Raw genomic sequence first — 116,530 nt, forward strand, 5'->3', positions numbered from 1 at the left:
TTTTGTGACTTCGTGTCCATTTTGCCAAATTGTTTTGGTTGGAAAAAAACTGGAAAAATCGAACTAGTTCAATGTTTCAGGTGGATACAATTTTTTGTTTCTGACTGTCCTTTACTGTTATTTAAAAAATAATCAAAGATGTCTACAAATGTTAAAATTGAAACGAAATGTTTCATTGGACCCAAAAGGAATATTTTCCCACCTTTCAATGTTTCCAAATATTTTTTAAAAAAAGTAGGGTGGATTTTTCTGATTTTTCAGACTTGACAGAGAACAAAAAATTCATGGTTTGCTCAGCTCTAATCAAGATGGGGTCCAGGTAGAATAACATTAATAACAATCTGTTATTGTATTGGATCCATCTAGCTTCATATATCTTGTCTTTGGACAGTGGCCAGTGCCGGATGCTTCAGAGGGAACAAACAGAACAGGGCAATTATAGAGGGATCCATCCTCTGTCGTCCTGTCCCAGCTTCCGACAAGCAAAGGTTTAGGAGACACAGAGCATGGAGTTGTGTCCCTGACCATCTTGGCTAATAGCCATAGATGGACCTGTTCTCCATGAACTTATCTAATGCTTTTTTGAACCCTGTTATACTTGTGGCCTTCACAAGATCCCCTGCAATGAGTTCCACAGGTTGACTGTGTGTTGTGTGAAGAAGTCCTTCCTTATGTCTGTTTAAACCTGCTGTCTGTTAATTTCATTGGGTGACCCTTATGTTATATAAAGGGGTAAATAACACTTCCTTATTCAATTTCTCCACACCAGTCATGATTTTATAGACCTCTATCATATCCCCCCTTCGTCATCTGTTTTCTAAGGTGAACAGTCCCAGTCTTCTTAATCTCTTCTCACATGGAAGTTGTTTCATACCCTAAGAATTTTGTCGCCCTTCTCTGTACTCTTTCCAATTCTAATCTATCTTTTTCAAGATGGGGCAACGAGACCTGCACTCAGTGTGGGCGTGCCATGGATTTATATAGTGACATTATGATGTTTTCTGCCTGATCCCCTTCCTAGCATTCTGCTAGCTTTTTTGACTGCTGCTGACTGTTTTCAGAGTACCATCCACAGTGACTCCAAGATCTCCTTCTTGAGTGGTAACAGCTCATTTCAAACCTGTAATTTCTTATCTGCTCCAGGCATGGCGTTAGCACCTTTAGACCCCCACCCCACCCCGGAGAGGGACCCCTCACCAGCTGCTGTTGAGCAAGAGGAGCGCCTTGAATCTGTCCAGAGACCTGTCTGGTTTGATTGAAGGTGCAGATATGGCATCTCTGGCCAGCCCGGGGTGTGGTAGAGGGAATCGGCATTGACAAACAGGTTCAGAGCTCCTCAGCATGTCTCTCTAAGATCTTACCCCCTCCTCTGTCACTCTGTGCCTGTAACATGCCCCCCCCCATTGATCTCTAATGGGTTAAATGATTGGAGGTGGTTGGAGGTGCTGCCCTCAAATCCATTAAATCAGTGAGGAGCAGTGCTCAGTCACAGAGGGAATATGAGTGATGGTAGGAAGGTCTCTCCATCCCACCCCGGCTCTTCCTCCCCACCCCACCAGAGACAGTTTCAATTCTTTGTTTCATCTTCCTCTTGTCTTTCTCTCTCTTCCTTTCTCCTGTCACCTGACTGTCTGCCATCCCCTCCCACCAGGCCTCAAGGACAGAGCCCAGAGCATGTGCAGGGGGGCAGGTCTGCAGCTGGGGGCTTTGCCGGCGGGTTTGAGACATACATCCTGTGGGGGAGCCTGGCACCTCAATGTCAGGAGCCCATTTTAAAGGACAGTACGTAAAGCCAGGGCTCCGAGCTGAAGAAGAGAAGCGTCCATTGTAAAGGCTGCCTGGCCACAAACGCAGGCTGTGTTTTAGCTCAGGGAGGGGGCGCTGGGGAGGGGAGCTGGCCCATTACTTCACATCCTCTGGATGAGAGCAGCCTTCAAGAAACAAAGCCAGGAGTGTTGCAGGGTCCATCCTGGGGTGAGCGAGAGGGATCGATAATGAACGTTTCCTATCAGCCTCCTAATGGGGTCAGTCGCAGTGACTCAGCCCCTTCCCGGACAGAGAGGAATCTAATTTGGTGGTTGCAGGAAGCAGGGCAGAGGGCGAGCTACAGAGTGATCTCTCCCCACTGGGAGGGCTGGATCAGCTCACAATGCAAGGGAGAAATGCAAACACCTGCAAAGCGAGAACGCCAGGATTGCCCTGGGCTAGGGAGGCTGCTGGGCTGGGCTCACAGGGTGAAGGGCTGTCCAGAGAGGTCTCCAAGGCTTGAAGCCATGGCGAAGCCTCTTGCCGGTGGCCCTGGCAGGAAAGCAGGAGCTTGTTAGCCTGTAACCTGTCTGAACCAATGGTCAGGACAACGTCCAGCCACCAGAGGAGGCAGAGAGAGAGACACACACGCAGATGATGTCTCGTAACCGTTGCCATCTCCTCTCTCCAGTTTGGCTCAGCCGTGCGTTTCCCCACAGGCAGCGGGCCCCCTGCCTGCTCTCTGATCCCTGGGACTCAGGCCAATTCTCCAGTCCACTAAGGTCCCTGCTACGCTGCTCTGGTGACACAATCATGCGGCAGTGTTTCCTCTGGGCCTAATCCTTGGAGGAGAGAAAAGTTGTGATGGATCAGCAAAGCAGAGCTCCCATCAGCCGTCTCCCCACTGCACATCCCCTCCCTCCAGGCTAAGCCAGGAACGCATTTCCCTTCAGCCCCCTCCCTGTTGCACTTCACCTTCCCAGGAAAGGGGGCAGGTCCTGGCCAGGGAGGTGGGTGGGGTGTGCGGGGAGAGGGAGCCCCATGGCAGCAGGGAGCTGCAGAGAAGCCCCAGGAACATCACAGCTGGGTGCAGGTCTGGGTGGGACTTACAGGGCAGCAGCAGTGGCTGGTCAGGGAGCCAGCGTGCAGGGAGAGACATTAACTGAGCCTGGCTCGGAAACCAACAGATGCTTATTTGGGTACCTAGAGACCAGACTGGAGAGGGCAGCCCAGGCACCAGGTCTGAAGAGCCTGGCCGCTTAGCTGGACTGCCCCCGGCAGCAGGACAGCGAAGCCTGGAGCTCACTCGGAGCTGTAACTGTTTAAGTCTCGGTACACAGGGAATCTAAAACCTTTCCCTTCGTCATGTGGCTGGGCGGTTATGGGGACCCACCACGGCTAGCGCCTACAAGGCCAGTCAAAAAAGCGAACAGAATGTTGGGAATCATTAAGAAAGGGATCGAGAATAAGACAGAAAATATCCTATTGCCTCTCTATAAATCCATGGTAGGCCCACATCTTGAATACTGCGTGCAGATGTGGTCACCCCATCTCAAAAAAGATATGTTGGAATTGGAAAAGGTTCAGAAAAGGGCAACAAAAATCATTAGGGTTCTGGAACAGCTGCCGTATGAGGAGAGATTAATAAGACTGGGACTTTTCAGCTTGGAAAAGAGATGACTAAGGGGGCATATGATAGAGGTCTATAAAATCATGACTGGTGTGGAGAGAGTATACAAGGAAGTGTTATTTACTCCTTCTCATAACACAAGAACTAGGGGTCACCAAATGAAATTAATAGGCTGCAGATTTAAAACAAACAAAAGGCAGTATTTCTTCACACAACACACAGCCAACCTGTGGAACTCCTTGCCAGAGGATGTTGTGAAGGCCAAGACTATAACAGGGTTAAAAAAAGAACTAGGTGAGTTCATGGAGGACAGGTCCATCAATGGCCATTAGCCAGGATGGGCAGGGATGGTGTCCCTAGCCTCTGTTTGCCAGAAGCTGGGAATGGCCGATGCGAGATGGATCACTTGATGATGACCTGTTCTGTTCATTGCCTCTGGGCACCTGGCACTGGCCACTGTCAGTAGACAGGATTCTGGGCTGGATGGACCCTTGGTCTGACCCAGTCTGCCCGTTCTTGTGGTCATATGCTGAAGCACGGGTGCTTGCCTCCAGGCTGTGGTACACCTAGAATGCTACTGGCACTCTAGATCTTGGGGTACAGAGTAACCCCAGTAATTACACATTATATCGCCCCGGCTTGGGAGCATTAGCACCTGGTGCTTTTAGCTCCGGCAGTCCCTGGTCCCCAGCGTGGCAGGCATCCCACACGCACCGTGACTGGAGCCAAAACAGCCACAGCAGCTTCCCCTACAGCCGGCAGGCAGACCCCTCAGCTAAGTGCTGTTACAGGTACCACGCCCAGCAAACCCAGCCACACTGCCTTCCAAGCTCATCGCTGCCTGGGGCACATGAGAAAGCCCCTTGTGAGTGTGGAATGGCGGGGGGGGGGATCTACATGGCGGTTGCAATGGGAAACTCTGCCTCCCTAAGGTGGCCGTGAAAGAGTTAACAAACCAGTGGGTAAGAGCGAGGCAATGGATGCAATGTATTTAGCCTTTTAAAGGGCTTTCGATAAGGTCTCCTGCCAGAGGGGCTATTCAGGAAATAGGAGATAAAACACAAAGATCTGACTTAGAAGCAACATCCCAGGCCTGAGTGAAATTGACCAGGGCGAGATAAGGCGGAAATGCCATCCCTGGCTCCTGCTGTCCTGCCGGGGTCAGGGCCCTGGGAGCAGACAGGGTCGCTTCTCCAGTGCTGTTCCCCCTTGGCAGGTGCTCTCTGAGTGCCGACTCTGTTTAGGCAGCCGCAGGTCAGCACCTGAGCCGCTGTAACTGAATGGCACGCAGGGAAAGCTCTGGTTGCTTGCTGTGTGTAATCCCTGCATCTCTGCTCCAGCCCGAGCATGTCATATTATAGCCCAAGTGGGAGCTGGCACAGCCAAGAGAGCTCACAACCCCCCGCCCTCCCATCGCCCATAAAGCTGAGTTTACAGTGGAAAATCAGTTGATTCTCTTGCCACGACAGCAGTACTGGGGTGTGGGGCTGTAATGTAAAGCTATAGGCAGCAGAGGTCCATATGACTCATATAGGACCCATGTCTCTCTCCCTCGACCCAAATTAGCGCAGAATCACAGAGATGGAAAAGACCCACAGTATTAGCTCCTCTAGGCCCTTACCCCTGCACACCCCCCTGGACAGAACAGGATTGCTCCCTACTGTATATTCTCTGCTGCTTTGTCCTGATTAGCTCTGAATGACTCAGCCAACGGAGCGTCCATCACTTCCCCAAGGAGACGATTCCACTTGCTAAGAGGCCTCGCTGCGAGCTCTTTTTTCCTGACAGCCAGCCTGTATTTTCCTTAGCTCGATTTCATCCCATTCACTGTAATTATCCTGTGTTTACATAGCTCCTTGTCCTCCCAAAGGCTCCCAGAGCAAACTGAAGGGGCAATACAGGGATCATCAACGAAAGGCAGCTAACTCCTGGGATGGGACCAGGGCAGCTTAATACAACACGGCGGCATGACACAACTGCTTAGGCCAGGAGGTGAAGACCGTTGTAGCCAGCTGAAGGGCAAATTTAGGGAGGGAGAATATCACTATAGCAGAAGTCACCAGGTGGCACCGTTACTCGTGGGTGGGGCCCTACCAAATTCACCGTCCATTTTGGTCAATTTCACGGTCATAGGATTTTAAAAGTCATAAATTTCACGGTTTCAGATATTTAAATCTGAAATTTCACGGTGTTGTAACTGGGGGGGGGTCCCCCGACCCAAAAGGGGGTTGTAAGGGGGGTGTTGCAAGGCTATTGAATGGGGGTCACGGTGTTGCACCCTTACTTCTGCGCTGCTGCTGGCTGCGGTGCTGCCTTCAGAGCTGGGCTCCCAGCCAGCAGCTGCACAGCTACCTGAAGTTCCCAGAGATGGGGCTGACCTGGCCCGGGAAGGCCCTGCAGGGGAAGAGGAAGTCTCATCCCTCCCCAGCCCGGCCAGGACTAGCATCTGGAGACTGACGCACGGTAAGAGCCCCCAGCCCTGCTCCTCCCCTACATTAGCCAGATTTCACAGGTGAGACAAGATTTCACGAGGGTGATCAGATTTCATGGTCTGTGGCGCGTTTTTCACGGCTGTGAATTTGGTAGGGCCCCACTCATGGGCTTACAAGTTCTTTTTCTTAGCATGCATGTGTACAATCTTTGAAGAAATGCTGAATTGTTAGTTCTGTGATGCAGTTTCTTTTGGGAGAGCTGTTGCAAACAGCGGGAGAGTTTGCTCTCTGTCTTGCTAGCCTTAATTCTTGGGGCAGGGTTGCTCCCTGGGATCTAGGCACTGGTGTTTGGGGTTGGGATTTCTGAATGAGGGGATGACCTGTGTCATTTGTGACTACCTCTGTTCAAGGACATGTGTACATAATGTCAATAAACACGCTGCACTAAGAAAATACCAAGACTGCATGGCACTGATTTCTCCTTCAGCCAGAGCAAGAGCTACAGAGCACCAAATCTGCTACCCCTAGGCAGAGGGGCAATAGTAGAATTGTCCAGAAATGTGGCAAGATACTAGCATTGATACCTCCATTCTTACATGCAAAGTACCACCACTGCTTAAGACCCCAGGTTTACTCCTAGTTATAACCCTGAGCCTCTCTAAACCATTCCTTCCTTCCTTGATGTTTTAAACCCTTCCTGTCCTTGTTGTAGATGTTTATTTTCCAGGCACAGAGAAGAAAACATGCATTATCAGTCTGGGTGACCTTTCTTTGGAGATTAAGGGAAGCCACAATCAAAGAAAGCACGAATACAAAGTCCACATGCCAGTGGGAGAGAGAGAGCACAGTGTGTATAACTCATTCTGTAACAGCCTTCTTGAATCAACTCCCAGGAGTGTGTGTGCACCACAGCAGGAAGGCCAGGAAATTCCTTTACATTTAAAAGTGCTGTACACCAAAGACAGAATCAGAACATCCCCCATGTGTGTACACAGTTGCTGGCTATCATTTTCTCACTCCTGCCCCATGCCTTGTATCTCATTTATTCTTTACAGAGGGACTATCACCCCCTGCTCTGTGACCTGATAGCTCTGCATATGCAATTAAACAGCCTATTGGCATGTATGTTTTGTTATAGCACAGGAAAATCCCATGTCTAATTTGCTGCCCACTGTCACCCCTAAGTCTCTTTCCATGTGTTTCCTTCCCATTGAATGTTGGGGAATTGGAGCCTCTCCCTCCCGGAGACACATTATTTTGCATTTTTCCCAGGATAAATCTCATTTCCTGCGTGTCAGCCTCATCTTTCCAGCTCCCCTGCGATTATTTCTCTGTCCTCCATTGTGTTTGCAACCTCTCCCAAGTCAATGCCATCTTGCAAAGAAGCAGTGTCGCAAGCCGCAGTAAGACCGGATGTAAGATGGCCTGTCCTACGTGAAATGTGCAGTGGCATTATCGTGCGGCTGGGAGAATGGTGTTGGCCGAATCACCTGGGAGCCCTGCAATGTGCAGCAGCTGTCAGCTCTCCATGGGGAACACAGTGGGAATTACAGCCACAAGCGACAGGCTACTCTACATGACTCTCCCCCGGCTTGGGCTGCTCATTCCCTGGATTCCTGCCCCATGGTTATCGAGATCAGTTTCGGCCCTGGAGTCTTTCCCTGCTGTGGTCTGGAGGGGGAATGTGAGTCTGGATTCTTTGAGCTCATTAAACTGGCTGCCTCCTTCCAGACCCCTAGGCCTACTCTCAGTGAGGAGTTGCTTCCAGCCACTACCCAGCCGTGGGGTAGGACGTGCATGCGTGGGGGGAGCAGCGGAGAAGGAAGCCGCCCTCTGGCTTTGTCCTTGCTGAACTTTCACAGGGCCAAAGAAACGAGAAGCTGAGAGCAGCTGCTGCCTATGGAAGCGCTGACTCCACCTTGGTGGTCTGGTCTAGAGTCCATGGCAGTTCTGTAGTGTAGGGGACTTGGGTGGCATCCCTTTCAATAGTTGGTGAGCCCTCTCGTACTTCTCCCCCTAGACTGTAGGACCCAGATCCGCCAAGGGATGTGGATGCTTAACGCTATTGAGTTCAATGGGAGGTAGGCAAATAAATATTGCAGCTTTGAGGCGCTGGGCCTCAGCTCTGTGTATATATTTGCCCAGCTTCAAGTCCAATGGGGCCCAGACCCTGATGGTTCTGCTGTAGGAGATGCACTGACTCATAATAACAGCTATTATTGTGGGGTGACAGGCAATGAGGCGGATACGCCTCACTCTTACCCTCCATGCCGGGGCGTCCCTAGCTAGAGGAGGGGGGATGGCACCGATGGGACAGACGGGAGCATTGGGGATCTGGAGCTGGTGTTTCGCCATAGCTAGCATGGCTTCCTTTGCATGGCAGGATGTTCGGCTGAGCGACCCGGGCGTTAGTTGTCTTGTCTCACTGAGGAGATGAAGTCCCAGCTCTTCTTCCAAGCCACCCTCCTTGAGCCTCATTCAACGACATCCCACAAACCAGCCCCGGGCCCGACCCGATGACCTTTGGCAGTGTGACATGAAGCCATTGGCTCAACAGCGGGAAGGATTAAACCTGGGAATCTGGAGGTCTGAGCTCAAAGGGCTGCTCTGCTGACTAAGGATCATCAACCTCTACCCATGACCCAAGCCACCAATAGCGAGGGACGGTGCAGCACACTGGCTGGGGGTGGGTTTCATAAGCAAGGGACATTTTCTACGGCACGGGAGGCCACGGCAGCTTCTCTGGCCTGGCTCCAGCTTGATTTCCTTCCTCTCTGGGCCTTAGCAGGGCAGCTCTGGGCTCAGCAATGAACCTGCAGCATGGCCTTGGAGCAAATGGCCATGAGACTAGCCTTTCCTTTGGGTGCCATCTGTCCATTGCCCAGCGGGGAACTGAACGGCAGAGGCTGCAAGGGACGGGGGCGTGTTTGCAAGGCTGGTGACAGAGCCCAGCACTGTGCTCCTAGGATTGCAGGGAGAGACGAGGAGACAGAGGACGGCCTTTGTCTGTGAGTGGGAAGGCTGCGTTCTGGCAGGCTCCCTGGGAGAAACAGCTGCCTCTTGCAAGACCATTTGCCGGTAATCACACAACTGGAGCTAGCAGGGGGAAAGCAGACCCCGGGGGTCACCCGTGCTGACCATCCTCCTCCTCTGGGGAGGCTCCCCAGCAAACTCCCCTCTGTCTGCTCTAACCTGGCTTGATGCCCTGCAGTGATGCTTCCCCCATGGCAGTGATCCCACTGCCCAGTTACTCGTCCTGGTGAGAGCTCTTCCATGCAGTCTAGCTGAGATTCGGGCCACCCCAGCATGGTGCTGCTGTCATCAGGGACTCTGGTTAATTCAGTCATGAAGTGTGTCATGGGTCTTAGACTGCAAGCTCTATGGGGCAGGGACTGTGTCTTCCTGCATTGGACAGAGCCTGTCCCAGTGGGGCCCAGATCCTGACTGGGAACACTGGGGACTACCTGGATATCAATGGTAAATAATAATTCCCCACAGCTATTTGGAGATTGATCCTGAATCGCTGGCCTCCAGTTTGGGTGTCATTTTTCTGTTGCCTTTCCTGTGGCTTTCCTCTAGTTTTCCCAACTTTTCCCAGTCACACTTTGCCCAATGGCAGGTGAGAGTGAGTTAACGGGTCTAGCCTTACTCCCTGTCTGTCCCTTGGTAAATCACCGTGATGTTTGGCAGCACCCCTGCTCAGAAGAGGGGTGATAATGGAAGAGCAGGGGGCTGCAGGCTGGCATTGAGGGGCTTCGTCAGAGCTGGGTGAGAGTCTGGGGCTGGGATAGCCGGGGGCTGCAGGTGGGGACGGAGGGGTGTTGACAGACCTTGGAGGTGCGTGGGGGTGTTGTATGCCAGGTTTGAGATATGTTGCTCCCCAGCCTCCAAACTGATGGATCTTTTAGATAAATCGGTAAACATTTTAGACCCCAGCCAGCCCTGTTGCCTTGTGAGCGCCCCTTGGCTGGGGTTCACTCTCCTTGGCTTGCTGTCCTGCAAGGCTTTGCCTGGCCATGTGCTGAAAGGAGCAGGTCCTTGCTGCTCTCAGCAGGAGCAGGGTGAGAGTTTGCAGCAGCCTGGGAGGGCTAGATCCTGGCACCTGCCCCAGTGCAGGGGCTGTTTGTTTCAGGGAGGCCAGATCCCATAAGCACGTCCACCTGGGCAGACATCACACAGTCTTGGCGAAACCTCTTCTCAGCAGGGACTGGAGCAGGTGCTGTATGGGCCTCGGGTGCGCATTGGGGTCCTGAGGCCACCGCACGTTTCCACAGCGTAAGCCTCCAGCCACAAGCATGGGCCACAGAGATGGGAGATCCAGCTTTCACCCTGCCTGCTCCCATAAAGCACCATGATCCCCGCCAGCACCCCAGCCTTTGAACGCTGCCCGGCTGCGGCGTGTCAGCAGAGGACGATGGGGGACAGTCCCAGCTGTTGTGCTGGTGTCAGGCTATGCGGCAACGTTTGCTCAGAAGCCTTCATCCTCATGAACGATCAGCTTCATCCTCAGGCCTTCTGGGGCAACTAGAACTTCTCACCGTGGAGAGCTTGCTGCATGGACCTGCTCCCCTCCCATCGGCGATTCCACAGACCTCCCGCCCCCGGCCCTCCTCCCCGCTCCCTCCACCATCTTTCACCCTCTGCTCGCAAAGCACTTTTACAAGCGCTCTGGTGAGGAGACATCAGATGGGGACAGCCAGGGGTTGAGAAATGACATGCCCAGGAAGCCAGTGGCCGTGTAGGGCGTAGACCCAGCCTGACTCCTGAGCCTCTGCCGTGATCCCACTAGGCCACACTCCCTCCTTCCCTTTGCCTACGCATGCACCTGTCTGGACCTCTGCTCTTGTGGGGGAGGGAGAGCTCAGTGGTTTGAGCATTGGCCTGCTAAACCCAGGGTTGTGAGTTCAATCCTTGAGGGGGCCATTTAGGGATCTGGGGCAAAAATCTGTCAGGGACGGTACTTGGTCCTGCTGTGAAGGCGGGGGGACTGGACTCTGTGACCTTTCGGGATGGGGAGGAGGGATAGCTCAGTGGTTTGAGCTTTGGCCTGCTAAACCCAGGGTTGTGAGTTCAATCCTTGAGGGGGCCATTTAGGGATATGGGGCAAAAATTGGGGATTGGTCCTGCTTTGAGCAGGGGGTTGGACTAGATGACCTCCTGAGATCCCTTCCAACCCTGAGATTCTATGATTCTACATCACATGTGAGATGCATGCCGTGACCACCATATACACTCCAGTGGCTATTTGGCCGCGTGAGACAGCTACTGACTCGGCGTGCAGCAGGTCAGGATTCAGGTGCATTGGCCCCGCTGTGTGTTGGGATCCTGGCCTCGAATAGCACATTTCTGATACCTCATTTGAGTCAGCGCTAAGTCCCCGGCCAAGGGAGCCGAGAGGAATAGCTCCATGTATCCCACGCATGAACCCTCGCGAGAATCAACTCCTCCCCCGCCCCCACCGCCTCCCTGACCAGAGGCCTGTGAGGCCATTAAGTGCCTCCATCAAATGGTGTAATTGGCTGGAGGTCAGACAAGGCAGCCCATGCATTATGGGAGATTCGGGGGGGGGGTTTGATAGGAGAGGAAGTGAATGAGGTCAGTGTGTCTGGGGGAGGGGGCGGGGGGTGTTGGATGGAGCAGTGTTGTGAATGGAATGTGATTAACTCCCAGCAGGTTGGCAGGTGGCCAAATACTTCACGGCTGAGCTGGGATTTCCAGGGAACTTGTTGCAAGGAGAAGAAGGTGGGGTGGGGGTGTCTCCCCAGCCTCCGAGGCCCAGCCTCCCTACCAGGGTGGGCTGGTTGGGGTGGAGGAACCCACTCAACTGCATGCAGGCTGAGCAGAGCCTGGACCAAGGACCCAGATCCTGCCCCACCCCAGTCACACCTGGGGCCCATCATCTCCCAGGATGCAGCAGCAGGCCAACCAGCCTGCCCGTGTTACAGAGACGGTATGGGGTAGTGGGCGGAGCAGAGGGCTGGGAGCCAGGAACCCCTCCTCGAGCTCCACTCCCAACTCTGCATGGACTCCTGCGGCAACTCACTTACAGGTGGCTGCTGCCCCAGGTGCAGTGGGTGGGGGGTTGAGCTGGAGAACGTCTGCCCTGTGCTCCGGAAGTGCTGTTCTGTTCAGGGGTCCCTAATGGGCTAAAGCACTCACCTTGTGTTTGCCCACACTGGCTCCAACAGAAGCAGGCTCCTAATTCCCACAGGCACTCGCTCAGGACTGAGCAGCTGCCCAGCCCCTCACGCCTGGCCTTAGTCCTAATGGCCGTGAAGTTCGCATCCCAGAACCTCCATCTCCCCAGCTGGTCCCTGAGGTGCCATGGAGCAGCGTGCCGCCCTTGCCAGGGAGAAGCGAACATACCCCAGAGTCCAGCCCAGGGCCTGACTCTGCTCCCCCACTCTGGTGTAGATCAGGAGTGGCTTCACTGTCTCCCGTGGCATAAGCCAAGGATCAGGCCCCTTCGCGCCACAGGGGCCCGAGCCAGGTGCCACCAATCCAACCCACGCGGTGGCCGAGCGCGGTCTGCTGCACCGGCCGTCCCCTGGGAAGGAGCCGACCTTGCAGAGAGGACGGCACAGCCACTCCTGGCCTGTGGCTGTCAGAAGGGTCACGAGCAGCACCGTGGACTGGTGCTAGCATCAGGGCATCCGGCTGGGCACAGTGCAAGGGGGGGGCTCAGTTGGCCCTTCACGCCGAACCTTGCCCTCTTAAACTAAACAAATGCCCAGGCATTAGCCAGAGCCAGCCAGGGCCAGGCCCTCTGGCGCGCGGGCTCAGTGAGACCAGGGACTGCTGCGGATAACAAAAAGGCCTTTCTGCCCAAGCAGCAGGGAAGAGGAACATCAGGCCGGCGGCTGCAGCCCCATGAAAGGAAAGTCTGTTGTTGTCAGTTGCCTCTGAGGCCAGGGCTGTGCAGCTGATCCTCTCCTGTTGCAGAATAGGAGGACTGCTCGGATCTGCTTCCAAAGCCCGGCTGTGGGAAGCGCAAGGATCTCAGCAGAGGCGGGCGGGGAGGGGAGCGGGAACAAATGCCGAGGGGAGGCAGTGGATTATTCTGTCTGTGGGCTGGGACTGAGGTCTGCGGTGAAATCAACACCCGCCAGAAAAACCATTTGCTCTGTGAATCCAGGGCCAGCTGTTTCCCGGCCAGCAGGCTCTCAGTCTTGAACTCCAGCACCCTGGGCTTTCAGGGGGCAAAGGAACATGGGGTGCAGCGAGGGCTTTTGTCCAGGGCCATCTGGCACGTGGAGCATGCTGGAGCCTTTTGCCTCGGCAGCAATCTTCAGGCCGGTTGTGCTAGGGTTGAGAACCAGGGCAAGATTCCCACCTTTTTGGCCCTGCACTGTCCTAGCTCAGCCCCTGTGTTTACCGACACCGGGCCAATATTGGGATTATTGCCACCCTGCCCAAGGCCAGAGCAGCCAAGTAGCAGTGCAATAATTATAGGGCTGGGCCTTATACAAACACACATCTCCTGTGGCGATTATATCCCCCTCTCAGTAACCTCCACAGCTGGGCAAGGCGAAGAGGATGATAAGGGTTATCAGGGCAGATCCACCCTGAGCGTCTATTTACCCTTTCTCATAAAAGTAGGAGGAGGGGCCAATCAGTGGCATTAAAAGCCAACAGACAGACCACGGAGAAAACGAGGGTTTGTTTGGGTGTGTGGGGGGAGATGTTTTAAATGCAAGGCATAATTAAACTGTGGAACTCGGTGCCACAGGATATTACCAAAGCTAAGACATTAGCACGATTCATAATAATCGTAGACATTTATATGGCTAGGAACATCCAGAGGTTCATTAGCTAGTACCAGACATTTAGCAGGGCTAGAAACCCTCATGATTCAGGGCATGTTAACCTCCAGCTGACAGGAGTCAGGAAGACACCTCCCTAGACTGCATTATGGGAGCTCTTACAGCTGTCTCTGAAGCTAGTGCTGGGGACCATCGGAAACGGGCTACTGGACTAGAGGGACCATTGCTCTGACCCGGTCTGGGCATGATCCGGTCTCATGCGTCCAGGTTTGGGACGACCGCTGCAGGGTGGGGTCTGGCAGGACGCATCATGTGCCTGCCTCGCTGAGGACTCCTGCAGCTGCTCCACATGGAGCCCTGCCTTTGACGGCAATGGGTGTGTCTTGTGGTGCCCAGCAGCAGGATTGGGGTCCCTGTCTGCAGCATCACACACATGGCCAGGTGCATTAGAAGGGTCTTTCTATTGGCAGTGGTGGTGGTGGGGCCTTGCTGGGCCAGCGGGCCTGATTCCAGCTCCCCTTGAGCCAGGTTCTCATACCGATGCCCACCACCTCCGTACCAATGATCACCCAGGGTCAGAGATCACAGGAGGCTGAACGCCGGGCAAAACCAGTCTTTTATTGTCTTGTAAAACATTCCCCTCTTTTGCCCACTTCCCAGCTGGACTGGCTCACCCATTGTTAGAAGATTCAGGCAGCAGATGCCCGCTGACAGGCCCTGTCCCAAAGCCCCTGCAGCCGATGGAGAGGGGCTGGCCTGCTGCAGGCAATGCTCTCCTAGCTGCCAAGCCAGGACAGCATTCAAAGCTTGCCCCACAGAAGCCCCTCTCCCCTGGGTGTTTGCCACCTTCGCTGCAGCAAGCCTGGGATTATGATAACGCCAGGAAAGGGCAATGAAACCCAGCCTTGTGTTTACTCCACATTCCATGGCCCCTTTGATAGCAGCTTATGTTGGCTTTAAACCTGCTCAGCAATCTCACAGGCTGGAAAACAAAGGCCCTCCCCAGCCAAGTAAACGAAGCAATTGCCGATAAGGTGCTGTGGTCATGCTGCCTCCAGCTGCTCCCTGGCTCCGCTGGGCGAGGAGGATGGCACAGGGAAATGGGACTGCGGCAGCTGGCTTGCTAGGGGTTGGAAGATGCTGAGAGCTCAGCCCAGGAATGTCAGGGACTGGTGGGCTGGAGGAGCATCAGATGCTGGGCACTGGTGGGGAGGGGAGGGGAGGAGGTGCCTTGGGACTGGAAGGGGGATGGTGCTGCAGGGGCACTGGGTCGGGGCTCCCGGGACTGGAATGGGGGCAGGCGGTCAGGGACGCTTCAGGTGCACTGGAGGAGCTGGGGTCAGAGGACAGCCTGTGAAAAATGGAAGGAGAGTGTCGGAACTATAGGGGAAAGCCCAGAGCTGGCCAGGACTGAGAGGACTGGCAGAGCTGGGTGTGAGGTCCTAGGCCAGGAGACAGGGGTTCTGCAGGCCAGGACTGGGGGCCACTGGCAGAGCTAAGGGCACGGACTGGAAGGCAAACTGGGCTAGCAGGGAAGGGGGAGGGGTGGGTGCCATCATCCTTTTACGCTCCTGAGGGCTGGTATGTATGCAGCTCCCAGCGGTATCAAGCAGTGCAAACAGGCCCTCAGAAAGTTAAAACCTGGAGTTTTCAGCCCACCTCCGCACCCACCTCATCACCCCTGTTCCCCTGCCCAGCTTGCTGGGACCTCACTACCTCCTTGCCTGAAAGCTGCCAAAACAAGGCAAGCCACCTTTTCTCACAGCCTCGTTGTTCCACTGAGTGCCTGCTCCCCAGATACCAAAATGTAGCCAGCCAGGTCTGTGCTGCGCCTGACGTGACTTCCTGGAGAAGGGGCTCCAGGGCCAAGCTCTTCCTTGGAGGTTTTTCTTGCAAGGGAAGTTCAAGCTAGAGACCCACCCTTGCTAGCCTCCATCCCCATGGCCGGACCAGCGCCGGCGATGACTCCTAGTTCGTCAGAGGGCAGGAGAAGACAGCCTTAGAGAGAGGCCCCCGCTGTCCATGCACACGGCTCCCATGCTAGTGATGCAAAGACTGGCTCCTTCAGGAAAGTATTCAAAGGCTGGAGGGGCAGCTTGGGTGCCATGAATTAGGATGAAGGAGACAGAGGGGTATTTGCTGTACAATAGCTGTCAGCAGCAGCTCTCCCCAAGCCCCGGGGCCCAGTCCTAACCTCATCCCCGCCCCGATTGTGAGGGAGGCCTGGTGCCCAGGGCCAGCCCAAGGCTCTGCAGCTCCAAGGCAGGGTGGACTGTAACTATCTCCATGCCTGGTCCTGCCCAACTCAGGCTCGGCATCTGCTCCAGTGCCCCCCCCCAGCCAGGGCCCTCATCCTGTAAGTTGCAGAGCACCCAGGAACCTGCTAAAATGGAGCAGCAGGTGCTCAGCACCACGGCAGGGCTGGGCCACCGCAGGCCCCAGGGCAGAGGGGTGCAGCAAGAGGCAAGTGAGTGGAACTGCAGCAAACTGCTCCTGGGCTAAATGGACTCATGCTAAGGGCAGGCCGGGGAGGGGGCCGGGGCAGGGGACGCACGAGACAGCGGCCCACGGCTGGTTTGGTAGGATTTATTGTGTAGCAGTTAAACATGACCAGCATGGACATTAAAAAAAAAAACCAAACACACGTGCACACACGAGAGACACAGACAGACACCACAAGGGATAGGGCAGGGCCTGGCGGGATGTCACCATGAGCCCCCATGCCCGTGGGACACGGCCTCTCGCGCTACTGCCGGGGCCCCAGTTCCCCGCCACACCTGCCGGCACAGAGCCGAGGTGCTCAGGGTTAGTTACCCTCCGATCCGGTCCCCTTCCCCCGTGCTGACGGGGGCTTGGACGAGATGCGGGGACAGAGAGTGACATGGGGTGGGGAGAGCCGTCAGGCCACAGGAACAGCCCCTCTCAGAGGCAACCTACCTAGGGAATGGGGGGGCTCACTACCTCAAGCGTTGGTGCCCTGCTAGGGAGCCTCAGGCTCACATTCAGTGGGGCCTGGTGGAGCTGAGGCCCAGATCCTGGAAGTTAGGTACCTAAATTCCTCTGAGGCTCAGGGCCTGAGAGCCTTGGGAACCTAACCCCAGCCTGCCTTGCTAGCACTGCGTGACTGAGCTAGACGTCGCTCTGGGGCCCTTCCGGAGCAGGGGTCGGCGTGGAGGGGCCCAGCAGCCTCACGCCATGGTGAGCTCACCCCTGCAGGGTCCCATCAGCAGGGTCAGCGAGGTGAAAGGCTCCCCTGGGGCACATGCACTGGGGGGGACGCTGCTCTGGGGGAGCCGAGCCGCCTCCAGGAAGGCAGGGCGTGGAGTCCTGCCTCCAGGCAGAGCGAAGGGGCAGCTGGGCTCTGGGCCAGCCCTGGCCCAAAATGCACTTTCTCCAGCGCACACCTGTGCGCTTAAAAATGGAACAATTTTCCGTTCATTAAAGCCAAGGGTTCTGCGAGTGCCTGGCCCCGGCCCAGCTCCAGCTTCCAGATCGGCTCGAAGAGGGGAATGGCTTTGGCTGATCAATGCTGGGAACGCTCCAACTGGGAAAGACAAGCGGCTGGAACCAACAAAGGGCTTTTTCCAGACAAAGGTGACCACATGGTCGCTGACGGGGAAGCTGGGAGCCCGGGCTTTCCCATGGAGGGGGGTAGGTGGAGGGGAACTGAGCAAGGACTGCTCTAGGGATCCAAGCTCCTGGGGACTCCAGCGATACTTCCTCCCCCCCCCCGATCCCGAGGGCTGAGAACAATCTCACCCGGCAGCTCCATGTCCTGGGAGAAATGCCTGCCTTTGCAATATCATCTGAGGTGCCCACAGGGGAGCAGCACCCTGGGGCGACAGAGAGCAAGTGGTTCCGCTGACTGATCCTCAGCGGGTCTAAACTGGCATCGCTCCACTGAAGCCAACAGGGCTTTACTGGTTTACACCAACTGGGGATCTACTCCATTGACTTCAGTGACGCCACATCCATTTACGCCAGCGGAGGCTCTCATCCAAGTCAATGGAGAGACGCTGATTTCCAGCCAGTGAGGAGCTGGCTCTTAATCTTTAGCCCAAGCTGCCAATTCATCCCTGTAGCAAACCCCGATCCCCTCCGCCTAGACGCAACCCATTCGCCTGTGCAAAGCTGCCACGGAAATGGCCTAGCCCAGACACAAATGTTACTTGCTGATCCTTGACCATGATAACAAAACCACCACTATTTTACTCAACCATGAAAAAAGGCAGATTTGGCCAGGCCGGTTCTGGCCCAGAGTACAGGCATCAGGGACCCACTGGAAATCCCACCCGTTTCTCCACCTTGCGCCCATCAGCAGTGCTGGGACAATTTCCCCATGCAGGGGAAAGCCAGCACGTCTGGTGCAAGAATGGAGGAGCGGGCAGGATCTGCAGAGCGGGTGCTGCCCTCCAGATCAGCAGAAAGGCGAGAAGGTCTCAGCTGCACCCACTGGGGTTGGGTGTTCAGAGCCCCCTTGTTCCTGATACGCAACCTTTCCTGGTGGATCCCAGCTCTCCAGGAAGAGATGTTCCTGATAAGGCCACAACCTCTAGTCGAATTCAGTGGTGCAGTTACAAGGAACCTGTAGTGTCTGCTAATCTGGGGTTTGCCAGGCTGCTGACCAAACTGGGAAGGCATCTCTCCTGGCTTGCTGCCCCATCTCCAGAGACTGAAGAGCTCTGCAATGGCCAGAGCTTTGTTCCACCCAAGCTGCAAGCCCGTGTCTGGCTGTCCCTCGGCTCCCACAAACGCTTTTATTTGGTAGAGTTTCTAAGCTGCACATCCCCCCCTGCACCCCCGCCCAGAGCGGCTCGCCCCCCGAGCATGGCGCTCTCAGGCAAGAGCACCGGTGGGGCTCTGATCACCCACACTGCTCTGGGGCAGTGGGGGCTGGGCGGCGGAGCTTGCTGCTTTCCCAGCCCCATTTCCCACAGGCCCCGGAGGCTGTGGTTTGTTTCGGAAGTGGGTGTGCGGGGGAGAAGGAAGCGGATGAAAAGCAGCTACACGGTGACTTCCATCGTAAGAGCCTCTTCCCAATGGACGGAGGCCCTGATGGGAACCAAACAGCGTCACGCTGGGGCTGGGAGAAAGCTCAGGCCCTCGGCTCCTGGCCAGCCTTCCCAGGGCAGGTTCCAAAGACCTCTGCTATCTTTAGGCTCCTTACCCCCCTTGTTTCCCAGCTGCAAACAGTTAAACAGGAAATAAATGCAGTGATGTCACCTCCACCCCATCTGCCTGGGCCAGAAAGCCCAGCTCAGCACGCCTCGGAAACCAACCAGTGCCTGGATACTCAGCAGCAGCTGCCAGAACCGGGCTTCTCTGGCACCTTCAGCTCTGCCAATACCCTGCAGCCCCCCCTGCTATTCCAGTTCTGGGCTCCCATCCAGCCCAGCCAATGCCCCTCCGTCCTGCCCTGCAGCCCCCCCAGCTACTCTAGCCACAGGGCCCCACCTAAACAGATGTATAATCCTGGTCAGTCCACGTTAAAAATCCTTGCTAGACACAAGGCTGAGGCCGTTAAACTCATGTCAGCTGTGACCTGAGCCAGGATTGGAATCCAGTTCTCCAGCTGGTACGTGCACCCTCACTACCCCACTGCCCTCCCCTTTCTGGAGCTTGGCATTGAAAAGCAGGGGAAAGCCGATGTCCACAGCCCAAGGGTGGCCATGGGCAGCAGCTCCTGGAAGAGGCCATCTCCCCTGGGCCCTGCCGCCAGCGCGCTGCTTGTGGGGAAAACCTGCTACTAGATGTTCAAACCAGGCGAGTGAGAAGAGGGGCTGGGGATATGGCACCCCACTCCCCCAGGGCAGTGCACTGAGTGGCTGGCCCACCCGATCCGGGGAGGAGCAGGGCTGCGAAGACCACTGACACGAGGAGACGGGGAGGGGAGCTGCGGGGGCTCTCCCTGAAACAGACATCGGAGCCACACCGCCTCGGATGAGCCAAGGAGCCAGCTGGGAAAAGGCTTCCCTTCGCTCGGGCTGGAGGACGTATCCCCCCTGGGAATGACCAGACCAGGGGTGAACCACCCAGACCAGGATCCCCTCCCGCTGCTCCATGGGCCCAGCCAGGACGCAGCACAGAGGGGCACAGACAACACAAGCACGACGTGTGGATGGGCCCCAAAGGGAAACATCCAGGAGGGCTGAGTCCTGGGGGAAGAGCCGAGCTGAAGAAGCATTTCGAGTTCTGCCCCTCCGGGACTGCGGCTGGCTGCCGAGCCAAGAACACAGCCGAGGGAGGTGGCGCCTGAGGACGGGGGGAGACCCCCATGGCCCAGGAGGGCCATAAGGGAAACCCACCCAGCCGTCCCCTCCCATGGGCGGCTCGGTGCTTGGAGCCCATGTGCTTCTGTGAAGCAGAGATGGGGGCCCCCAGCAAACGGCTGATCCCCGGGCCAGCCCTGTAATGACGAGAGATCGGGGCTGCAGAGCACGGAAATGGTCTCCCTCGCCCAGCGGGAACACTGGGAGCAACCCCCCTCTCCCCCAGCAGGGAGGGGGCCATAGGCGGCCTTGATCCAGGCACGGGAAGGGCAGGGGGTGGCTGTCGGCACGGAGGAGGAGGAGTCTGTGCTGGGGTGTCTCCTACATGCTCGAGGGGGAAGCAGGCCTGGCCGAGCGCATTCAACTCAATGTGCAAAATCTTGGTGTAAGGTAGTCTGGGAAAGGCTCTGGGGGCTTCGTCTTCTCAAGCTTCTTTGTTAGCACCATGGTGGTGGGAGAGGAGGATCGGGGGGTGGGTGGGGCTCAGGATGGGCGGGGGGGGGGGTGGTCCAGGATCAGACCCACTCCTGCAAGGAGCGTTTGCAGTAGAGCAGCATCCGAGGGGCCCCCTTCCTGTGCATCTGGATGATGGCGTAGATGAGGCCCAGAACGCAAAGCAGCAGCACCAGGGGCACCATCACCATGACGATGCTCATGGTCCGCGTGTACTTGTCTATCTGCACCACGATGTCCACGTCGTTGCCCCGGGTGGGGCCGCCGTAGTCCTCCTCCTCCTCCTCCTCCTCCTCCTGCTCCTCTCGGTCGCCGGGGCGTGCTTCGGCCTCCCCTTCGTCCCCCTCCCGGTCATCGCCTGTGCCCCTGCCGTCCGGGTTGAAGGGAGGTCTGTCCACGTCAGGCCATCGGTGCCCGGGGTCGGGGTCCGGCACCAGTGCCTCGTGGCAGCCCATGAAGTCCCGCAGGATGGACTTGGGGTACCCCGGCTCGGTCTTCAACCGCTCGTTGTCGAACTTCCAGTACTTGGTGCCTTTGTAGAAATACGTGTACGCTGGAAGGGAGCCAATGAGAATAGGTTAGCGCCACCTGATCCGCTAACCACTCAGCCACACCCCAGAAACACCCTCTCTGCTACCCCACCCTGCCTTGCCCTCTCATCTGGTATTCTGCCTGCTGCCACATTTGATCAGCCCACTTGTCTGGTATCCTCGCCTCTGGTGGTAGCCAATAACTGATGCTTCAGAGCAAGGAGAATAAAGCCGGTGATAATGCACCTGGCTAATTGTGCAATGCTGAAGGATGTGCTTTGAGGGGGGTTTCCTTCCTGACCCTTGCAGTGATGGGCTGATGCCCTGAAGCATGAGAGTCAATTTCTCCTAGTGCAAATATAATTGATCATTGAATTACTCAGCACCCTCCTTTTTAAAACCCAGTCCCAGGAGCTGACCCTATCAGTCCCTGGATCCAGAATCCCACTACATGCTGTATGAACGAGCACTTTGTTCGCAACATCCTGCTGGGAGTCTGTTCCCCGCCAGGGACAAACAATTCCCTTTGCTTTAGCACTGCCCCGGGGGAGCTTAGTGACTCAGCGCCCTGCTGAACAGAACAGAAGATGGGCATTAGGCAGAGCCAGCGACCAGGAAACAGAGCAGAGGAAATTGGACTTCCTGTAACTCCAAACGAGGCGCTCTGCTGGGGTGAGAGAACAAGTCCCGTGCCCTCTGCAAGCTCAGGGGATGACACCAGTCTCCATTCCCGCACCCGCTGCACCCAGCTCAGTGCAATGTTGCTGCTACGGTGACCCTTTGGTACCAGGAGCCAGGTAACCCTTGGGGAGCCAGGTGTATAACAGGCAGCAGCCAGGCCAAAAAGCAGCAGCCCCAGCGCGAACACAGGGAAAGGAGTCAGAAGCACAAAGGCCAAGAGGCCGACGCGGGATCAAGGGCAAGCAGAAGACTGCAATCTGCCGTGGGTTCCACAGGAGGATTGGGTGGGCAGTTGAACAAGCTCATCAGCTGCTTCTCAAAGCCTTAGAGAGCCGGGGGCGGGGGGGGGGGGGAACCAATAATAATACAAAACAGGGCAGAGAGAGAGGGAAGAGGGGGCAGGGTACAGAGACAAGGAACTGACCAAGTTCTCAGAGTGGCCTGTGCCCATCTGGTTCCCACGCCCTTGCCAGAAGGGGGTGATGCCGAGGGGCTAGGAGGTTAGAGATACAGAGATGAAAGGGACTCTCCCTGCTTTGCTCACTGTAATCTTTGCACCCAAAATTGCAACACCCCCCCCTTCTGAAAGAGCCATAAGGGAAAGTGATCATTGTTATCCTTGGAGTGCCCACGCCAGATCGTCAGCTGTGGGTCTGCCCCGCCGAGTCTAATCCAGGAGCTGGTGGGCAGTGCTGAGTGATTTCCCTGCTGGCGAGGGGGTTCCTACAGAGGGGGTAGCTGGCTCCCGCAGGAGGGCTCTAGCATCTCACTCACAGGCATCTGAGCTCAGGAAGGCCCCCTTGGGCGTGGCAGGGATTCCCACCCACACGGTGATCAGCTTCGGGTAGCCGGGATCCGCGGAGTGGGTCTCCTCCTTAAAGCGCCAGTACCTGCAGAAGAGATGCCCCTGTGAGCAGATGGCACCCAGGCAGCTCAAAGGTGTCCGCCCCCCGCCCTGCAGCCCCCCTGCCCGAAAGGGGTCCGGTAGGCTGGAGCACGGCTAGGGCAGCGCCGTCCCTAGCTTAGAACCAGCAGGGGGCGTCCCGCCTGCTTAGATCGCAGGAAGCGCGGGGGGGAGGGGGGATACTCCTGCCGGCCCCCCCATCCCCGTCCAACCAGATGCCGACACGGAAGGAGTAGGAGCATCACCCTCATTTCACGGGGAGGGGAAACTGAGGCACAGAGCTAGGCAGTGCCTTGCCAAAGTCAGTGGCAGAACTGGGACTAGAACCCAGCCTCCCAGACCCGTGCGTCAGCCGCAATGCCCTAAGATCGCTGGATCCTGCCCACAGCGAGCAGGTTGGAGCGGCACACAGATACCCCCCCACCACAGGTTTGAGTCCCGCAGTGCTGCGGGATAGGGAGATGCTGGGGGACTGGCGGGGGGGTCAGCAGCAGAGGGAGCCGTGATGCGGCAACACCTCCCGCTTTCACTCTGTCTTCCCGGAGGGCAAAGGCAAGGACCGGTTTCTGAGGCTTGTCTTTAAAACTCTCCCCTCCCATTTCCTGTTTCCCACCCCGGCTCCAACATCCCCCTTCCCCTGCAGGTAGCTTGGGGAAGGGCTGCCACCCCAGGTGAAGGGGAGGAGGCAGCTGGGGCCCAGGGCCCATGCCCAGAGAAATTCACAGGGCTGCAGAAAAGTCTCTCGGGAGAAGTGGCAGAAGGGTCAGTGCTCGGGAGGGTACATGCGGGGCTGGGAGGAGCAGGATGATAAACAACACTCAGTGCATCCCATCGGGGGTGCCCCCCATTGTCCCCATGTGACAGATGGAGAAACTGAGGCACAGAGCATGGTCCAAGGATGCCCAGTGGCAGAGCTGGAAATAGAAGCCAGGAGTCCCCACAGCCAGGCCCCTGCTCTGACCCCTAGACCACGGGAAGCCCTACCCTCCCGCATGGCCCATTGGCGCCCCCCACTCAAGCTGGGCCAACCCACCTGTCCCCACGGAAGAAGAAGGTGTGTCCTGTGGGCTCCCACCAGATGGCAGTGTCGATCCTGTCGTAGGGGATGCCCTGCCCGTAGCTGGTGAGGGGCTGCGGGTACCCGGGCTCCAGGTTTGCCTCTCGGAAGAGCCAGTACCGATCCCCTGGGAAAGGAAGGGGAAGCTGAGATGGTGGGAGGGCCATGGACCACGTGGCATGCAGGAGACAAGTCACCCCACCCAGCCCAGCACGCTGGAGCCCAAGGGCCCTCCTGGCCAGGCACCTGGGACCATGTGCTGCTATGGTGCCGAGAAACCACTTGGGCTAAGCTCAGCGCCCGCGTCCCAGCACCCGGCCTCGTTCTCCCTCTGAGATGCAGCCTCTCTCAGCAGTCGCACCCCTGCTGGGCACCATCCCCCTGCTGAACTGCCGACCCCCCCGGGCTCCTCCTCACCCAGCCGGGGCCAAAGCTCCGCCAGGCTGAGCTGGGCGCTGTCCCCATGCCCTGAGCCTTTGCCCCGGCATTGGCTGCGCTGTGTGGGAGCGCAGGGCTGGGATAGCAGGGGGCAGGAGCTGTGGGTCAGCACTGGTGGCACTGGCTGAGGGGGCGGGGAGGGGAGCCTGGGGCTGGGATAGCAGGGGGCAGGGGCTGTGGGGCACTGGCCGAGGGGGTGGGGAGCCCAGGGCTGGGACAGAAGGGGCCAGGCGATGTGGGTCAGGACTGAGGGGCACTGGCCGAGGGGGTGGGGAGTCCAGGGCTGGAATGCAGGAGGCAGGGCTGTGGGGCACTGGCCGAGGGGGTGGGGAGTCCAGGGCTGGGACAGAAGGGGCCAGGGGATGTGGGTCAGGACTGAGGGGCACAGGGCAAGGGGGAGGGGAGCCCAGGGCTGGGATAGCAGGGGACCTGAGATGTGGGGGAGGACTGAGGGGCACTGGCCGAGAGGGTGGGAGCCCAGGCCTGGGACAGCAGGGAGCAGGCGCTGTGGGGCAGGACTAAGGGGCACTGGCCAGGGGGTGGGGTCTGCCCAGCTCTGGGAGCAGTGATCGCTCCCTCTCTCCAGCTCTGCATTCCAAGAAAGCCCCTGCCCCTCCCTCGGTCTCTCACCTTTGAAGAACACGAACTTGCCGTCCTGCCTCTCGTAGGCGGCGTCGATGTCCCCGGGGAGGCCCCTCCAGAAGTGCCCGATGGGCATGGGGTAGTTGTCCAGCACCCGGTTATGGCGAACCCTCCAGAACCATCGGCCCTTTAAGACAGGAGGCCACCAGGCTTGATGCTCAGCACAGTCCAGGGAAACAGCCTGCCCAGCCCATGCGAGTGGGGAGCCAGGCCCCGGGCTCGGCTGAGCAGCACGATTCACTCCACTCGTAGGGCTGGTTGGGACGGCCCGGGGCAGGTCTCCTCACCTCCATCCTCCGCAGGCCGAGGGCAGAGGAGCACAGTGGGGTGCAGACCCAGGGGAGGGGACCTCAGGCAGCTGGGGAAGGGGGCAGCAGGGGGGCAAGTGGCCCGCCAGCGCCTGGTCCCATAACCAGACACTGGGAAGGGACGGGGGAATGGAGGGAGGAGGGAGGCACAGGGGAGGATGGAGAAACGGTGCTTGGTACCTTAAACACAAACATTTCCCCGCGCAGCACAGCCACGGTGTCGAACTCCCCATCACAGATGTTGGGCCCGTACTGGTCGGGCCGGTCGGTGGTTCTGGGCCGGTCCGGGTTGCCTGGTTTCGGGGGCCGATCTGGTTTACCGGGGGGAGGTGGCTTGGGGGGTCTGTGGTCTGGCTTTCCGGGGCCGCGGGGAGTCACCGTAGGGAGGGGCCGGGTGGGCTGGGGCTGCCCATCAGGGGCACCTGGGAAAGAGGAGGGGGCAGTGAGAAATCACTCCCAAATGTCTAACCCGGCTGGGCAGGGCTGGACAGGACCAGCTGTGTTGGTACAAATCTGCAGGCACCTGGGCCTCACCATACCGTGCCCCCAACTTTGTGGGCTACATGGAGTCAGTGGGGTGAGATCTCGACACTCATGACTCCAAAAGGACAGGCCCCTGCCACTACGGCTACAGGGGAATCGCTCTCAGCAGTACAGGGCCTATGACACAACCCGAGCAGGGCAGGGTACCCGCTAGACAGGGTAGTGCCTAGATTTTATTGTGACTGGGGACCGATGTTCCCCACATGTTACAGCTGTGTGCCTGGAAACACCCCCGGCTTGGGGGCGGAATGACAAATAATTAACTCCTTACTGTCTGGTGCGAAAGGGACAGAGCAGCATTTCTCTGTCTCCCTAGCCCCTCTGCCAGCTCCCGGACTCCAGTCCAGTTCCCAAAGGGCAAGGACAGGCAATGCTGGGCAAGAAGCCCCAACCCCATGCTCCACGCCCATGGCGATGTCCTCCCTACAGCTACCCTCTCGGTAGGGTGCGACAGGAGTCTGGAGCGAGGGGAAGGGACCCGGGCCATGGGGGACAGCCACTTCCAGGCAGATACCGGGAGGCTGCTCTGGACGGCTCGAGCCGTAGAGCAGGTTCTGGGGATCCAGGGGCAAGTCTGAGGAAGGGGCGGAGGGGCACCTGCCTCATTGCCTGGATCCATGCTGCGCAGAAAACCAGTGGCTCAGCAGCAACGAAGGGGTTAACAGCAGCAGCTTAAGGTTAATGCTTTGCTGAGGGGAAGGGACTTTGATCCTGCCTGTCACTACTTCCCAACACACACACCTGGGCTGGGCTGGCCAAGCTCCACGCGCCCTGCCCAGCCCCCATGCCTGAGCCTGGGACCCCACTCACCGTACAGCTGCTGGATGCCCTTGAGGTCATCCTCGGGCAGCTGGAAGTTCTCCGTGTCCATCCACTGGTAGAAGGGGGCCATGATGGCGCTGGGATTGCTGGAGTGCTCCAGCCCCAGTGAGTGCCCCAGCTCGTGGATGGCCACCAGGAAAAGATTGTTGCCTGGAAGGGAGAAATGCGCTGTCAGACGCGGACGGGAGCCAAGCGGCGAGCTCAGGGACTGCCCCCAGCAGGGTGGAGAGACCCCAAGACACCCACCAACCCTGGGTCTCCTGCAGCCCACTACCCAAGGGATTAGCAATCATTTCCTTTCCCCCCAGGCCTCCCTGTGCCAAGCGCGGGGCTCTTTGTCCATGATCTAGGCCAGCCAGTACCTCTCCCATGGTTCTCCCTGACCATGCGCCAGAGGGGGCTGTGTTTGGGATCACGACAACTCACCATGCCAAGTCAACTCACGCTGGACAGTGTACCCAACGCATTGGCAACCCCTTCAGCCTTCAACTCATGCTGCGTCGCGCCCACGCCGGGGGGCAAGAGACAGCTGCCTCCTGCCTTGCCAGCCATGGTCCCACCAGAGTAAAACTCAACTCGGCCTTAACTATAGCTGCTAGAGCCAGAAGGGACTGCTGTGATCATCCAGCCTGCCTCCTGCAGAATGCAGGCCAGAGAACCCTACCCAGTGAGTCCAGACTCAAGCCCATAACTCATGGTTGAGCTAGAGCAGGTCTTTTAGGCATATATCCCACCTTGAATTAAAGACTTCAACTGATGGAGAATCCACGACCCTTCTAGGTACACTGTTCCAATGGCTAATTACCCTCACTTAAAAACTTGCCCCTTATTCCAGCCTGACAGTATCTAGCTTCAGCTTCTTGTTATGCCTTTTCCAGCTCGGTTAAAGAGATGGTTACTGCTGGAAATCTCTTCCCCATGTACGCACTTGTAGCCCACAGTGATCTCTTAACCTTCTGGATTCCACCTGGGACTCACCCTCCCCACACTAAGTCCCTTTCCCCCCTCTCCGCCCCAGTCACCAGCCTTCCCAAGGTGCCAGCCAGTCTCACCAGACACGTCGGTGTTCTCCAGTGTCCAGGGCTCGTCCGAGTCAAAGTGCGTGTCCCCTCCCATCCCGGGGCCAGGGAAATATGCATGGGCCAGGAAGCCCCCCACGCCGTCGAAGGGGGAGCTGTCTCCGTGGAAACCGGAGGCGAAGAGCACCATGATGTCGGCCTCCTTCCTCCTCTTGTGCCTAATGTCATCGTAGGGGACCTCTTGGAAGACAAGGGGTGTTGCCTGCTCCCACACCCGGAAGGCTCGGCGAATGGCCTCGTACGAGTGGTACCACCCCAGCTTATCCGTGTAGTTCTGGATGCTGGAGGCACAAAACCAGGGGGTTGGGGGGTGAGTGAGCGTGGGATTGCTTGTGAGGCATGAGAAACTGGGACAGGAGAAGGACCAGACAAGTTAGTTTCACTTTGGTTTCAGGTCAGTTTTGCTCTCTGGCACTAACCCCATGCAACAACATCTGGGCTGCGAACCCTGCAGGGGGAAAGCTCACATCCCACCCAAAAATGGTTTCACGGGGCATTACTCATGTATTAGAACATATTATAATCCAAACCTTTCTCCAGCAGGGACTGATGCCAGGATCTCCAGCTCCAATGCGCAGACCTAGCTAAGCACTGGGGGCCGGAGCCTGCTTCCACTGACGTCAATGGCAAATGTCCCATTGGCTTCAGTGGGGAAGGAGCAAGCCCCCAAATCCCCTGTGCACAGCAGAGGAGCAGGGAGTTCTCTCTGGATCAGCCATACGGGGCAGGGCAGGGGGAGGGACACAGACACTGGGCCAGTGGGTTACATCAAGGTTTATGATACCCTGACTGCTGGGCCCTGCCCTTCCCTAGGGGCTCTCATCTTTGAGTCTTGTTGGTCCCTTGGCAAAGGGCCTGAGGCATCCCTTTACTGCCCCATTTCATTTTACTGCCCCGGGATCTCTTTAACAGCACTGCCCCATGTTTTATAACCATCCTCTCCCGGCTGGGGGGCAGAGGGGGGTGGGAGCCACGCGAGCGGCAGAACCCCATCCCAAGAAGGGGAGCCGATGGCGCTGTTGCAGGGCCAGCCTATAGGCAACCTCCAGCGCGGCCAGCAGAGCTGCATCCACTCCCACCCGCCGAGGTGCTTGCCCCGAGGCGAGTTATACACTGCAGAACTCAAGGCCGCTCGTTAGGTAACAGCGGCACGGCACCGGGGCAGGCAGACATGGCAGCTGTTTAGCACCGAGCGCTGAGCCTGGGGTGGGGTGGGGTGGGGTGGGGCTTGTTTTGCAGCAAGGCCCGGACAATGGGCCGTCTGCTGCACGTGCTGTTCAGCTGAAATAATGCCCCAGGTAGACTGATGCGTGGCTGCTGGAGCCCAGCCCCTCTGCAGAGCAGATCCGGTCCCGAGCCCTGCTGCCCCACCCGGGGGTTGTGCCCTGGGCATGACCCTCCTCCGCTCCCTCTGCTGCCCACTAACGACAATGGAATGACACCCTTGTAAAACTAGAGTAAGTGAGGGTCAGACCCCGGGTGACGAGCCGTTTGCCCCTGCTGCATCCCGCATTTGGCCCTAGCAGCCTGGCAGGCCGAGCAGCCTCCGGCGCTGCACGAGCGGGGACGCAGGGCTCTCTAAGCCAAGGCCCAGCGGGCCGAGCGCCGATACCTGAAGGTCAGGTGGGTTTGGCTCCAGCGCCGCCCGGTGAGTGCGTACCGCTTCCGCCGCATGTTGGCTTTGATCTGGACTCCAAACTGATCCGGGACACCGCAGCGGGGCCGCTTCATCCACCTGGGGGAAGCCGAGCACAGCAGCCACCGAGTGAGGACTGAGAGAGTGGGGCTCGTGCTAGGGCTCAGACACCGCGTGTCTGGCAGCCTCGCAAGGGAGAACGTGGTGGAGCAGGACCACTGGCTGGGGGGCGGGGGGGCAGCTCATCACCCAGCAGGAGACCAGACCCTAGGCTCTGGGAAGCCCAGTGTGAAGCTAGATGTGGGGGGCACCAGACAGGTTCCCAAGTCCCACCCATCTGAGAGTGCCTGGCACTGGGGAGAGTCAGGCGGTGCTTATGGTTGGGGAGATGAAAGGGTGTGGGGAGCTGGGGGCCCTTTGGGGTTGTAACGGGAGGAGGACAGCTCTGTCTCCTCCATAATGACAGGTGAAGTGAGCTGTAGCTCACGAAAGCTCATGCTCAAATAAATTGGTTAGTCTCTAAGGTGCCACAAGTCCTCCTTTTCTTTCTGTCTCCTCCATCGCCCTCCTCCAGCACCCTGGGGCCCTGTGCTGCTGCCTTCGGCTGGCCCTCCCACCCCGACCTGCCGGATTGTCCAGCCAGTGTCTCCTGGGAGCGTCCCAAGGCCCGGGCGGGAGGGGAGTGGCAGGGAGTTAACTCCTCCCCCTTTCACACGCTTACAGCTTGGTCTCCTCGTCCAGGACACCCGTCACCGTGATCCCATAGAACCTCTGCATCTCGGAGAGCGCGGAGGCCAGGATCTGCGCCGAGCGCATGGTGGACATCTGCCGGCTGGACTGCGGGAGGTAGCCGTAGAGCCGGAGCCAGGCCTGCAAAGGAGGCATGAGGGTCACATGCTGAGCCTTCCCCGTGCCCACGATCTGGGGCACCTGGCTGGCACAGTGGGCTGGGGAGAAAATGGCAAACCTTCCACCTCCAGTGCAGGCCTTTACCCTTTACCTTTACCAACCTGGTCTGGAGTCAGGCCATTACCCTGGAGGGGAAAGTCTCCGCAGCCCCGTTCCCAATCTGGCCCATGGGAAACAGCCCCGTCTCCCCCTCTCAGAGTCCCCGTCGTGCCCCTCTACGAAGCAGCAAGGTCTGGCTTTGTGTGCTTACTGCTGGGGTCAAGGTGTCAGGCTCCAAAGGGTCCAGTTTAGCTGGCTACTCCCACGCTGCTGGGACAAGCCTGGGCGCCCCGCTGCTGGGAACTGCTCCCACTTGCCTGTGCTGCCTTCTAGCCACCTGCGGGAGATCCAACCCCCTCCCCCCGGCCCCCCCGTGTGAGTAACAAGGGGCAGAGACTAGCTGCAGAACTTAGCATAAGGGGGCCCTCAGCTCACTCAGGGCTGTGAGGTACCAAGGGCATGCAAATAAATAATTCTAGCAATAAGGGGTTGCTGCTTCCCAGACCCCTCCAGAGGCCCAGGATCCTGACTGTCGCTGCTCTGAGCAAAGGACAAATAAGAAGGGAACTGGGCTGTTTACATTCCAGGCCCAGGAGGCTCTGGGGGGCTGTTTACACGCCAGATAATAAGGCTTTGATCTCCCTTCTGTTCTTCCATCCCTTCGCTTTTATTTACCTGCTATTTTTAATCTCCCTTTTGCACACGTGGGTCTGCCAGGTCTCTGGCCAGAACGGATCCCTCCCCAAGCCGAGATCATGTATCCTAGCTTGGGCCACCCTGCTGGACGGTAACAACAACTGGCAACCAACAGGCTTGTCCCAGAGAGGGGGATGCTGCATATGGGCAGAGAGGGGTGGAAAACCGGGCACTGTGCCAATCACGTGGCCAGGGAGATTCCAGGAAGCAACAGCACATGGGCATCAGCTCGGAGGTGGCATGCTGGCCGGGAATATAGCCCAGGGAGTTGGCATATCCAACTGGAGAAGGGTCATTAGGAGGGAGGCTGGGGAGGTTACTAGCGCTGGTTATTCCTGACCCTTTCCATATCCTTTCACCTTATTGTTTCCTCATTTCTCACTTGGCTCCAAGCCACTCACAAGAAGCCATCTGCAGAGGAGGGAGCGCTGCAAAGCCCTAGCAAGCAACGCCTCGTTAGCCAGGGAACTTCAAAGGTGGCTGCATCCTGAAGAGGCAGATTAACAAGTCAACCCGTGGGTGAGGCAGGAGATAAACCAGGGTTTTATTTTATAGGTGAGCCCGGCAGTTTACATGGCGGGAGGCTGCATAGTCCATGGATCAGGCACTAGCTTGGGAGATCAGAGATTCCCTTGGGGTAGGTCCACACAGCAAAGAAAAACCTGCTGCTGGCCCATGCCAGCGGACTCAGGCTTGGGGACTGGCTGGGGGGCTCTTTCATTGCTGTGTAAACTTCTGGGCTTGGACTGGGGTCCTGGCTCTAGGACCCTGTGCAGTGGGAAGGTCCCAGAGCCCCGCAAGCCCAAGTCAGCTAGCATGGAGCAGCTGTGGAGTTTTCTTTGCTGTGTAGACATACCCTATGTGACCTTGGGCCAGGATTTGCCCAGGAGCTTTGGAAATCTGACCATTGCTTGAGGAGGTGAATTGAAAATCCGGCCCATTAAAGCTTGCTTTTCAGAAGTACCGAAAATCCACCCCCAATGAGGGACACTCACCACCCATGCAAATTACCCCACCCACCATGCTGCCTCAGTTTCCCCAGCAGTACAATGAGGACAGTGATGGCTGCTTTTGTAAAGTGTTTTGGGGTCTATGGGTGGGAAGCAAATCAGAGCCCCTGAGGAGTTCACAGTCCAGGTTAAACTCAGGGGGAAGATGACAGTGGGGGAAAAGGGTATGGAGGACAAGAGGGAGACCTGCCAGTGAAAGTTCGGGAGGGGATTGTTTTCCCACCAGATGCTTCCTGTTAGCTCAGTTTCTTGTGATATACATGTGTGGTAAACGGAGTCAGTGCCTCAGAGATGAAAGGATGGGTATAAAGAAGGCATCAGGGAAGGAGATGGTTTCTTTGTGTGAAATACCTGGCTGCTTGCCTGAAGCAAAATCATTTGAGCTAATTCAGCCAGGGTTCTGTCATTGATCTGATGGTTCCTTAAAAGGGGCTGGGAGGAGAGAGGGTGGAATAAGCCAGTTTGCAGAGTCAGCTCTTCCCTGGCCCACTGGGACGGTTTGAGAAGAACTCATTGTTTCCTGCCAGCAATGGACAGCCAGTGCCCAGTGCTGCAAGGGGAGAGCCTCGGGTTCGAGAGTGGCCTCACGCTGCCCAGTGGGACGCAGGGCAGGCACAATGCGTAGCCAGAAGTTCTTTCCTCTAACCTCCCCCTCGTGCGATCGTACAATTCAGTCTCATCCAGCAGTTCAAAGCCTGAAGCTGGGTGCAAACTGAAGCAAATCCACAGCTCGACTTTGGGGCACACGCACACAGGCAGCCAGGCTAGCGAAGGGCCAAGGCCCTGCCTCTTCTGTTCTATGGCTGTTGGAGGACTTGGCTGCCATTTACAGCAACGAGTTGCCCCAGAGAATGTGGCCTTCCAGTGAATCCTCTAAGCCAGGGGGCCCAGCTGATGCAGGGCAGGGTTCCTTGAATACTTCACCAGCTACCAAAGTGATGGGCCCCAAATAAATGCTGCTGAAAGGAGCTGGGAAAGCAGCCATAGACATGGATGAAAGCCCAAACCCACACACTGCAGTCACCAGCTAAGCCCTGCATGTGGAGCCTGAACTCAGGATCTGATGGGGGCCCTTGCCTTTTGGGAGCATTGAGCTTTCGTAGGTGACAAGCCATGAGGGCGCCAGATCCTCACCAGCCCTTACTGCCTCTAGCGGTAAAGCATCTCCACACCAGCACAGACATAGCTACACTTACTGCCTTTCTTGCTACTTGGCTGTGCGAAGGTTTCCAGTGCTCTGACAGTGGACTCCAGTGGGCTCTCAGACACCTGAAAGCTAAGGCTCCTAAGCTCTAGTCCACTGCTGCCCCGGATTCACTGCATGACCATGAGCAAGTCACTTAATCTCGCCGTGCCTCAGTTTCCCCACCTGTATGATGGACCTAACCTCCTGTGTCTGCCTCGGGGAGGTTTGTGAGGCTCGAGTACCCCTTAGGAAGTGCTTTGAAAGCCACAGCTGGAGAGCATAAAGGGCATGGTGTTATTCCTTCAGTGTCCCAGGGGTGGGCTAGATTTCGGGCTGTGTGAAATGAGAAATCTCTCCCTGGAGGGGTGATCCCAGGTGCTTTAGGCATCTCTGTCATGCAGTAAGCACTGGAATGACTGATTAGTAATGGACATCCCGGAGCTGGGGGAGACATTCCCATGTTATCCCGCCCACTCAAGCAGGGTCTGTTGGGATTCAGTGGGGCAGGGTGAGCTGAGGGGTGGGGAGCCGTGGCAGAGCGGTCGTTGCTAACACCCGTTTGAATTGTATTTTCTTGTTGATAAATCTGCTCTTGGCAGAAGAGGCTTTGCGAGCTGGCTTCGACTGTGAATAATTAGCAGGTCACTAGTGAACTAACTAATGAATCTGCACTCCTCAGTGACAGACAGAGAGGGCTCATGAGCCTTGTTTTACATTTGGGGAAACAGACATGGAGATGGGGAATGACTTGCCTATGGATACACAATAAACTCGGGGCAGGCTCTGGCCTAGAATCCAGCTCACTTGACTCCCGGCCTCCTGCTCGAATGAATGTGCTGCACAAAGAATTGCCCCTAGAAGTGACTAAAACCCAGTGTCCACAGTGTGTCACAGGCAAACCCTTGTAGAACTGGATGCCAGTTAGCAAGGCACAGTGATTGACCACAAGCAGGGCAGAGGAATGGGATTGCTGGCTGCCCGCTCCACAATGGCCAATGCCTGCCAGGCGGGGCAACGGCCAGGCGAGTGGACTTGCTGTACTGGATGAGATCATTGGGCTATTGCAGCTGGTTTTCGGGGGCTGGGGAGGAGACAGGAGAAGCTGCAGCTGGTATCACTATCACTGTGAGCATGGTGATGGGAGACGGCCATAGATATAGCTTGGCAGGGAGCCTCTTGCCTAGTTCCTTTCATTCCACTTGCCCCGGCCATTGCCCAGCCAGGCAGGCGTCCCATCCCCCATCCCAGACCTGGCTGGAGCCACCCCAGCACCGAACAGCTTGGCTTCCTTAACATCTCCCTAGCAGAGCTGGACCGGGGGCTGAGAGGCCCTGACCACAATGTGTCTCCCACTGAAGGCACTGTGGGTCCTCACCACTTCTCAGGATCAGGCCCTGACAACATCTCCTCTCTGCTCCATTAGCTGCAGTCACAGTTCCCTGGCAACAGCTCCAAATCAATAATGACTTATGGGCCCTGTCACGCAAAGGATCCCAGAGTGCTTTGTAGCCTCGCTCAAACAAGGGCAGGGTCAGGCCTCTTGGAAACCCCACCCCTGAGCACATGCTGGGGAGAGGTTTTTGGAACCTGTTAAGAGCTGGGATCATGTTTCTTCTTGCACGAGGAAGATACAGCAGCCTGTGTGGTTTGTTTCCTTACACTGATACCAGCCCCGATTAACTCAGAGTGGAGTGACAGATTTTTATTTTTTTTTAATAAATCAATGGATTTGCTAATTGATTAATAGCAATCTGATCTACAGGCACATGGGGTCTATTACAATTTGTATCCAGAGGTTCATGCCGAGATCAGGGCCCCTTTGTGCCAGGTACTGTACATACAGAGAGAGATAGAGAGTCCCGGCTTCCAATTGCAACAGACAAAGGAAAGGCCCATGTTCCCATTTTACTGCACAGACAGTTGAAATGACTTGCCCAAAGGTCACTCAGGCAACACGGGGACAAGCCAAGAATTCAATGCAGTGCTCAAGCCACAAGACCACCTCAAGGGAAACTGTTCCAGTCATCATGGAGTCTGACTGCCTGGGTAGCAACCCAGCCAGCCATGGGGAGGGAGGTGACGTTACCCCACGAGTTGGGACAGGCAATGCTGCAGAATCCAGCTCCCATTCAGCGAACACCTCTGTGTGCTGGGATGCCCTGCCTCCACAGGAGCTCCCTGCAGAGACTTGGACACAGGGCAGGGGCTGCTAGCTGCAAAGGGAAGGGCCTGGCCCCAAGGCTGGTGTCTGCAGAGGGGCTCTCTGGCCTCTTCAAGGCCTGGAAGTTGGGAGGTCCCTTCCCTGCAGGCCTTGCCAATCTCCCCAACACAGCAGCCAGCTGCTCAGGCTACACGCTGGAGCTGGTAACGGTAACCCCGCCCGGCTAACGGAAACACCATCTCACTTGAACACCATGGCCAGGATGTGTAGGACTTGGCTTGGCCCAGAGCCCAGTGGTGGGGGAGGCAGAGACCCGTAGCGCAGGTGTGCTCCACCCCATCATAGGCCTTCGGGGCAGAAAAGCTAAACTTTTGGCTAAGCGACCAGCACACAGAGGGACCATGCTGTTGGCAGGACCCAGATCACCATCAGTTAGATCCATAGCCAAGCAGGCTACTGAAAGCCTGGAGCAGCCGCTGGACAGGTGCCCAGGGGCCCCAAAAGGACTGCAGCTGAGCTAGAGAGCGGGCTCGGAAGCCAGAAGGTCACTTAGTAATCTGCTCCCCACAGCACTGCACCGTGAGACTGGTGCTATACGTCACCTGCTAACCATCACTATGCTAAGGAACATCAGTCCCTCTGGAGTACACTCCTCCTTAGGACTCTTGCGGTATATGGCAGCTGCCTCTTGTCACACCAGGCTCTAGGATGCCTCATTTAACAAAGACCCCTTTGTGATATGGAGCATGTGCTTATACCTGGGGCTTGGGTATTTCTTTAAACACCTGTGGGTTCCCCCACACTCCCTGCGTCCCTGCCAAGGAGGCTCATGCCACCCTTCTAAAAAGATGAAACCTGGAGGTCAAAAGCAAAGCTTCTTAAACAGGACTCTAACCCCGCCCAGGGTCCAGCAGCGTAAGTACTAACTTGCCCCTGAGTGACCCACTACAGCCCTGGGAAGCTAACTAGTCAGGTGAGTCCCCATTCACATTTCGTTTCTTGCAGCCACTAGCTCAGAGCTGGGTCGTACAGCTGTTTGATGAGTCTGCTGAAAGAGCCGAGGAGTGAGTATCCATTGGGCAGATCTTAACAGATCTTCACTCTGTGTGCTTCACAGCTAAATTCTGCCCGGGGTCCTGGATTCAATGGCACGCTGGCGAGGTGGAAATTCTGTGGAAGCTTCATTTATATTCAGTATTGTAGGGTATGAATGAATTAAAATATGAAATTGAATTATATGAATCAATTTCAGGAGCTCCTTGCTTATTTTGAGATTGAAATACAATAAATAGAATGTATCTCCATATTTCAGTTTTTAATGTGCTACAAATTTTTGGATTGATGTGAGGGGATGCTGAGGGGGCTAGCCTCAGGGGTTTTGAGTGCCCAAGGAAGTGTATGAGGCAGTTTGGCTTTGTGGAGGTAAGCTCTTCAGCTGGATGTTTCTACTAAAATGATCACTAGTGAAACAGATCCAATGGTGACACTATCATCACTAGGCTCCAGAGTTAACAATCAGATTGAAATGTTCCAACCTCCCAGAGCTCCTGTTTCAGGCTGACTACAGGCCCAGGCAGACAGCACTTCAGTGGTTTATTTTCCATTTGCATTTTTAAAGTTTCCCCTGTAATTGTGAGGACTAGAAACAGAACAGACTATAAACACTCCTACTCTGGAGCACAATCCTGCAGCGGGTGGTGTATTCCACGACAAAGGATTGCTGAAGTCAGGAGGCCCCAGGGCGGAGCTGTGCCACTGGGGATCTGGATGCCCATTTCCCACCAATTTCCACTGGAAGAGGGGGTCCAATCCCTCAGCTGGTATGGGTGGGCCCACGTTCCTGGATGAGAAAATGCTCACAGTAGGGAGGGGTACAAATGGACTCTGCTGTAAGGCCAGTTAACGTGGGGTCTGGTTCTGAGAGGAGCAGTGCCCTACAGACTCCAATGGGAGTTCAGGTTGGGTACTGCCTCTCTGGGTCAGCCCAGTGGGGTAGGACTTGATTCTCCTGTATTCAGGCTGCCTGCCTCTTATCAAAAGACTCATTACTAACACCTGACTGCTGGGGCAAAATCCAGGCAATGGATCCACTACATTGAATGGCACCCCTGACTTTACACTGCATGTGTATCTGTCACCTGAGGTTCTCAAAGCACTTCACAAATGTGAGTGTTTATCCCCATTTCACAGATGTGGAAAGCAAGGCACAGAAGGGCTTGAGCAACATCCCACAGTAAATCAGTGGCAGGCCTCCTGCTGCCTCATATGCTGCTGTAACCACTAGGTAACCTTGCCTGTCATACACATGGGGATGGGGAGAGTAGCTTTTGCATACATATGAACATTTAAACTCAACCAGGGGGAGGGTTTTTTCCCAGCAGGAGTGTGGATGGTAAAGCCTTCCCTAGGAGATACTGAAATACCAAGGGGAGAAGAGATCAGACTTGGTTTATCTTTTTTGCCCTACGTGGGATATTTTCACCACTGCATCAGTGTAGAAGCAGGAACTTCCCAAGCATGGGAACAACATCCCAGGAACGCCGCAAGGTGATGACAACCCCGTGGAAGGATATGTATTATTATTACCCCAGTCTTTAGCTGCCCGATTGCAGCAGGTGCTGTACATACCCATCGTGAGACGGCCTCTGGCCTGAGGAGCTTACACGCGATCGTAGATAGGACAGATGGGGAAAGGGAGACCCAGAGAAGTGAAGGGACTTGCCCAAGGTCACCCAGCAAGTTACTAGCAAAGCTGGGACTACAGCTCACAATGCTTGACCCCCACTCCCCCACCTTCACCCCTAGAGTGCCATCCTTGCCTTTCAGTTCTCTGAAACGATTGAGCCATGAACATTTCATAGCAAGAAAACTATTACAAACCCCCCCTTGTAAGCACACCCACACGCTAACGTCCAACATTTTACTATGTGCAAGGGCTAGAAGCACTCTAGAGGTTAGTGCAAATACTTGCAAGCCCAGTAAACGTTTCCAAGCAGGGGTCCTGGCCTGATGATCAGGCAGCTCTTTATTATTAGTTTACGTTGTAGCAGAACCAAGGAGCCCCAGGCATGGCTCAAGACCCTCCTGTGTTAGGTCCTGTACTAAAACAACAACAGAGGCAATCCCCTGGTCTCCACTGAGCTTTCTGGCATCCACGGCCTCTTGCTAGATGAGTGAAACCTTCAGTTCACCTGAATCCATCTGACAAAACACACCCCCCTTTTTGATGCTCGCTGTGTCCTGTGAGTGTTATTGAATCTTAGTTTCTAGTAAACTCCCAGTGAAATTCCAGCTGGTTTTCAAGCCAGTCCTAGGAATGAAAGTTTTACAGTCTGCTGCCCCCTGCTGGACATCTTGCTCACTGCGTGCTGTGAACTGCCTTTCGTTGGCTGGAAGCGGATGTAAGGTTAGCAGGTTGCTTGCTTTCTCCTTTTTCTGTAATAGTTTATTTAAGATGTTGTAAAGGGTGGAAATTGAGATGCTCCTTTCATTTGTATTACATGAATTTGCCCACTGGAGCACAGGGGCATGAGTCATAATTGCACAGCGTCGCGATGATGGCGCATGCAAATGACCATGTACTTGTGCAGCTACCTAATTTGCATGTGCAATCACTGCAGTTGTGCATGCTAATTAGACATTTTTATACACGTTTTCAGAAAGCCAGCCCCCCAAAGTAAAGATCATTGGTTATAAACTCCAAAGACAGACACATCCTGCAATGTCCTCTAACCCCACCACAGATCTCCTATTCATCAGCCCTCACTGCACCCAGCTGCTGGGAATACTGGACGGGCCAGGCTCTCCATTCAGCCAAGGTGACCATTTAATCGTGTTCTCAAATGTGGGTTGCTATCTTGCCTGACAGTGGGTCTCCCAAAGTTCCCAGATGGCAGGAGTTTTGTGCCAGAGCCATTGTGGGTGGCACATGGGATCTAGATATTGCTGTGACACTATGGAACATAGTCACGGTCTCTGCAGCGGGGATTGAGGAGGGGAGATGGGCTCACGGTGCCCTTGACCCTTGCCACATTGCCAAGCGCCACAAGGCAGCAGAACTTGGAGTAACACCTTCCCCGTGACATATTGACAGCTGGGATCCTGCCAGCAACAGGAGCTAAGCGAGTCCAACTGGAACCTTCAGGGTTCACAGTGAGTTCAGCCCAAAGGATGGGCAGAGATTTGGCCGATTCCTGGCCAAACCCTCTGAACGTGCACGCGCATACACACACCGGTTAACACTGGATCCTGTCCAGACACCTAAGCATTTAGTGTCCCCACTGTAAGGCCAGGTTCGTGCCCTCTGCATTTCCAGAGTGGGCTGCACGCCCAGGCAGGGTTCAGTGGGAGGAGCCTGCTGGGCGGAGGGTGAAATCCAGCTCGGTAACCCGAGCCCTGTAGGAATTCCCTGCCCTACCCAGCCCCGCTCTGTTACCATCAGGTCAGGGCTTGGCGGCTGGGAGGCAGGAGCCGAGGGAGGGGATGGGGAGCACCGGCCCAGAAGTCTCAGCCAGACCAGCGGGCAGGAGCAGGGGGGAAAAGCAGCATCCAGATGAAACTCGACAGACACAGCTCGTGAGGTGGTGATCTCCCTGCACAGACCCTCATTACACTCCCCACACACGGCTCAAGGGCAGCCTCGAGACAGATGCTCTTCGCAAGGGAAATGGCGATATACACCCATGCGAATCCCCGCCGCCTCACGCGGACCTGGCTTCTGCTTCCTTGGGCTCCTCATCTGCTGCTTTACCCAACCCTGCCAAGCTCGGAGTCTCCCGCTAAAGTAGACGGGGTGGCCTGGTGTTACACAGACGTTGGAGGGTTTTCCTCCCCCAGCCACGCTGCTTCTGAGTGATGGGAGCAAAGTGCCAGGTTGAAGCCCCCTCTGTGCATCCACAGAGCCAGTGCAAGTGTGTCCTGCCACACCCCAGCCCAGCAATTCACCCCCAGCCTGAAAAGCAGGGGGATGGGTCCCCTTTTGGGGCAGGCTATTTCCATTTGCAGGCCCAATCAATCCTCAGCCTCTCAGATGAAACAGCCACCAAGGAGCCAATGTGCTGGGGGACCCCTGGTCATTAGGTACTGGACTGGAATGACGGCACCACCACCTTAGTCACACAGGCCACCGAACCACCGGTCAGCCTCGCCCATCCTTGGCCTGCAGCTGGATGGGAGGAGATCCCCTAGCAGGGAAAGGCTCTGCCTTCCATTCCCCACCCCAGCATGAGCCACCCACTCTCCTTACAGGACCAGTCAGTTGTAATTTAAAAATAAATCACTCGTTTATTTCCTTACTAGCCTTGTGACTGCTGGGGCATACAGCCGACCCCATGTGTCAGCCACGACTTGAACTGTGCCAACATCTCGCTCAACTCTACTGTGTTACTCCATACATCACTCGTTACAAGACTCGAACGGACTTCCCTCCTGCATAAGCCTATAGCCCCATCGGGCTCCCCCTGAACTCAACAGCAAGACACCCACTGGCTGCCACAGTTGTCCTGGTCTCTTTGTTTGAGCCACAGGGTCCAGAATGGAAATGCATCCGCATCAGAGCAACTTAGTGAAAACGTTCTCTGCATCCAGCAGGAGGCACCTGCCTCGTTTCCAGTCGCTGGCTCTGTCAGGCTGTGTCATTTCAGTGCTGGCGGGTAGAGAGCGGAGCTCCTTGGGCAGGGAGAACCTCTCCTGGGGCTTGTGGGGAGGGAGGGCAAGGACTGCACAAGTATAAATAGGGAGCGACACATCCTGTCTGCGCCAACTCTCCTTCACTTGTATTATGTACATGGGGATAATGGAGAAAACAGAACACTGCCCTGCTGACAACCACTGGGCTGCAGTCGTTAACAGAGGCAGCTGCCTCCTTCTCCTGAAGTTCAATCATTTCACCTCCATCCCAACTGGCCAGCCCCTTCCTAGTTCAGTTGTGGTCTCTTCACAGATCCAGCAATGCACTACAGTCCTCATCCACAGCACCCCCTGCTATCCCAGTGCTGGGCCTACGCCAAGACACTACCATGATAAAAGCCAGCTAGCACAAGGGAGGTGGGGGACTTGTTTCCTTTTCATCAACAGCCATGTCCTATTTCACCCAAACACCATCTAGAGACTAAATCCAAGAAGGTGGGTCTGGTTCACAGCCAAATGGCTTCTGTGAAGGCCTATTATAGTATAATTGGTCTCCACCACATGGCACAGATCCTCTCCCGGAGCCCCACCCACACCTCCTCTCCTAACAGCCGGAAGGGGTCCCCAGTGAGCAACAAAGAGCTTCCTCTTCGGGGGGTGGGGGAGGGGGGAGAGTATGGCCCACGGCTTCTGTAGCATTCCCAGCCCATACTAGTCAAGGACCTGGTCCCGAAAGGTGCTGAGTGCCTTCCACGCCTACGGAAGCTGGGGTCATCCACCATCTTGCAAGATCAGGTGCCAATGGAGCTAGAGGCGGAGACCACGATGTGACCTCTAGCCTCCTGCAGGGCAGCAGCCAGTGCCCTGGTCTCTCTGCACCTGTACTTGAAGCAGGTTGCATTTTCTTGTGCCAATCAGATCACTCCCAGGGCACGTTCCCCTCGCTCCCCACAGAGGAAGCTACACATGCCCTCGACCTAGCACAGTGCTGCAGCCTCTGGCTTTCCCAAGAGGGAGACCGGGCCAGACAGGAGCCTGGGAAGAGACTGTACACGGCAACTTATGGCTGTTGCAAGTGTGACTGACCAAAGGGGCCACCAGTCAAAAATCACGCAGACGTAATACCGTCCCGTGTGCCCGCGTGTGGATACCTCCTCTAATGGAGACGATAGGATCCAAGTGTGTTGGAACACCACACACAGATATAGAGGGGGATCCTCTAACGGAGCCAACCCAGAGCTCGAGAAGGGGCCTGCGACAGATACAATGTCAGGGCAGTACACTGCAGCGCATTGGCCTGGGGGTGTGTAAATTCCCGTGGAACCAAGACCCGGTCAAGCTTGGGGACCTGCACGCTTCTTCATTCAAAGCCACAGGCACTTTTCACAAGTCTACCCCCGCTCCTAAGTCTCTGGCATTGCAGCCCCCATTGACCACTTCAGGCCTGGTGTTGGCCCAGTACTCAGTGACAGGGCTCCGCGGCAGCTCCTCAAGGGAGCAGGGCCAGTTTGCCCCCCCTGCCCGGACCGCCGTGGGGTGCTGGAAAGCGGAGCCGTGCTCTCACACCCTCACGGGTTGCAGAGGGATTTTTTAGTCAGTGGGCAGAGTGAAAGCAACAGGCAGGTTCGAAGCAGAAGTGCAGGCAAATCACCCCACGCCCAGGGAGACAAGCGTGCCTTTATTAAAGCACGGTTCCAGGCGAAGCAAGGGAAGATCCTACTCAGGCTGGGTGCCCAAAGGGCAGGTCTCACGAGGCCCCGGGCCCCCTAGCACTCGCATGGAGAAGCGAGGCTGGGCAGCTGCTGGGCTGTTTTCGCTGGTGAACAATTTCTAGCCATCGATCAGGGAAGAGGCAAAGCCAAGCCACGAGGCCACGGCGAGCTCCCCTCAAGCCTCAAGTGCGCAGCCTGGCAAATCCAGGGTGGCTCCCCCAGCCCGGCCCGAGGCCGGGGAGGTCCTTGGCTGGGCACGGCTGGGCTGCCCCCCGGCAGGCCCCCACGCTCACCCAGGCAAGCGAGACCCACGGGCCCCTACCTCCGCGCTGACTGCTCCATCCTCCGCCGCCTCGCTGCGCCCCACGGAAGCCAGCAGCAGCAGCAGGCTCCAGCCGAGCATCTCGCCACAGCCCGTCGGGTGCAGAGTCCAGCCCCGCAGGCCGGTGGGGCTGGCGGGCTGCAGACGAGCCCTCCCGCCCATGGCGCTGCCGCTTGTCCTGCGCCCCCCGGGGGGCCAAGGTCAGCCTTCTCCCGGCCCCGGCTCGGGGCTGGGCCGCCCCCGACGCTTCTGCCGAGCCCCCGGCCGCCACTGAGCCGGCGGGGGAGCCCGAGACGCCGCAGGGACCCTGCAGCCCGCGGGGCTCGCTCCACCCCGCGCTAGGCTCCCGGGGCCCCGCTGCCTTCCGAGCCTGCCGCTGGGGCTCGCCGGGCGCCCATGGCTCGCGCCGGGCCCGCAGGAAAGTTGCCCGGGGGCCGCCGCCCGCCCGCCGCCTTTGTCTGCTGCGCTCACGCCCCCCGCGCCCGCTCCATGGGGCCGGGCTCCGCCCTGCTGGGCTCCCGGGGCTCGCCGAGGCGCCCCGGGGTGCAGCGCCTGGCGCAGCTCGCTCCTCGCGGCGGCCTTGGCTGGGTGTGCGGCGCGAGCTGCCGGGGAGCGGGGCGAGCCCCGCCTCTGCCCGCCCTGCGGGGCCTGGGCGGGCCCTTAAAGGGGCAGCCGGGAGCGGGCGGGCTGCCCCCCCCCCAGCCAGCCAGCCAGCCAGCCCCCCCCCGCCTCCCCTCCCGCGAGCCCTGGGCAGCCCCCACCCCGCGGAGAGCCACGGTCACCCCCCGTCCGCCCCCTCCACCCCCCTCCCGCAGAGACACCCCCCAACACCCCCCATACCTCCCTCCTGCAGAGACACCCCCTTACACACACCTGCCCCTCACAGACACACCCCTCCACACATCCCTCAGAACCCTATCCCCCACCCACACAAACACACCCCTACACACACCCCCTCCCGCACACACACCTCTCAGACCCCTACACACACACCTTAGACACCTACACACACCCCTCCCGCACAGACACACCCCTACACACACACCCTCCTGCACACACACCTCTCAGACCCCTACACACACCCACCCCTCACAGACACACCCCTCCACACTTCCCTCAGAACCCTATCCCCCACCCGCACAAACACACCCCTACACACACCCCCTCCCGCACACACACCTCTCAGACCCCTACACACACAGCCCCTGCAGAGACAGACCCCTACACACCTCTCAGACCCCTACACACACACCTTAGATGCCTACACACACCCCCTCCTGCACAGACACACCCCTACACACACCCCTCCCGCACAGACACACCCCTACACACACACACCTCAGACCCCTACACACACACCCCTTCCCACAGATACACCCCTACACACACACACACCCCTCAGATCCCTGGCTCCCTAAACACAGACACACCCATGCACACACAAACACACCCTCACACACAGACACACCCCTACACAAACAGGCACCCTCAGATCCCTTCACTTCCCCCCACAGACACACCCCTACACACACACCCCCGATCCCCCCGCTCCCTACACACACATACAGGCACACTCTAGACCCCCTACACACACCCACCCAGAGGCACCCCTCAAGTACACGCACCCTCAGATCACTACACACTGACACACCCCTACACACACAGAGAGGCAATCTCAGACTCCCCCATATCCCTACACACACACCCCCACACACCATGAGACCCCAACATGCACAAAGAGACACAGTCCCAGCAACACACACACACAGGCACCCACAGACCCTAGTGACACACAGCCAGACTCACAGACACAGAGCCATAATCATACACACTCTCCCTATCATGTGCCTACACCCAGACCCCCAGCTCATATGCAGACCCATGAATACACATTAGCATCCCCTCCAGACACACAGTCAGTTCAATTCAATGAGGATTTATTGGCCAGCACTTACACTATCCATATTCTTATGTGGATCCCTCTCACCACGGTATGAAAATGAAATAGAAATACCACCGCCCAGAGCTAGGTTGGAAGAATGAGCTTGGAATTTCATTCATTCTGACTGCAGAGAGATTCCTGATTGTCCTTATCAGTAGCAGCTCCAGTCCACACACAACCACACTGCCTCAGACCACTAGTCACTCTCACACACACAGCTACAAATTTTGTACAGAGCTTCACACATACGTACACAGCCAAAGCTTCGTGCAAACACACAGGCACAGTTAGGCTTCAGAGATACTGGACAGGAGCCGCTCTACACTCAAAACCGAGGACGACACAGCTATGCCAAAAGGTGCTGGACCTAGGGTTGCTGCCACAGCCCCTGGCTTGAAAGGGTTTCCATTATATCCAGGGTGTACAGTTGGGTTCAATGGTTCTCAGCACCCCACTATACACATTGTTCCAGCACCCCAGAGCTACGCCAACTTAATCCACCCCCCCCAGAAAACGGCTTCCTTTGACCTAGTTACCATCGCTCAAGGAAGTGGAGTTCCTAGAGTGAAGGAAAAGCTCCTTCCTTCACCGCAGTCCACAGCTACACTACGAGGTTATAGTGGCATAACTATAGTTGTGAGCATAAAGGATTGAGTAGACTGCTAAGATCCTGGGTAACACATGAAAAGGAACCAATGAGACCATAAACGCTGGCTGAAACGATCAAAAGTGGCCACTGATTCTGGGGGTCTCAAATATTTGGGGCTAACTTGGGCCTGATTTTCAGCGGTGCTGAGCACCCAAAATGCCAGTTGAAGTCAGTGGGACCTGCCAGTGCTCAGCACCTATGAAAGTATCTCCAGTTGGGCAGCGAAAAATTGAGGCCTTCCGAAATCAGTGGTCACTTTTGAAAATGGCTGCCAGGTGTCTGCGGAACAATACAGGTGCTATTGCCTAGGTACTATGGTGCAGTGGTCGTGACCCAACAGTTGTGGAGGAGGCTTTTCCGTTGCAAGCTCTTGTCATGTACATCGAACAGCGTAGGCTACGACGTGCCAACTTTGGTGTCCTCTCTAAGGTGAACGCTCTTGAAAATGTTAAAATTCCACTGAGGTGGGTGCAAAGTTATCCCCATGTGTGCGTGGAGGGTGGAGAGGTGGGAAAGGGGCTTTCTGGCTGTAGAGACTGTTTCTTTGTTTGTATAACCTCTGCTTTGTTTTTTAAATACCTGGACTTTGTCCTCCATGCTGGCAAAAACGTCTGGTGTGTCACGCACAAGGGGGAGGCCATGTGCGCAGAATTAAACCTTGCACATTTCTCTTTCTCTCTCTCAGGATTTTTGCCTTGCTGTCCATCACTGTTGTATCTGGGCACCTTCCATGTAAATAGATTACCAACAACAAAGCACTGGCTTGTTTTCCCTTTTCTGGTTCTCGGAAACTCTGCTTGGGATACGGTCTTCTGTTGGCAGGGAACAAGGTAGCAGTTGATGCTCTGCTTGCCTCTCTGGTTATAATGGTAAAGTTAAGGTTTATTTCACTTTAATGTACATGTCTCTAGTGTCTTTTCTCAGAGGATCTCAAAGCATTTTACAACCGATAATGAATTAAATCCAAGGTAGAACCCCTGCAGCAAGCTTGAGCTTGACCTAAATTTAGTGCACAGACCCCTTGCATTTCTCTAGCCTGGAAATTCTGGGGCAGATTCAGACAAAATAAAAATGATTTTTTTATATATATTTAAAATGGGATTTATTGAATTAAATACAAGCCTGAATAACACAGTTCCTCTAGCAACAGTTCTGGTTTGGAGTTTGAAATTGGAGTCCACTTAATGTATCTTGCCCCCACAATTCCAGTTTGAACAGGCTGTAGATCTTTGTATTGACCATACAGACCTGGAGTGTAGGAGCTGTCACAGGGAAAGAGAGCCTGATACAATGTGTGTGTGTGTTGGGGGGGGGTGGTGAATTTGGTACTGTTGCGTGGGCCGTTTCTACTAAAAAGTTTGGCAGGGAAATAGTCAACACGTAAAGAGTCATTAATACGTTCCAGAGTCAACACCCCAGTGAGACAAATGGGAGTAGCTCAAACCTCCCTGGGCTATTGGCTCAGGGTCTCTGCAAATTGACAGGCATCACTGCCTCACTCACACCTGAGTCACAGTTGGAAGGTTTTCTTCTCAACCATTAGGGCTGGAAATGGAGCTTTTAATAAAATGAAAGCTGAGACGCTGGAGCCCAGTTCTGCAGGAAGTTCCCCAGCCAAGGCTGTATGAGGCGCAGAATGTGCCTCGCAACACAGCCGTTCCCTTTGTCGCACGTACCGCTGATGTCCTGCTGAGCCATCTCCCAGCGGGTTTATTTCAGCGTGTGACCCTACAGATGCACAAGGCAATTCACTTCCAGTTATTGCTCTTGTTGGGCCAATTACATCCCTAGCATAACTGCCCTGGAGCATCCCAGGGATGAGTGCTGCCTCGTTCAAGAGGTGATGATGCTCCAGTCCTTGACCTGAAAGCTCTCAGTTCTTGGGTGATGTTGTAACCACTGGGTGTCTTTGGAGGACCCAGCTCCAAGCGACTGGAGCAAGCCACTCCAGTGGCAGGGCTGGACTTTGCTTCGTCACCCTAGCGTAAATCCAGAGCATCTCCATTGCCTTCATGGACATCACTCTATTTACTCTGTGTGACGGAGATCCAGACATGCTTCTGTCTCACCTGCAAGAACCCTGGGCTGTGAGGCAGCTCTGCCCTGCCCTGCCCTGCCCGGCCCAGCGCGTGCCCACGAAGAGCGGAGCAATCAGACAGGGAGTGGTGTCTTCCCACTGCTGGCTCCAGCACTTGCAATAAACAGCTCTGCTTCTCCAGCTGGAGCAGACAGCAGCAATGAGGCTAGTGCACAGACAAGGAAGCAAGTCAGGGAGCCAGGTTCGTTCTCCCTCCCTTAGATGAGTCCAGGAGTGGCCAGCAGGGAAAGAAAGCATTGTTTGCCAAGGATAAGATGGGAGGGGACGCGCCCCAGCCCTGCCGGGCTAGGAAGGGCTGCGCAAGCAGAGGAGCACTTGCACTGATGGTGGCAAGGGAAGCCAACCCCGATTTTGCCGCCTGCTCCTGTGAGGTGTCAAGGGCTTCCTGCGAACAAGGTCGTGGAGTTGAAGGCCAGAGGGGACCAGAGATCATCTAGTCTGACCTCCGGCATTTCACAGGCTACCAGCCTGCACACTGAGCAAGACAGGGCCTTGCTGAGATCCTGATCACTACCAAGCCAACCTCTCCTCACCCTACAGGGGTCGCTTAGCTGTCCCACCCTGCAAGCTCTCCCCATTCACCTCGCAATACAACTCCCCTCATGGCCTCCAGCAACTGAGGAGCCCATCGTTGTCACGCCTCAGGCCCCGTCTACACTGCAAGCGCAACTGGGCCTTGGCAGCCCTCTGCTGACCAGGTGACAATGAACACCCTGGAGTTCAGCATGGACAACAGCAGCTTTGTTCACCCGGTGACCTTGTGATAACTGTGTGCGCGCCTCCGGGCCAAGCACCCTGCCGCCTCACCAGGTTCGTATCGGTAAATCCTGGGAAGCCTGGCCAGCCGTCCCATAGTGCCTCACAGACAGGCACTAGTAAGACACCTCTGGGACGTCCTACCACACAGGGAGCTGGGAGAACAGAGGAGTGGCCGATCCATTTACAGAGGCACAGTTAGGGAATCCTGCCTACACTGCAACATGAAGGCACTATGTGCTGGCTTTGGACTCTGACCGGGGGCTTTCATGGTTACCAACCGAACATTAACCCATTGCTAGTGGGGACAAACCATGAGTAAAGCGGATAGGGGTACATTGTTCAGAAGTGGCTGCTGAGCCGTCATCTCCCTGAAAGTCACTGGGTCTTGGGCTGCTAAGTGTCTAAGACACTTTGCAAATGAGACAGAGAATTTTACCCCCTGTGGCTAACGGGTTACAAAGAGGGCCAAATGGACGAGGGGGGAAAAAGGCCATGAAGTTAAAACTCAGGAGAGGGGGACATGATTTGGACAGAATTCCCAGCTCTCCAACTGACTCACTGGGAGACATTGGGCAAGTGACTCCATCCAGCCTCAGTCCCCATGTGTAGGATTGTGGCTAGGGATACTCACCCGTGAGAGTGGAGAGGGGGGTTTGTTTTAGACTATTGTTGTTTGTAAAGCACATTGAGATCCTCCAACGGCAGGCCACAGAGATGTACAAAGTATCTCCCCCACAACGGTTGGGTGCTGCCCTCCTCAGGGGAGCCTGTTAACAACAGCAATCGTGCAGCACCCTGAGCAAGCCACATTCGCATGGGCAGAAAGCCACACTGTGAGCATGGGTCGATGCCACCACATCCCATCCGGCATGGCCACACAAACACACCATCATAAGGGTGGAACAAAGACCTCACTTCACCAAGGCTTTTAAAAATTATTACTACATTGTGTACGGGGGGAGTGGTGGGGCAGTGTTCCTAATAATGACAAAAAGTGACAGAGCGTGATTTCTCAAGACATCACTGTTTGGGAACAGCTGGTAGATCCTGATACCTGGATTATTTTTCAGGGAGGAAAGAGAGTTGAAGTGTTTCCTGCTAAAGGCTGCTGGTATAACTGCGCACTTGGGGTGAAATCCTGGCCCCACTAGAATCAAAATTTCCATTGATCTCAAGATCTTACCCTTAAACTCCATGGACCACACAGAATTAACTCAGTGCAAGGCTGCATAGACTGAAGTAACCTTTGACAGAACTGAGCTCTCAAGACAGTCAGATTACCGGCTGCGAAGAAAATGAATACATGCTAGAACAGTTAGACTTCAGTCTGTATGAAAACACAGACACAGGGACCAGAGGCAGAAATAGAAGGTTTTATTTATGTATATATTTAATACAAAATTTTAAACAGTGAATTTCATCTCCTGGCCTCTACAAACCCATCCAGGGAAACCATTAAGAATGTTTTAAAGCAAATATTGCAGATAAGAAGCTGATAAACATAAAGGACTTCTTAACACGATTTTAAATGGCAATGAATCCCCTGTGATATTGGTCTCTTTCGAAGCCACGTTGGCCAGTGACACCACCCCCCTGCAATCTCACTGGAGGGAAGGGCCACGGAGGGGCTGATTCTCAGAAGCACTCAATACCCACAATTTCCTTTGAAGTCAAGGGGAGCACTTCTGAGAATCAGGCCCTACAGGTCCAGAATATACCAGGAAAACAACTTTATGGCAACTAGAATCCAGGGTTTGTAACAAAACAAAAGCCTCAGGTTCTTCTGGAAGACAACTATGGAACGATGGATACCAGGCAGCACTTGCCTGCCCTCTCCAGAATGCCTGAGAGGCCAAAGCACCTGTCAAGGGCAGGAAAGTAAGTCTGCACAGGATCTCTGCAGGAGCTGAAGTTCAGTTCACAGTCCAGGGCTATCATTACAGGACCCAGTTGGCTTGATTCATTTGAAAGTGGAGTTAGTCCTGGTGCAAGGTGCGCCCCGCCCTGGAGACCGATGTTCTTGGCTTGCCCAAATTAAGCTAAACAACAGCAGGTAATTCTGAACTTGGGTATGATCAGAGGGCTGCCAAATATCCTTATTGCTAGCCAGTTCACTTGGGAAAACCAACACTGCCCTCTTTTGGGCCTGTGGCAGTATGACAAGCCTCCTATTTAAGATAAAAACCTGCCCTGTGCCTTTTAAAATTCTCTTAAAAATCAGGGCCCTGCTGCTCTTCTCCTCCACAAAGTCTCTCTGTGGATCCGTTTAAACTGAACACTTTCCACTAGTCCCAAACTAGAGTTAGGCTGCTTAGCCCTGAAAGTCAAGGGCCTTCCTCCGCTTTGCCAGATTTAATCCCACCTGGACTTGCAAGGACTGAGGATTTGATGCTCAATTTCTCCAGTGTGGCAATAAAGGCATCGGGGAGGAGGAGCCTCATAAGGGGACTTGTCCCCAGGCAGCTGTAGGCAGAGAGAAGGACCTAACTCTGCACACCTGGATCTTGCAGTTAATAGCTAAGGACTCAGAGCTCAGGACAGTAACTATGCTCTAGATCCCCTTAGCAATGCAGTGCAATTTCCAGCTGTGTAACACTCCCCCCTTAGCAACCTCCCTCACCTCTGCACTAGAAGGCAACTACAGCTTAAAACATCAGCACATCTGGCAACCACAGGTAGTCTAGAACTGCCTATGTTGATGGCAGTCTACAAAGCACAATAACCTAACAGCCTCACATATACACACATCTAGGGCCAGCGGCTTCAAACAAAAGCAGCCTGGCTTGAGGCTACAAACCTCCCTAGGCTTGTGAGCTGAGAACAGCAACTCGGCATGCATGTGAAACTCCAAACTGTCCAACAGTTAGCGGAGGCGTTGGAGCTGCTGGAGTGCGTGGCTTTCCGTCTCCTACCTCAAAGGGAAGGAGAAGAACTTGTTCCCAGATCTGCAGCGGATCTGATCCCACTGGAATCGCAGCAGGAACGTGGAGTCCTCAAACCCATCCACAATCTCCTGGAAAACATACCCAGGGCCCATAAGGGAAGTGTCACTGTGTGTGAGCTCAGGGGGCTGCCGCGGATCAAGTCAGTCACTCACAGCACACAGACCATGGCTCTCCTTATGAAGAGGTAGCAGCTGGAGGTCTTCAGGCTTCCCAGGCAGCTCATAAGGAAACCACCTTAGAGAAGCGGAATCAAACTCAAACTCCCACCAAAAAAGTTCTCTTCCCTCATCTCTCTACGGTTTACAATTCAGTCACCTGAAGGCTCCCAGCTGAAGATATGTGGCTGGGAAGTTACCTGAATCCCTCCTCATCTCTGGAGACACCTGGCTGGTGAGTTACTTTTTCCCCCCTCCCCCCGCAATCTCAGTAGACAGCTGCATGGGGCGTTACCTGAAGCTCCTGGAGGCACTGCCCTTCCAGCTTGTCAGTCAGGTCCCCGACACACCAGGCCAGGCTGATATGGAATGATGGGTTCTGTACAGAGAGATACAGAAGCTCAGACAGAGCGATGGAACAGCAGCTCAGGGCAAGGTGGCTGCAAAGTCAGAGAGCTGGTGTAACTCAGCCCTGCTGGGTCCCACCACCCAGGATCTCAGAGCGCTTTACATGTGTGAAGCCCCACAATCCACCGTGAAATAGGTAAGCATCATTATCTCTACTTTACAGATAGGGACCCAATGCGAGTCAGTGTCAGGGAGGGGATTAGATACCATGAATCCTGGCTCCCAGTCCGCCTACCTCTGGTATCAATAGCAAAGGCTGGCTTTCCCTGCCTAGCGTCTCTCAGCTTTGCAAGATGTATTCATAATGTGTGGAAAAACACCTCCTACACAGATACAGATCTGAGAAGTTGTTTGATACCTCTGAGCCAGAAGCGAGCACATAACTCAGCCCATAGACTTAGAGATCAGAGTTTATTTAATAAAACCCCCAAACCCTGTAAGTGAATTTAGGCACAGAGAAAGATGCTGGATTGGCAGCTCAGGAGACTGTCCACAGAACGGGCAGCATCAGCGCCAGCTTCCTGCATAGTGACCTGCCAATGTGGCTCAAAGACGACCGGAGCAGGACCCTCCATGGCCCATACAACCCTAGGCCATTCTCCTGCCAACAAGGTGCCAGTTTTGGTGGTGGTTTCTGTGACATGTCCCCCTGTCCCCTGGGAATGGGGCTCGGACCCAGGAAACGCATTTCACAGAAGGGCCATTGGACGGTAATGAATAAAAATCACTACAGTCCCGGGTGGGATGTGATCTTGAAGTGAAAGGCTTGTGCTAGCCCCATTCTCATTTGGCAATACCGACCTCCACGCATTACTGTCAGTGAGTGACCTCAGGCCCTTGATCCAGTCAGCCACTGACTGCCAGGAAATGCCCTGCACAGAGCCTGAGCGCTTGGTGCTATTGCAGGCAGTAATTAATGACCAGCATGGCCACCAGTGGGAAAGCAGGATAAATGAGTGACATGGGAGCAGACAAACCAGGATCCCCCTTGGAAGGGGCAGAAGTGGAGAGAGGACAGAAGCAGGAGGCGAGTTCACGCTGTGATATGTTTTCCCACTCCCTTTTATTTGCTGCATCTGAAGTTCAAGCCCCTTATGACCTTGTTCCCACCGCCTCCATATTAAAGCCAGGGAGGCAGCTAAGAGCTCTGGCCTCCCTTTGAGGTTTTGGACTGGCAGAGAAGAGGGAGAAGACAAGAGACAAACCATTACCTTGTAGAACGTTGGGAGATCAAACTCCTCCATAACTTTATCCACCTCCGAGACCAGCTCCAGCAACTGAGAATGCCCACACGAGACCTCCAAGCCCACAAAGGTCCTGAGCACCGACAGGGAGAAAGATGGAGTGCAGGAAGATCCTCCGAGCAAACTTTTGTCGCACTGGAAGAGCCGTGTTACTACCCTACCTTGGAGTCCCCTATGAATTTGGGCAGGTTGCTAAGGGCAACCAAGTCCCCATCCTTTCCTGGTGTCATATGTCAGACTGAGGGGAAAAAAGTAGTGGAGCTCTCCTAAACTCCACCGGCTATCCAAGATCCACCCGTTCATGACACCAACACAAGCCAGCACTCACAGTGGAGTCAGCAATTTTTCCTAGTTTGATGGTCCTCCTTTTTCATGTGTTTTGTTCAGCAATGAAACAGTTAACAATCTCAACATTTTAAATCACCATAGTTAGGCTTCAGAGTTAACACACAACTGAGATGACTGGGACAGCTCTTTCTTCTGTCAGGGCTATTGTTTCAGGCTGTCTGCAGACTCAGGCAGATGTCACTGGACTGGTTGCACTGAAGTCACCTTTGCAGCTGAAAGGGCTAGAGACTTGCATTATTTTTTTGAATGAGAGCTGCGGTTCTGCTGTGCAAGGTGAAACCACCAGGCAAAGGTACCAGCTCAATGAGCTGCCATGAACCGACCCAGTCAGATAACTGTATTTATCAATATATTTTGGGCTGCCAGCCTGGAAGTGATGGGGGGAACTGGGAGGACGGCTATGAAAACCGACAGCAGCAGGGTTTTGGGACAAATGGATAGGATCCCACACAGCTACCAAGCTGCTTAGCGCTGATCAAGGGGTCTGCACACAGCATGAACCACGCCCCATCCACCCCTCCTAGTGCCAGCTTTCCCCTACTCCCCAGTGCTCTCGAAAAGGACAGCGCGCTCTGCTACTCACGCACCTGGTTTTGCGCTGGTTGGTATACACCTTAACCTGGCTGGCCGTACAGAAGAACCTGAAATAGGGGAAAGCAGCAATTCAACTAGGGAAAGAAACAAAGGAGGAGATGCAAAGTGCCCCGCCATTAAGCTGCTGCAGCCGGGCTTCCCTCTTGCTGGCCAAGCGCATGGGCAAAGGCCTGTTTCTAGCAAGGGTGAATCCATCCAAACTGAAGCTCCCTGGGGCTTGGATCAGGCATTACCCCCCCTTCGGTTCCACTCTGCTGTGCACTTCTCAAGCCTAGCCATCAAAACAGCATGAGGCTGTGTCCGGGGGGTCTCCAAGCCAGCTGTAAGCACTGAACTCAGGAGAGACCTTTGGTAAGAAATTTACAAGACAATGCAACCCTGTCACTGCTCCTCACCCCAGAGCCCCCTGGGCCACTGGCCTGCTCGCCAGACTAATCTGGTGCCAGATTCTGCACCCATTCAAGTCCAAGCAAAAACTCCCGTTGATTTCAATGGGGCAGGATCTAGCCCCCTGCGCAGGGGTCTCGAGAGCAGACACTGGATTAACCGGGATCCACAGCCCGTCAGGGGGAATCGCTAGGAGTCCCAGAGTCAGAGCAGGCTGAGAGGTTAGGAATGGCTGGAGTGACTCAAGGAGAGAGGGACGCACGGGGAGTGCGCCTCCAGGGTTCTGCTGCTCCTACCTGTAGAAGGAGGCTACGTGTTCCTTGAGAGACTGGACCAAGGGGTTTATCCAGTGGTACCGCAGCACCACGCTCTGGGAGAGGCTGACGTGGAATTCCTCCATGGCAGTGAGCGACACCGTGTACCTGCGGGCGTGGGAAACGAGGAGCTCCCGCAGCTCCAGCAATTCCTCCTGGATTTCACCTGCCAGGGAAAAGAGTAGCGGGATTAGAGCCTGACCCTCCCCCATAGCTCCGGCTAGGTTGTATTTCCCTAGTTTGTTTATGAGAAGGTCATGGGAGACAGTATCAGAAGCCTTACTAAAGTCAAGATATACCACATCTATTGCTTCCCCCCATCAAAGAAAGCTATCAGGGTGGATTGACATGATTTGTTCTTGACAAATCCATGCTGACTGTTATTTATCACCTTATTATCTTCTAGGTGTATTCAAATTGATTGCTTAATTAATTATTTGCTCCATTATCTTTCCAGGTACAGAAGTTAAGCCGACTGGTCTGTAATTCCCCGGGTTGTCCTTATTTCCTTTTTTTATAGGTGGGCACTATATTTGACCTTTTCCAGTCTTCTGGAATGTCTTCTGTCTTCCATGACTTTGCAAAGATAATTGCTAATGGTTCAGATATCTCCTGAGTCAGCTCCTTGGGTACTCTAGGATGCATTTCATCAGGGCCTGGTGATTTGAAGACATCTAACTTATCTAAGTAATTTTTGACTTGTTCTTTCCTTATTTTAGACTCTGATCCTACCTCATTTTCACTGGCATTCACTATGTTAGACGTCCAATCGCCACCAACCTTCTTGGTGAAAACCGAAACAAAGAAGTCAGTAACCACCTCTGCCATTTCAACATTTTCTATTATTGTCTTTCCCCCCTCATTGAGTAACAGCCCTACTCTGTCCTTGGTCTTCCTCTTGCTTCTAATGTATTTGCAGAATGTTTTCTTGTTTCTTATGTCCCTAGCTAGTTTGATCTCGTTTTGTGCCTTGCATTTTCTAATTTTGTCCGTACATACTTGTGTTATTTGTTTATATTCATCCTTTGTAATTTGACCGAGTTTCCACTTTTTGTAGGGCTCTTTTTTGAGTTTTAGATCATTGACGATCTCCTGGTTAAGCCAGGGAGGTCTCTGGCCAGACTTCCCGTCTTTCCTATGTAGTGGGATAGTTTGCTCTTGTGCCCTTAATAATGTCTCTTTGAAAAACTGCCAAGTGTCTTCAATTGTTTTTCTCCTTAGACTTGCTTCCCAGAGGATCTTACCTACCAATTCCCTGAGTTTGCTAAAGTCTGCCTTCTTGAAATCCATTGTCTTTATTGTGTTGTTTTCCCTCCTACCATTCCTTAGAATCAGGAACTCTACCATTTCATGATCACTTTCACTCAAGCTGCCTTCCACTTTCAAATTCTCAACCAGTTCCTCCCTATTTGTCAAAATCAAATCTAGAACAGCCTCCCCCAAGTAGCTGTCTCCACCTTCTGAAATAAAAAATTGTCTCCAATACGTTCCAAGAACTTGTTGGATAATCTGTGCCCTGCTGGGTTATTTTCCTAACAGATGTCTGAGTAGTTGAAGTCCCCCATCACCACCACGTTCTGTGATTTGGATGATTTTGTGAGTTGTTTAAAAAAAGCCTCACCCATCTCTTCTTCCTGGTTAGGTGGTCTGTAGTAGACCTCTACCATGACATCACCCTTGTTTTTTACCCCTTTTATCCTTACCCAGAGACTTTCAACAAGTCTGTGTCTTATTTCTATCTCAACCTCAGTCCAAGTGTGTACATTTTTAATACATAATGCAACACCTCCTCCCTTTTTTCCCTGCCTGTCCTTCCTGAGCAAGCTGTATCCTTCTATACCAATATTCCAGTCATGCGTATTATCCCACCAAGTCTCTGTGATGCCAACTAGGTCATAGTTGTGTTTATTTCCTAGCATTTCGAGTTCTTCCTGCTTATTCCACATGGAGGACTCCACTGCCAGGCATAGGCGCCGACTTTTACTGCCACCGGTGCGTGCTTGACCCCCCCCTTGCCCCCACCCCGACTCCACCTTTGCCCCACCCCCTCCCACCCCCATTCCAACCCCTTCCCCAAAGTCCCTGCCCCAACTCCGCCCCCTCCCTGCCTCTATTCCGACTCCTTCCCCAAATGCCTGCCCTGGCCCCACCTCCTCTCCGAGCGCGCCACGTTTCCACTCCTTCCCCTCCCTCCCAGAGCTTGCTACAGCTGTTTGGTGGCGGCAAGCGCTAGGAGGTAGGCAGAGGAGCGGTGACGTGGTGTGCTCAGGGGAGGAGGCGGAGGTGAGGTGAGGTGGGGCAGGGTGGGGCGTGGAGTTTGGCTGCCGGTGTGTGCAGAGCACCCACTAATTTTTCCCAGTAAGTGCTCCAGCCCTGGAGCACCCATGAAGTCGGCGCCTATGCTCCCAGGGGTCTCTGTCCCTCATCTGTTCCTGCCAACACCAGCCCCACACTGGAACAGAGTGCTCCTCTTCCCAGCACTCCCACTTCTTCCCCTGCTCCAGCATTCACTGTCCCCATACCGGGAAACAGAGGGGACAGGGCTGAAGTTACCTACAGGGCAGGTAGACATAAGTCGCCCAGTTGCCCCGCTCATGGGGGAAGTTGCGCACTCGTCCGCCGTGCTTGGAGCTGTCATCCGTGACCTCCTCTTCCTGGTCTCTGAACATGTTTAAGACACTGTCCGGCAGAGGGAGGCGAGGAATCGGCATGCTGCAGGAGAGTTGAGGGGAGGAGAGAGGAGAAGAGGAAATTAACATGCATGGCCCACTCCCAGAGAGAGGCAAGTGTCCTCGGCTAGTTGTGCCATGGACAACGGCTTATCCTTCCTCATTTGCACAGACGTGTTCTAGACTCCTCCAAAGTCAGCCAGCAAGGAGAGCTTCTATACAGTTCTGGAGCCAGGAAGGGTTCCCCCTCTCAACACAAGGGCCTCCATCTGTTAGCCCTAGGTTCCTGTGGCTGGCCCGGTCCTGTGCAATCAGTGCTATCAGTTTTAACCCTCTTCCCATCCTCCCCTTATGAAACCTAAAGCCCAACTGCATTCAGAAGCCCAATAGGTCACCTCCTGCTCTACCCATTGCCAATATTATTTGTGGTTTTGCAGAGGACAGATAATCCCAGACAGCCCAGTTGCAGGCCTAGAAAAGGGAAGGGAAGAGGCAATATACCCCCCAATCAATTCTTATTTCCTCCCCAAACCGACTTTGCACTCACGCTTTTCCCGAAGACACTTTCATGATGCTGTATTTCAAACACTTAAATTCGGGAGAACACTTCAGTTACCAAATGCAACACCACGCACCAGCGACCAAGCTTTGGCTGCCACTGACAAACTGGAAAGTGACAACTCCCGACCAGGCCTACATCTTGTAGTCCCTGAACACTGGCCTGTCAAACCGACTCACCGACAGTGAAAAGCCACTACACAATTCAGCACAACCAGAGCAGGCCACCGAGCAGAGATCCAGCAATAAAATAGCAAAGGGCATTCATTACAGGTCTGGGTGAGGGTGTGTTTGCGTTAAGGGGGAGTCCAGGCCTAGATTAGGAGGTACTGCAGGCCAGGACTGAGGGGAGCGAGCAGATCTTCCAAAGTGGGTTAAACTAAACGGGCCAAAGGTGCTCTTAGTGCAGAATAATTGTATCCGCAGGGGGAGATAATAGCTATTGCACTTTAAAATTCAAACTCTAGTTTATTTCACAATAGTTCCCCATGTAGACAAGCCCCTAGATCTGCCAGGGCTCTGTCCAGACCTGCAGCACTTCCTGATTTCAGGGGCCCTGGACTGGGCTATTAAGCATCAGCTCTTTCGGGCTATGACCCCGTGTAGACAAGCCTGAGCGGGGGCTCCAGGAGTAACACCAGGAGGTCTGGGCTGAGGGCCAGGGGCAGAGCTGTGTCGGGCCCAGAGGACGCAGCGGGCCAGGCCAGGGCCAAGCCCCATCCGATCCCTCTTTTCCTCCCACTCCAAACTTCCGTGCGAAGCAACAGGCCGAGCGGGGGGGGGGGGGGGGACGCGAACAGCTGCGGCCGGCACCCCCCGGGGCCCCCCTCCGCCAGGCGGCCCCCCGGCCCCAAACCCACCTGGTCTGGGCGGGGCCGGCTCCGTGGGTCGCCGCCCCCCGCGCCGAGACGCCCCCCGCCCCCTCCTCCCGCCCCGCCGCGGCTGGCGGGGAGCCGCCGGACTCATCCTCCGAGCCGCCGCTGCTGCTGCTGCTGTAGCCCACCAGCGCCGCCCCGCTCATGGGGGCCGGATCGCCGCCGCCTCCCGCCCGCCCCGCCGCGGCGCCTCCGTGCGGCAGCGTGTCGCGTCCCCCGGCGCTCGGGGCCCCGCCTGGCTGGGGCGAGCGAACCCCTCCCGGGGCCGGAGGGAGGCCGCAGCGGGGGCGCCCGGCCGCCGGGGGGAGGCGGAGCAGGAAGCCGGAGCGAGTCCACAGAGGGGGCGAGAAGCCAGCAGGGGCGGGGGGCAGGGAGCCGGCGGGGTGGCTGGAGGACCGGGGCTGCGCTTCCTAGGGGCAGCGGAGGGGCGGCTCCCAGGCCGCGGCGTGTAGAGAAGGACTCTGCATCCCCGGTGGGTGGACCCGGGCTGTCCCCTGACCCAGCGGAGCATGCGGGGGGCCAGAGGCTTGGGGCTGGGCGCGGAAGCCGTCACGGGGCTGGGAGCAGGAACCGGGTCCTCTCTGCCGCCTTGTTCAGCGAGCGAAGGAATTAACTTCCCTTCCCCCCCGCCCTGGTCTCGTCCGCCCGCCCCGGGCTGCTGCTGTCTGATGCGCCCGGGGCGGGGTGCTGCGCACGAGCAGCTGCCGGGATGGAGGCTCTTTCCCGGGTACCCCGAGGGCAGCTCGCCCGTGGCACCCGCCCTCCCCTCCCGCGGGAGCCCCGCACTGGTGCCGGGAGCAAGGAATCCAGGCTGACCCCGCAGCCGGACGCGTGCAGCAGCGAGCGGGCACCGGCGTGGGGAGGATCATGAGTGACCCGCGAGCTATACGGGACAGCGGGGGCCAGCCTCCGGCGCCCCGTTTACACGGGGTGCGGGGAGGGGCCGTCTCAGACCGATGGCCTGGGGCTCGGATCACCGCACCCCCCTCTGGGCCCCTGCAGTCAGGGTCAGGGGGCCTTTGTCGCGGCCAAGACCTCCCCAGAATGTTCCCTGCCCCGTCCATGTGGGGCAGCACTGCCCCAGCCCCCCCAGCCCCAGCCTGCCCGGGGGCATCTGCCCCCCCCCGCTCCTCGGTGCCCGGGGTAAGCGGCCCCCAGAAGATCTCGTCGCGGCCCGGCAGGGGGCAGTGTGGGCGCGCAGTTCCCCCCGCGGTCCGGCAGGGCGCACCCCCCCCCCTCCCGGTCCCTCCCTCGGCCCCGCCTCCTCCGACTCCCTCCATCCCGGGGCTCGCAGCCGCCGCCCAGAGTCGAGCGGGCCCCACCCGGCAGCGGGACCCCCCCCAGCGCCGAGCCGCCGGCTGCCCGCCTGGCCTCCGCCTCCTCCTCCGCCGCGGCCCCGCCTCGGCCTCCGTTCTCCGGGTTGCGCCGCCGGCCGCGGCCGCTACGCCAGCTCGGGGATCGGGAGGAGCCCGCAGGCCGCGGCCCCCGGGACCGAGCCGGGCTGACACAGGCCGCCCCACCCCCGCCGGGCCCGGCCTGCAGGTGAGCGGGGAGCCGGGAGCGCCGGGGCCGGGCGGCTCCCCCCCCCCCCCCGAGACCCGGGGCCTCCCCGCCCCCACTGCCGGGGGCTCCCCCCCCTCCCCCGGACCTGGGGCTTCCGCGCCTCGAGTGCTGGAGGGTCCCCGGCACGGTGGGGCTGCCCGTAGCCCGGTGTGTCCCCCTCTTCCCCGGCGGGGCTTCCCCTGCCCCGCTCCCTGCGCTGTCGCTGGGGGATCCCCGCCGCTCCCCTCTCCAGGGGGCCGTGTCCCAAATCCTGGGGGTGTCCCCGGCCCTCCCGACCCCAGCCAGCGTTGGGGGCTGTGGGGTTCCGCGACCCGCTTCTTCGGGGCCAGCCTGTCCCCGGGGGCGGCCTACCGCTCCTCCTCCTCCTCCCACCCCGGGAGCGGTTCCTCCTTGAGACAGAGTCCAGTTATTTAATTAGGTCTGTTTTTGTTTATTTCCTCCCTCCTCCCCAGCTCTGCTCCCAGATTTGTCTCATGTCTCTCCCTTCCTCTTCCCCTGCATTTTTTGTTCCTCCCAGCTGGAAATGTCCCCAGCTTCACACGTAGGACACGGTCTGGAAAGAGGAGGGTTTTTACTTCCACGTAAAGGAAACACGTTCTTTTTTTGATCTGTAAGTTAAACTTTCGTGGTTTGGATGTCTCACCTTAAGGTCTGGTTGGACAGGGGGTGTAACATGAATGGCATGGAGGGGGAGGCTTTATTTCCTGTCATGTCTCTACGCTCATTACAAAGAGGACTTTCAGTGGGGTATTTGTAGCGTTTCCTGCTTCTCTTTACATATTTTAACTATCTTGTGAGTTCTCCGTAACATAACGGTGTAGTTTGTTCTAGTCAGCACTGGGTTTCCCTTGATCCCACCAGGGTGAAAGCTGAATAGAGGGCTGAGTGTGGGGTAGCTTACCAGACTGTAGGGTAAAAAGGTAAAGATGTCTTTGAGGAACAAGTAGCAGCTGAGGGTGCTTGGTTTCGTCTGAAGATCTAGCTGTATCTTCTCCTGGGGAATTGTTAAACATATTTATTAAGCATATTAACATTAAGGGTAGGCTGCAGATGACAAACGCCAGGAAACTCAGAGGAACACTTGTGCTGGAGTAAACCTGCGGGAACAGACCATTTAATTAAGGCACAGGCCTGTGCTGTGATTTCCTCTATGCCCCTTGCTGCTGTGAATCTATGTGGGTTGGATTCTGAGCCCTACTCTCTTGCATGTAGCCTCCGCTGCTGGCCTGCACTCTGGAGTTACTCTTCTCTTTGTGATGTATTAGTTAGTTGGACTTGGTGCTGTGATTGTGACCTGGAGGCTGATCGGGAAGTGAAGCTGGGCCTGAAATGGAGAGGTGGGGATCAGAACACAAATAGGTTCATAACAAAAAGGGAAGAGAAATGATGCGCAGAAGGTGCAAATTATTGTGCAGAAGGGCCAGATTGTGTTTGAGATGGCTACATTGCCAGCCTCTTCTCCAACTTGAGAGTACCTCTTTCATTCTGACGCTCTTATTAAAGCAGGGGTGGCCACCCTGAGCCTGAGAGGGAGCCAGAATTTACCAATGGACGTTGCCAAAGAGCCACAGTAATACGTCAGCAGCCCCCATATCAGTCGTGTCCCCCTCCTCGTCCCGCCACCCAGCTTTCAGCGCCTTCCACCCATCGGCAGCCCTGCTGATCAATGGTTTCATGGCATGCAGGAGGCTTGGGGGGGTGGGGGGTGGGAGAGCAAGGGCATGGCAGGCTCAGGGGAGGGGGCAGGAAGGGGTGGAGTGGGGGCAGAGCCAGGGGTTGAGCAGTGAGCACGCCCCGGCGCATTGGGAAGTTGGCGTCTGTAGCTCCAGCCAGAGAGTCGGTGCCTATACAAGGAGCCGCATATTAACTTCTGAAGAGCCGCATCTGGCTCCGGAGCCGCAAGTTGGCCACCCCTGTATTAAAGTGTCGTCATTTTCTGTGTCCCACCAAGGGATGAGCCAGACTGAACATCTGCATTAACTTGTTTGTTTATATCAATATACCCAGGTTGGTATTTCCTAAGGGCTTTGTTTGTTTGGGTATTACCTAGCCGTTTCCATACTGCATCAGGCCATAGTCCAGAGTGCGGTCTCTGCTTATCTATCAGACTGCACAACAACTAACTATAGATTAAACCTGCCCACAGGGGAAGTTTTTCTTCTTCTTCCTGGACAGTTAGTGGTTGGCTTATGCCCTGAAACATGAGATTATCTATTCTTAAAGTCTTATTCCAGCTAGTGTAACTGCAGATATTCTTTTAGTTCAAATAGTTCTAAATTAAAGCTGGGGATAGGGTGGAATGTGCGGGATTGGAAAGGGAGATCCCAGTGAAGCTGCCAGCCCTAAGGAGTTTGGTGGCTTCTCTGAATAGTGCACCATTAAATATAATGTTGTAAAGGCAAATTGGTTAGTGCAGCATCCTATTGAGTACCAAAATAGTGCCGCTCAATCTGAGCTGAATGCCATAAGCTAGCTGAAGTTTTGGGTTGTTTTTTTTTGCCACTTGCCACTGATGTTTGAGACAGTTGCAGCAATGAGTGGGAGACTAAGCCATCAGTTTCTGCTGAATCCAAAGTCGCCTGTTAATGGGAAACTAATATGAAAGATGGAGCTTTTGAGCAGGGCCTGGGATAGTGGTCCAGTAGGAATATCGGTACCCTCCTTCTTCCCAAGAGGTGGTGTTGGAATTCTTGCCAGGGGATTGGCCTGCTCCTGGGTCTCGCTGTTACCTCACTATCTTTCTCTTGTATCTGTAATAGATTTAGTCTTCTTACTAGCAGGTAAATTTTCTTAGTCCCATGTTATGCGTCGGGAAGGGTTACAATTCTGGTTGAGTCGTCTTTGTGAGGCAGAAAATGTGATACCTTTCATTGGGGGCAATGAGTAAATTATGCACAAGTTTGTAGGCTCCAGTGATCCTCCCTTCAGCAGTTTGGCAGTCTCTGTAACCAACCAATCACATTATGTACTCTGGCCACGTTCGCTAAAAGACCTATATGGCTACAAACACTTTTTTGGGTACTGTGATCTGTCTGTAAGTAGGCCTTTGCTCTAGTCTCACGGGTTAATGTCGCGTGGGGGTAGTAAGCATCGTAAGCAGGGTAGTTGTTTCCCTGGAGCCCTCTTGTTCTTCCGAGTCTCAAAATAAGAAGATATCTTATTCACTTGAATCCCCTCTTTAGTGAGGCTGTTTCATTTCTACAGCTGTGGTGTCAGGTACATTAACAAAGTTGGGGATTGGAAGTAAATCCTGAAATATCAGAGACTGTTTCCCCCAGTGAGCCTTTGGTACTCAACCAGTCCTAACTGGATCAGAGTGGACTCTGCTTATGATGTTATATCTCAGCGTAAAACTTGATTGGCTCTTAGCATACAGCAGTGTATATCTACCCCCTTGGACTGCACAACAGTGAGACAACGTTTTGGTTTTAGTAGGTGTGTTGAACCCCAGCAGATCCTGTCACGCTCCTGTGCAGTGATTTTTTCATATGGGTTTGTGGAGGGCAGTATTTTTAGTCAGAGTAGGGTCTGTATGTCTTCTTGAGTGAGGTTTACATGAAATAATCAGAAAGGTCGGGCTTGTCTTTTGGCGAGCAATCCACTTTTGCTATCTCTAGCCAATGGTTTCATAACAAGTGAATGCATGGGGATTTGAAATTGAAATGTTGATTAAATTAATCCAGTTGACTACATAGTTTTCTCTGCTGAGAATTTAGGAAAGAGATGGTGACAGGTCATTAGATAGTCTCAATCTGAGCCCCAAATGGGGACAAAAGAATCCCCAGACTCTCTGTAAACTGAAACAGCCACATGTACACATGCCTCCCTTTCTGGGCCATCACACTTGATTGAAAATGCAGGGAGCCAAAAAACAAGGCTGCTAGTCCTTAGGACAAAGTCTGTCTAATGGGAGCGTGGCTGTCAGGGCAGGACTTGGTCCCTTCTGGTCCTAGGTAAACTTGGCCTAGACTGTATGTGTTCCTCCTGGTTCAGTTAGTTTTCCCCCTTTTCTGCGTAAGTGTGGCTTGGATAGAATAGGTATAACAGATTATTTTTAGTCTGATCCGTGGGTTAAAGGGTTGAACACACAGTTGTCTTGCTTACTGTGGGAACTGATGTGAGCTGTCTTCTTTCCTTGCAGAATTGTTCCTTGGAGTGTGTTCCTCACCTTTGCCAACGTGAGTGCATTGGGTCAACACGGACAAAGGCCTCCTGTTGTCTTCAAGACGCTTTTTTTTTGCTTCTGGTTTCCATTTAGTTTACCCAAAAAACTTGCGAAAGGGAGTGCTTTTCATTTGATCCCGAGATCTAGAGCGTGGGCTGGATTCCTCACCCCCAGTTGAGGACCAGCTGCTGGGAATCAGTATCTTCTGAATTGCTCCCCTCGACCGAAAAGCTGAAGCTGTGTCTGCTGAAACCCCATTTTTTTTTCCCAAGCATGTCAGAAAGCTGGCAGCAGCCGCAGCCACAACCACAACAGCAACAACATCACGCCGGCACAGCAGCACTCCCAGAGCACTCGATCCCTTCGAGCACTGCTGAGAACCCTCTGGGTTGCGCTGTCTACGGCATCCTGCTCCAACCAGACCCCAATCCGCAGCATCACCAGCACCCTCCGATCCAGGCTGGGGAGCCATCCCACAAATGCGGTGTGTGCGGCCACGACCTTACTCACCTGTCCAACCCCCATGAGCACCAGTGCCTGCCAGGGCACGACCGCTCCTTCCAGTGCACTCAGTGTCTGAAGATCTTCCACCAGGCTACTGATCTGCTCGAGCACCAGTGCATCCAGGTGGAGCAGAAGCCCTTCGTGTGTGGGGTCTGCAAGATGGGCTTCTCCCTGCTGACCTCCCTGGCGCAGCACCACAACGTCCACAACGGCAGCGCCGTGAAGTGCTCCATCTGTGAGAAGACCTACAAGCCGCCCGAGGCGGAGCCCTCCCAGGCCCTTGACTCGCTGGAGAAGCCCTACAGCTGCTCCATTTGCCAGAAGACCTTCAAACACCTGTCCGAGCTCTCGCGGCACGAGCGCGTCCACACCGGAGAGAAACCTTACAAGTGCACCCTGTGCGACAAGAGCTTCAGTCAGTCCTCGCACCTGGTGCACCACAAGCGGACCCACAGCTCGGAGCGGCCGTACAAGTGCACCGTGTGCGAGAAGACCTTCAAGCACCGCTCGCACCTGGTGCGCCACATGTACGCTCACTCGGGCGAGCACCTCTTCAAGTGCAGCGTCTGCGAGCTGCACTTCAAGGAGTCCTCGGAGCTGCTGCACCACCCGTGCACGCCCAGCGGGGAGCGCCCCTTCCGCTGCGGCGAGTGCCGCAAGTCGTTCAAGCGCCCCTCCGACCTGCGGCAGCACGAGCGGACGCACAGCGAGGAGCGCCCCTTCAAGTGCGACCTCTGCCAGATGAGCTTCAAGCAGCAGTACGCGCTCATGCGTCACCGCCGCACCCACAAGGCGGAGGAGCCCTTCAAGTGCAACCTGTGCGAGAAGGGCTTCGTGCAGCCCTCGCACCTGCTCTATCACCAGCACGTGCACGGCATAGAGAACCTGTTCAAGTGCAACGTGTGCCAGAAGGGCTTCACCCAGTCCTCGGAGCTGCTGCGGCACAAGTGCGTGCAGAACGCCGAGCGGCCTTTCAAGTGCACCGTGTGCAACAAGTCCTACAAGAGGGCCTCCGCCCTCCAGAAGCACCAGCTGTCGCACTGCGCCGAGAAGCCGCTCAAGTGCACACTGTGCGAGAGACGCTGCTTCTCCTCCTCGGAGTTCGTGCAGCACCGCTGCGACCCGGTGCGCGAGAAGCCCCTCAAGTGCCCCGACTGCGAGAAGCGGTTCAAATACGCCTCGGACCTGCAGCGGCACCGGCGCGTGCACACGGGCGAGAAGCCGTACAAGTGCCCGGCGTGCGAGAAGGCCTTCAAGCAGCGCGAGCACCTCAACAAGCACCACGGCGTGCACGCCCGGGAGCAGCAGTACAAGTGCATGTGGTGCGGGGAGCGGTTCCTGGACTTGGGCTTGCTGCAGGAGCACAGCGTCCAGCACACCGCGGAGGGGGCCTACCAGGTGGCGGCCTGCTTGCCGTGAGCCTCCTCGGCAGGCTCCGGGGGGCATGCAGGCCTCCTCGCCCGCCTGCGTCCCTTCCCGGAGCATACAGGATCGATGCCCGTACCCAGGTGGGGCAGTGGGCGATGGGCTGCTGGCCTGGCTGACGGTGCTCTGGCCTCTTTGTTCTGTCCCACCTGTATTAGTGTCTTACTGATCTGCTGGACCGTATGTAAAGAATCCAGAGGAGTGGAGGAGAAGGGGAGGAAATAGTGAAAGCAAATCCCGTATCTGCTTGTCCTTTTCTGGATTGTAGTTCCACTGCACCTGCAGTTCAAAGGGACGTGAGTTTGCAGGTCTCCGCTCAGCCGCCCCCGGGGACTGTAGCCCTTTACACACACCACCTAGTAACGAGTTTCCCTGAGAGAGCCGGCTGACTGTCCCTGGCCCTCATAGAGGCTCAGGAACAAGCCAGACCCAGGCATGACTTTCTCCCCCAGGCAGTGAAACAGCAGGCTTCCGCTGTGGGAGCCTTCGTGCTTGTTAGTCCAAATACAGTTAAGTTGCTTAAAGGCAGTTTTGAGCCAGTAGCACTGGTTGACCAAATGGCCCTTGGAGCTCCCCAGACATTCCTCTCACTAGAGTGAGCAGGAGGGAACAGCAACAGGACTGCTGTGCTCCTAATGTACTAAGTCCATTGCTGCTTTTCCAGTCTTTGCTGGCTGTAGAAGTCTGCAGAGGTTCCTTTCCCTCTCACCTGACCCCCAGTAACTCTGATGCAGTCTAAGGGTTACATGAGTGCTGGACGGTATTTGGAGAAGTTGGCCAGGTCAATCCTCTAGATCTCCAGTACTCCTGGTTCTATAATTGGCTGAGAACCTTAAGTTTGCAAGCTGCTCACCTGGGGAGAGTCTCTGAATTTCCTAAGAGTTCAGCTGTCTTGAGGCATAGCTCTGCTATTAAGACTTAAAACTGCTGCCAAAGCAAGCCCTTCTCTCATAGTGCTTCTCAGTGATGCACTTGGAGGGGCATACAATCCCAGCCTCGGGGGGCTCTGTGCTGAAAGCAAGAGGTCTCTGAGTGGGATCAGCAGTAAAACACTACGGGATAGGGAAAACACTACTCTTAAAATACAACTTGAAAAAAAAATCAGCAAAAGAGAAGTTTGTTTAGAAATGAGTTTGAGAATTTGGGATTGTAATTGAACCTCCCAAATTCTGTGGCATTAAATTGTGATCTTTTGGGGCATGATCTTTTTATTCCGATCAGACAGTGAGTAGGGGAGAATTCATTCTCTCCTGTGTAATTGGCTTCTTGGGAAGGGCAGGTTAGCAGAGGGTCAGGGATGAACGTTTTCCTTTCTGGGAGTGCCTGTGGGCCCCTCTTGTTGGCCCCTTATCCCACCTGTATCCTTCATGGGAATTGCATCTTTATATTGCAGCCAGGAACCATTTAAAAAAAAAAAAGTCACCATCCTCTGTTTTCCCATTGACTGGGCTGATCCAGCCCCAAAAGCTGTCGTTTACAGAATATTGTTGGCTTCTCACGACCAAGGGTTCTTCAACTAAAGTTTGGCACTTCCTAGGCCAGAGTGCCTGCTGCCTTTCCCAAAATCCTTTCCTTGCCACCAGCTTGGCTGGCTAGTGTTTGAATTTGGGGCACACTGGTTGTAACTAGTGAGAGCAGTGGTGGTCAGACTACCTGCATGCTGCCCAAATGGATAGGGCCACAAAAGCAGGTCCATTGTGGGTGACAGAAACCCACATTAACCCTGTAAAAGGTTAAGTCATACCTATTTTCTCTCAAAGGATCCCCCACTCCGTGTCCACTTCCAGCACCGTAAAGAGGACCAGAGCTTATTTCCACAGGGGGCTGGAACAGTTGAAGGAACAGGTCCTGAGTTTTCCTCACGAGCAGCTTTAAGGCGTTTAAATGAACCTCTGGCACCTCAGGAGGAGTGACTCAGTGCTCTTCGTATTTCACACTGCCTCAGAGATGTAGAACCGACTTCTACCAAGTTTTCTGTCTGCATTTATTTTCCATTTTGCTTTTTTTTTTTAAAGCAGTTTGTTAATATTCATTAAAAGAAATCCTGTATAGTTTAATTTGATGTCATTTTGGATCTTTAAAAAGAGAGATTCAGTTCTAGGTAGCTGGTTTTTGATGTTAATATATAGAGTTCAGTGTATCCTTAACTACAGGAGTAAAACTGAAACACAAACAAGAAAAGCTAATCTTGTTCAGGTTGTCTTTATAAGTGGGTCAGATTGGGGGAGTCAGGGAAAGGTGGCATTGGAGGGGACATTGCTAATGGAAATGGAAATTCAGGATGTGGGGAGAGAACTAAAGAACCAAATTGTTCGACATGCAATACACTTGGCTATAGAGACTATTTTTGTTCCAGCTGCAGAGCGTTTTGCACTAATGCCTTTGGGACATCCATTGGGAACCACCAACGCTGGTGGATTGGCTCATAAGATGATAAACCCACTTAAAATTAAAAATCAAGAGTGGCTCCCAGTGTCCTCCCTCGTTTTGTTTTGACAGCCAGAAGCATTGATAGTTCAGAACCTACAGGTAAATGTTCTGCAGTAAACTGCACCACCGAGATAGGGGAGCAGACCTTACTCTTATGGGGAGGGAGAGCTCAGGGGTTTGAGCATTGGCCTGCTAAACCCAGGGTTGTGAGTTCAGTCCTTGAGGGGGCCATTTAGGGATCTGAGGCAAAAATTGGGGATTGGCCCTGCTTTGAGCAGGGGGTGGGACTAGATGACCTGAGGTCCCTTCCAACCCTGAGATTCTATGATTCTTAGTGTTCTGCCAGCTACTGTATTAAACTTGGCTGTGGAGAGACCAAAAGTGGATGAATGAGGTTCTACTGTAGTTAAACAGCAAACAATAGATTTATTGTGGGTGGCAAATACCACACCCTCCACAAGAGATACGAGTGGTGCTGTAGAGGCGGATATGAATGTATAGGTGGCATTTACAGTCTCCTAACCCCTTTCAAGTAGGGAGATAAGTTATTTTCCGATATAAAGGCTCCACTCCTGTTGCATCTCGGCAGTATTACTTTTATTAACGAGATAGTTTCCCCTCTTCCTCTCCGCCCATTCTGGTCTCTGTCCCATCCGCTTCAGAGCACCAGCTAGCTCTGGATGCGAAGGATCTGTTCTCAGCTCAGTACCTCTCCCTGGTTTTTGTAGCCAATTTAGAAGTACGTGAACCCAGGCTAACCCTCGTTGCATTCCCCGCTGGCTCTGGTGCTCTGTCATGCTGTGTTTAGCTGTCTTGCTCCAGCCAGGAAATCTATGAGCTGCTGAACTGTTCAGGGCGGGAGCAGGGAGCTAGGCAGCCCAGCGTGTAGCTGGTACCCTGGCTGCTCAGTGCTGGAGTGGGCAGCTGAACTCAGCAGTGGCAGAAGGCAGCAGTTCTGTCTTTCCTGCTGTGTGAGTTATTTCTAAGCTAGTCCCCAAAGCAGGGATGATTGGTGATGAACTGGAAGGGGATGGAGAGGATGGCTTGTATTGCGTAGTTGCGAGATCTGGCCCTTTTCTGAGAAGGGAATGCTTATTTACACATTTAAGGGATGGAGGATGCTGATGTATGACTCTAGTTGCCAGAGACTCTTCGTTTGTGAAGTAAATAGCTGGTAATACGCATCAGAGGCCTGCCCCTGATGCCAGTGTTACAGGAATGTTAGACTTGTTCAGTAGTGGCTGGGGAGGCCCTTTGCAAGGGGGCTACTCATTTCCACCCACTTTAAGGCACCTTCATGCTGCCAGAGCACCATAAAAGGGTCTTAGTGTAATAGAATCAGGCCCAAGATCTCTTGAATCTATGTCCAATCTGTCTGTGGAAATGCAGTTCATAGCTGCAACCCTGCAAGCTAGAGGCATGCATTTCTCAGGTCTAGTCACACCCAGGGCTATTACCCAGCTCTCCGAGATAGGGCAGATGCATCCCAGGAGCCCTAATAGTTGGTAAATGGGAGAGGTGACAGTACTGTAGGAAAGGATCTGGGGGTTATAGTACATCACGCATTGAATGAGTCAACAGTGTGATGCAGCTGCAAAAAAGGCTGATTTCATTCTGGGGTACACTAACAGGAGTCTCATGTGTAAGACACAGGAGGTAACTATCCCCGTTCTACTCGGCAACGGTTAGGCTCCAGCTGGAGCACTCTGTCCAGGTCTGGGCACCACACTTTAGGAAAGACGTGGACAAATTGGAGAGAGTCCGGGGGAGAGCAACAAAAATGATAAACTGTTCAGAAAACCTGACGTATGAAGAAAGGTTAAACAAACTGAGCATGTTTAGTCTTGAAGGACTGAGGAGGGATTTGAGTCTTCAAATATGTTAAGGGCTGCTATAAAGAGGATGGTGACCAGTTGTTCTCTGTGTCCGCTGCAGGTAGGACAAGAAGTAATGGGCTTGATCTGCAGCAAGGGATATTTAGGTTAGCTATTAGGAAAAACTTCCTAACTATAAGGGAAATTAAGCTCTGGAATAGGCTTCCAAGGGAGGTTGTAGGAGTTTTTAAGAACAGGTTGGACAAATACCTCTCCGGTATGGCCTAGGTTTACTTGCTCCTGCCTCTGCCCGGGGGGCTGGATAAGATGGCCTCTTGAGGTCCCTTCCAGCCCTACACTTCTGTGATTCTGTGTGTGGCTTCAGGACTACCGTTGGCGTGTTCTGTTTGGTAACAGTGCAGTCCAGTTCCACTTAAAGCTGGTTGCCCTAACAGCTGATGACAGCATGTGTTGCAGGAGCAGATTACTCGTCGGGTGTATGTGGCCGTACCTTGATCTCCTGGGACGAGGGCAGGGTGGGGACAAGTTACGTGGTAGAACTGACGCTACAGCCCTGGATTTTTATTAGGTAAAGAAAGTTGTTTAACCACCAACTGTTCCCTTAAAGATGTTTAGGTTGGGGAGAAGAGGGTTGGTTTACATTGCTGTGCCTTTCAGAGTCAGGTTGTTTTTGTTTTTTAAACTGGAGTAAGTGGTAGAAATAGTGGAACATAATCTTGTAAGAGAACCCCCCTGGTTCTGCTTCTGGGGGGCTCAGGAAGCCGATACAATGGCTGCCTTTCCAAAGTGGGTTATGATGACACCATCCTACAGGGCGGAAGGGCTCATCAGCTATTGACTGTTTTCAGTTGGCATTTTACTTTCAAACCAAAGAGCAAATGTGGCCAAAGCCTCTATGGGGTAAAACGTGTTAAACTCTGTATCTGTGTTGCACTTCCTTTCTCTTCCGTTCTGACGTTTATAGAGAGACACGGCTGGGGTATCTGTAGCCCCACACCCTGGTTTCAAAAGATACTCCTGCGTCTGCTCATAGTACCTAACGGTCCCGGCCAGCTGTAACTCAGCCTTGATAAAATATTGTTCACCAACGAGTTTAGCTTCCCTGAGCGCGGGAAGCCAGGCGCAATAGCTCAATAGCTGTAAGATGTTATTGGCTAGATGGGGGTATGTCTTGCGTGTGGCTGTTTCTCTAGAAGATCAGAAGAATAGGAATGAAAAGATGGAACTTTTGGAAACTCATAGAAAGGTGGGATGGTGGGGGGTGCCTACATTATACCTCTGCAACCGGGTGACTGGCTTGCAGACAATGTGTTCAGTTCTTCGTAGCTGTGTATTTGCCTCCAGGAAAGAGAGATTCCTTCTTACCCGTCTCTTTCTGTCCTCCGCCCTTTTCCTGTTTCCCTTCTTTCAGCATAGCCACAGAAGGCCTTGACATCTTTGTTTTCTCCCTCCCCATGTCTCTTGTGTGCTGTTCAGCCGTCTTTGGGGATTATCCTTTTATAACCACCTCGGGGTTGCTTTGCACCTCGTATGTTGGCTTTGCTCCTTGTAAAGGATGGTACCTTTTTCCCTTTTGCCATTTTGATTATTTTTCTACTATGGATTTCTTTAAAATAAATACCTTTCGGAGACCAGTGGTAGTTCTCATTTACTTGAAGACCTCTAATGGTGGGGATTTTAAAGGAACCTGATGGGGAAGGTGCCCAGTTCCGTTGAATTCCAGTGGGATTTGAGCAACTAACTCAATTGCGGTCTACAGAGCCATTGCCCTGAGTGGCACAGCCAAAGCTAGGAAAGGATTTACGCAGCACTGTTCCTCATTCTCTTTTAGGGTCAGTTCCATCCTGGGCATGTCAATTCAGCTTTGCATGCGGGGGTGTTGGCAACAAAGTATGGGGAAAGTGTGTCCCAATGCTCCTGTGTAGGAAACTGAGGTGGTGGAGCTAAGAGGAGACTGGTCAGCATAGCTGTAAAACAGGCGCCAGCCTGAGGCTATGTCTACCCTACCGTGGGCTCAATGCTCCGGCGATGGATGAACCGGGGTTGATTTAATGGGTTTAGCGAAGTCCCACTAAATCGACGGCAGAGTGGTCTCCGATCGATCCCGGTACTCCACCAGGAACGAGAGGAGTAAGGTAAGTCAACGGGAGAGTGTCTCCCATTGACCCAGGGCGGTAAGTCAACCTAAGCTATGTCGACACCAGCTACGTTATTCACACAGCTGGAGTTGTGCAACTTAGATCAATTTACCGCGGTAGTGTAGACATAGCCTGAGGAGTTGCAGTTTCTCCAATAAATTATGTGCATTGACACTGTCACGGCAAATCTTGGTAGTAACTTAGTGGAGGGCCCTGAAGGGTTCATGGGGTAGAAATGGTCAGGTAGCGGTGTATCATGATGCGCACTGACACTGTGAAGATGGAATTTAAAAAACTTCAATCTCTCCTTAAGTGGTTCTTCCTACTACTGCCGGTGGGGCTGTCACGCTGTAGCTCTCAAGGTGGAAGGATATCCTGGCTTCACCATGGTGGGTACAATCTACTTGTACCTGTGCCCTGGGTACAGTTGTCTGATCTTGGTCCCATATTCAGTGATTGCGTAGGGGCATGATGCGGAGCGAGGGTGTCCCTCTGAGAGCTGGGTGCTAATGTGTGTGCTAAGCGTTGGGTTGCCATGTGGCTTCTGGAAGAGTTGGTGCTGATGAAAGTGAACAATAAAGGGAAAAACTGGAGGATGGATGAGGATGACACAAAAGCGGCGTGTGACAATGGGTTGGCACAGTCTCCTGGCTCTCCGCTGGAATAACTTGCCTGCGAGATGTTTTTGGGGAGGAGAAAAGCACTTTTTTATTTCCTTCGGGCATTGCAGTCAACCCAGGACTGCAGCTGGTAACTGGGTGTTAACTAATGATGCAAAAACCTTAACCTTGAATGTTAACTATTCTTGATCAAGCTGTGACACGCTGAGTTAACTCGCAGGAAGATTTCTGTTCCTGTATATGCAGACATCCCATAGAGATGCAATAAGGACAGGCAAGTATGAATTTTGGGCTACCACTCCGTCTTGGGTTCTGGCAACTTGAGCGTCTCTTGTGATTTGGGATCCACTTTGTTCCCCTATGGCACGTTCCCTGCTGGCCATCTGAAAGCACATTACAGACATCCAGGAACTGAGCTTCCCAACATCCCTAGACCTCTGAGAGCGAATCCGTTTGCCAGAACCCCAAGGTGGATTTCTAACCCCTAACTCCAGGTGCTTGTCCGTAAAGTTTTATGTGATCCATGGATCTGATTTCTTTTCAGGGGCAGTTCTTCGGTGCAGTGGAGCAGAGGGCTTGTTGGCCCACCCACAGTCTCTGATGGGGTGAGGTTATAGGTGGATCCGCATAACCTATGGTTGTGACTCCGTGCCTGTGAATTGGCAGGGCTGTGTGAGATTGTACTCGTGAGCGATGAGGCTTCGGTGTGGCTTGCAGTGCCTTTAACACTGCTTTCCATGTGTTAAGACTGTATCCCGTGCGTGTGTGTATATATATTGTATTAACACGTCCAGCTCTCCTGTGTGATTGTCAAATGGTTTTGCTTTACTAATAAATTTATAGTTATTTATACCTTCTTGTGGGTGTGTAAGGTTTCTAGAGGGGGACATCACGCATGACCCCCTCTTTCCCATGGCGTTTACCCTTCTTTTGTAAATCTACTCCTGGGGCTGCTCCTGTTTTTGAGCATCTGTGGAGGGAAAAACAAGAGCATGTGCTGCTGATACCGAAGGTCATGAAATGGGAAAACGTTCAGGATTCAAGCTGCTAAAACTAAAACAAAAGAGGGAAAAGTTCTGATGTGCTCCACTCCTGCTAGAAATGAGTGCTTTGCTTTCCTTTGTCGCATCTGCTGGCTTTCCCTGGATGGAAGGTTATGGCCAAAGGCTTCCACTGCCACCAGCTTAGCAGCGATGGCTCTAGGCGCTCTGTGGCTCCAATACAGTTAGTAACGGTTTAATTGGTGAAATGGATCGATTCCTGCTCCAAGGATTCTGATTCCAGGGAAGGCTCCCACAGCGTCAAAAGGAGCTCTGCTTCTTCCTCAACGCTCATCTAGTCATCGCATTGTAATGACTCTGTGGTTTGGCGGTGAATTGGGCAGAAACCAGGCACAGAAATTCTCAAATGCACAAAGTTATTCTCCCCTCCACCCACTCCGTCATGCGGGTTTTGTTATTTTGGCCAGATAATGGAGATGCAAAGAGGAAAACAGTTTTGCCTGTTTGTGGCCCCGCTTCCTCCCTATCCCCCTTGAGATCTAAACCTGGGAGAGAACATACAGTCCAGCAGCACACGATTAATGTCAGGGGGGTTGAGATGGCAGGGCTGTGTAACTCTGAAAACGAGAGACCCGGATCAGGAACGAGGGATCTCTTGACATCAAAACTCACGCTGCAACAAACGTAGCCGGTTTCCCTCCTCATTTTTAGGTGTCTCCCTTGGGATCCTATCCTGTAGCAGTCGCACCTTCAAAACATTTCTCCCTTCTAAATGGTCCTGCTTATAAATATACAGCCCTAGATCTCCAAGCACTGTGACAAAAGAAGGGTAAGTAGTCATTGCATTTTACAGGTTGGGAAAGGAGGCGCACAGAGGGAAAGTGACTTAGTGGCAAAGCTGGGAACAGAACCCACGTCTGTGTTAAGTAGCACTTGCATCAGTGAATGAAATTCTTGGCTTCCTAGAAACAGCCCATAATGTCACTGCACTATGTGGACAGCATGTTACGTTTTCCTGGTTTTGAGGGGGAGGGGAAATGTTCCAATTCTGTATCCTAGAAGTTGGATCTTTTGCGTGCTTAGATCCTTTATTGTGAAGGGAGACTTGCCTGAGACTTTGACCCCCTAACCTGGGCAGGGCAGCATCATATGGCTGGGAAATCTTTAATTAAGGCCTAGATCAGCGTTTCTCAAATGTGGCCACCGTGGGCTTTTCTTGCAGCCACAGCCTCCTGGATGGTGATTCTGGGAGGGGGGAGAACAAAGCAGAGGCCCCTCCCCCAGGGTTGCCAGCAGGGGTTGGTCCCTGCCCTCTTCTGGAGCCACTAACACTAGGAGCAGGCAACCAGTGTGAGTTCTCCACCTTCCTGGGGGCAGTGGGGCTTGGGCTTTGGGCTTCTGCCCTGGGGTGGTGGGTGGCAGGCTCTGGCCATGCGGCAGCAGCAGGCTCTGTCCCCCAGTCCCAGGGCTTCAGGCTCCGGCCCTGGGCTCAACCCATCCCCTCATGCCCCCACATCGCCCCTGGATCCTGCTGCCTCCTCCAGCCCTCACCCATGCAGCAGGATTCCAGGCTCCATCCCCAGACTCACCCCCATCGCCCTGACCTTCACTTCCACCTCCCCATCCAGTCCTCCATTGCCCTGGCCCTCCAGCCTCCTTACCCACCTCCCCATCCAGGGTTTAATTTGTTCCTCAGCTTGCCAGGGCTGAGTAAGTCTGCTGTGAAAAGTGATATTAACAAAAATACAAACATCACTTTTCACAATAGCAGACTTACTAGCTAGCAAGTCTTAAAAAAAATCAACCCAAAGAAGCAAAACATGCAAAGCACCTTTTGTGTTTCTATTCTCTTTAGGTCCAGTAAAGAATAGGGACAACTGTACATTATTTTTATTATTGAGTCTGCAAAAAACCCAAACCCCTACATAAATAAATTACAATGATTTGGACATGGATATGTGCATATTTATTTGTTTTTCCTAAAGTTAATTAAGTATTTTAGGAAAAAATTGTCAGAGCAGCCACCAGCAAGAGTTGGTGGCCGCACTCTGAGGCCAGCAAAAAATCTGTTGTGAGAACCCCTGGCCTAGATCCTTCAGGAAGGTGGTGCTGGCAATTCAGCTAGGTGGCTGCCTTCCCTTCTGGGTCAGTATTGAGTGAGTGGCTCTGTGCTGCTGGGGTTCCTGGCTTTTTGGAGGGGAGAGAAGCATGGTTCTGACCACATGCATTAAAACTTCTGTGGCATGTTTTTCAAGCCTTGTGTCTAATTATTGATGTAAATGGGGGGCGGGGGGGTTCCCCTCACCACTGCCTAGCTTCCTTATTTGTAAGGTTATTTCCAAGCCAGACATGGGGCGGGGGGAGTTAAATTGTGTTTTAGGGTTTTAAAATATGGAACTGTTTGAACTTTGTTCTAGAGCATCAGATAATATTGTATGTCTTTGGGGCCGGTTCACCCCCCAAACGCTGGCAGCTTTGCACAGTAAGTGTCTTTTGATTTGGAATTTACTAAATAACGATAAAACCAAGAAATCTGCATAAATCAAAGGGTTAAGAGCTGGCTAAATTCTAACGAGTAATAAGTAGAGCTGGCCAAACGGTGGGAACACAACTGCTCAAAATGTTGAAGTGGTTCCTGTTTCACAGGGTTCAAAGTTGGTGGGGTCCCCCTCTTTTATTTTGCAATAGCTTTTGAAACTGCGATAGACATTTGTCGTTTACCAAAAACACTGTTTTGTTACTGGAAACTGGGGTTTGGTCAACGAGCAGTTTCAGTAATTTAGAAAACGTCTTTGAGAAATGAATGATGTCATGGAAAGGTGTTTAGAAAGAATATCCACAACGGCGACCATTTCTCATCACACTTAGTTTTTTTTTTCTTTTTTGAAAAAGCCTGTTCTGTGATTGGAAAAACCTCTTCTGTGCCTACCCCCACCACCACCTTGAGTAACTCGGTGGTGCTGCTCTGGAATTCTCCTACCAGCTTGTGTTGCCTGTGATGGTATTTGCATTGTTCAGTGCTGCTTAAGGGCTACTGCTTTTCCCATTCCACAAATCAGGAGACCAGAGTTCTGTTCCTGGTTCTGACACTGATTAGCTGAGTGACCATGGGCACGTCACCTCGCGGCCTCACTTTCCACATCTAAAATGTTTGAGAGAATGGGTAGCAGTGTCCAGTCAATACTCCTTGTCCAGACCACTCGATGTTTTGTGTATCGTTAACATGTTTGCTCCATGTCGTCTCCTCTATAAGGTAAGCACTCCTAATGTTTTCAAGGCCAACTGAGTCAATGAAAAGCTCTCCCATTGTCATTCTCAGTCTAACTTTAAACCAGCATGCCACACAGGTGGGAATGTGAGTAGCATCAGAGGATATTATATTTATAGGCATTATTCCCATCCTACTGTGATGCAGGGCTCCAATGGAAGCAATCAGCTAAGTACCAGTGGGGAAGTGGTTGGAATCCACTCAACTGAAAGGCTTCATGCTGCTTTGAACGTACTGAAGGGCTGTTTTATTTCTCGGCTTGTATCTTTCGTTTCCACCTTTCTGTGCAATCCCTTTAATTGGGCCTGTGTCAAAGATCATGGAGGCTTCTCTCCATTTCAGGGACTGGGGTCACTGTTTACTGACAGGAGCTGGTTGTGTTCTGTGCTGTTACTCCTAGCTTGCTGGAAAGTGAAATACTGTATTTGATTCGACCTCCTAATTGTCTTAGAAACAGATATGTCCTGTTATTTGTAAGTTGCCTTTTGATCATCCACCTTCCCTGGATAGACCGGGAAGAGCACTGTATCTCCCTCTTTTATCCTTCCTCATGGCTCTAAAGCCCTGCTCTCTAGTAACTTAGCCTGTCTGCTCTAAACTGACCCTAGGCACAAGACCGCTGTGCTCGTCAAAACACACTGAGGCATGGGCAGCATGAGCTGAAACTTCCTTTGGAATCAAAGCTGTGATAGCCATTATATTGGTGCCCCTATAAAGCTCTCGGGGATGTAGAGTCGGGGTAAGGCTCCTTGCAGGCGATGAACATGGCCTCCACAGCAGCGTGAGTGGACTGAGCAACACAAAGTTCTGAGGTAGGTTTTAACTGCACAATAGAATTGGTGAACACTGATTTCTGTACCAAAAGCTCCTTCTAACCCTGCTTGGAGGGGCCTGCCACACAGGAATAAGTATTAGTCTCTTAACTCCACTTTTCCATTTTGTTAAATGCCCTTGGCAATGCCTTGTTCAAGGGCAGGTAACAGAAGCCTCCCTGCTACTCTTGGGTCTCATCAATGAACAAGAAAGTACTATGAGATCTTCCAAGCAACTAGACAGCTGGGGTGTCTGCCTGCTCTCTTCTGGGCCTGACTCTGCCATCCGGTCTCTCGCTGAGACGCCCCTACCTCCTGCAGGTAAATCCTACTGCTCCGCACGCGGGTGACAGAACTGTGCTCTGTATAAACGTGTGATGTGTTTTCCACCTGAAATATACTGAAGCAGAGAAGGGATAACCTTCATTTTACAGACTCCTTTCATCTTGCCTCAAAACCAGTAATTGCACAGGCTTAACGTACATTGAATGGCTTTTTAGTTGCCCCGAAAAAGCATTCGTAGCTTTCAGGTAGGATTTTGGCGCTTGTCCTTGTGTTTAAGAGGGTGAGGCAGAATGTGAACGGCCCGGAATAGAACTGCATCGCAGGCACCAACTTGCCCCAGCCCTGTTACTTGTCTTGTGACCGAGCAACTGTTGCTGCGGTATGCCCTGTGTGGAGCGGTGTGGCTGGGGTTGCTGGGTTAGGACTGCATCGCTCTAGTACAATTACCCTATTAAAAGCTACTCCAGCATCCTGCTGTTGTGGTTTCTTTCCTGATCTTTTCCCCATGCCTGTCCTTGGCTGTAGGTGCTTCACGCTATTTCATACACCCATTATTACAGGACCCTCAAGGTTCCCACTGAGAGTGCGGCTAGGTGCTGTGCATGCAGGATATGAAACGCTCCCTGTCCTGAGAGTTTTCAGTGTAATGGACAAGACCAAGGGAGGGAGGGAAAGCAGAAGCAGGGAGAGGTGCAGTGACTTGACCAGGTCATTGGCAGAGCTGGGATAAGAAGCCTGGTCTGTAGATTCCCAGGCAGTGCTCCACTCCATTGGACTGTGCTGCCGTCCTGAAACCCTGTACAATGCCCAGTGAGCTGCGCAGCCCGGTTTTAATCAACGGACGTGCCATGAATACTGCGCCAGGAGGAATCAACCAAATTCAATCTAAAGCCCTTTCATAGAGATGAAGATCTAGTTCCCGGGAGTATGGGACATTGCCTAGCACTGGGCTCCCATCTGCCACTATTGGCCTTTCTTACTGAGCCATTTGGTGTGTGGGTGCTTGTCCACCTTTTTAATACTGTTTTTTTTCTGGTGTAGGTTTTTAAGAATTAATATACCCCTGGCATTACCTCCCTGTGTCTGCGTCCACTCTTCTCCAAGCCAAACTCCAGGATAAGATGTTAGTCTTTGACTCAAAGCCTTCTGAATTCTTTCCATTTCGGCACCTTCTACCAAGAGGTGATTCTGAAATGGGCTGGCTTAGTTAGTATGTCTTGCACTAGCCACTCAAACAGCTGCAGCTTCGTTCCAAGTTGCCCCGGGGGGGGGGGGGTAGGGGCTTGTGCTTTTGGCGCTGAAGTTCCGGCATCCAGTCGCTGCTGATGCCCTTGATCGCTGGATGGTGTCAGCTGCCCTTTGTTACAATTTCAACCGAAGCGGAGGTGCCAGAATGCGTTAGCCACAGAAATTAGACACTTTGGCGTTGAAGGGATCTATTTTTGCCCCATGGTTAAGCATCAAACATACTGTGGCTATTTCTTGCTGGCATAATGCAGCTCCATGCCTTCCCTTAGCACCCATCTCCGGGTAGCATTATAGCCCGGGAATGTCTCTTAAGCAAGGGGTCAGTGTAAAACTTAATGCAATGGCCCTTTCCTCACCAGCTCCTAACAGGGCCATGCATTTCTGGCTTTGGCATCTGTCCGAAGACTGTCTGCTCAGCAGGGCCCGATTCCAGTGCTGCTTCTCCGTGCTCTCCAGTAACTTGCTTTGTTACGCCCAGCTTGTCTGTCTAACTGGGAGCAAGACACATACCCTATCACTGTAGCATCTGAGCCCTGCACAATTCAGGTATTTATCCTCACCACAGTCCTGAGAGGCAGAGCAGTGCAAATATCCATCCCCATTTCACAGGCGGGGAACTGAGGCACAGAGGGGCTGACTCACCCAAGTTTAAAGAGCTCCACTGGGCCAGCCTAGGCCTGTGGCCATTTTAAAGGCACCTTCCAACTATTCCTAAATCTGCTCTGCCAGACCGTGCAGAATGCTGCTAGGCATGACGCTATCCAGTAGGCACAGAGAGCTGGGCTGGGAAGTTCTGCGTCATGGTATGGAAATGGCTCTCTCGCAGGGACTCTGGGCAGACAGGGTATTTGCTGGCAGGGGGAGGGCCCTGGCCCTGGGAGGCACAGAGTGCTCTGGAGGTCAGGGCTGGGTGCGGGAGAGTTGAGCCTTATCCCAGTGAATGACAGGAAGTAAATGCTAGCAGGTTTAGATGGATGGGGAGGTTGGGGGGGAAGAGAACCAGGACACTATGGACATCTCCAACAGACAGGACACAAGGGTTGCCTCAGTGCCCAGCATTCTTTGTTTGAGCTACATGTGCATGGCAGGGAAGGAGAAGAGCCTGTATCTTTGATATATGTACAGCACCTAGCGCAGTGGCACCTTCATCTTTGACTGGGGCCTTTTGGTGCTTCTGCATATAATTGACTGGTGCATCTCTGAAAATGTCCAGCAAACCTCTTTCTTTTCCAGCTCACACCAACTTTCCATTCCTGGTTTCCTCACAGCTCAGGCTGAATGGCAGGGTAGGGAAGAGAGAGGTCTGAAAACCTCCAGGAAGTCCCTCCCTCATCCTCTCTTCGTTTATATTTAGACATTTTAAGCGTGGTTTTTATTTGCTAGGAAGTGGAACCAATGTGTATCTCCTGCCCTTGGATCCTGTGCGCTTTGGCTGTTGGACCTGGCTGTCAGAGGCCAAGTAGATTCACCTCTGGCTCCACACCCTTTCCTGTTTCCTGCCATCTAGCGCCAGGGCTGGAGGTAGTGAGAGCGGCTACGAAGGAAAACAGACACAGCATTTGATGAAGCACAACAAATGGCTTCAAATGCTTTCACTAGGTGATCCCCCTTCCCCCTAAGCACTTGTACTGGGCCTTGGCCCATCTTCCCCGCATGGAGCACTTCCTTTCCCCTTGTCTGTTCCTAAGAGAAACCTCTTCTCCCTCTCCTTCCTTCCCAGAGTCCCACCTATTCTCTATCCACTCCAGGGACCCTCCCCTTCTCTGTCCCTTCCACCTCCGCTCTCCTCCCTACTCTTCTTAGCAGTGCCCTAAGCTGCATCCCTATTCGCTTCCTCTAAAGTGCAGAGTAAACATGCCCCTGCCTCTAATATTTGGAACTAACTTGTCTTGTCCTAGGATACCAGGCTCGCGCTCTCTCACACCTATCAGGAGCTTGCACAAACCAGTGTGTTGATTCGAATGGCTTGCATGCACGCTCTGGTAGATGCTCCATGTATACATGTGCAGAGTAATTCATTTTGGCATGGGATCAATGTTTGAGCACGTACACCTAACTAGAGTTAGCTGGAATTGGCATCTGGATTTCTTACACAGCATGTAACCTGAAATGGATTTATTTCAATTTAAAAAAAATCCCTCAGGAAAGCCCATGCTATGTGAAGAGCATGCTGAGGTGGAGAAGTGAAATGCAAGACTCCGCAAATGAAAAAAACATAACTTGTGACAGCGGCCACAACAAGCTACACTTCCGTATGCCCCCATGCTGGTTTAGTTACAGCAATCCTGGGTGTTAAAGCAGAATATGAGTGACTGACGAGGAGGAGGAATTGCACTTGGTGTAAGGACCACAGCGTCTAAAGTCTGACTGTTGTGCTGTAAACTTCTCGACAGTGTGGCATTCATACACGCTGCTGCAGTAGATACTGTTTGTAAAGTCTGTACAGCCCTGGTATGCTCTTGTGCTTCTTACAGGCTCAAAGATGTTAAACGGCAAGGAGTCTGGGGCTGAATGATTCACTAACTGCTTTCCCTGCCTATGCTAGCTTTCTGCACAGGCCCATGATGGGGAGAGTTTTTTGCCAGCAGTCCAGTGTGATGGCAGAGTTGCATAGTAGCATTGTGTTGTCCAAATGTAGGCTAGGCTAAAGGCAGATGGGTTAGGACTGTCCCAGCTGGCAGCAAGCCAAAGTAGGACAGCTAGTCCCTTGACCATGTGTGCGCACGCAGAATCCAATTAGCACTTGCAAATCAAAACTGGGGTGCGTGTGGTATTTGTCTCCTCCCCAGCTGTAAGCCGGTGCCGGTGCTGGTGTGCTTCTGATCCTGACTGTGAACCCCTTCCTTCCAGCAGTGAGCAGTTATTCACCTGCATAGTCCCCTAGGGAGCGTATAGAGTTTACTGTCTGGCCCTCAGGGAATATCTGGCAGAGGGAGGATAATGGCTTTATGCAAATTATTCTCCTCCTTCCCCACAGCCAACTTCCCGAGGGTGAGAGAACACATTACCTCCCTCCATGCACTCCCTCCCCTCAGTGCTCAGCCTCAGCCCATCTCCCCCCACCCTGCCTCCCTCACTTGTCCCCCCAGCTCTCGCCCCCTCGCCTTGGCCCACTTGCTGAATTCAGAAGCATCTCTGCTGTTTACCTGTAGGCTGACCCAAAGCTCCTGAAAGTATTGCTGCAAAGGAACAGAAGACTGTAAGGCACAGAAAGGCACAAAGGGGTTACAACGGCAGCCTGGGTCAGGGAACCTGGGGCTGCTTACGTGCTGCTGTAAGGGAGGGGCTTCTGTCCATATCTGTCCAGGCTGGGGTTCTGATTGAGGCAGTACTGGAAGGACAGCGCAGAGAGTGGTCAGAAATGGTCACTGTAACCAAGTAGCACCCCACTCCCCCTCCAGCTGCACCCTTTTGCTGCCACCTGGCCAGCCACTACAGCAGTGGTCCCCAAACTGTGGGGTGTGCCCCCCTAAGGGGGCACAGAGGAACATCTGAGGAGCATGGCGGGGCCCAAGCCAGCCCCCGCGGGCGGGTGGGGAGGGAGCCCCACTCTGCCCCAAGCTCTGTTCTGGCCCTAGCTTGGCCCTCGGCTGTGACTCCACTCCCGGCCCAGGGGGTCGTGGACATGTTCCATTACTGGTAAGGGGTGGGGGGGGGTGCAAGAGGGAAAAGTTTGGGGACCACTGTACTAGAGTCCAGCCTCTCCTGACCACTACGTGTGGAAGTCAAGTTTCCCATTGGTTTCCGTAGCAGCCCCCTGGGTGACTTGCTGCGTGCCTAATGTTAGAATCTAGGACCTGAGCCTTATTCTCCTCTCCCACCCAGTGTAATTCTATTGATTTCAGTTGAGTTACACCTGATTTATATTGGCAGGTTGCATTAGTCTCAAGAGAAGGAACTGAAATGGTATTTCCCAAGAATAAAGGTACCTAGAAACCTTTTCTGTGACCAGGGAAGACCTCCTTCCAAAACATGGTGAGATCTGGAAGCTAGTAAGTGCTCAAACAGGTCACACCTTGGATGGGACATAATCATGGAAAATCCAGGTGCTGTAGGCAGTGGTGCACATGTTTCAATAGGTGGCGCTCTTGTCTCAGTCAGGCCTGAGCCAATCATAGGGTTAGAAGGGACTGCAAGGTCTGTCTGCCTCTGGTGCCCAGGGTCACAGTTGCTCAAATGAGATGTAAAACCTAAATTCTTGTGGTCAGTGGTGGGCCCATGGGGCTTCTGGTTCTTGAAACAAGAGCAAAAAACCTTGTGGCAGGTGCAGAAGGGTTCCCATGTTCCACCCCAGATGTGGCTGCGTTTTAGTGCCGAGGGAATGGGAAGTACAACTTGTAGAGCACTCTAGAAGCTTTCAGGAGAGGAGGTCCAGTCTGGAAGTGGTGGGAGTTATTACTGTGAAGGAAATGTAGAACTTTGGAGCTGCTTCCCGTTCAGTTCCTGTGATTTAGGCAGCCCAGGGCGGTGACAGCTGCTGCTACTGGTGAGATGGTGTTGGTACTATAAAGATACTCCTGCCAGTTGGCAGCTGCCTGCTCCTTTCCTTTTCCTGGCCTCCCCTCCCGCAGTATAACTGCCAGACAGCTTTTCCTTATATCTCTGGACCCAAATCTCCCAAGGAACCTGACTTGTATACAGGCAGCCCCCCCCAGTGCACATACATTGGGGCATGAGTGTACCTGTAACTACCTGTGGACCGAGTCAGGCTGGAATAGTGGATCCCGGGGGGGCTGTAGGGTGGGGAATGGTGACATGGAATTCTCTGCAGTGGTAAAGCCCAGCGTGGGATATGAACTCGAGTCGTAGTTGGTAAAAGAGAAATCTGAGAACCCTTGTGGGGGGTCGAGGAGTCTGGTAGGCTATGAAGGAAAGGCCCTTTCCTCCTCTCACGTTTATGAAGCTACAGTAAGAGCCTTCCCCAGCATCAGCCAACCGGATCTGGAAGTGAATTAGACTCCGACTTTAAGGGCAGAAGGGACCAGCGTGATTATCTAGTCTGACCTCCTGCCTATGACAGTGTTCCACTAACCCAGTGGGTCTCAATTTCTCCATTCTGGCAACTCCTAGAATTCCCCTTCCCTCTAGCCAGGACCTCCATCAGAGTGAGCAATACGGAAAGGACGGGGTGGTCGTGGCTGATATCCCATGTGTTGATGCAAAATGCCTGTCTGGAGGAGGTTAAACGTAAATTCCACTTTTCCCCAGGCAACGTGTGATCCCCAGGGCTCCCAGCAGGAGGCAGCTGCACGGCAATTCAGTAGCACCGAGAACTCCTTACCCTCCATGTCTGAGAGACGTCTGGCTTTAAGTACCTGACGGCGTAACAGCTGAACCCGAGCACTGGGGGGAGAGAGAACGGTGCACACGTTATCACTAGTGACCCCAGCCCTGTTGCACGCTAATATTTTAATTCTGGCTTGAATTGATAGCCCCACACAATACCCAGGCAACAGGGCATGCTGGGAGAACGCCGCATGGCAACCCCTGGGAATGCGGAAAGACTGACTTCCTCATGGTGAATATCCCCCCTGCGCGCTAGGCTCCTGTCCTCCAAGGTTGGCAGCAAGAGCTTAAAATATTTCTGGCCCCTCTCAGCTGGATGCGCTGAGGGAGAAAGGCGGAGGGAGCTCCGGCCAGCATGTCCACACTGATGGTCTTTGCGCTGTCAAGAGAGCTGCTTTGCCCTGCTCGCCAGTGTCCATGTAAAATGAAAGAATAAAGCAATAGCCCCTCCTGTCCTTTCCCCTTCACTGCCCCAGCCAGCCCAGGACTGATGTGGTGCCCATCACCAGAACATCTGGGTGCCCTTGGCTAACATATTTAGATATTCATTTCATTTTACACTGCCCTCAACTCTGCGCTGGCCAGTTTGCTGCCAATTTCCGCAGTACATTGGGGGTTTTTGGCACGTAGGAAGGCCTGGGGACGGTTTGGCGGAAGCACGTTCTGCAAAAGTGATCAGCAAACTGGTGTTGACTTGTCATCACTAAGTTCCTGAGTTAACACCCCATGGAGACAAATGGGAGCTTTTGCACCTTTGAGCCAGCTCGGGCACTGCGTTGGTTATGTTCATTCCACAACCAGAAAGCTTTCTTCGCCGCCATCAGGATTAGAGACTTAATATTTTTACTATGAAAGGAAAGAATCTAGAATACCACAGCCGTGGCAACTAAAAGTAAAACTCTGCATAATCACATTCTATACGGGGCTCTGGTTATGAGCAAGTCATTCTGGAAAATACAGGGAGAGTGAATGGATTTCGGTATCCGGCTCATCTGTGTCTCCGGCTGGCTCTGTAGCCTGATCTGACAGCACGGCTATTCCAAAAAGAGAGGGCAATTTACTGTGCATATGGGCTGGCTCTGATGCAGCATGTACGTGTGGAAATGCCACACTTACAACCCCCTGGGCAAGCCACAAGGCAGTGGCCCCTACAATCCCTCAGAGCTCTTGGGGTGCTGTGTTGGTCAATATCACAGCTGTCATTTTACCAGTGAAGTCTTGGACTGGCTTCATCTTGCTCGTTGGAAGAGCCTCCAGTCATTAAACCTCAAAAGGAGTAGGCAGCATGGGAGCCCGTCTCCCAAACGGGCAGGCAGGAGGGTCTTCGAGCTGCCTATCTAAGAGAGGAACTGACGATGACTTTTCCCTTCCTTCAAAGGGAGGCTTTGCCCCTCCCATATGCCTGGCTGTACCTTTCTTATTCACGCTGGGTAGCTTGAATTCGCCAGCAGAGGAGATGAAGCGTGACCAGTCAGCCATCGCCTGTGTGTAGCTTGGCCATTCCTCGTGGTTAGTGCTGGGAGTGAGCGGAGCCATCTTCCCTGCTCGGTACCTTGCAGTGAGGGACTGGCCCAGCTCGGTCATCCCCTGAGTAGCAAAGCAAAAAAGGGATGTTACGCCAGGCTCCCAGCTGGGAGCTCAGCAGGGAAGGGTGGGGTGCAGGGCAAGCAGCAAAGTTGAACCCTTTGCATCCCACCCATGCTGTTGGCCTGCAGGCCAATTCAATAGACTGCCCTCCCATTTCATGAGTTTAGTCCAGTGGTTTTCAAACCGTGGGTCACGATGCAATGGAAGGCACTGGGCCAGGGCGGCTCTGGTCAGCACCACCGACCAGGCCGTTAAAAGTCCCGGCGGGGGTGCTGCCCGGCTAAGGCAGGCTAGTCCCTACCTGTTCTGACACTGCGCTGTGCCCCGGAAGCAGCCAGCAGCTGGTCCGGCTCCTAGGTAGGGGGGCCACGGGGCTCCACGCACTGCCTCTGCCCCGAGCACTGGCTCCAAAATCCCATTGGCCGGTTCCTGGCCAATGGGGGCAGGGCCTGCTGGTGAGAACCGCACGGAGCTGCTCGCGTGCCTCCACCTAGGAAGCCTGCCTCTGCACCCCCACTGTGCTGCTGACCAGGAGTCCCCCGAAGTAAGCCCCAATCCCACGCCCCAATCCCCTGCACCCCAATCCCCTGCGCCCCAAACCCTTCATCCTTGGCCCCACCCCAGAGCCCTGACCCTCTCCCACACCCCAACCCAGAGCCCCCTCCCACACCCTGAACCCCTTATTTCCAGCCCCACCCTGCAGCATTCACCCCTGCACCCCAACCCTCTGCCCCAGCCCTGAGCACCTCCCACACCCCAAGCCCCTCATCCCCAGCTCCGTTGGGTCACGGGCATCAATAAGTTTCTTCAACTGGGTCGCCAGAAATTTTTTTTGAAAACCACTGGTTTAGTCCCCCTAATTTTGAAAACCCCTGGTTTAGTCTCCCCTTCCCCCTAATCTGCAGCCAGCAAGTAGAAAATCCAGAGTCATCTTTTCACTCTGGTATCCTTTTACAGTCAGACTGATCCACATCCACCTGGCAGGGGCCTGGCTCCAGATTCTTGGCTAGTTGGCTTATTTTTATGCAGCAAATATGTGTAAATCAGAATGCTATAGACTTGGCAAAGTCTTGTGAACCTTATCTGATTAATGGAGGAAGAACAATCTTGCACTTAAGGGCCTAGATCCTTAAAGGATTTCAATGGGAGTTGGGCAGCTAAACACCTTTGAGGGTCTGGGCCAAGGGAGAGTACAGGGAGCCAGCAGACCTGCTAGTCCTCCTGTTCTTTTTGCTGATACAGACTAACACGGCTGCTACTCTGAGATCTGCTAGTGACTCCCTGCTGACTCCCTATAGCTATGTCTCATTAACCTCTGTGTGCTTCAGTCCCACGATCTGTGATATGGAGTTGCTAATAGATACTTACCTTGTAGGGTTTATGCAGATCAACTCATCAGTGCCTGCAATGTAATTTGGGAGCCTGGGATAGAAAGTGCTACAGAACTGTCAAGTAACATCAATCTCCATAATAACTCTGTGATACAGAGAAAGTATTATCCCCATTTTACAAATAGGAACAATTGAGGAACTGAAGTGATGTGACATGCTTAAAGCCAGACAGTGTCAAAGCCAGGATTAGACATCAGGGGTTCCTGGCTCCTATGCTCGGCCCACTCCATCACACATGGCCTTTATACAGGGAAAATGCTTGTATTTGCATTGGTTACTAAAAGTACACAAGATAGTGCCTTTGAATAGGCCAACAAATATGCAAAGAGAAGCCCCTTTGTCCCAACAACTGTCAGCTGGGGTATTGCAAAGCGTATGTTGGTCTAATAACTGGCATCCTATCACCCGCCCTGAAAATGATCCCACTGCTTAGGCTAAGCTGGGGTTTGAGCATCTGAAATGTGGGCCTGCATTCTCTGTGAATTCACTCACTGCAAACAGCTTTTTATGGTGCAATCCAGGATCCTTACCTTCTTCTACTGCAAAACCACCATCGCTTACCTCTCTAAAGTTTTTTATGAATAGCTGCTCTCTGGGCTTACATTGGCTTCTAAAATCCTCAGATAACAGTACCTGTAGAAACTGTCCTGCTGCCTTAATCTCCAGGCCCCACAGTTATGGCACATGGTAACAAAAAACACAGAGGCAACGGAATTAACTAGTCAGAGCGTGAGCTGATGAAAGTGATTGCAAGCTACTCGCTCCTGTTCTGAAACAGGAAAGACGGATGTTTAACAGAAGTTTAACAGAGCTTGGAGTAAAAGCCAGATGGATCCAACTTTGACAGGAAGTGGGGCATAGGGAAATCCTGCTTAGAGGATGAGCTTAGAAAGGAGTTCCTCTTTATCTCTGTTTGCTCCTTGCAGGTAACTAACTTCTGAGAAAGCTAAGCCTTGGGAGAGCGCCATGGAGCAAAACTGAGCTCAAACTGCCCCCCCCCAGTGCCCGAAGAGAGAACAAGATCCACACACCCCACATTCAGGAGAAATCTGGGCCAAATATATCAAAGAAACAAGTGTATTTACAATTACACCTTTTCGTCTCCTGCCACTTCCAATCCCCCTGTTCCTTCTCCCCCTCCTCTCCCTTATCAACACAGTTCTTCCCCAAAGCCTTTCAGCAATGAGTCATGCCCCTCCTGGCAGCTGATGTCCTTATCACAAAGGGATATTTACCACCAGTTGTCCAAGAATGTGTCTACATTAGAGCCCTGAATCTCATTTATGCTAAGATGGTGTAAAGGGTTTTAAAGCAAGCAGAAAAACCCTTTAAGCTGCTGGAGAGCTAAAAGTGGCCTTAGTACAAATGAGAATTAGGGCTTAGATATTTTTTCCCCCTTAAAAATCCCAACTTCTGCCACCAGCAGTTCATCCTAGTGGAGGATATCTACTGTTTGGGGGGTTTGTGTGTGAGATTTTTTTGGTTGAAATCTCTGATTACACACATTTAACAGACCAGGTATGTCTGTCAAATGTTACTATTCAAAAAAAAATTGAACAGATGTGCTGTTTTTTGGGGCAAGTGAGCGTACTCTGAGTATTGAATAAATGGTAACAAAATATCTGAGCATCTTCTATCTTGCTGGGTATGTGTCACAGGACATGCTGCTGGGTGGCGCCTCCTGGCGATGCTGGGGATTAGCTCCACCTGGTTCAGCACCCCCTTTCTCTTCCTCTACCTTTGCAGCTCTTCTTTTGCTCACAGAGTTGCAACGTGGCTTCGTGACTCAGCTCTCCAGCCAGCTCACACTGTGATCCCCCTTCCAGGGGAGTCTTTCAAAGTGTCTCTCCCCAAGCAGCATCAGGCAGCCTCACACCCGCTGCGTCACTCCCACATTCTTCCTATTCACTGCCCCAAGCATGGCCATTCTGCAGTGGAGGTCGGGGAACCCAGGCCCACCCTCTACTCAGAGTTCCAGTCCAGAGCCCTACAGCGAGTAATTAAGGGCTATGGCTATACCTACCGTAGTGCTCTCTTCCCTGGACTTTGTCCTACTATGCTTCCCCAAGCTTTTCATTCTCCAGTGAAGTCTTCCTAGTCAGACCCCCTCTCTTAAGGCTGCTAGGTAACCTCTTTCTCAGGTGTGCCCCCCTCTGGGGGACAGACTTCAGGCCTCTTCTTTGCAGCCTTCACTGTTACCAGACTCTTGGCTTTACAGAAGCCTTGATTGTCCCCTCACAGGTGAGCTTCCTGCTAATTAGCACTCTCCACACAGCCTAAATCTCCCCCCTTTGCAGCTTAATTGGCTGATTAGACCCACCTGGCCTAATTCAGCTCTCTCAGGGCCAGTGTGGGCAGCTGTGAACAGGTTCAGGTCCATGGTCCACCACCCAGTGACTGCTGTAGGAGGGGTAGGGGAACTCAGGCCTTCCTGCTCGACTGGGTTCCAACTCAGAGCCCATCCAGCATCTTCCACCCTGGGGCACCTCAAGTCAGCCTCCTTGGGTCACTTCCTATCCCCCCCTTTCCTACAGCAAGAAGGACAGGGGTACTTGTGGCACCTTAGAGACTAACATATTTATTTGAGCTTAAGCTTTCGTGAGCTACAGCTCACTTCATCGGATGCGTGCAGTGGAAAATAGAGTGGGGAGATTTTATATCAGAGAACATTAAACAATGGGTGTTACCATACCCACTGTAACCAGAGTGATCAGGTAAGGTGAGCTATTACCAGTAGGAGAGAAAAAAAACAAACACAAAAACAAACTCCAAACCTTTTGTAGTGATAATCAAGGTGGGCCATTTCCAGTAGTTGACAAGAACGTGTGAGGAACAGTAGGGGGGGGGGGGGGAAATAAGGCTTGAATAAAGACTGGGAATAGATGGGTCATTACAGAAACATGGGGAAATAGTTTTACTTTGTGTTATGACACATCCACTCCCAGTCTTTATTCAAGCCTCATTTTGGTCCCCCCACACTCTTCCTCACACGTTCTTGTCAACTGCTGGAAATGGCCCACCTTGACTATCACTACAAAAGGTTTGGGGTGTTTTGTTTTTTTCTCTCCTGCTGGTAATAGCTCACCTTACCTGATCACTCTCGTTACAGTGTGTATGGTAACACCCATTGTTTCATGTTCTCTGTGTATATAAATCTCCCCCCTGTATTTTCCACTGAATGTATCCAATGAAGTGAGCTGTAGCTCACGAAAGCTTATGCTCTAATAAATTGTTTAGTCTCTAAGGTGCCCCAAGTCCTCCTGTTCTTTTTGTGGATACAGACTAACCCGGCTGCTTAACCCTGAAACCTTTCCTACAGCATGCTGCTGTTTGTCCCCATAAGAGCTATCTCGTGGGCTGCCTACCCAGCTCTGGCTCTATCCTCCTGCAGCACCCTCAGAGCAACTCCTCCCTACCCCAGCTGAGCCGGCCGCCGGCTCCCTTTTAAGCCCCGCCTCCAATTGGCGCATGCTCTGCAAGGGCACAGGGGTGGGATCTGCTCTTTAACCCTTTGCTGTCCAGTGAGAGGTTTAGATATCCCACCACAGGTGCACACCCCAGCGCAGTATGTAACTGGTGCATTATTTTTCCCGTCATAACCACCTCCCAGATTTTTGTGAACCATTCTTCTTGAGTTGGACTGGTTTTTTTTTTCAGGAGCCTCTGCTGGTGTTTTACCTACCAGTCATCTAACCCTGCCCAGGTCTGGTCCAACATGGTGATTAAGATGCCACAGGATGCAGGTGCCCTGTCTACACACAGGCTCCTGCTGCTGGAACTGTGTTGATGGTAGCAATGGTGGGAGAATTGAATAGTCCAGTGTAGGCAAGGGCAACGGATGTCAGCCATAGTCAGTCCCCTCCCCACATCTTCCTTCAACCAGGGCTGAAAACAAATGGACCAATTGGTTTGACACCCACGCCAGAAGGGATACTCTGCCCTGGTTGGAAGGAGGTGTTTGGCATGTTTCTGTAGCTGGTATTGAAACTGATTTGCCTCTGTCTACTAGCAGCCATGTTCTTTTCAACCCCAGTTGGGGAACAAGCTGGGAACCAGTGGTGGAAACTGATTGCCAAATTCAAGAACATTATCCTAGTGTAGACATGAGCTGGTTTGTCTGTACCTGTTCTGGATTGTAAGTGCCTTGGAACAGGGACTGTAGTTCCTTATTTGTTTGCACAGGGCCAAGCAAACAGCTGATGCTGGCTAATGTCTGAAGGTCCCTCAGTGCTTAAGCAAAGGTGGATCTGGGTGATATTCAGGATTGAGCTTATAGGGAGGGGAAGGCACAAGTGGGTTACATGAAGGCCAGGACCTAGACAGAAAGTCACCAGATGTGTAAGTGTCCCTCATAATGCTGCTTCATTTGGCTGAAGTGACTCACCAGCGATGAGAGGCGCTTGTTGGGGACTCCTCCCAGAGTGAAGGATGCGTTGGCAAAATCCTCTGCAGGAAACAGAAGGGAGAGAAATGAGAACCGCGGCCTTCTTGGTCATTTCCAAAGAGTGGAGAGCAGGTTTGGCCTCGCCCACCTGTTTGGCCCAGGAGTGTGTCCAAGACAAAGCACTGGGCTTTGGAGCCTGTTCGAAAACTGCGTTTGAACTGGCTCCAGACACAGCTTGGCCAGCCAGTGAGGGCAAAAGGCCAAACTATTTTAGAACATATTTTGGAATCTAGGAGTGATCCTATTTCCCAAGGGTGACCCCTGGAGTCCTGCAATGGAACACTCTGAATGGGGCTTTAGAAAATGGCTTTAAAACAGTTTAGCCCCACCTCTGCTGATTAAAACCATGCTGGGGTAGTGTTGTCTAGTGGGTATGACACCAGGCTAGACGTCAGGAGACCTTGGTTCCTGCCTGGCCTGGCCATTGACCTGCTGGGTCATCTTGGGCAAGTCATGTCCCCTTTCCTTGCCTCCGTTTCCCCTCCCATGCTGCATCTGTCTTTGTTTAGGACATACACTCCCTGGTTCAAGGAGCTTATCTCACTATGTGTTTGTACAGCACCTAGCACAATTGGGTCCTGATGTTTACTGGGGCTTCTAGACTCTTCTAAAATACTACAAATAAATAATAGTGTTAAAAACCAGCTTAGCAGGAACTGTGTTGAGACTTCAGCACAGACAGGGCTGCAGAGGCCCTCTGTGTGCTAGACTGCCTCAGAAGCCTGCCATCCGGGTGCTCCCCCAGCGGTGGTAACAAGAGTGGCTATGTTAGCATGGATGGGTGCGATGAAGTCGAAGTTCTGTCGGCAATGATTCTGAATTGGGGCTGATGTGATGAAGTTGGATCAGGAAGTTGCAGTCAACGAAAGCCTCTAGTGTGGATCCACCCAGAGTTAGCAGAGTTGTGGCGTGTCTCTGCCAAGCCAGGGGCCCTGGTGAGTGATCAGCAGCACTGGACAGGGTGGTGGAAGTACAACAATTTGGGACAATGGGTTTGTTCTAGACATCATCGGGGGGGGGGGTACTTGAGAGAAGTGGGAAATTACCAAAAAGCAGAACAAAAGCGGCAGGTGACCCCAGCAGGAGCCTATAAAGGGACTCGCTGGGGAAAACTGAACTGGGGGGAGAGAGTCATTTTGTACCAGATTAAGATGAAGGAGGCTGTTGCAAGGGGCAGGGCAGGCAAGGGGGCGGAGGACTGACCCTGCCTCGTGGAGCATGGATGATCCGCCAAAGGGAGGGTAAGCGGGGAGGGACACACTGCCTTTAGGATGTTTGATCGCTTTGTGCGGTCTCCTGTGCTTTATTTGGTACAGAAAGGAGTTCGACTGGACCGTGTATGCATATTGACTGCTTAGCAACTACTGTGTGTCCCAGAGAGAGTTAGACTGTAAGCAGAAGCCTCACTAATTGCCCCTTTGGGGTGGAGTTCTGGAAGAGGGGTGCATTTAAGGACAGGGAGTCCAAAGGGTCAGCGCTGTTCCCTGGGGGGCGTGGACGGCAGGTCCCAGCACTCGGAGGGGGCTGCCTGATAGAACATTTGTGCCCTAAGCGTGTGCATAGTGACTCCTGGATTGGGGCAGTGGCTCGACTTTGTTGGTCTACAGGGGCTTGACGCCACCAGGGGATCCAGAGCATAGACGGTTGGATCCCTCTCACAACAGTCCTAGTGAGAGGCCAAGTGGGAGGCTCACTAGGATCTGTGGCAACGGGGCGCAGGCAGCTGCCTGAGGTCTCAGCTCTGTGTCACTAGGCCTCAGGATTAGAGAGCATGACACCCTTCCCCAGGATACACAGGCAGCCCCCGCCCTTTGGTACCACAAATGGAAGTGCACCCCAAAACGGCTGGTGTAGAGAGGAAGGCTTGGCCCCCTGAAATCGCACTGTGCACCCTCTTCTTAGCCGCATTCTCGGCTCACATCTGCAACCACTAGGAGGCAGTACGACTGTCCTCACCTGACTGTGAGGATCACTTGACAGTGACCTAGGATGATGTCATCTGTGACAAGATGAGCCTTTCTTGTTCCAAACATATTGCCACTATTCAAGAAGGACAGTGCATTTCAGATGGCGTGTCAGGCCTGGCCTGCACATAAAGTAGTGGATTCTCCAGCTCTTGCTGTCTTCAAATCCAGACTGGACGCCTTTCTGGGAGCTGCTGTAGTCCAAAACGAGTCACTGAGCTCAACATGGGGGGGGTCACTGGATGAGATTTAATGGCCTGTGACCTACAGATCAGACTCGATGGTCCCTTCTGGCCCTAAACTCTATGAATCTGTGAGAATCTCACTGGGGCCGTGTGACGGGGTGTTCCAGGTGTTTGCTACCAGCCAGCTTGGGGCACCCCCCATGCAGAGAAGAGCCACAAGTTCAGACCTCCAGTGCTTGCCTGGAGTGGCCTCCCATGATCAGCCCTGCAGGAGGCGTGGACCAATCAGGACCCAGCAGGCCAGATAAAAAGTCTGTCACTCGTCAGGGTGAAGCCAGTGCAGGGAAAGGAAGCTCTCCGTCCTGGCCCTAACCCGTAGAGCATGGTCAGGGCCTAACCTTGACGACACTGGCCTCGGGGCTCTGTGCAGGACGAGTGTGCATGGTATGGACTTTAACGCCCTGGCGGCTAGTTTGAATGCAGCGTTAATTTGTTTTCTGTAAATTAAAACCTGAGGTGAGCTTGTCCTGTGGGCAGGGATGGTCTTTTTTGGGGGTAAATTGGTACAACTTCCTCAAGCGGACAAGGCCTGGCAGGCACAATGCTACACCAACAGAGCTAGCTGTAACTTGATATGTGTGTCCACACAGAGGTTTGCGCCTGTTAAATGATGGGCTTGTGTACATGGGGAAAGTCACTAGTACAACTATGCCAAGTATAATTATATCACTATAGTTAGAGGAGTATTACTCCCTGTGGGGACACTCTTCGGGATGTCTTTGAAGCACTTGGCTCTTCACTGGGTGTTGCCCCCTCTCACACAAAACCCGCTCACTCAATTCTAGTGCCTCTTTCCACCCAGGCTAGCTGCCTCAGCCTGGACTACACCTTAAAACCTGGGTGCCACTTTCATGTGGTCTGGTAAGGCCCACTTTGCAGCGAGGATGCAGGCTAAACCCCTCGGGTGCCGAGCATTGTCCATTGCCTTCCCACAAGCCCCTCCTGTGCCCAGTAAGACAAACAAGTTGTCTGGCTGGGATGATTTAGTTGGGGTTGGCCCTGCTTTGAGCAGGGGGTTGGACTAGATGACCTCCTGAGGTCCCTTCCAACCCTGATATTCTATGATTCTAAGTTCATCCACAAATTCACTGGGAAAGACTCACAGAGCAGTTCAAATTTATTTGAGCATAAGCTTTCGTGAGCTACAGCTCACTTCATCAATGAAGTGAGCTGTAGCTCACGAAAGCTTATGCTCAAATAAATGCTCAAAGGTGTCACAAGCCCTCCTTTTCTTTTTGCGGATACAGACTAATACGGCTGCTACTCTGAGAGCAGTTCAGTGCTCTGCAGCACAAAGACCCATGGGATGTGCCTTGAGGAGTCTTTGACACACACAGGTGAGTTCAGCCCCAGTGAGGACGCAGTAAGGCTTTGTAACGTGACTGTTTGCACCCAGACTAGGCTAAGCCAGGTGCTGATTATCTGAGTGAAGCCGCACCCTTATTCCAGAAGGTGTCTTTTTCCAGTTTCGCTTAACCCCTTTATAGAGCTTTGTATAATTATGCTGGTAAATTTCCCCATGTAGACAAGCCCTAAATCAGTTATTAAACTGATTTCGGTTCAGCTGATTCAAATCAACTTCTGTGTATAGACAAGGTAAAGGAAATATGCTACCCCACTCATTCAGGCAGGAAAACAAAGGCACTGTCTAAGAGGTGGTGATACTCTTTGATATGCTAACTACACCGCAGCTGCTAACTGGGGAGGAACTGCTCTCAGTTTAGGGGAGCAGGGATCACAAACTTAATGAGCAATGTCTCCGTGCTAATTGAGCAGGGAGGCTTGGCTGGAAGTTTGACATTGCAACCAGGGATTTTGACACCCTAAAACAAAGGAGCTGGAATCTATAAATAGAGAGGGGACAAGCCTTAGCCCTGGGGAGACATGCATTGGAACTGACTGAATCCAGCCTGCTGCTGGCAAGAACAATCTAGGCCGTTGCCGAGATGAAAGGAACTGATCAATAGACACTAGCTATGGGATTTGGCCTGGCTAGGTAGACTTTATGAAGTCTAGACAGTCATGTCTTATTCTGCTTAACTTTTACTTGTTTTGATTCCCCCCCTGTCATTTTTCTAAGACAAACACATCTGGTTTTATCATAGCTAATCTGAACCGCAGATAGTGAATGGGGGCTGTTCCTGTGGGACGGAAATCCACGTCTGTCCTGCGAGGCGTGGGCATGGGGTCTCATCTTCCAAAAAGAACTGAAAAGCTGCTGGCTTTGGGTTCAGGGATAAGCCTAAAGACACCGAGGTGAGCCCAGCTCTGCAAACCTCAGGTGAGCCCATAGAATTGTAGGACTGGAAGGGACCTCGAGAGGTCATCTAGTCCAGTCCCCTGCCCTCATGGCAGGCCTAAGTATTATCTAGATTCAGATAATCTTTCTATAGAGCCAGGGCAAAGATTACAGTAGAACCCCTGGGCTATGCCGTGCTTGCTAGCGCATGCATACAAGTGAGAAGTTACCCTGGGATGGGAGGGCTGTATTGTTGAAACCAGCCTGATCTTAATTTGAAGACAGGTTGGTAGAATGGTCTGTCTGGGGACCAGTAGCATGCTTCATAGAAGCATCAGTAAAGTAGTCAAGGGCAGGCTGTGTATTTAGCTGAGTCCCTTGGGTTATGCCGGACTCACCTAGTGCCCAGATGCTGCATGACATTACCGAAGAAAGTCACATTCGTGCCTCGCTGCAGTGTCCATGTGACCTAGGCTACGAGAGTGCTCTGGGTTACCAGTGGCTGCAGGTAGACGGAGACCTTGCGGCCTGCCTTTCTGACGTGTGGAGCATCCACAGCTCCCGGTAACTTCCCTAGGAGTCGTAGGGCTCAGCACCTTTGAAAGCCAGGCTGCTGTTTTATAGGATAATGTCAGCGCTTGAGAAAGGGTGGTGTTACCTGCCTGCAGGCCACAGTGCTGCCTAGCCCCTTATATATAGCGCATCTCTGCCCAGGATCTCAAAGTGCTTTACAAAGGGGGTAAAGATCATTTTCTCCATTTTACAGATGGTCCAACTGAAGCACTACCAATAAAACCCATTCTCCTGAGGCGCCATCCAGCGCACTATCCACAGGCCCACACTGCCTCCCCAGAGAGTATATCAAAGCCCAGTGCTGGCATTACCTTTGGTGCAGGCCGTGATTGTCCTGGAATGTTCATCTGGGAGTTTGTTCCCTGCTGAGTCCATGTCCATTCGCCGTAAGGTTGGCAGGTCTGGGTGGAAAAGCCTGTCCTTTACTCCAGCCAGCATGACTTTCCTAGGGTCCAGGGGCAGGAGCACAGCTGGGGCCGTGTAGACACGATGGCCATCTTCAGGCCATGGTACCAAATCAATTACTTGGGCCATTGCTGTAAACGGCCAACGAGAGAGCAAAATGAAAGAGACACGTGCAAAACCATGGCACTTACTTGCTAACGGCTATACATCTATCCTGACCGACAGACTGTGTGTCCTGATAACGTGATGTGTACAGGATGTCCAGTTTATCCCCTAGAGGTGAGGCATGGTTTGTTTCCCTGTTTTGTTGCCGGTATGATAGCAAAGGGAACAATACACAAACCTATCAAATGGAGATGGCCCAATGAATGTTTGCTGGGTTTTCCATGCAATACTTCAAAACACAAATGGTCTTGGGTGGGCTGCAGGCATACCAGGCAGGTGATTAAATAGGGCCTGTTAGAACGTTCCACGCTCTGAGCTCAGATACCCCTTTGCAGTCCTGATGAAGGCACAGGGCCGGGTGTACATGCAGTCTCAGGACAGCAGTGACCTTAGTCACTCAGGATCAAATTCTCAGAAGCAGCTCCTACTTTGAGGTGCTTTTTCGGTGCCCATCTTCAGACACAGACACCTTAACACCTGCCTTGTGCCCATGCTTCCCTCCTGACTACGTCCTCTGTGCCCTATGCCCACTCCTCACTTCATGCCTGCTTATGGTGCCCTGGATGCTGGGATCAGCTTCCTAGCTAATGTGACTCCATAGCTCCAGCTGCACTGTCCAGGAGCCACCCTGGCTTTGTTCTGTTTGTATTGGTCTATACTGGATCCACTCATGACTTTTCAGGGCCTGATCCGATTCCCACTGAAGTCAATTGTAAGATGCTCACTGCAATGGCAGTGGAATCAGAAAAACACTGGAGGGCAGATTTCGGTCTTGTTTGGCACCTGACCTGGTCAGCTGTAAAGAGCCATGGCCCTCATAGCACTTTAGAAATAACAACGTGCTCAGATCTGCGGAGGGTACGTGACTGCAAATGAGGCAAAAAGGGACTGTAGATTACTTCCCCAAGTTTCTGAAGCAGGAGGGGTAGAAGAAGAGACAGAGAACAATGGCAGCTTGGAAGCCTGTTTTCATCTGCAAAGCTGGGGAAGAACTTGGTTAAAGTCAATGGAAAACCTCTTACTCCGAGATCAGTAAAACCAATGGTGAAAATCGCCTAGAAAAACATGGACACCATTAAATGTACTATTTTGGTTCAGGATTCATAGTCTCTCTTGTAAGCTGATCTCACTCTCAAACGACTCAGTCACCCACATACCACACCCACAGAGGTCCACCGGAATCAACACTCTGGTTTGGATCACTCCCAAACTTTGGGAAAGTTCATATCCACCTCCCAGCGGACCCCTAGCTCCAAAACCAGCTGAACTCAAATCCTGGCTTCTAACCCCTCTGAACTTGGAGGAGCGAAGCTCTGACATGTGCATCTTGCTGCATTCAGGAAGCACCTGGCAGGGAGTTCATTGTGAGTTTTCCCTGCACTGCCACATTTGACTCCCAGGAGAAATGCTCCCTGTAGATCTAAAGAGAGAGACATCAGCCCCAGGACGTGCAAGTTTTTCTGGACACCTTAGATTCTTCCCTTGTGAGCAGGGTTGGTCGAAAGACACGACAAAGACAGTGCAAAGGAAAAGCAACCACCCGGGCTTTAGGATCGACTAGAAATGTCTGTACAGAGCCTCGCACATTTTGGGGTGCTGCCATAGCATAAATAGTAAATAATTATAAATATCTAAACCGAAGGGATACCTATTTTCTCAGCTTTCTTCGCGTTGTCTCAGGCCTGAGGTGGACTCCAGTCATTCTGTTTACTGATCCCTTATTCCCCATAGCAACAGGCAGCCAATATCACAAGTAGTTGTTAGGTGATGAGGGCAGGGTTGCTAAGTAACCAGAGCAGTGTCCCTGCAGTTACCTGGTAACCGGTGACCCCCATGCAGCCTGGCTGAAAGGAAAGTTCCAAGCCCGGCAAGCCTCCAGCCAGCTGCTGTAGCTTCCTGATAAAGAGCTGGTTTGTTTGCAGAGGGAGAAAAGTCACAGGGCTGGGTAGCTGCAACCTATTAGAAAGCATCCCTAGTGGAGAGCGCTGACTGGGGAAAGAGCATCGCCCCACAGCCAAAGCTATCCCCAAGCACAGAGGTCCCATAGGACACCACAGATCCACCCATAGTGGTGCCAGGTGTAATAACCCATGTTCAGTGCAGGAAGCTAAAAGGGAATTATGCTCCTTAGAAGACAGAGGACACCGCACCTGATGTGTCACTCCGGGGACAGGAAAATACTCGGGCTGTCAATTAATTGCAGTTAACTCACGCGAGTCACTCCAAAAAATTAATTGTGATTAATCTCACTGTTAAACAATCGAATACCAATTGAAATTTATTAAATCGTTTTGGCTGTTTTTCTACATTTTCAACTATATTGATTTCTGTTATAACACAGAATACAAAGTGCACAGAGCTCACTTTATATTATCAATTTTTATTACAAATATTTGCACTGTAAAAATAATAAACAAAAGAAACAGTATTTTTCAATTCACCTCATACAAGTACTGTATGCAATCTCTTTATCCTGAAAGTGTAATTTACAAATGCAGGGTTTTTTTTTGTTACATAACTGCTCTCAAAAACAAAACAATGTAAAACTTTACAGCCTACAAGTCCACTCAGTCCTACATCTTGTTCAGCCAATCGCTCAGACAAACAAGTTTGTTTACATTTACAAGAGATAATGCTGCTCTCTTCTTATTTACAGTGTCACCTGAAAGTGAGAATAGGCCTTTGCCTGGCACTTTTGTAGCCGGCATTGCTAGGTATTTATGTGCCAGATATGCTAAACATTTGTATGCCCTTCATGCTTCAGCCACCATTCCAGAGGACATGCTTGCATACTGATGATGCTCATTAAAAAATAATGCATTACTTAAATTTGTGACTGAACTCCTTGGGGGAGAATTGTATGTCTCCTGCTCTGTTTTATCCGCATTCTGCATATATTTCATGTTATAGCAGTCTCAGATGATGGCCCAGCACACGTTTGTTTTAAGAACACTTTCAGTGCAGATCAGACAAAACGCAAAGAAGGTACCAATTTGAAATTTCTAAAAATAGCTACAGCACTCAACCCAAGGTTTATGAATCTGAAGTGCCTTCCAAAATCTGAGAGGGATGAGGCGTGGAGCGTGCTTTTAGAAATCTTAGAAGAGCAACACTCAGATGCGGAAACTATAGAACCCAAACTACCAAGAAAGAAAATCAACCTTCTGCTGGTGGCATCTGACTCAGATGATAAAAATGAACATGCATCGGTCTGCTCTGCTTTGGATCGTTATCGAGCAGAACCCGTCATCGGCATGGATGCACGTCCTCTGCAATGGTGGTTGAGGCATGAAGGGACATATGAATCTTTAGCCCATCTGGCACGTAATATCTTGCGATGTTGGCTACAACAGCGCCATGCAAACGCCTGTTCTCACTTTCAGATGACATTGTAAACAAGAAGCGGGCAGCATTATCTCCTGCAAATTGTACCCAAATTTGGTGGTCTGAGCTATTGGCTGAAGCAGGACTGAGTGGACTTGTAGGCTCTAAAGTTTTACATTGTTTTATTTTTCAATGCAGTAATTTTTTGTACATCATTCTACATTTGTAAGTTCAACTTTCATGATAAAGAGATCGCACTACAGTACTTGTATGAGGTGAATTGAAAAATACCATTTCTTTTGTTTTTTACAGTGCAAATATTTGTAATAAAAATAAATATAAAGTGAGCACTTTGTATTCTGTGTTGTAATTGAAATCGATATATTTGAAAATGTAGAAAACACCCAAAATATTTAAATAAATGGTATTCCATGATTGTTTAACAACGCGATTAATCACACAATTAATCGAGATTAATTTTTTTAATCACTTGACAACCCTAGAAAGTACGTCAGTGTGCCAGATCCCGAGATGACGTAAGTTGGTGCCACCCCACTGAATTGAAGGAACTGACACCCCTACCTTCTATGATGAGACAACTGGCTCTGTGGATGAGGGGAAAGCAGTGGATGTGTTGTTCCTTGACTTTAGCAAAGCTTTTGACATGGTCTCCCACAGTATTCTTGCCAGCAAGTTAAAGTAGTATGGGCTGGATGAATGGACTATAAGGTGGATAGAAAGTTGGCTAGATTGTTGGGCTCAACGGGTAGTGATCAATGGCTCCATGTCTAGTTGGCAGCCGGTATCAAGTGGAGTGCCCCAAGGGTCGGTCCTGGGGCTGGTTTTGTTCAATATCTTCCTAAATGATCTGGAGGATGGTGTGGATTGCACCCTCAGCAAGTTTGCAGATGATACTAAACTGGGAGGAGAGGTAGATACGCTGGAGGGTAGAGATAGGATACAGAGGGCCCTAGAGAAATTAGAGGATTGGGCCAAAAGAAATCTGATGAGGTTCAACAAGGACAAGTGCAGAGTCCTGCACTTAGGATGGAAGAATCCCATGCACCGCTACAGACTAGGGACCGAATGGCTCGGCAGCAGTTCTGCAGAAAAGGACCTAGGGGTGACAGTGGACGAGAAGCTGGATATGAGTCAACAGTGTGCCCTTGTTGCCAAGAAGGCCAAAGGCATTTTGGGATGTATAAGGAGGGGCATTGCCAGCAGATCGAGGGACGTGATCGTTCCCTTCTATTGGACATTGGTGAGGCCTCATCTGGAGTACTGTGTCCAGTTTTGGGCCCCACACTACAAGAAGGATGTGGAAAAATTGGAAAGCGTCCAGCAGAGGGCAACAAAAATGATTAGGGGACTGGAACACATGACTTATGAGGAGAGGCTGAGGGAACTGGGGATGTTTAGTCTGTGGAAGAGAAGAATGAGGGGGGATTTGATAGCTGCTTTCAACTACCTGAAAGGGGATTCCAAAGAGGATGGATCTAGACTGTTCTCAATGGTAGCAGATGACAGGACAAGGAGTAATGGTCTCAAGTTGCAGTGGGGGAGGTTTAGGTTGGATATTAGGAAAAACTTTTTCACTAGGATGGTGGTGAAACACTGGAATGCGTTCCCTAGGGAGGTGGTGGAATCTCCTTCCTTAGAAGTTTTTAAGGTCAGGCTTGACAAAGCCCTGGCTGGGATGATTTGGTTGGGGATTGGTCCTGCTTTGAGCAGGGGGTTGGACTAGATGACCTCCTGAGGTCCCTTCCAACCCTGATATTCTAGGATTCTATGAAGGTAAATGCTCACTTTTAGGAGTAGCTAATTTTGAAAGGGGCCTCTGTGCGCTCAGCTAGGTGGGTGTCTAAAGGGCATCCGTTGTGCTCAGAACAGCCAGGCCCGCAGTGCGAACGGCACCCAGCCACGCAGCAGAAGGCCATGGCCAGCACTTTCAAACTCTTGAGCCTGAAGTTAGCCCCTCACATCCAAACTCAGGCACCCAAAGCTGATCAGCTTTGTGCAGCTCCATGTGAGGCATTTCCCCTGATGAAAATCGGTCACTAACTCCGTCCCCTCAAGGGGTGGGTGCAGGTGGGAGGGGAGTGTGTGTGGGGAGAACCAGGGATAAACAAGGAGTCTGTAGGTGTCTGGGGGAGGGAGCAGATTTTGGGAAGGGACACCCTGGAGCCTAGGGAGCAGCTGTACACAGGATACAATAGGGAAGCTCTCCCCCAACTTTCTCACCTACCCCAGCCACCCCTCTGCTCTAGGATCCTCCATCTGAACAATGCTCCAATGGTCCCGACCCTTGTGGCATTGCATTCCAACCTCTGCCCACCCTGTTCCCAGTGGGCACCGAGGGGGCTCTGGTGCCTCCTTCTCACTCCATGCTGGCTGCTAGCTGGCAAGGGGAGCAGAGAGAGGGGAAGAGCTGGGTCAGCCTGGTTGCCTTCTGCCCTAGTGCCAGAGAAGAAAATGGCAGATGATATTCAATGCTGATAAATGCAAAGTAGCACACATTGCAAAACATAAACCCAACTCTACATACAAAATGATCCGTTACCACTCAAGAAAGAGATCTTGGAGTCATCGTGGATAGTTCTCTGAAAACATCCACTCAATGTGCAGCTGCAGTCAAAAAACTAACAGAATCAGGAACCATTAGGAAAGGGATAGATGATAAGACTAAAAATATCGTAATGCCGCTATATAAATCCATGGTACGCCCACACCTTGAATACTGGGTGCAAGTTTGGTCGCCCCGTCTCAAAAAAGATAGATTAGAATTGGGAAAGGTCCAGGGAAGGGCGACCAAAATGACTAAGGGGATGGAGCAGCTTCTAGATGAGGAGAGATTAATAAGACTTGGACTGTTCAGTATGGAAATTAGATGACGAAGGGGGGAGATGACAGAGGTCTATAAAATCATGACTGGGGTGGAGACAGTGAACAGGGACGTGTTATTTACCTCTTTGCATAACACAAGAAGCAGGGGTCATGCAATGAAATTAGCAGGCAACAGGTTTAAAACAGACAAACAAACAAAAAAGGACTTCTAAACACAGTGCAACCTGTGGAACTCATTGCCAGGGGATGTTCTGAAGGCCAAAAGTATAACTGGGTTCAAAAAAGAGTTAGCTACGTTCATGGAGGACGGGTCCAGCAATGGCTACTAGCCAAGATGGTCAGGGATGCAAACCCATGATCTGGGTGTCCCTAAACATCTGACTGCTAGAAGCTGGAACTGACAACAGGGGATGGACCACTCAATACTTTCCCTCTTCTGTTCATTCCCTCTGAAGCACCTGGCCACTGTCAGAGACAGGATGCTGGGCTAGATGGACCATTGCTCTGACCCAGCATAGCCAATCTTATGTTCATGGCAGCCTCTGATGAGAAGGGAGTGTAATTGCAGCTTTGTTGGGTGCTTGAGGTTCCAGCAGTGTGGTGGGACATGTTTGCAGGGGTTGGAGAAGGGTGTGTCAAAGACACATTGGCAGGTCCAGCCTCCTAAGGAAAAGTGATCTGAGGCTACACTTGCATGTTATACCGCAATAAAGCCTCCCAGAGCGCTCTACCTTACTCCCCGTCCACACTGGCAAGGCACGTAGAGCGCTCGGACTCCCTGGCTGGAGCGCTCCTGGTACTCCACCTCCCCAAGGGGATTAACAGCTGTGGTGCATTGGCGGAGACGCTCCAGCGTAAACAGGGAGTAACGTTATTACGCACGGATTGGCCTCCGGAAACTCCCCATAAGCCTTTCAGCTGAAGCGTCCTCTCTTGTTTGGTTGTGAACTCCAGATGCCGCAGTGCTGTTTCAAAGCTCTGTTTCGGGGGGCTGCTTATCAAAAAAACAAACACAGCTTGTCAAGGTTCCTTCCCCACTCTGACCTCTAGGGTACAGATGTGGGGACCTGCATGAAAAACCCCCTAAACTTATTTTTACCAGCTTAGGTTAAAACTTCCCCAAGGTACAAACTATTTCACCTTTTGCCCTTGGACTTTATTCCTGCCACCACCAAGCATCTAACAAAAATATAACAGGGAAAGAGCCCGCTTGAAAACGTCTTTCCCCCCAAAATCCTCCCAAACCCTACGCCCCCTTTCCTGGGGAAGGCTTGATAAAATCCTCACCAATTTGCATAGGTGAATACAGACCCAAACCCTTGGATCTTAAGAACAATGAAAAAGCAATCAGGTTCTTAAAAGAAGAATTTTAACTGAAGAAAAAGTAAAAGAATCACCTCTGTAAAATCAGGAGGGTGAATACCTTACAGGGTAATCAGATTCAAAACATAGAGAATCCCTCTCGACAAAACCTTAAGTTACAAAAAGACACAAAAACAGGAATATACATTCCCTCCAGCACAGCTTATTTTACCAGCCATTAAACAAAAGAAAATCTAATGCATTTTCTAGCTAGATTAATTACTAACTTAACAGGAGTTGGAAGGCTTGCGTTTCTGATCTGTTCCCGGCAAAAGCAACACACAGACAGACAGAACCCTTTGTTTCTCCCCCCCCTCCAGCTTTGAAAGTACCTTGTCTCCTCATTAGTCACTGTGGTCAGGTACCAGCGAGGTTATCCTAGCTTCTTAACCCTTTACAGGTGAAAGGGCTTTTCCTCTGGCCAGGAGGGATTTTAAAGGTGTTTACCCTTCCCTTTATATTTACGACACAGCTACTGTTGGCTTTGAATGAGTGAGAGGCAGGCGGGGGGCTCCGTTGGAGTGCCGACAGCTAATGTTTGCTTGAAGAGAGAGGCGGCGTGGGGAGGAGCAGGGTTGGGGTCCATTTCGGCGAGCGGCTGCTTATCTCGTCTATGAGGAAAAAAAGAAACACCTGCCGTTTGCTTTCAGTGAGTGAGAGAGAGACGGGAAGGGGGGGGGTCCTGTATTTACAAGACAGTGGGCTGACACACTCTCAGCCCCCCAAAACCCACCTCTCTCCCCCCACGCTCCCTGTCACACTCCACCCCACCCCCCATATGAAAAGCACGCTGCAGCCACTTGAATGCTGGGATAGCTGCTCACAATGCACCGCTCCCAATGCTGCTGCCAATGTGGCCACCACAGTGCGCTGGCAGCTGGCAGTGTGGACAGACTGCAGCGCTTTCCCTACTCAGCTGTACGAAGGCGGGTTTAACTCACAGCACTGTACATCTGTCAGGATAGTCAAGGCCTGACTCTCAGAGGTGCAGACTTAGGCCTGGTTGCCACTTAAAATGCAGGTTGACATAACTACGGTGGGAAGGGGTCTGAAGAATCCACACCCTGAATGCCACACCTATGTCGACCTCGCCCCTGGTGTGGGCGTAGCTGCGTCAATGGAATAATGCTTCTGTCAACCTAGCTATGACCGCTCCGGAGGGTGGTGTTCCTACAGCAAAGGAAAAGCCCCTCCCATCGCTGTGGGCCGTGCTTACGCTCTGGGGCTATGCCAGCGTAGTTATGACGCCATAGCTTAGCTGCAGTGGTCCCTGGAGTACAGACATGGCCTTAGGCTCACTCGCTTAGTTGAAGCTAGACAAATTCAGAGGGGACATAAGGTGTATGGTTTTACAGTGCGGGTAGTGAACTATCGGGACAGCTTCCCAAAGGTTGTGGTGGATTCTCCATAACTGATATGTTTCAAATCAAGATGAGATGTTTTTCTAAAAAAAAAATTGCTCCTGATCACAGAGGAATGATTTTGGGGAAGTTCTCTGGCCTGTGTTATTTAGAAGGCCACACTCAGGGGTTCTCAGACTAGGGGCTGCGACCTCCAGGTTATTACGGAGGGGGTCACAAGCTGTCAGCCCCCATGCATACCAGGGCTCTGGCTATCAGCCAGGCCTGGGGCTGACAGCCCGAGCCAGAGCTGGGCGGCTGGAGAGCAGCGACTGATGGCCAGGTGCCCAGCTCTGAAGGCAGCGCAGCCCCTAGCAGCAGCACAGAAGTAAGGGTGGCATGATATGGGGGGATCATCACTTTTTTTTGGGGGGGGGGGAGCAATGCATGCTGGGGATTATATTATGTACCACTCTATTCCACTTGCCTTTCCAGCACCTCAGCTCTGGAAGCACAGATCAGGGTTCTGTCTTTTTGGAAAGCATTTAACAGAGTTAAGCCTCAGAGCTCTTGTATGCAAGGCCCTGAATGTGGGAGTTAATTACAGCCCCCAGTTCAAACAGAATACCCCACAATTCTTAGTACACAAACATTTAACACATGGAAAAATATTGCAAAGAGCATTTGGAATGCTTATGAAAAGCTCTTAAACAAAAGCTATTAGATAGTAAATCTGCTGGTGTGCCTTATGTGAAATCTTACCACTCTGCTGCTGGGTATATTTCAGTGTCAGATTTTAACATGCCATTTACTTTCAGTACTTTAGCACCCACGTATGAACACATTCCCCTCTCATCTTTCAGTGATGACTTCTCCGTCTCTATACTGTGGCCACAATATGTAGTGTATGCCCCCGGGGTTCTTCTGAGTTTGAGAAGATGCAGTATCGCTGTTCCTGTCCAGACACTCCCAAATCTTGTCAGCAGTCTGAGGCACTTTCCAGCTAGCAGCATGCCAGGCACTGGGTTAATAGGTCATTGGTCTCCTCCACTCCTGGTGAGCTAGGAAACCTGTAGCCTCTATCCAAAGTGGTACAGGATTGGGATTCAGCTCTCACAGCAGAAACAGCTCTTGGTCCTGCATTGATCAGCCACTGAATCCACAGGACTGTCTTTATTGCCTGTACTTATAACTTTTCCCCCACTGAGCGGCTCAGCTGTCTGATTGTTAATATGTGTATGGCCTGCAAGCCTGCTTGCCCTTAATGGAAACTTCCTATACAGCTTCAGAAACAGCTACCAAGGATACCTACTAACTCCCAGACCCTTCTTGTGGGTGATTCTAGGCCTTTCTAGCTCAGCTGCTGAGCAGAGGATTCAAACAAAAGTCCATGTCTCCTCCCCACCTGTTTCTCTGCCTTTCTTTAGACTTTAATGTCAAATATTGCAGCACAAGGCACAGGGGTTACAGCTGCACTGTTGGAAAGTGGCCTGGATTCTATTGCATCATGGGAAAATTTAATCCAAGGTAGGCTGAGCATCCCACTTCCACTGCCTGTTGCATTTACAGCTCCCACAATCCACCTGCCTTTCACTCTGCCAGTCAGTGCTGATACAGGCTTACCCGGAATGCACCCACTCACTTCCCGCTGACAGCAAGAGGAGTGCAGAAAGTGGGCTGTGCTTGGCATGGATTGTCTGTCTGGGCAATCCAGCCATGGACGGGAGGATTCTGCGCCCTCACTCAGTGCCCCCTCCTCTCCAGAAGAAGCACGTTAAAACAGCGAGGGAGGGATTAGGGACACCTGGAAATCCTGTTAGCCTCACAGGGTCAGCAGTAAATGGATCAGCCTGCAGTTGGCATCCTCAGCAAAGGCAGGATTAGCTCAATGACATCCTCTGCTGACCATCAGACTTGCTCCCCCCGCCCCCCATGTGACAGTGGGGATGGAGCCTTGGGAGGAGGGGCAGCCCTCTGTGTTCTTAAATCTTGAGCTAGGGCAGAGCCTAGCATCATCCTACCCTTCGGCTTTCCTGTGCCCCATATATTTACAGTCCCCACACCTTCAGACTCCTGGTTGAGGAGACAGCCTTATAGTCCAGCACCTCCGTGCTGGGATGCAGTCTTGCATCAGTTTCAGGACATACCCCTGTACTACAGTGTTATGATAAACCTGCAGTCGCTATCATTTGGGACAGCTCCGTAGTTTTCTGTACCTGAGTTTTGGGGCAGCCCTAGATCCCTGAATTTTGGAGTCTATTCGGTGCTTTATCATGTTAATGTCTCCAGCTGTGGCAAGTACTAAGAGGAATCTGCAGATTCCCAAGTGCCCAGAGACTGCCATGCCAAGAAGCAGAGATCCATGTCTTGCGGAAAGTGGTGTGAATAGAGATCACACTGTACTCTTGGTCAGCTATGTGGGGCATCATTACACACCCTCTGTGGTCCGGAATAGTCACGCACTTTGGTGTGTCTGAGTTATGGGACAGTCTTGTGCCTCTGGATTGTAATACAACTCTACCCCATTAATCCCCGTTTTCATATGGTGTGCTTTGCTAATCCCCTGCCAGGATTACAGTGACTCAGAGTAACAGTAACAGACTCTCTCACTAGCTGCTACAATAGATTACAAGGTAAACAGAGAAGGAAACAAACTCCTTTCCTTAGATTCATTTCCTCTCAAGCATTTTTGGGGAGAGAATTCCTATGACCCAGGGGAAATCAGGACCTCTGCATTCCTCCAGACTACACCTTGTGGTAAGTCCTGTTACCGGGAGGCTGGAGTGAGCGTGGAAGAAGACGAAATGGACAGAGAGGCTGATGTGTAGTAGAAGTGACAGGACAACAGCTCTGGGGGTTTGTAGCCTGTGGAGCTGGCTGTAAGGCCAAAGTCACAGGCTGAATTCAACCCTCTGGCTTTGGTTTTGATCTTGAAATTCTGTCTTTGAGGTTGTGGGTGAAGGGAAAGCAGGAGGGGGATTGCTGGGGATTTATTTGCGTGGAGAGGGACCAGGCAGTAGGGGTGACGGCCTGTCTGTTTAAATTTCGAAATGTGACCAGCTGAGTGTTTTGGACAGTAGCCCAGGTGAGCAGCCCCATATTGGGAATGATTTAGAGATCCTTTGCGCCTAAATCCGCAGCTGCTGGGATCCTGGTTGGCACTTCGCCGTTGGGTATCAGGAAGAACCAGAGGGGTGAAAGGCAGAAGCCACCTACTGGGCCACTAGGAGAACCCACAAAGGGTGTCAGGGGAACAGGGATATGGAGATGGGGTCTGAGAAGGATGGGGTAGCTGAAACTTCTGTGGCCTCCCAAACTCTCAGAGATTGCATGCCAGCCCGCTCCCTGTTCAATTTAGCTAATGGAGGGGAGGAAGTAGATGGACCCAAACCAACATCTTGAATCCAAACACCCCCAAACTTTGGGAAAGTGTGGATTCTAATTTGAATTTTGCAGCCCTGGCCCTGTCTCTGCTAAGAAAGGAATTGGGTTCTTTCACTAGACTCCGTGAGGAGTATCATAAAAAGGTGAGTAAGGGTGGAGAGTTCAGATCACTAATGAGAGAGAGGAGCAAGCAGTGACTGAAGGCAGAATAACGGCAGGGATGTAGAGGAGGAAGGAGAGCTCTGGTCTGCAGCTAAAGATGTGAGGAAGATGATAGACTGTGCATCATGGCAGTTTTGTACAGGTCCTGGAGGTGTTTGATCTGTAATGAGGCCAAGGTGCAAGGGACAATGGAAGGATACAGGGAGTGGGTGTGGGATAGTGGGGCAGACGTGTAATTAGGTGACTATGAGAACATCCGATGAAGTGAGCTGTAGCCCACGAAAGCTTATGCTCAAATAAATTTGTTAGTCTCTAAGGTGCCACAAGTCCTCCTTTTCTTTCTGCGAATACAGACTAACACGGCTGCTACTCTGGAACCTAACAGCAGGTAGGTGATGCACGTAGCAGAGAGTGAAGCTTGGTCACTTGTGCTTAACCAGTAACTAACTGAGTGACACAAATTCAGTTCCACTCTAGGGAACTTTAAAACTGCTCTTGGATTATTTCAAGTTGCTAATAATTTCTGTGCTTCCTGCCTGTTCCAGGGCCCTGTTGTATTCAAAGGAAGGAAGGCAGTAGGTTAGAAACCAGAGAGAGGGCTAGCAGGTGGCTGGAGTCTGAGCAGGTACAGTGAAAGAGAGGTGCTCATTTGTTGCTGCGATTCTTGTGGAACTCTCCCAATGTCCCTCCACTGGCATTCTCAGCTCAATCAATAGGACCATGTGCAGTGTCCCAAGATGAGCTCACCGGGCGTGAATTGTGTACAAAACCTGGTCAGTGGTATGGAATGGAGATACTCAGCTACTGTGTCTCTGTGTGCGTGGAGAGAGAGGCTAGCAGACACCATGTCTCTTATGTTTAACAATGCATGTGTATGCAACTGAGTGTGCAAAAATGCGTGCATGATTGTGCACCTCATTTGCCCATGCAATTCGTACAATTGCCATGCCAATGGTTACTTGCACGGGCAAATCATCGGCCTTTTGTGATTCCTATTTCTCCTGAAAATCAACTTCTTATGAGACGCCCGAATGTTTAACCCACCGCTGCATTGTACCATTGCCTTCTCAACGCTGCATCCCCATGTTCTAGATAGCAGGGAGTGCTTCTGTATATCCAGACAGCACATAGCACGCTCTGGGGCTTGGCATCAGTGATAATAAATAATAAAAAATAATAATAATAATATATATATGATAAATTGCAAAACAATGATAATTTATCTGCAGTTTATCCTGCACATTTGACTGTCTAACCAGCACTCTGCCCACCAATCTGTCTCTGACGGGTCTAACTCTGACATTCCAAAGAGCAGCTTCAAGGAGCTGCCATATTTTGTTAAAGCGACTTGACAGGGAAATGTTTTCATCTTTCTTCCTGTTGTGCAAATCCTGCCCTACACACAGATCTTCCACCCCCTGAAAAATCAACTGCTCAGCGCAATATTCATTCCTGCACCAGGGATGAGGCAGTTACGTTCTACCATCTCATGACCTTGATGGGAAGAGAGATTTCAAGCTTCCTGTGGGAACCAGTGTTCACTTCTAGCCCTGGAATATTTTATCCACACTCATTTTGGAGGGAGTTGCATAACTTTCTCTTGACTTTGCCACTTGTGAGGGATGTGATGACCCTAAACTCCTGGTGCTAAAACCACTAGGTCACACAACCCTGTTGTGTGTTCTCTCTACTATCCTGCTCACCCAACGGTTTCTCCAGAAGAAACCATCCCATAAAGTGATTGCTGTTCTCCGGGTCTGTCTTTGTCTAAACTCTTTTAGATTCAAAGCTCTTTGGGCAGAGACATGTTCTGTATTTTGTGCAGCACTGAACACATGGCTACCACGTAACCAATAATAGCAAAGTATCATTTATAATGAAAAAATGCCCAATCTGTGCATGCACTTTTGGTGGGAGGCAAGAGTCGCACGCACAAATTCGGTGTGCAATCGAATGTGCTTTTTTGCACCCCACATGCGTTTATACCTGTGGCAATCAGGTCAGTGCTCATCAGGTGCCTCAATATGGCTTTCTATTGAGTAGGGATCCAAAGATTTCTGAGCACACAAAAGCTGTTGTTCTAAGTGAAGGGGTAGGGTGAGCTTCCAACCCCTGAGTTGTTTCCAGGGAGCAGGATGAGTTTACAACATGTTGCAGACAGAGGGCTTTGGCTGTGCACGGGATAAACTGTCTCTTGCTTCCTGCTGGGTATGTGTGGATTAAGGAGCTCCAAATAGCCCAGGAAGTACTTGCTATCTCTTACCTTCATGGATGCCACCTGCGGCCTAACAAGAAGTAGATGCTTTGAAGAGTGAGTGTCATCGTTTCCTGAGATGCCCGTAAATCAACGCAGACGACCTGAACTAATTCTTTTGCAAACAGGTAAAATGCGACAGAGAGAGCTGCCATTTGGAGCAGGAATTTGCTCCCAGATTCCGCCTTTTTGTGATGTTCCAGAACTGCAGGACACAGGAATTGACTTGCAGGCATTTGGGAATATGGGATAGCTGCATGGGCACAGGGATTAGGAAGGAGGGGATGTATGAGCGAGCAAAAGGTACAGCTGCACGGTAGTTGGGTATACATGAATCAGTGCAGGGTACATGTGTGTGGAAGTAGAGCTCAGCTGTCTGAGCACAGGTATCTGGATGCCGAGCATGTGTGTATGGGCAAAGAACACAGCTGCAAAGGGACCCACTTATTTGAGACGATCACATCTGTCTGCAGTCAGGCCACAGCTGTAGCAAAGCAAGTTCCTCAGGTTCTGACTGTTTGCATCAATTCAAATTTACGGCTCCGGGAGCATATTCATGCCACAAGGATCTAGTCACTTTTCCATTAGCGTTTCCATTAGAAGACATGCTATTGTATTTTTAAACCGACATTTCATGTCTTACGTCCTGGTTTACTTTGTGCGCTGCTGAAACTTGGCTTACACTTTATCAGCCCAAACCTAAAATATTTCTTTGAAAGCTATACAATAGTTACATTGTTTTTTAAGTTTTGGAGCAGCCAGAGAAACTCAAATCCATGCATTGCTTAAGTTTTAGAACCAGTTTGTCCTGTAGACGGATTTAGGTCCACAGTGCTGTCTAGTGGTTAGAGCAGGGGCTGGGCATTAAGACTTCCAGTTTCTGTTTCCAGTGGGTGACCGTGGGCCAGTTCTCCCCTCTGTAAAATAGAAACAATGCTACTAACCTACTGCACCAGGTGAGGAGAGTTGTAATTGATTTTTGTAAAGTGCTTTGACAACCTCGCATAACAGTGGCGTTAGTGCAGAATATTCCTATTTCTCTTTCAACTCTGTAGTTGATCGGGCAGTGTCTTGGAGTTGCAGTTCATTTGCTTCCTCTTTTAGGCTCTGATTCAGCCTTAGTGGGTGATCTTACTGTGATGGCTTGGACCCCCTCTCCTGGGGTCCCACTGAGCCTGCCTGTCCCACCAGCCTGGGTTCCCCTTACGCTGTGCTGCTGTGGCAGGCTCTCAAGGCCCCTTCCAGCACACACACAGGTAGGGACACCCCCATCTGTAGAATCACACTGAGTGTGCAATCAGCTCTGTTGGGGAGGACTCAGCTCAGGGAATTGCCCAGCACTTTGGTGCACACACCCTCCGGAGCGTAAACCCAAAATTATATTGTCTTGGGCTGTATAGAGATTTATATACTGTAAGCTCATGAAATTCGCTCCCTCCTCAGTGTGGAGGAAGATATGCTCAACCCCCCCCCCCTCCCCAGTTATGAATTGCACAAACTGGGTTTTGGAATAAACAAAAAACAGGTTTGTTAACTACAAACGGTACATTTTACGTGATTATAAGGAATAGCAAATAGAACAAAGCAGATTACTGAGCAAATAAAACAAAACACGCAAACTAAGCTTCATACACTAAGGAATATTGGCTACAAATAATGATTTCTCGCCGTAAATGTTGTTTCAAGCAGATTGCAGTTTCTTGAAGGTAAACTGCACTGTTTGCAGCTTAAATCTCCAGGGATTCCTTCTACAGGCTGACCTTTCTCGCCTGGGCTCAGCCTCTGCTTCCCCCCAGCTTAGTTCCTTTGTTTCTTCAGATGTTTTCAGCAGTCTTCCTTCTTGGGCAGGGAGTCAGTGGAGAAGAGCCCAGATTAACTCACTCCCCAGCCTTAAATAGGATTTACAGATGGCGGGAATCTTTTGTTTCCTTCCAGTGGAAAAAATACCAGATCAAGATGGAATCCCATACCAGGTGACATGATCACATGGCCTTGCAGTGTCAAAGTAGCATCCCAGGAAGCTTGTCAGGAAGGAGGGAGATAAGTATCCTCAAAGTCCTATTGGTCTTCCTAATGGCCCGTCCCGGCTGCTTGCATACTGTCTGGTGGGCGTTCCTCAGGTGAAAACACAGTTGTAATTATTTCCTACTCAAGGAATGTAGTCAATAGTCAACAGAAATAGTCAATATTTCTAACTTCAGATACATAAATGATACATGCATACAAATAGGATAATCATATCCAGTAAATCATAACCTTTCCAATGATACCTCACATGACCCATCTTGCATAAAGCCTGTTTTAGTTATGCCATATTCATGTCATACCAATATTCCTATGAAGAATGTAATGTCACACTTACATATATGAGATGCAATCTCTAACACAGTGCAGATTTGAGTGGCAGTCTTAAGGTGCAGTTATACTTCATCTCTCTGCCTCACTTTCCCCATCCATAAAATGGAGATTGTAGCAGTTACCTTTGTCAAGTTTCCTCCCCCACTCTGAACTCTAGGGTACAGATGTGGGGACCTGCATGAAAAACCTCCTAAGCTTATCTTTACTAGCTTAGGTCAAAACTTCCCCAAGGTACAAAATATTCCACCCGTTGTCCTTGGACTGGCCGCTACCACCACCAAACTAATACTGGTTACTGGGGAAGAGCTGTTTGGACGCGTCCTTCCCCCCAAAATACTTCCCAAAACCCTGCACCCCACTTCCTGGACAAGGTTTGGTAAAAAGCCTCACCAATTTGCCTAGGTGACTACAGACCCAGACCCTTGGATCTTAAGAACAATGAACAATCCTCCCAACACTTGCACCCCCCCTTTCCTGGGAAATGTTGGATAAAAAGCCTCACCAATTTGCATAGGTGACCACAGACCCAAACCCTTGGATCTGAGAACAATGAAAAAGCATTCAGTTTTTTACAAGAAGACTTTTAATAAAAAATAGAAGTAAATAGAAATAAAGAAATCCCCCCTGTAAAATCAGGATGGTAGATATCTTACAGGGTAATTAGATTCAAAAACATAGAGAACCCCTCTAGGCAAAACCTTAAGTTACAAAAAAGATACATAGACAGAAATAGTTATTCTATTCAGCACAATTCTTTTCTCAGCCATTTAAAGAAATCATAATCTAACACATACCTAGCTAGATTACTTACTAAAAGTTCAAAGACTCCATTCCTGGTCTATCCCCGGTAAAGACCAGCATACAGACAGACACAGACCCTTTGTTTCTCTCCCTCCTCCCAGCTTTTGAAAGTATCTTGTCTCCTCATTGGTCATTTTGGTCAGGTGCCAGCGAGGTTACCTTTAGCTTCTTAACCCTTTACAGGTGAGAGGAGCTTTCCCCTGGCCAGGAGGGATTTCAAAGGGGTTTACCCTTCCCTTTATATTTATGACAACCTTCATCACAGGAGTTCTGTGAGGACTCATTGGTCAGGCCTTGTCTACACTAGAAAGTTTTTTGGTATAACTTTAGTTTTTCCTCCATAAATTGCCTTGCATCCATACACACAATTTCTTTTTTCAATGGCATATTATCCTGCTTTAATTAATCCTCATTAGAAGCAACCTAATTCTATTCTAGAATGCGTTATACCTGCATAACTCTTTTGTGTTAACTCTACCGCTTCAGACAGTCTATTAACTGAATCACAGCTGTGGTTCATGCAATCGGACTTCTGTCCCTTCCTGTTCACTCCACGGGTCTTGCATG

General features: G+C 52.6%; 4 protein-coding genes across 13 annotated transcripts; 1 reads left to right on the forward strand and 3 right to left on the reverse strand.

Annotated features, from left to right (window-relative positions):
- Positions 1-14,169: 14,169 nt before the first annotated feature.
- Positions 14,170-43,210, reverse strand: MMP15 (matrix metallopeptidase 15). Its single transcript, XM_084644219.1, has 10 exons — positions 42,597-43,210; positions 29,655-29,803; positions 28,910-29,032; positions 27,271-27,578; positions 26,207-26,368; positions 25,034-25,275; positions 24,534-24,672; positions 23,442-23,592; positions 22,279-22,394; positions 14,170-20,846 (listed from the first exon to the last, which is right to left on the reverse strand). Exons 1-10 carry the CDS (start codon positions 42,756-42,758, stop codon positions 20,356-20,358), a joined length of 2,043 nt encoding a protein of 680 aa, XP_084500345.1. The 5' UTR covers positions 42,759-43,210; the 3' UTR covers positions 14,170-20,355.
- A 6,187-nt stretch (positions 43,211-49,397) lies between these two features.
- USB1 (U6 snRNA biogenesis phosphodiesterase 1) lies at positions 49,398-60,439 on the reverse strand. Of its 5 annotated transcripts, none has more exons than XM_084644655.1 (7): positions 60,190-60,439; positions 56,997-57,151; positions 54,422-54,605; positions 53,732-53,785; positions 52,764-52,869; positions 51,440-51,523; positions 49,398-51,057 (listed from the first exon to the last, which is right to left on the reverse strand). In XM_084644655.1, exons 2-7 carry the CDS (start codon positions 57,148-57,150, stop codon positions 50,953-50,955), a joined length of 687 nt encoding a protein of 228 aa, XP_084500781.1. In that variant the 5' UTR covers position 57,151; positions 60,190-60,439; the 3' UTR covers positions 49,398-50,952. The 5 variants fall into 5 exon arrangements, with proteins under 5 accessions (XP_084500781.1, XP_084500782.1, XP_084500779.1 ...); XM_084644656.1 differs by lacking the exon at positions 60,190-60,439 and adding an exon at positions 59,864-59,960; XM_084644653.1 differs by lacking the exon at positions 60,190-60,439 and adding an exon at positions 58,527-58,847.
- Positions 58,937-74,073, forward strand: ZNF319 (zinc finger protein 319). 5 transcript variants are annotated; one of them, XR_014713757.1, is made up of 4 exons: positions 59,949-60,083; positions 60,622-60,714; positions 64,246-73,495; positions 73,766-74,073. XR_014713757.1 is itself a non-coding variant. In XM_084644651.1 (3 exons), exon 3 carries the CDS (start codon positions 64,543-64,545, stop codon positions 66,190-66,192), a length of 1,650 nt encoding a protein of 549 aa, XP_084500777.1. In that variant the 5' UTR covers positions 58,937-59,013; positions 60,622-60,714; positions 64,246-64,542; the 3' UTR covers positions 66,193-74,073. The 5 variants fall into 5 exon arrangements, 4 of the variants coding, with proteins under 4 accessions (XP_084500777.1, XP_084500775.1, XP_084500778.1 ...); XM_084644651.1 differs by lacking the exon at positions 59,949-60,083 and adding an exon at positions 58,937-59,013 and having other exon boundaries at positions 64,246-74,073; XM_084644649.1 differs by having other exon boundaries at positions 64,246-74,073.
- A 2,079-nt stretch (positions 74,074-76,152) lies between these two features.
- SPMIP8 (sperm microtubule inner protein 8) lies at positions 76,153-106,119 on the reverse strand. 2 transcript variants are annotated; one of them, XM_084644760.1, is made up of 8 exons: positions 105,997-106,119; positions 97,876-98,100; positions 92,484-92,545; positions 86,534-86,708; positions 85,117-85,178; positions 83,102-83,166; positions 82,982-83,014; positions 76,153-81,369 (listed from the first exon to the last, which is right to left on the reverse strand). In XM_084644760.1, exons 1-8 carry the CDS (start codon positions 106,007-106,009, stop codon positions 81,339-81,341), a joined length of 666 nt encoding a protein of 221 aa, XP_084500886.1. In that variant the 5' UTR covers positions 106,010-106,119; the 3' UTR covers positions 76,153-81,338. The 2 variants fall into 2 exon arrangements, with proteins under 2 accessions (XP_084500886.1, XP_084500885.1); XM_084644759.1 differs by lacking the exons at positions 76,153-81,369; positions 83,102-83,166; positions 105,997-106,119 and adding exons at positions 81,990-82,715; positions 99,783-99,861.
- Between the last annotated feature and the right edge of the window lie 10,411 nt (positions 106,120-116,530).

This window comes from Lepidochelys olivacea (assembly GCF_965140295.1).
Source record: "Lepidochelys olivacea isolate rLepOli2 genome assembly, chromosome: 12".
Lineage (NCBI taxonomy): Eukaryota > Metazoa > Chordata > Testudines > Cheloniidae > Lepidochelys > Lepidochelys olivacea.

What these genes read in the sequence shown, in the direction of transcription:
- USB1 (XM_084644653.1), bottom strand. Translation starts at nt 58,687, where the DNA reads ATGAGCGGGGCGGCGCTGGTGGGCTACAGCAGCAGCAGCAGCGGCGGC. An exon ending in ATCTCCCAACGTTCTACAAG is followed by an intron (nt 51,524 to 52,763) that starts GTAATGGTTTGT and finishes CTCTCTGTACAG; the next exon opens with AACCCATCATTCCATATCAG. An exon ending in AGTGCCTCCAGGAGCTTCAG is followed by an intron (nt 51,058 to 51,439) that starts GTAACGCCCCAT and finishes TATGTTTTCCAG; the next exon opens with GAGATTGTGGATGGGTTTGA.
- ZNF319 (XM_084644651.1), top strand. Translation starts at nt 64,543, where the DNA reads ATGTCAGAAAGCTGGCAGCAGCCGCAGCCACAACCACAACAGCAACAA.
- SPMIP8 (XM_084644759.1), bottom strand. Translation starts at nt 98,098, where the DNA reads ATGGCCCAAGTAATTGATTTGGTACCATGGCCTGAAGATGGCCATCGT. An exon ending in AATCACGGCCTGCACCAAAG is followed by an intron (nt 92,546 to 97,875) that starts GTAATGCCAGCA and finishes TGTTTCCTGCAG; the next exon opens with AGGATTTTGCCAACGCATCC. An exon ending in ACGTCTCTCAGACATGGAGG is followed by an intron (nt 83,015 to 85,116) that starts GTAAGGAGTTCT and finishes GTTCCTTTGCAG; the next exon opens with CAATACTTTCAGGAGCTTTG.
- MMP15 (XM_084644219.1), bottom strand. Translation starts at nt 42,758, where the DNA reads ATGGGCGGGAGGGCTCGTCTGCAGCCCGCCAGCCCCACCGGCCTGCGG. An exon ending in CAAACCCACCTGACCTTCAG is followed by an intron (nt 27,579 to 28,909) that starts GTATCGGCGCTC and finishes TTGTGCCTCCAG; the next exon opens with CATCCAGAACTACACGGATA. An exon ending in GGAGAACACCGACGTGTCTG is followed by an intron (nt 26,369 to 27,270) that starts GTGAGACTGGCT and finishes TCTCCCTTCCAG; the next exon opens with GCAACAATCTTTTCCTGGTG.